Source organism: Henckelia pumila, chromosome 4 (assembly GCF_033568475.1).
Source record: "Henckelia pumila isolate YLH828 chromosome 4, ASM3356847v2, whole genome shotgun sequence".
Lineage (NCBI taxonomy): Eukaryota > Viridiplantae > Streptophyta > Magnoliopsida > Lamiales > Gesneriaceae > Henckelia > Henckelia pumila.
In genome coordinates, this window is record NC_133123.1 from 145,058,053 (window position 1) to 145,202,231 (window position 144,179).

General features: G+C 37.4%; 1 protein-coding gene across 4 annotated transcripts; it reads right to left on the reverse strand.

The window, feature by feature from the left end:
- Positions 1-16,368: 16,368 nt before the first annotated feature.
- Positions 16,369-90,384, reverse strand: LOC140860323 (uncharacterized aarF domain-containing protein kinase At1g71810, chloroplastic). Of its 4 annotated transcripts, XM_073263282.1 has the most exons (22): positions 90,018-90,384; positions 84,474-84,518; positions 80,132-80,170; positions 74,758-74,928; positions 74,467-74,619; positions 74,156-74,191; positions 73,638-73,681; positions 48,261-48,351; positions 48,115-48,156; positions 47,923-48,031; positions 46,685-46,799; positions 46,554-46,603; positions 46,133-46,211; positions 44,654-44,704; positions 44,377-44,518; positions 44,245-44,289; positions 43,846-43,950; positions 43,713-43,754; positions 42,130-42,288; positions 39,108-39,227; positions 38,575-38,679; positions 16,369-16,609 (listed from the first exon to the last, which is right to left on the reverse strand). In XM_073263282.1, exons 1-21 carry the CDS (start codon positions 90,357-90,359, stop codon positions 38,575-38,577), a joined length of 2,085 nt encoding a protein of 694 aa, XP_073119383.1. In that variant the 5' UTR covers positions 90,360-90,384; the 3' UTR covers positions 16,369-16,609. The 4 variants fall into 4 exon arrangements, with proteins under 4 accessions (XP_073119383.1, XP_073119382.1, XP_073119385.1 ...); XM_073263281.1 differs by lacking the exon at positions 16,369-16,609 and having other exon boundaries at positions 38,337-38,679; XM_073263284.1 differs by lacking the exons at positions 16,369-16,609; positions 84,474-84,518 and having other exon boundaries at positions 38,337-38,679.
- Positions 90,385-144,179: the final 53,795 nt, after the last annotated feature.

Here is a 144,179-nt window from a genome sequence, read left to right on the forward strand (position 1 = left end):
GGTTATCTATAAAAGGATATTTCTACGCACAAGAAAAAGTGAGGCTTCAGACGATAATACACTGCGCATACTCTGAAAAATTCTGTTGAAGAATTTGAAGAACTCTGAAGCAAGGTTTGCAACCATCGTTGTTGCATGTCCCCGTGTTGCCGTTCGTGTTGAAGACATCAGAGACAACACTGTGGGAATAGTGTTGTTCGAAGATCTTTACTGTCTTTTCAATTTAGGCCACGGGAGTTGCATCCAATAGTTTTTATACTTTGTCGTATTGTAGGATGCAAGTTTGATTTCTCAACGTGTTGAGAAATTTAGTGTTTAATGACTTTTCGTAAAATCACTAGGATTATTTTGTAAGACTGCTCTTACGTTTACTAGTGATATTTAGCCCTAAGGCACCCGCACGAGTTTTATACTCGTGCAAAAGTGTTATTATTTGAGTTTTATTTACGCTTTAAATTTCCGCTGCACTGTGTTGTCTTTGGTGTTACGACACGAAGTAAAACACTGCCTTATTTTACATAACAACCACGTACACCGTTTCTTTCACGTGGCATCAGAGCCACCACTTGACTTTACTAAGTGTGTTCCTGGTTTGTGTTACAGGTTAGTTATGGACACTCCGTACACAAGTGCAATTCGTCCACCTATTTTGGATGGAACAAATTACGACCCTTGGAAATTGAAGATGAGCATGTATATTCAATCCATTGAGTCCAGGGCTTGGAAACGTGTTCTTGATGGCTGGACACCACCGATGAGAGATGATGATGTACCAGGACCAAAGCCAAGATCACAATGGACAGCCGAAGAGAATACTGCGGCTATTTATAATGCTAAAGCTCTTAATGCTATGTTCACTTCAGTTGATATGAACATGTTTAATCTAATTGGTACTTTTACTTGTGCTAGGGATGCTTGGGAGAAACTACAAACCCACTGTGAAGGCTCAGCTAGTGTCAAGAAGACAAGGATGTGTCTCATAACTTCAAAATTTGAGAAAATGAGAATGGAGGAATCAGAGACCATCATGGAATACAATGGAAGGTTGAAGAGCCTTGCTAATGAAGCATCTATTCTTGGTGATCCTATTTCGAACGAGAGACTTGTATCGAAAGTGCTTCGTTCTGTTCCCAAAAGATTTCACACCAAGGTTTGTGCTATAGATGAATCAAAAGATACATCTATAATGGGTTTGGATGAGTTAATTAGTTCTCTTCGCACCTATGAGATGGAGTTGGAAGCCAAAGATGACTCGAAAGGTAAGTCTATTGCTTTTCAAGCATCTAATAATGTTTACAATGATTTTGCTGAAGTTCAACAGGAAGTAAAAGATTCTGATCTTGAGGAAAATTCTATTGCCTTGATCTCGAAGAAATTTACTGATTATCTCAAGGTAATGAAAGAAAAGAAGGATGTGAAAAGTGCACAATCCTCAAATTTTCCTAGAATGCCTACTTCAGAGAAGCCTCAAAAACCTGCTGCTACTCGAGGACCTCGTCAAAGGTATGATAGTAAGGTTCAGTCCTCAAGCAAAAATTTTGATAACATTCAATGCAGGGAATGTAAGGGATATGGCCACTATTGTAGTACCCCGTACCCTAATTGAGTAATTAAAGGATTAATGCTAATTAATTAAATTGGGTATCGGACGGATCGAAAGCTCCGAAGGCACGATCGGAAGCTTCGAATAGGATCGGAAGCTCCGATGAACGATCGGAAGCACCGATGATATTACGTCATCCATGACGTGTGGTTAGATCGGAAGCTCCGATCAGGATCGGAAGCTCCGATCACCCCTATCCGAAGTCAACAAGTGATATTTTGACACGTGGCAGATCAGGATCTTCGGAAGCTCCGATGGCAGGATCGGACGTTCCGATCGAGGTTCGGACGTTCCGATCAAGGATCGGAAGTTCCGATCGTTGTCTATAAATAGAAGGCCGAGGATTCACTTTCATTTGCCAATTCCGAGTTTTCATTTCCATTCTAGTCCTTTTGGAGCTGTTCTAGTCTTCTTAGGCTTGGTCCGGAGGTCGGCGAGACATTCGGGAGTCGTAGCGGAGTTGTGTCCCAGTTCTGGAGGCATCGACATCAAAGGGCTAACGACGGACGAAGGTATAGCTTTTGCTTCCTATAAATATTTAGGAGTATTCAATAGCTTAGTTAAGGCTTTTAGAGCACTTTAATGATAGTAGTATCATTTGGCAGTGTAGAGCAGACTATAGGCGTGGACCTAGAGTTGGTAGAGCTTGCACTGTTTTGAGGTACGAAAGTACTGTTCGAGATATCCTGACTGAGTATGCATGTATTATGTGACTGCATGATTTATATGCCATGATATTATGCTGCATTCATTTGCATCTTGCTGTATCTCTTTCGAGATGTCTGTTAGTAAAGTTGTACCCTATCCTGTTAGTGGATGGACTTTCATCAATTTGGGTCTGGCGTATCCACGGTTATCTTGGTATGGGAGCCACCTCCTGAAGCGACGGCACAGCGTGCTACATACCAGGGCTCGGTCTGTCTCTGTTATCTGATCCTTGACCTCGAGTCTATAGGGAGTTCACTTTGCATGCATGTATACTCATACTCTCGCACTGAGCGTTTTATGCTCACGTCTCATACTCTGTGTTTCTGGACACCCTATTCCATGGGGCAGGTTTGCGATTGGACGAGGAGGGTGGATCCAGGAGGGGCTAGTCAGTGGTTGGCCAGCTGGAGCTTCGCTTAGGTTTTATTACTGATGTTTGGGTTGATACAGCTATTCGATTTGGTTGTATATTATTGGATAAATTACAGATTCCTTTACTTGGGATTGTATATTGTTTATGGTTTCCGCAGTTTTATTTTGATATCTGTTTAATTAAGTTAATTGCATGCCTAAGTTCTGTTTAGTAGGTGATCCGGGTAAGGGTCACTACAACTATGCTTATTAATGCGCAAATCGCCTTCGGAAAGGTATGAATGTTTCTCTGAGTGATGATGATTCTGAAGAAGAACAAGAAAAGGTTGAACAGGATGATCTCATATCTTTTACTGCTTTACTGGAGAGTAAGAAAAATTTTCAGATTAATCCTCTTGGTGTTGGATCCGGTGTTGCAACACCTGGACGCAACACTATTCAAAAATCTGTTTGTTTTGTTGCTTCTAACCTTGTCAATTCCAGCAATCATGAAGAACAGGTAGCTGATCCTTATACTCTGGAAGGTATTCAAAAACTCTATGAAGAGTTATACAGTGATTGGAACAAGAGGAATCAGTTGAACACAACTCTTACAAAAGAGAATACTGAATTGAAAGCTGCTGTGGCTAGACTGGAAATTCTCATGAGTAAGAAAGATATGGAATTAGGGTTGCTGAATTCTGAACTTGAAAGAGCAAAAACTACACTTGATAAATTTAATTCCAGTTCAAGCAAACTTGATTCCATTTTGACTATAGGTAAGAATGATAAGTTTGGACTTGGTTTTAAAAAAAGTGTTTTTGAAACTGGTGAATGCTCCAAAACACCAGTGTTTGTGAAGGAAGGTAATGATTCCTTGAACCATCCTTCAACTGCTTCGAAAGGTAAGAAACTCATTGTTGAAAAAGATGTTTCTGTTCCTAAACCAAAACAATGGAAGCGTCCTTTTGTATGTCACTATTGCCTCAAATCTGATCATATCAGGCCTTTTTGTCGTAAGCTTAAAAATGACTATGTTTTGTGGGAATCTAAGCAAGTGTTACCCTCCGTGTTGTCCCACACCAAGAGCAACACTGGCAGAAAGAGGCCCACTATGAAGAAAGTCTGGATACAAAAGCCTGATGTTAGATGTTTTGTTATTTATACTTCCTTGAAAGCTAACACTGCAGGTAATTGGTATTTTGATAGTGGAAGCTCTCGGCACATGACAGGTTTGAAAGATCACCTCACGGACTACCTTGAACAGAATGGTGGTAGAGTGACCTATGGAGGAGGTGCAAAAGGAAGGATTGTTGGCAAAGGAACACTCAATGTGGAAGGGTTTCCAAAGCTTCACAACGTCTTACATGTTGAAGGACTTAATGCAAATTTAATTTCAATTAGTCAACTGTGTGATGATGATTTGCATGTGAAGTTTGATAAAAATACGTGTGAAGTTTTTGATAATGCTAATCGTTATGTTATCACAGGTACACGATCAGTGGATAACTGCTACCAACTATGTGAAGAATTGACATGTAGACACTCAAAGATTGATGAGTTTAGTCTATGGCACCAAAAACTTGGACATGTGAATTTCAAGACCTTAAAGAATCTGAGTAAGTATGAAGCTGTCAGAGCTCTTCCAAATCTAAAGACTGGTGCTCCATATGTTTGTGGTGCATGCCAAAAAGGTAAGCAAACCCGTGTTGCGCATCCCGTGTTACAACACTGTGGGACAACACGGTGTCTTGAACTTTTGCACATGGATTTGATGGGTCCCATGGAAGTCGAAAGTTCTGGAGGTAAAAAGTATTCTTTGGTATGTGTTGATGATTTTTCTCGTTTTACATGGATAAGGTTTCTTAGAGAAAAATCAGATACTTTTGGTGTTTTTAAGAAGTTGTTTACCAAGATTACTAACCTACATACTTTGACTGTAGCAAGGATCAAAACTGATCATGGAAAGAAATTTGAGAACTCATTGTTTTCTTCTTTGTGTGATAAGAAGGGCATCTCACAAGAGTTCTCTGCCCCAAAAACTCCTCAACAGAATGGAATTGCCGAAAGGAAGAATAGAACATTGCAGGAGATGGCTAGGGTGATGATGAGCTCAAAAAATATCTCCAAAAATTTTTGGGCAGAAGCATTGAACACAGCGTGCCATATTTCCAATCGGGTTTATTTGAGAAGTGGTTCTTCAATGACTTCCTATGAGATACTCATGGGAAAGAGGCCAAATCTTAACTATTTTCATATATTTGGCTGTGTGTGTTATATTTTGAATGATAGAAATCACCTAGCAAAATTTGATTCCAAGAGTGATAAGTGTTTTTTCCTTGGTTATTTTACTAATAGTCGTGCATATAGGATGTATAACCTTAGGACCAGAACAATGATGGAATCCATTAATGTCGTTTTTTATGATGGTGCAGATCTCAAAGGAAAAACTGCTAAAGATGATGTTGAAGGCTTGCTAAAAATTCCTCCCGAAGAACACAGTGTTGCCTCAGATGTTACAACACCAAACACAACACTGGTTCCTTCAGAAATTCATGAGGAAAATTCCCAAAATAATGAGGAAGCTGAAATGATTAATGAAAAGAACCTTCCAAGCAAGATACAGAAGAATCATCCTTCATCACAGATTATTGGAGATGTGCATGGAACAAGGCAAACTCGAGGTAAGGACAAGGTTGACTACCGCAAGATGGTTGGTTTAGTATGCATGAGTTCTGTGTACTCTCAGGTAATGCATTACTGTTTTGTCTCCAATATTGAACCCAAGAATGTCTATGATGCTTTGAATGATGAATTTTGGGTAAATGCCATGAACGAAGAACTTGAGCAATTTGTCCGAAATGATGTTTGGTTTTTGGTTCCACCACCTGATCATGGTAATGTTATTGGTACAAAATAGTTTTTCAAAAATAAAACCGATGAATCAGGAAGCATCATTAGGAACAAAGCAAGGTTGGTTGCTCAAGGGTATACGCAGGTTGAGGAGGTTGATTTTGATGAGACCTTCGCTCCTGTTGCCCGCATTGAGTCAGTCCGACTATTGTTAGTTATTGCATGTCATATGGGTATAAAACTTTATCAAATGGATGTGAAGAGTGCGTTTTTTAATGGTATTTTGAATGAGGAGGTGTATGTGAAGCAACCCAAAGGCTTTGAGGATCCACATCACCTGGATCATGTTTACAAGTTGAAGAAAGCACTCTATGGTTTGAAGCAAGCTCCACGAGCATGGTATGGTAGGTTGACCGAGTATTTACTCGAAATTGGCTTCAAACGAGGTGAAGTTGACAAAACCCTTTTTATTCAAAAGGCCAAAGGTGAAATTCTTATTTGTCAAGTATATGTGGATGACATTATCTTTGGTGCATCTTCTCAAAAACATGTTGATAATTTTGTTGAATGCATGTCTTCTACTTTCGAGATGAGCATGGTAGGAGAGTTAACTTTTTTCCTTGGATTGCAAGTTAAGCAAACAAATGAAGGAATTTTTCTTTGTCAAAGTAAGTATGCAAAGAACTTGGTGAAAAAGTTTTGCAAAGAGAATGTTAAGAACATGAAAACTCCTATGAGCTCGAGTGAAAAATTAGGAAAAGACAGTGTTGCGGCTGGTGTTGACAACACCATGTATCGCAGCATGATAGGGAGTCTTTTGTATTTGACTGCTAGTCGTCCTGATATCCTGTTCAGTGTGTGTTTATGTGCTAGATACCAATCTGATCCAAAGATAACCCATTTAAAAGTTGTCATGAGAATTTTGAAATATGTTTCGGGTACATTGGACTTGGGATTGTGGTATACAAGGGAAACCAACACTAACCTTGTAGGTTTTAGTGATGCCGATTGGGCTGGTGATGTGAATGATAGAAAAAGCACTACGGGTGGGTGTTTTTACCTTGGCAATAATTTGGTCTCATGGTATAGTCGTAAGCAAAATTGTGTATCACTTTCGACTGCTGAATCTGAATATGTGGCAGCCGAAAGTTGTTTCTCACAACTTCTTTGGATGAACTAAATGATTGAAGATTATGATTTTAAGAGTGAACCCCCCATTATTTATTGTGATAATTCGAGTGCTATTGATATATCAAAAAATCCAGTTCAACACTCACGCACAAAACACATTGACATTCGTCATCACTTTATTCGAGATTTGGTAGAAAAAGGTATGATTCAAATGGAGTTTGTTGGAACCAATAACCAATTGGCAGACATCTGTACTAAAGCATTAGATCATGAGAGATTTTCAACTCTTCGAAGGTCTCTCAGCATGTGTGCATTATAATCTCTTGCATGTGTTGTCTTCGGTGTTACAACACTACCGACAACACTGTTGTTTTTCTTGTCATGCATTATTTTTTTTTAGACATTCTGCACTCATTCTGTTTTGTGTGGTGTTTAATTCTCTAGTTCGTTGATTCACTCAATGCCAAGTTTTTCTGCAAACTGTTCTTGAAACATACTGGCCCTTGCAAAATAGACTCTGACTAAACCACTAAGTAGTTGAGGGATGTACGTGTATTCCATGTTCTTGTTCCATGTGAAAGGTGGTTTCGCAAATTCAGTGTCATAATCTTTTATAAAGTTTGTTGACCAATGTCATAAATACGAACTTTATCCAAATTGGAAGAAAATGGAAAAAGCTACCTAATTGAGTCCAATGAAGACTGTTCGATTAGTGTGAAAGCTACCACTTCTGAAATTTTCTTTATCAAGGGTAATCAAGTGTGTATGTCTCAAATGCTTTTTGAAAAACTATGGTGTTGGAGTTGATGTTGGCAACACGAGAGGCAACACTACACTCGTCAACATATTGTTTTGCTTGTGATTGCATTTTTATTTTATGTTACACTCTGTTTAGGCATAAAATAGGTCATGCATATGCATTTTTGCTAATAGAGTTCTGGTTTTTGGGTAAGGTTCTAAATAGACGAATTTTGATGATTTACCCTATTTATTAAAAAAATTGAATTTTCGTGATTGATTTTTGGTTCAGTGGAGTTAGGCTGATGTGGAGGTAATTCTGGAATATTTGGATTGAAATATTTATCTCGGATTATTGCCTTAATTATGGGAATTTATCTCTTTAATCTCTGTTTTAAATTTTCGTCCGTTAGGAAAGTTACCGTTGTAACTGAAGAGAGATCAGGGATCAGGGTAATTATGGGTTTGTTAGGATTTTGTTACCGTTTGAGATAAGGATTCTATAAATATTTTTTTATCTTCGGGCATTATCATCTTCTCTCAATTCTTCTGTTCCTCCCTCTGCTCATATCTCCGATGATGAGCCTGATGCAGAGATGATGGAGGAGTTTGCACAAGGCAAAGCACATCATGGTTCCTCCTCTTCCTCCTCTTCCTCCTATACCGATTCTGTTGCTGACTCTTCTGATAAGAGTGCGGATATTGGAGAAGAAGAAGACTCTGAGGATGTTTCCAGCATGGACGCTGATGAAGACCCTCTGAATCAAGAGGATGTTTTTGCTACTGCTACCAGTGTTGCTGTTGGTGTCGTCAACACCACGAACAACACTGTTGATGAGGACTATGACATAGATGCTGCTCATTTCCTCATGTTTTACTCTGGTGATGCTGCTGCAACTTGGCCTCTCCTTGCTCACAGAGGTCTACTGGATGAGAGAAACATTGATGTTCGCTCCTATGATAGGTACAATCTCATTGACTTTTTGAAGCTTCGACAGCTTTATTCTACTGTGGTTGTTGTGATACCCTACTGTAAGAGGGTGATTCTGGAGTTTTACGCCAACTTAACATCAAGCATTGAAGATTCAGAATCTGCAAAGTATGACTTGGTGTATCTACGGGGTCGGCTGTTCGAGTTCACTCCAGCCGTGATCAACTCTCACTACTCAACCCCCGATGTTGATGAAGGAAATCCTCCAGAGATCAACGAAGTAATTACTGTTCTCACTGGAGGTATGGTCAAACAGTTCTCTGACCATTTTTCTGCAGCCAAGCTCACTTCATTTTATTCTGTGCCACACAAGATAGCTGTGAGGAATTGGACGCCCTTCTCCAACTCCACCGTTATCACAAGACCTCAGGCGGTCATTCTATATGCCATTGGGACTGGGAGTCCTTTTAATTTTGGGAAGATGGTATTCAAGACGGTACTCCAGTTTGCTGATGGAGGTCTCAAGTCTACCAAGCTGCCATTCCCATCTCTGATTTATGGCATTTTGGAATCTCAGGCGTTCATTCGCAATATTACAGAAGATCTCACTGATCTGCCTGAGACTTTGAAGTTAGCAGCTGGGCTCCTAAAGGGGAATCACGTAATGGATTTACCCTGGACTGCCTCTCCTACTCCTGCTGCTGACATGGCTGGTGTTGCCCCCGATGTTGTCAACACGGGAGACAACACTGAAGAAACAGTGCCTACTCCTACCTCTCTGGAATTCACCACTGCCACCATTCAGCTGCTGATGACTCGTGCCGAGGAAAAGATTGCTCAAGCTCAGGAAGACATTGCCTTCTATAGCACGGTCTTGGCTGATTGTCGGCGACAACTTGGCATTTTTGGCCAAACAGGGGGAGATAGTGCACAAGATGAAGATGAAGCTGGTCCATCTGGAACTAAGGATGATGCGAATGAAGCTTCTGATCAAGATAGCTCTGATAGTGATCAAATTTAGATTTTGTTTCTTCTCTCATCCTTTCTTTCTTTATTGCTTCATTCTGATTTTAATATAACTGTGTTTATTCGTTCTAGTTACGTGCCTTAATTGCTCATATATGTGTTAACTAGACTAACATCTTCTACCCCAATTATGCTTTGATATTCGAATTAAAGAATCTCATGGGTATTTGCTCATGTTATCCATCGTGTTACGACATGAGGGACAACACTTCAGGGGGAGACTTTAAAATTCAGGGGGAGAAGAGTTTTTAACTCAGGGGGAGTTTATAAGTATCTCATACTTGTGCATTGTGTTGTCCAGAAAGCAAAAAGGGTGAGATTGAAAGGAATTTTATTCCTTGTATATTTCGGCCCCAATTAATTCGAAATTAGAAGATTTTGCTTTCTAGACAAGATAGATTATTTGGTAAATATTCCATGTATATCTCGTATATGTTAAAGATATATTTGCCAAAGTTTAAATCATATCGTGATAATGTGATTATTTGATAAAATATAATTTGATATTATCATGATTTGATTTCCATGTATTGATAGAGTTTATTTCCTACTAAAAGGTTGTTACATATTCTTGTAGGACTCTATCTAAGGAAATCTTCAAAGCTTGGATGGTTATCTATAAAAGGAGATTTCTACGCACAAGAAAAAGTGAGGCTTCAGACGATAATACACTGCGCATACTCTGAAAAATTCTGTTGAAGAATTTGAAGAACTCTGAAGCAAGGTTTGCAACCATCGTTGTTGCATGTCCCCGTGTTGCCGTTCGTGTTGAAGACATCAGAGACAACACTGTGGGAATAGTGTTGTTCGAAGATCTTTACTGTCTCTTCAATTTAGGCCACGGGAGTTGCATCCAATAGTTTTTATACTTTGTCGTATTGTAGGATGCAAGTTTGATTTTTCAACATGTTGAGAAATTTAGTATTTAATGACTTTTCGTAAAATCACTAGGATTGTTTTGTAAGACTGCTCTTACGTTTACTAGTGATATTTAGCCCTAAGGCACCCGCACGAGTTTTATACTCGTGCAAAAGTTATTATTTGAGTTTTATTTACGCTTTAAATTTCCGCTGCACTGTGTTGTCTTTAGTGTTACGACACGAAGTACAACACTGCCTTATTTTACATAACAACCACGTACACCGTTTCTTTCACAAATCACACCCATCTCCCAACTATATTCCTTAGGACTCTAGCCACTCTCCGAAACGAGAGAACACCCAACTCGAACCAGAAGCCAAGCCCCATAAAAAAAATAAACGAACCATTCATTGAATAAACATGAAACTTGCAGAAATCTTAAATTTATGCTCGATACCACACACACAAATGCAACCACAGTTCTTTATCGGCCAAGATAAGCATAATAGCGATCCAAATGGTGAGGGGAAGAAATTTGAACATGCCTTAAACGCAAAAATAATAGTATGAAAACGAAGCTCGTGACGTGACGATCGTTGTACCGTAAAAATCTTGAAAAAATGAAGAAGATTTTCGTGTAGTGTGTGCGAGTGAGAAGGCACGGCTCCCTGGAGTTTCTCAGAATGAATGATGTCGTGAGAAAAGGGGGAAGAAGATGGAGTGAATTAGGGCTCCTTGTTTGGGTTAAAAAAAATCAAACGGGCCTTGGACTATTAAATTAGTGGGATGGGCAATGGAAGACCAAGTATGCTAGCCCATCATAGGATTTGGATATTTAAATTCCTAATTTTCGAAATTACAAAGGCCCAAAAATTTAAGGTGCCTTAAAAGCCCTAAAAATGACTCAGTTAGGTGAAAAATAAACTTTCAAAATATTTATATATATAAAACTGAAATTTTTCAATAAAATAAATCTTAAAATAATTATATTAGGCTCTTTAAAATCTTAATTAAATTTAACACGTAATCATTATAAATAAAAGTCATTTAAACCTTTAACTTAATTTATTATATTATTCTATTTAAAATATTAATTATCCAAAACGCATCACGCCTTTCATGGGCGCGACTCTAACAAATACATGGTCTCCTACGGCAAACTCAAGGTCGCGACGTCGTCGATCAGCATAACTCTTCTGAAGACTCTGTGCGGTCCTCATCCTGTCTCGAATCCGCAACAACATATCTGCAGTCTGTTGCACCAACTCATGCCCTAAGAGAATCCTCTTGCCAATCTCATCCCAATGTACGGGAGCCTTCTCCCATAAAGAGCTTCATAAGGAGCCATACCTATAGACGCTTGATAACTGTTGTTATAGGTAAACTCTACTAGAGGTAGCCTCGACTCCCATGAGCCCTGAAAGTCGATCACACAGGCTCTCAACAAATCCTCAAGGACCTGAATAACCCGCTCCGACTGTCCATCAGTCTGGGGGTGAAAAGCAGTACTAAACTGTAGCTTCGTCCCTAAGGCTGCATGAAGAATCTTCCAGAAAGAAGAAGTAAACTTCGGATCTTTGTCTGACACAATCGAGACTGGAATCCCATGAAGTCTGACAATCTCTTGGATATACAGCTCTGCATACTGAATCATGGTGAAATTAGTCCTCACCGGCAAGAAATGCGCCGACTTGGTGAGTCTATCGACAATCACCCAGATCGCGGTGCATCCTCTGGCGCTCCTCGGCAATCTCACCACAAAATCCATAGTAATGTTCTCCCATTTCCACTCAGGGATAGGGAGTGGTCGAAGCAACCCTGCTGGTCGCTGATGCTCTGCTTTGACCTGTTGACAGGTCAAACACTCGGATACGAAGCGACTAATGTCTTGCTTCATCCCTGGCCACCAATACAATGACAGCAAGTCTCGGTACATCTTCATACTCCTAGGATGGATAGAGTACGGAGACGCGTGCGCCTCAGTCATAATCTCAGTCCTCAACTGTCCCGAACTCGGCACCCACATCCGACCTCTGTACCGTACAATGCAATCATCGACTGTATAAAGTAGGCCTCCCTTGGCCTCATCCCTCTGCCTCATAAGAACCAACTGCTCATCAGAAAACTGTCCATCTCTAATCCGATCTCGTAAGGTAGGCTGTACTGTCAAAGCGGACAAACTCGGCGTGAGACCACACGAGTATACCTCCAAATCAAACCTCTCTATCTCCGCCTGGAGAGGCCGCTGCACAGACAAACAAGGCACTACTGAAGTTTTTCGACTCAATGCGTCAGCCACCACATTAGCCTTATCCGGGTGGTAGCTAATGTCACAGTCGTAGTCCTTCACTAACTCCAACCATCTGCGTTGCCTCATATTCAACTCCTTCTGCGTGAAGAAGTACTTGAGGCTCTTGTGATCAGTGAAAATCTTACACTTCTCACCATACAAGTAGTGCCTCCATATCTTGAGTGCAAACACTACTGCAGCAAGCTCTAAATCATGCGTCGGATAATTCTTCTCATGAATCTTCAGCTGTCTCGACGCATAGGCAATCACCTTGTCGCACTGCATCAAAACATCGCCTAAACCCAATTTAGACGCATCGGTGTAAACCACGAACTCCTCATGATCCACCGGCATTGCCAAAACTGGCGCAGAAGTAAGAGCTTCCTTCAACCGATCAAAGCTCCGTTGACACTCCGAGCTCCAAACATACTTCGCATTCTTCCTGGTCAAAGAAGTCAAGGGCCCTGAAATAGAAGAAAAGCCCTTGATGAATTTCCGTTAATAACCCGCTAGACCCAAGAAACTGCGAATCTCCGAGGCATTATTTGGAATCCTCCAATTCTGCACGGCTTCTACCTTCGACGGGTCAACAGCTATCCCATCTCTAGAAACAATGTGGCCTAGAAACGCCACACTATCAAGCCAAAACTGACACTTACTGAACTTGGCATACAACTGCCGCTCCCTCAAAATCTGCAAGGCTGTCTGCAAATGCTGCCTATGATCTTCCACGCTCCTCGAGTAGATCAAAATATCGTCGATGAAGACAATAACAAACTGATCAAGATACGGCTGAAACATTCGGTTCATGAGATCCATGAAAACCGTTGGAGCGTTCGTCAAACCGAAAGGCATCACCATAAACTCATAATGGCCGTATCGTGTCCTAAATGCAGTCTTGGACACGTCCTCCTCCCTGACCCTCAACTGATGGTATCCAGACCGCAGATCGATCTTAGAGAATACTGAATCTCCCTGTAACTGATCAAACAGATCATCAATCCTCGGCAACGGATACTTGTTCTTCACCGTCACCCGATTAAGCTCCCGATAGTCAATGCAAAGTCTCATACTTCCATCCTTCTTCTTGACGAAGAGCACAGGCGCACCCCAAGGTGAGAAACTAGGGCGAATGAAGCCCTTCTCAAGCAATTCCTGAATCTGTTCCTTCAATTCTTTCATCTCGGTAGGAGCAAGACGATACGGTGCCTTAGAGATAGGCACGGTACCTGGCAGTAACTCAATGCCGAATTCAACCTCTCGGACTAGCGGAATCCCGGCAACATCCTTCGGAAAAACATCCGAAAAGTCACGGACCACATCTACATCCTCCACTGATCCCAAAGATGGCTCTGCCACTGCAACCACACTAGCAAGAAATCCATGGCAACCCCTACGTAATAACTTCCTCGCACGTACACAAGAGATAACGTGCGGGACTCCACTACAATGGGCTGCATAAAAGAAAACCGGATTCCCACTCAATGGCTTCAATGCTACTGTCCTCTCCCGGAAATCGATCGAAGCTCCATTGACCGTCAACCAATCCATACCCAAAATAAGATCAAACCCCATCATCGGCAAAACCACTAGATCAGCTCTAACCACATACCCCTCAAACTTCAACTCCAAACCACTGATAACACTGGTGGTAGAGAGAACCTCACCAGAAGTCACGGTAATACCGTACCCTGAACTAGACACCTCGGGTACAATACCCACCCGCTCAATGAAAGACTGAGAGATAAAAGAGTGTGTTGCTCCAGAATCTAACAACGCAAATGTCGCAACACCTCTAATACTAATTTTTCCTGCACGCAGAAAAGTTCCCAAACAGATATAGACTATGCCAACTAGCATAATAATTCATCCCAGTTGCCAACAAAAATCCATCATAAATACGCAAATCCATAAATTCAACAATTTCAATAAATCTTAAGCATGCAGTTCTAAATCACAAGTACAAACGATAGCATAATCGCCCAAGCAAATCAATAACTAAACAACCCAAGAGTGGCGGCTAATCATAAATGAGAATTACCTCTGATAAGAGAAGTATCGGGATCAGCCTCCACAGCCTGCATCACAAACAGGCGCCCCGTCATCTGCTTCCTCCTCGGGCAGTTCTTCGAAACGTGACCCGGCTCCCCGCAGTGATAGCACCTGCCTGAACCTGCCATACACTGACCGGAGTGGGGCCTCTGACACGACCTACAGACGGGTACTCCTCCAGGGGTAGGGGCAACGCCCCCTGCTGCTGCTGCTGCCTGGGCTGGCCCTGTGGCCTCCGCTGCTGTCTAGGGGGATTTGGGCCCTTAGACGACCTAGGGTAAGATCTCTTCGCAGGCTGCTGCGAAGACTGTCCCCGAGATGGCTGCTGGAACTAGAGGTGTCAAAATGGGTTAGGCTCGTCGGATTGGCCCGCCCCGCCATACAAAATAGGTGGGTTGGGTTGACAATTTCCCAACCCGCCTTAAAAGTGGGCCGGCCCGCACCGCCCCGCCTAATGGTGGGTTAGGGTGGGTTGCGGGTTGGCCCGCCAAAATTCACCAAATAACACGTAAACCTGCCGGGTTGGCCCGCCCCGCCACTTAAAATAGGTGGGTTGGGTTGGGGTTTTCCCTACCCGCCTTAAAGGTGGGCCGCCCCGCCACGCCCCGCCCCGCCTAATGGTGGGTTGCGACGGGTTGTGGGTCGGCCGGCCCCGCCAACTCGTTTTGACACCTATAGCTGGAACTGCCTCTTCCTCTGATACTCGGCCTGCATCTCTCTCCTCCCTGTCTCCGACCGATACGCCCTGTTCACCGCTGCCTTATACGTCGCCACATCGGCCATAAAAACATCATGCTTGATGTCGGGCCTCAAGCCGTCGGTGAAGTGTCGAAGCCTCTCTCTCATCCTCGGCTATCATGGGTACAAAGTGGCACCCACGCTCGAACTGCTTCACATACTCGGCCACAGAGCAGTCTCCCTGTCGGAGAGTCAGAAAATCGCGGACCAGTCGACCGCGAACATCCTCCGTGAAGTACTTCTCAAAGGACACGGTCCTGAAGTCCCTCCAAGTCATCCCCACCACATCCAATCCAACCACGGCGCCCTCCCACCAAAGGGCTGCGTGATCTTTCAGCATGTAGATGGCGCAACGAACTCGGTCAGCATCCTGAATCCCCATATAAGCAAAAATCGTCTCTAACGATCGGATCCACTCCTCAGCAACTAACAGATCAGTGGTCCCTGCAAACTCCTTGGGATCCTGCCTGCGAAACCTCTCAGCGATATCCTCCTCACGAGTCTTCCTAGGCCGATCAGCCTGATGCTCCAGTAGCCTAGTGATGCCTGCTAGCATGTCCATGCTAGCTCTCTCAATTGCTGTAAGTGGCGGTGGTGGAGGTGGCTCCCGCTGATCACCATCCTGGCCCGCACCCTCGGGGTCCTCCTGTCTCAAAACGCCCCTCGGAGCTATGCTGCAATTCCCAAAAATCCTCATGTAACCGTATTGCATAACTAAGTTTTTAATTTAAGGAAACGCTTATAAAATAACTTTCAATGAAATTTAACTAATGGGTCTCGCTCAAAAGCATATGCTTAAAACATTTAAACTCATGACTGGCGATGCGACTTCTGAGCTCCACGTAGCATGCTACCTTACCCTCCAAGGACCATGCTTTGATATCAAGTTGAAACGACCGAAAACTCGAGGGAAATTTTTTTTTTAAAAAAAAAAAACATATAAATTTATATACCACATATATGCCCATACATATACGCGTCATTACTAAAAATAATTTTATTCCATGTGATATAATATATAATAAATTGGTTGATCTCTAGCAAATTTTAAGATGCCTAATTAAATTAAAGGATATGCAAGCGTGCGAAATACGATAACGCAAAATGCGGAAATACATAGTTTAAAAATACTCAAACATGGTCAAATCATAACGTGAGTGGTAAAATAAAAAACATGCACTATAAATAGTTCAATACAATCCTCAGAATATTCTCATAAAAGTGCGGAAATAAATACTGCAATGGTCACGGGCAAGCCAACTAGCAGCGGATGCTCAGAGGTCCTCGCCGCCAGTCGGGACCACATCAGCTACGGAATCAAACTCACCTGCACCATTAAGATCTAGTGAGCCTAGAGGCCCAGCATGCTCTATAATATACATAACAAGTACTACTAAATAAAATCACATGCAAGCACGTGACACATATAAAAATAACCTGAGGATTTTAATGCATGCATGAACGTAAAATCATATGCGTAATAATAAATCGTAACATAATCATATCATAATTACGTAACATAAATATGACATGTCATAATCATAAAATCTTTGTTGTGGGGATCCATAGGCTCATAATCGTAAGTGAAAAGGTCATCGGGTCCGGTATCCCGACCTCTAGTCCCATGTTTGTCACAAATCACATCAATTATCCCAAAATTATTTTTCTTCACATGCCATCAATTTAACGTGAAACATATGCATGAATCGTGAATTAAAAATATTATTTTTCCTAAAAAAACATTGTCCGTAAATATATATTTAATTTTTTTTTATAAAGATAATATTTATATCAAAATATTACATATACATCTATTAAATATATATTTACAGACTGTGATTATGTCTTGGCTGGTTCGAGTTGCTGTCCCTTAACTTAAACCCTTAAACTAAGTCTGACCCAATTATTTAAAAAAACTTAAGCCCAATGAAATATAATTCACGATTCTAAATATCCATTTTTAAGCCTATTATACAATCGGGCTTTTAAACTAATTACCTGGCCCGATTTAGAAACACTTAAACCCATACTCCATATCGTGAGACCTAAATAAATTTGACCCAGCCCGAACACCAACCAGCCCAGACCTGGCCCGGACTCTAACCCAACTTGCCCAAGCCCATCTTCACTCACCTGACGCCATTTCCTCCCCCGAGAATCTCACCTTCTAAGCTAACCAGCTCCTCCATCTCGGCTAACCAGCTCCGGCCACCCATGACCGGAGACGCGCCGGCAGGACCATCCCAAAGTCCTGCCGGATCTCCTAAGCCCAGACCCCTGTCTTGAGCCGCACAGACCTAGGCTCGGCCAAGAGCCGCTTCCATCCCCTGTCCAACAACCAACACAGCCACGAAGCATCGGCCAGACATTCTTCCAGCCCGTTTCTCCACCTACCTAGACTCTTGGGGACCTTATCGAGCCACCAAACCAGGGCCAGCACTCACCGAACCACTTGGCCAGAAACAGGATCCGAAAGCCCCTCCTAAGGAAACCATTTCTGCGCACGCTTCGGAGCCCCTGCTCACGGCCTCACCCAAGGTCCGATCGGCCCTCAACCAAAGACCACAACCAAATCACACCCATCTCCCAACTATATTCCTTAGGACTCTAGCCACTCTCCGAAATGCTGTAAATGGGAATGGATATGGATTACTTGGAGAACACCCAACTCGAACCAGAAGCCAAGCCCCATAAAAAAAATAAACGAACCATTCATTGAATAAACATGAAACTTGCAGAAATCTTAAATTTATGCTCGATACCACACACACAAATGCAACCACAGTTCTTTATCGGCCAAGATAAGCATAATAGCGATCCAAATGGTGAGGGGAAGAAATTTGAACATGTCTTAAACGCGAAAATAATAGTATGAAAATGAAGCTCGCGACGTGACGATCGTTGAACCGTAAAAATCTTGAAAAAATGAAGAAGATTTGCGTGTAGTGTGTGCGAGTGAGAAGGCACGGCTCCCTGGAGTTTCTCAGAATGAATGATGTCGTGAGAAAAGGGGGAAGAAGATGGAGTGAATTAGGGCTCCTTGTTTGGGTTAAAAAAAGGGAAATTTAGATAAAAGGGAGTGCATTCTATCGTATTTAAAAAGAAGGATTCATTGTTTAAATTACTAATATATCCTTCTATTTAACTTTTTTAAAAAACTTAAATCTATTTGTTTCTCCCAAATATTTCATTATCCAACGTTCCCAGTTTCCACGGGGTGGTTAAAAAAGTATGATTACTTTGTGAAGTATTTAAAATAAAGGGATGTTGACTATTTATTTTAAAAAACAGGGAGTTGACTCATTTGAATTAAAATTAAACCTAATAAATAAATAAATTAAAAGAATTAACAATGTCAGGAGGTTTATTATTTGTTTCTTCTCCCCCAACCAAATTCTCCCGCAAAAGAAACGGGAAACCTATAAAAACCTGCAATCTTCTTCATTTTTCTCTTCATCTGGATGCTAGTCCTTGAGCTGTGAAAAAAACCTAATCTATTTCAAACATCTTCTATTGCTCATTCATCTGTATTTGAAACAAAATTTTATCAAAGTACAAGCGCAAGTAAGTTTTCTCCATTCTTGTTTTTTAAGAGAGTTTTGTCCATTATTGTTGAATGTAAGCATTTATCTGATTTAAGTCGTTATTCTTTTCATTTAGCAAGTGCAAATAAAAAAAATGATGTGTTGGAATCTGGGTCGATTCAAGGAACCCAAGGTTTGGGTAGCTTGGGTGGACCCAAGCCCTGGGTTTACCCAAAGCTTGGGTCGACCCAAGCTTGGGTAAACCCATAGCTTGGGTCAACCCAAGCTACCCAAACCTTGGGGTTCCTTGGGTCGACCCAGGGTGATCCAAGCCTTGGGTCAACCCAATGAGTTTTGGGTCGACCATGGTTGACCCAGAATTCATGGCCAAAACTTTTTTGGTTAACCATAGGTAGTTCTTGTTATTTTGTACCCAGAACTCTTTTGGTTGACCATGGGTAGATCATAGACAGAGCATGTAGTGTTCTTGTTATTTTTTGTGATTAAAATAGTTTTATTCTTATAATTTATGTGAATTTTGTAGGTTATGCCTACAGTAATAGTTGTTCATTTCGATGGTAGATGGGAAGCGAGTGAAGAAAACGTATATAAATGGAATCCCGGATCGAATTCAAAGTTTGCAGCTATTCCAGTATATGATGATTTTTTTCTTCTTGAAAATTTAAATCGTGAACTATATAGAGCTGGGAAAATAGAAGAGTCTGCCAACCTGAGGTTGAGTTACCTTCTAGAGTTGTCGTGCAACATTCAACCGATTTATATAGAGAATGATCAAGATTTGAAAGCATATCTGTATTTTGGTTGTCCGAAAACGAGGCCAGTGCTTAAAGTTGAAATTGAACATGTTGTTGGTTTTTTGGATGTTTCTGATAATGTGCATGAAGTTGGTATTGATGAAGGCAATACTAATTATAACGATCAAAACTCTTATGATGATTATTTTGATTTGAATATTGTTTCTTTGGATCGTAATAATATTAGTGAGGCTTTTGATGAGACAAATGTGGTTGCAAATAATGAGGCCGTTGTGGTTGCAACTGTGGATATTGATAGCGAGCCAATTGTGGTTGCAAGTAATGAGACAGTTGTGATTGCAAGAAATGAGTCAGATATGGTTGCAAATGTGGATATTGTTAATGACACATTTTCATTCACAGATGGTTCAAACTTGTTTGTTGGTCAAGAATTTCCAAACAGAGATGCGGTGAAAAATTTGTTAAGAAGAATCAGTTTGGAAGCATGTTTTGAATTTGAGACAGTAAAAAGTAGTCAGGTGGTGTATGCTGTGAAATGTACCGTGGCTAATTGTAAGTGGAGAATCTGGACCTCAAAGATGAAAGATTCACATGTATTCTCCATTCGAAAATATTGCAATACACATACTTGTGATTTGACGGGGAGGCGTAAGAGAATCCGTGGAGCTAGTTCGATTGTTTTTCGTGATATGTTGGTGAATAATTTTCAAGGTAATCAAGTACAAATAACACCGAAAGCGGTCATGGCGATGATGCGCAATAATATGAATGCTGATATATCATATTACAAGGCTTGGAGAGGAAAAGAACTAGCAGACAATATTTTGAAAGGTGATCCTACCAAGAGTTTTACTCTACTGCCTTGTTATTTGCACATGGTTGAGAAGATGAACCGAGGAAGCATAACAGACATATGTGTTGACGAGAAAAATCGATTCAAGTATATGTTTCTTGCTTTTGGTGCGTGTGTCAGGGGATATCGAAGCATGCGAAAATGTGTGTCAATTGATGGTACATGGTTGAAAGGCAAGTACAATGGTGTTTTACTTGTGGCATCCGCACAGGATGGAAATTATCATCAATATCCTTTGGCGTGGGGAATTGTCGATGGTGAGTCTACTTCTTCGTGGAGTTGGTTTTTGACGAAGTTGTTAGAAGTAGTACCAGACTCGACTGATCTGGTGATAATTTCAGACAGACATCAGGGAATAATTAATGCTGTTTCTAGTGTTTATAAAAATGCACATCATGGTCATTGTGTGTGGCATTTATCCCAGAATTTGAAAACCAGGTGCAAAAAAAAGGGCGCAACGGAAATGTTTTTGCAGATTGCAAAAATTTATAAGCAAAACGAGTTTGATGTTGCATACAGTGATTTTAGGAAGAGATATCCTGAGGCTGCGCAGTTTTTGGACGAAAGAGATACACTTGATCGATGGACTCGAGCATATTGCCCAAATACTCGTTACAATATTTTGACGACAAACGGGGTTGAATCAATCAATGCTAGACTACTTGAAGAGAGAAAGCTTCCTATAATATCACTTTTAGATTCTTTACAGAGACTGACATCATCTTGGTTTGTCCGATATCGTAACGCATCAGTTGCAGCTAACAATAATCTGACCCCTACCATCGAGGGAATTCTTCGCAGCCGGTTCACTGATGCCCAAGGAATGCAAGTTTTTGAATTGGGCCGTCTTGAGTTTGATGTTCGGAGTGGTCGACACTCGGCCATTGTGGACCTGGAATCTAAAAGATGCACTTGCCGAGTTTTTGATATTGATAGATTCCCATGTGCTCATGCCATTGCAGCCAGTTGGTTAGCGAATATTGACTTGTATCAATTGTGTTCAGAGTATTATTCTACGATGACATGGTGTATGGCTTACTCAGAGACTGTCTATCCAGTTCCGGAAGAAAGTGAATGGCCACCTAACATTAATTTTCCAGTTGTATTACCTCCTTGTCTACAAAAAAAAGTGGGTAGAAAAAAACAAAATAGAATTCCTTCGATTGGAGAATTTAGTAAAAGATAGAAGTAGCTTTTGTGTTTTGTAATAATGAGTTAAAAAAACATAGAAGCAACCTTTGTGTTTTGTAATAATAAGTCAAAAAAATATCTTGTCCAAAAAAAATTGGGTCGATCCAAGAAGTTTCTTGGTCAACCCAAGAGTTTCAGGGTCAACCCAAGAGTTTTTGGGTCGACCCAAGAAGTTTCTTGGTCAACCCAAGAGTTTTTGGGTCGACCCAAGGCTTGGGTCAACCCAAGCTACCCAAACTTGAAAGATTATATATTAAAATCGTTAAACCAAGATTATATATTAAAATCGTTAAACCAGTGGATTCAACTATTAAAACATGTATCATTATATAACATACTCGTAAAAATAACGGATACATATGTTATAACTTGAAAGATTATATATTAAAATCGTTAAACCAGTGGATTCAACTATTAAAACATGTATCATTATATAAAATACTCGTGATACATATGTTATAACTTGAAAGATTATATATTAAAATCGTTAAACCAGTGAATTCAACTATTAAAACATGTATCATTATATAAAATACTCGTGATACATATGTTATAACTTGAAAGATTATATATTAAAATCGTTAAACCAGTTAATTCAACTATTAAAACATGTATCGTTATATAAAATACTCGTGAAAATAGGATATACATATGTTATAACTTGAAAGATTATATATTAAAATCGTTAAACCAGTGGATTCAACTATTAAAACATGTATCATTATATAAAATACTCGTGAAAATAGGATATACATATGTTATAACTTGAAAGATTATATATTAAAATCGTTAAACCAGTGAATTCAACTATTAAAACATGTATCATTATATAAAATACTCGTGATACATATGTTATAACTTGAAAGATTATATATTAAAATCGTTAAACCAGTTAATTCAACTATTAAAACATGTATCATTATATAAAATACTCGTGATACATATGTTATAACTTGAAAGATTATATATTAAAATCGTTAAACCAATGGATTCAACTATTAAAACATGTATCATTATATAAAATACTCGTGAAAATAGGATATACATATGTTATAACTTGAAAGATTATATATTAAAATCGTTAAACCAGTGAATTCAACTATTAAAACATGTATCATTATATAAAATACTCGTGATACATATGTTATAACTTGAAAGATTATATATTAAAATCGTTAAACCAATGGATTCAACTATTAAAACATGTATCATTATATAAAATACTCGTGAAAATAGGATATACATATGTTATAACTTGAAAGATTATATATTAAAATCGTTAAACCAGTTAATTCAACTATTAAAACATGTATCGTTATATAAAATACTCGTGAAAATAGGATATACATATGTTATAACTTGAAAGATTATATATTAAAATCGTTAAACCAGTGGATTCAACTATTAAAACATGTATCATTATATAAAATACTCGTGAAAATAGGATATACATATGTTATAACTTGAAAGATTATATATTAAAATCGTTAAACCAGTGGATTCAACTATTAAAACATGTATCATTATATAAAATACTCGTGATACATATGTTATAACTTGAAAGATTATATATTAAAATCGTTAAACCAGTGGATTCAACTATTAAAACATGTATCATTATATAAAATACTCGTGATACATATGTTATAACTTGAAAGATTATATATTAAAATCGTTAAACCAATGGATTCAACTATTAAAACATGTATCATTATATAAAATACTCGTGAAAAGTTTTTTGGTCAACCCAAGAGTTTCTGGGTCAACCCAAGAGTTTTTGGGTCGACCCAAGAAGTTTCTTGGTCAACCCAAGAAGTTTTTGGGTCAACCCAAGGCTTGGGTTGACCCAAGCCTTGGGTCGACCCAAGCTTTGGGTAAACCCATAGCTTGGGTCAACCCAAGCTACCCAAACCTTGGGGGTTCCTTGGGTCGACCCAGGGTGATCCAAGCCTTGGGTCAACCCAATGAGTTTTGGGTCGACCATGATTGTAAATCGTTAAACTAGTGGATTCAACATAATTGTGAAAATAAAACCTTAAATTCATCAATTCAAAAGAAATAAAGATCAATGAATAGTCCATTGATTATCAAACATATTACAGAGTAAAAAAAATCTAAACTCAGTTACAAGTTTGTCATCTAACTTTAATACTAGGTAATCACTTTTCTTGGATAAAGCATATCCAGCAACGGCGAGGACAAATGCTCCTGAATCCTCACTGTAAAATAAAAACAATATGAAACTATTAGTCATCTGTCAATGATAAACATATTACACATTAGAGATATGATAACGTACTGTTTAATCTGGGCTTTGAACTCATCAAACATTTTTATAGACCATGACCTCTCAGGATGTGGGTTGTTCCCAACAAAAGATAGCAGACGAGCAACGTTGATAAGTATAGGCCCTATGTCCTCATCCAGATCTTTGCACTTAGGATCGTGCTTTCGCTGCAAATCATATATAGTGCACTTATTGACCCCTGCAACGAGTTTTAGTAAAAACCATCGTCCATCTCTGTGGACTGGGATGAGGATTATTCGCGCCTTTGCCCAGGAGACACAAGGCCATTTTGGATCCATCCCTTTAACCACCCCTACCACATTTGTTTTGAGAATTCGGTTTTCAACTTCATCCACCACGGACATCGACACATAGAAATGCCTATCCATCAGGGACACGTTTGTTGACATCACTTCAGGATGTTTTAGCTGAATCTCGAGTAATCCACGGAGAGCTTCACCCATGAGCTAAATTCGACAGAAGAATATTTTTCAAAGATAAAAAATAATTGATCTACAAATGTTCACGAATTTTAAATGCTTACACAAATCGTGACGAGCGAATTTGCGATTGTCATGGGCTTGTAGAACGACTTGTCATAATTGTCATAAAATCCTTTTATTCTGCTAGGCGAACTTACAAGCATCGATGCTCTAACTCGAGCCAACGAGTTGTTTACCTTGAAAGTCAAGTACTCCACAAATGGCCTCACACCGTCACAACCTCTCGACGTGGTTGCCTCAGAACCTGACATAACCGCATTAGGAGTCACCTGAATATCTAAAAACATAAAGTTGATCATTTATTATGTTATGCTATACATAAATATATACGTAAAAAAATGCATTAACTCACCTTCAAAGGATTCCTCTGGTATAGTTGGCAGCTCAACTCGGCTATTTTTGGGAAACAATTCCCTGATCATATTATCATCAACACCTAACAGTATACATCAAACAACTTAAAATTAAAATGACAATTTTAATACATAATTCTCTTATGTGCACTTAATTAAAAATTACTCACCAACGTCTGCCTCAAGTACAGATGATTTTCTCTTTTGCCTTCTGCTATAGACCATGCTATAATCTCTCTGAACATGTACCGCCGTCTGAGACCTGATCTCAGCCAAACCTGCTCTAATCTGTTCAGTCAAACTCGATCTCAACTCATCAAAACCAGCTTTCATTTGCCTTATACACGCTCTGGTGTCGATAAATTGTGCTCTCATCTCAAGACGCAATGAGTTAACGGTATCATCCAATTCACTCAAACGCCGCCCAAAACGATGCTCAAGGGATGATGTGCGGCGAGTAGGATTGGCTCCAACGTAGACTCTAGGCCCCGTACGAATGGGACGAAGAGTGCTAGAGCTGGATCTAATGGCATCAGCAGAAGGGGTGCTGGAGCTGGATCTAGTGGCTTCAATAGAAGGGTTGCTAGAGCTGGATCTAGTGACATCATGCTCGAGAGGGTGCTGGCTGCATATAACAGCCTTACCCTGACTCCACAACTCTAGTACCCGAGTGGTGACGACATCTGGTGCAGAATCAACAAAAACACCGGTGGTATAATACGATGACATGAGCTCCTCATAAGTAGGAGTCAAATATCCAACACAATCCTATATTTATTTAAAATCGTATCAGATAAATTAAAAAAATTATGTCCACAGCTACGATATCAAATTAATTAATATTACTTACGTTTATATCACAGGCACCAAATGCTGCACTAACATCAACATCAGACGGGGCACGATTTGCAGGCCACATGTTCGTCACCCACTGAAACATCCTGGGCAAAATCAAACCGTCTACCATATCTTTTCTCTTGGCAAACTTTTGTGCCACACTAGGATAATATTCATAAGCCAAGATCTGCGAAAATTATTTCAAACAATATTATTATTATAAATAAAAATAACAAAGTCACTTTTAACATTCAAAAAATGATATACCTGCAGAGGCAGCACAAAACCACATAGAAGAAAATTGCCATGAACTTCTTTACAACCATGTCCCTGGGAAGTATATTTCTTTAAAAGGTCCTTCTTCAAAGATTTGACGGCATCATGATAGGCTATTCTACCCCAGGGATACTTATTAAACCTATCCAAATCATCTATAAGCCTTAGACATGTACGGTCGACCTTCATGTTTTTTTTCCTACTCCCCCCACAGAATACAGCAGAATAAAAGTAAAGATTAGCCATCTTCAACTTCTCCACATCTATCCCCACAGTCTCATTTTGTCCTACGGCAGTAATCTTTGTCTCCAAATCACTAAGAAAAATTTGAGACTTACCAACAAAGTGTCTCGAGACAAAGATACTTTCTACATCTGGTAGATCTGTCGGCTCTATACTGCAGCTGAGACCTGTTATTAAACAATATTCTAACATAGAAAATCTAACTGGCCTTTTACGCACGACCATCCAAAAATCATCACTACCGTTATCAACTATCTGGCTACTCATTAGATACCACATAATTTGACTTGAAACATTAAAATCTCGGTGATACCTAACGAGGTTACCAAATGGTGACTGATCAAAAAACGTTGCTATTTCCTCGTTGTTCAGATAGTTATGAATCTTCTGGGCAGTCTCTTTATATCTCGACTCAATTGTCAATTTCACACGAAAAATTGCATTTCTGCCCAGTTTTGTTGGCAAATATACCTATGAAAAAATAAAAATAAAACAAATACATTAGAACAATAAAAAACAAATATTGAATCATGGATCAAACAAATCTATGTATCTAGCCAAGCTCAAGTGAAACCCAAGCGTGGGTCAACCCAAGGCTTGGGTTTACCCAAGGAAGGCTTGGGTTGACCCAAGCTTTGGGTCGACCCAAGCCCTGGGCAGAGCTTGGGTCAACCCAGGGCTTGGGTCGACCCAAGCTTTGGGTTGACCCAAGCCCTGGGTTTACCCAAAGCTTGGGTCGACCCAAGCCCTGGGCAAAGCTTGGGTCAACCCAGGGCTTGGGTCGACCCAAGCTTTGGGTCAACCCAAAGCTTGGGTCGACCCAAGCCCTGGGTTGACCCAAGCTTTGCCCAGGGCTTGGGTCGACCCAAGCTACCCAAACCTTGGGTTCCTTGGGTCGACCCAAGCCCTTGGATAAACCCAGAGTTTGGGTTGACCCAGGGCTTGGGTCAACCCAAGCTACCCAAACCTTGGGTTCCTTGGGTCGACCAGGGTGACTCAAGCCTTGGGTTAACCCAAGACACCTAAGACCCAGTAAATATAAATTTTTTAAATATTACCAGATCCTTGTTAGCCATTTGATTCATGAAATTTGATATGTGTTGGATGAGAATGGATTTAGAGAGAAAAAAAGTGACCTGCGAGAAGGGGGAGGGAGAATGGAGATGAGAGAAGGAAGATGGGTGGAAACTGGGGAAATTTAGATAAAAGGGAGTGCATTCTATCGTATTTAAAAAGAAGGATTCATTGTTTAAATTACTAATATATCCTTCTATTTAACTTTTTTAAAAAACTTAAATCTATTTGTTTCTCCCAAATATTTCATTATCCAACGTTCCCAGTTTCCACCCATCTTCCTTCTCTCATCTCCATTCTCCCTCCCCCTTCTCGCAGGTCACTTTTTTTCTCTCTAAATCCATTCTCATCCAACACATATCAAATTTCATGAATCAAATGGCTAACAAGGATCTGGTAATATTTAAAAAATTTATATTTACTGGGTCTTAGGTGTCTTGGGTTAACCCAAGGCTTGAGTCACCCTGGTCGACCCAAGGAACCCAAGGTTTGGGTAGCTTGGGTTGACCCAAGCCCTGGGTCAACCCAAACTCTGGGTTTATCCAAGGGCTTGGGTCGACCCAAGGAACCCAAGGTTTGGGTAGCTTGGGTCGACCCAAGCCCTGGGCAAAGCTTGGGTCAACCCAGGGCTTGGGTCGACCCAAGCTTTGGGTAAACCCAGGGCTTGGGTCAACCCAAAGCTTGGGTCGACCCAAGCCCTGGGTTGACCCAAGCTCTGCCCAGGGCTTGGGTCGACCCAAAGCTTGGGTCAACCCAAGCCTTCCTTGGGTAAACCCAAGCCTTGGGTTGACCCACGCTTGGGTTTCACTTGAGCTTGGCTAGATACATAGATTTGTTTGATCCATGATTCAATATTTGTTTTTTATTGTTCTAATGTATTTGTTTTATTTTTATTTTTTCATAGGTATATTTGCCAACAAAACTGGGCAGAAATGCAATTTTTCGTGTGAAATTGACAATTGAGTCGAGATATAAAGAGACTGCCCAGAAGATTCATAACTATCTGAACAACGAGGAAATAGCAACGTTTTTTGATCAGTCACCATTTGGTAACCTCGTTAGGTATCACCGAGATTTTAATGTTTCAAGTCAAATTATGTGGTATCTAATGAGTAGCCAGATAGTTGATAACGGTAGTGATGATTTTTGGATGGTCGTGCGTAAAAGGCCAGTTAGATTTTCTATGTTAGAATATTGTTTAATAACAGGTCTCAGCTGCAGTATAGAGCCGACAGATCTACCAGATGTAGAAAGTATCTTTGTCTCGAGACACTTTGTTGGTAAGTCTCAAATTTTTCTTAGTGATTTGGAGACAAAGATTACTGCCGTAGGACAAAATGAGACTGTAGGGATAGATGTGGAGAAGTTGAAGATGGCTAATCTTTACTTTTATTCTGCTGTATTCTGTGGGGGGAGTAGGAAAAAAAACATGAAGGTCGACCGTACATGTCTAAGGCTTATAGATGATTTGGATAGGTTTAATAAGTATCCCTGGGGTAGAATAGCCTATCATGATGCCGTCAAATCTTTGAAGAAGGACCTTTTAAAGAAATATACTTCCCAGGGACATGGTTGTAAAGAAGTTCATGGCAATTTTCTTCTATGTGGTTTTGTGCTGCCTCTGCAGGTATATCATTTTTTGAATGTTAAAAGTGACTTTGTTATTTTTATTTATAATAATAATATTGTTTGAAATAATTTTCGCAGATCTTGGCTTATGAATATTATCCTAGTGTGGCACAAAAGTTTGCCAAGAGAAAAGATATGGTAGACGGTTTGATTTTGCCCAGGATGTTTCAGTGGGTGACGAACATGTGGCCTGCAAATCGTGCCCCGTCTGATGTTGATGTTAGTGCAGCATTTGGTGCCTGTGATATAAACGTAAGTAATATTAATTAATTTGATATCGTAGCTGTGGACATAATTTTTTTAATTTATCTGATACGATTTTAAATAAATATAGGATTGTGTTGGATATTTGACTCCTACTTATGAGGAGCTCATGTCATCGTATTATACCACCGGTGTTTTTGTTGATTCTGCACCAGATGTCGTCACCACTCGGGTACTAGAGTTGTGGAGTCAGGGTAAGGCTGTTATATGCAGCCAGCACCCTCTCGAGCATGATGTCACTAGATCCAGCTCTAGCAACCCTTCTATTGAAGCCACTAGATCCAGCTCCAGCACCCCTTCTGCTGATGCCATTAGATCCAGCTCTAGCACTCTTCGTCCCATTCGTACGGGGCCTAGAGTCTACGTTGGAGCCAATCCTACTCGCCGCACATCATCCCTTGAGCATCGTTTTGGGCGGCGTTTGAGTGAATTGGATGATACCGTTAACTCATTGCGTCTTGAGATGAGAGCACAATTTATCGACACCAGAGCGTGTATAAGGCAAATGAAAGCTGGTTTTGATGAGTTGAGATCGAGTTTGACTGAACAGATTAGAGCAGGTTTGGCTGAGATCAGGTCTCAGACGGCGGTACATGTTCAGAGAGATTATAGCATGGTCTATAGCAGAAGGCAAAAGAGAAAATCATCTGTACTTGAGGCAGACGTTGGTGAGTAATTTTTAATTAAGTGCACATAAGAGAATTATGTATTAAAATTGTCATTTTAATTTTAAGTTGTTTGATGTATACTGTTAGGTGTTGATGATAATATGATCAGGGAATTGTTTCCCAAAAATAGCCGAGTTGAGCTGCCAACTATACCAGAGGAATCCTTTGAAGGTGAGTTAATGCATTTTTTTACGTATATATTTATGTATAGCATAACATAATAAATGATCAACTTTATGTTTTTAGATATTCAGGTGACTCCTAATGCGGTTATGTCAGGTTCTGAGGCAACCACGTCGAGAGGTTGTGACGGTGTGAGGCCATTTGTGGAGTACTTGACTTTCAAGGTAAACAACTCGTTGGCTCGAGTTAGAGCATCGATGCTTGTAAGTTCGCCTAGCAGAATAAAAGGATTTTATGACAATTATGACAAGTCGTTCTACAAGCCCATGACAATCGCAAATTCGCTCGTCACGATTTGTGTAAGCATTTAAAATTCGTGAACATTTGTAGATCAATTATTTTTTATCTTTGAAAAATATTCTTCTGTCGAATTTAGCTCATGGGTGAAGCTCTCCGTGGATTACTCGAGATTCAGCTAAAACATCCTGAAGTGATGTCAACAAACGTGTCCCTGATGGATAGGCATTTCTATGTGTCGATGTCCGTGGTGGATGAAGTTGAAAACCGAATTCTCAAAACAAATGTGGTAGGGGTGGTTAAAGGGATGGATCCAAAATGGCCTTGTGTCTCCTGGGCAAAGGCGCGAATAATCCTCATCCCAGTCCACAGAGATGGACGATGGTTTTTACTAAAACTCGTTGCAGGGGTCAATAAGTGCACTATATATGATTTGCAGCGAAAGCACGATCCTAAGTGCAAAGATCTGGATGAGGACATAGGGCCTATACTTATCAACGTTGCTCGTCTGCTATCTTTTGTTGGGAACAACCCACATCCTGAGAGGTCATGGTCTATAAAAATGTTTGATGAGTTCAAAGCCCAGATTAAACAGTACGTTATCATATCTCTAATGTGTAATATGTTTATCATTGACAGATGACTAATAGTTTCATATTGTTTTTATTTTACAGTGAGGATTCAGGAGCATTTGTCCTCGCCGTTGCTGGATATGCTTTATCCAAGAAAAGTGATTACCTAGTATTAAAGTTAGATGACAAACTTGTAACTGAGTTTAGATTTTTTTTACTCTGTAATATGTTTGATAATCAATGGACTATTCATTGATCTTTATTTCTTTTGAATTGATGAATTTAAGGTTTTATTTTCACAATTATGTTGAATCCACTAGTTTAACGATTTACAATCATGGTCGACCCAAAACTCATTGGGTTGACCCAAGGCTTGGATCACCCTGGGTCGACCCAAGGAACCCCCAAGGTTTGGGTAGCTTGGGTTGACCCAAGCTATGGGTTTACCCAAAGCTTGGGTCGACCCAAGCCTTGGGTCGACCCAAGCCCTGGGTCGACCCAAGGCTTGGGTCAACCCAAGCCTTGGGTTGACCCAAAAACTTCTTGGGTTGACCAAGAAACTTCTTGGGTCGACCCAAAAACTCTTGGGTTGACCCAGAAACTCTTGGGTTGACCAAAAAACTTTTCACGAGTATTTTATATAATGATACATGTTTTAATAGTTGAATCCATTGGTTTAACGATTTTAATATATAATCTTTCAAGTTATAACATATGTATCACGAGTATTTTATATAATGATACATGTTTTAATAGTTGAATCCACTGGTTTAACGATTTTAATATATAATCTTTCAAGTTATAACATATGTATCACGAGTATTTTATATAATGATACATGTTTTAATAGTTGAATCCACTGGTTTAACGATTTTAATATATAATCTTTCAAGTTATAACATATGTATATCCTATTTTCACGAGTATTTTATATAATGATACATGTTTTAATAGTTGAATCCACTGGTTTAACGATTTTAATATATAATCTTTCAAGTTATAACATATGTATATCCTATTTTCACGAGTATTTTATATAACGATACATGTTTTAATAGTTGAATTAACTGGTTTAACGATTTTAATATATAATCTTTCAAGTTATAACATATGTATCACGAGTATTTTATATAATGATACATGTTTTAATAGTTGAATCCATTGGTTTAACGATTTTAATATATAATCTTTCAAGTTATAACATATGTATCACGAGTATTTTATATAATGATACATGTTTTAATAGTTGAATTCACTGGTTTAACGATTTTAATATATAATCTTTCAAGTTATAACATATGTATATCCTATTTTCACGAGTATTTTATATAATGATACATGTTTTAATAGTTGAATCCACTGGTTTAACGATTTTAATATATAATCTTTCAAGTTATAACATATGTATATCCTATTTTCACGAGTATTTTATATAACGATACATGTTTTAATAGTTGAATTAACTGGTTTAACGATTTTAATATATAATCTTTCAAGTTATAACATATGTATCACGAGTATTTTATATAATGATACATGTTTTAATAGTTGAATTCACTGGTTTAACGATTTTAATATATAATCTTTCAAGTTATAACATATGTATCACGAGTATTTTATATAATGATACATGTTTTAATAGTTGAATCCACTGGTTTAACGATTTTAATATATAATCTTTCAAGTTATAACATATGTATCCGTTATTTTTACGAGTATGTTATATAATGATACATGTTTTAATAGTTGAATCCACTGGTTTAACGATTTTAATATATAATCTTGGTTTAACGATTTTAATATATAATCTTTCAAGTTTGGGTAGCTTGGGTTGACCCAAGCCTTGGGTCGACTCAAAAACTCTTGGGTTGACCAAGAAACTTCTTGGGTCGACCCAAAAACTCTTGGGTTGACCCAGAAACTCTTGGGTTGACCAAGAAACTTCTTGGATCGACCCAATTTTTTTTGGACAAGATATTTTTTTGACTTATTATTACAAAACACAAAGGTTGCTTCTATGTTTTTTTAACTCATTATTACAAAACACAAAAGCTACTTCTATCTTTTACTAAATTCTCCAATCGAAGGAATTCTATTTTGTTTTTTTCTACCCACTTTTTTTTGTAGACAAGGAGGTAATACAACTGGAAAATTAATGTTAGGTGGCCATTCACTTTCTTCCGGAACTGGATAGACAGTCTCTGAGTAAGCCATACACCATGTCATCGTAGAATAATACTCTGAACACAATTGATACAAGTCAATATTCGCTAACCAACTGGCTGCAATGGCATGAGCACATGGGAATCTATCAATATCAAAAACTCGGCAAGTGCATCTTTTAGATTCCAGGTCCACAATGGCCGAGTGTCGACCACTCCGAACATCAAACTCAAGACGGCCCAATTCAAAAACTTGCATTCCTTGGGCATCAGTGAACCGGCTGCGAAGAATTCCCTCGATGGTAGGGGTCAGATTATTGTTAGCTGCAACTGATGCGTTACGATATCGGACAAACCAAGATGATGTCTCTGTAAAGAATCTAAAAGTGATATTATAGGAAGCTTTCTCTCTTCAAGTAGTCTAGCATTGATTGATTCAACCCCGTTTGTCGTCAAAATATTGTAACGAGTATTTGGGCAATATGCTCGAGTCCATCGATCAAGTGTATCTCTTTCGTCCAAAAACTGCGCAGCCTCAGGATATCTCTTCCTAAAATCACTGTATGCAACATCAAACTCGTTTTGCTTATAAATTTTTGCAATCTGCAAAAACATTTCCGTTGCGCCCTTTTTTTTGCACCTGGTTTTCAAATTCTGGGATAAATGCCACACACAATGACCATGATGTGCATTTTTATAAACACTAGAAACAGCATTAATTATTCCCTGATGTCTGTCTGAAATTATCACCAGATCAGTCGAGTCTGGTACTACTTCTAACAACTTCGTCAAAAACCAACTCCACGAAGAAGTAGACTCACCATCGACAATTCCCCACGCCAAAGGATATTGATGATAATTTCCATCCTGTGCGGATGCCACAAGTAAAACACCATTGTACTTGCCTTTCAACCATGTACCATCAATTGACACACATTTTCGCATGCTTCGATATCCCCTGACACACGCACCAAAAGCAAGAAACATATACTTGAATCGATTTTTCTCGTCAACACATATGTCTGTTATGCTTCCTCGGTTCATCTTCTCAACCATGTGCAAATAACAAGGCAGTAGAGTAAAACTCTTGGTAGGATCACCTTTCAAAATATTGTCTGCTAGTTCTTTTCCTCTCCAAGCCTTGTAATATGATATATCAGCATTCATATTATTGCGCATCATCGCCATGACCGCTTTCGGTGTTATTTGTACTTGATTACCTTGAAAATTATTCACCAACATATCACGAACAACAATCGAACTAGCTCCACGGATTCTCTTACGCCTCCCCGTCAAATCACAAGTATGTGTATTGCAATATTTTCGAATGGAGAATACATGTGAATCTTTCATCTTTGAGGTCCAGATTCTCCACTTACAATTAGCCACGGTACATTTCACAGCATACACCACCTGACTACTTTTTACTGTCTCAAATTCAAAACATGCTTCCAAACTGATTCTTCTTAACAAATTTTTCACCGCATCTCTGTTTGGAAATTCTTGACCAACAAACAAGTTTGAACCATCTGTGAATGAAAATGTGTCATTAACAATATCCACATTTGCAACTATATCTGACTCATTTCTTGCAATCACAACTGTCTCATTACTTGCAACCACAATTGGCTCGCTATCAATATCCACAGTTGCAACCACAACGGCCTCATTATTTGCAACCACATTTGTCTCATCAAAAGCCTCACTAATATTATTACGATCCAAAGAAACAATATTCAAATCAAAATAATCATCATAAGAGTTTTGATCGTTATAATTAGTATTGCCTTCATCAATACCAACTTCATGCACATTATCAGAAACATCCAAAAAACCAACAACATGTTCAATTTCAACTTTAAGCACTGGCCTCGTTTTCGGACAACCAAAATACAGATATGCTTTCAAATCTTGATCATTCTCTATATAAATCGGTTGAATGTTGCACGACAACTCTAGAAGGTAACTCAACCTCAGGTTGGCAGACTCTTCTATTTTCCCAGCTCTATATAGTTCACGATTTAAATTTTCAAGAAGAAAAAAATCATCATATACTGGAATAGCTGCAAACTTTGAATTCGATCCGGGATTCCATTTATATACGTTTTCTTCACTCGCTTCCCATCTACCATCGAAATGAACAACTATTACTGTAGGCATAACCTACAAAATTCACATAAATTATAAGAATAAAACTATTTTAATCACAAAAAATAACAAGAACACTACATGCTCTGTCTATGATCTACCCATGGTCAACCAAAAGAGTTCTGGGTACAAAATAACAAGAACTACCTATGGTTAACCAAAAAAGTTTTGGCCATGAATTCTGGGTCAACCATGGTCGACCCAAAACTCATTGGGTTGACCCAAGGCTTGGATCACCCTGGGTCGACCCAAGGAACCCCAAGGTTTGGGTAGCTTGGGTTGACCCAAGCTATGGGTTTACCCAAGCTTGGGTCGACCCAAGCCTTGGGTTGACCCAAGCTTGGGTCGACCCAAGCCTTGGGTTGACCCAAGATCTGGGTTTACCCAGGGCTTGGGTCGACCCAGAGCTTGGGTCAACCCAAGCCCTGGGTAAACCCAGAGCTTGGGTCAACCCAAGGCTTGGGTCGACCCAAGCTTTGGGTAAACCCAGGGCTTGGGTCAACCCAAGCTACCCAAACCTTGGGTTCCTTGAATCGACCCAGATTCCAACACATCATTTTTTTTATTTGCACTTGCTAAATGAAAAGAATAACGACTTAAATCAGATAAATGCTTACATTCAACAATAATGGACAAAACTCTCTTAAAAAACAAGAATGGAGAAAACTTACTTGCGCTTGTACTTTGATAAAATTTTGTTTCAAATACAGATGAATGAGCAATAGAAGATGTTTGAAATAGATTAGGTTTTTTTCACAGCTCAAGGACTAGCATCCAGATGAAGAGAAAAATGAAGAAGATTGCAGGTTTTTATAGGTTTCCCGTTTCTTTTGCGGGAGAATTTGGTTGGGGGAGAAGAAACAAATAATAAACCTCCTGACATTGTTAATTCTTTTAATTTATTTATTTATTAGGTTTAATTTTAATTCAAATGAGTCAACTCCCTGTTTTTTAAAATAAATAGTCAACATCCCTTTATTTTAAATACTTCACAAAGTAATCATACTTTTTTAACCAACCCGTTAAAAAAAATCAAACGGGCCTTGAACTATTAAATTAGTGGGATGGGCAATGGAAGACCAAGTATGCTAGCCCATCATAGGATTTGGATATTTAAATTCCTAATTTTCGAAATTACAAAGGCCCAAAAATTTAAGGTGCCTTAAAAGCCCTAAAAATGACTCCGTTAGGTGAAAAATAAACTTTCAAAATATTTACATATATAAAAATGAAATTTTTCAATAAAATAAATCTTAAAATAATTATATTAGGCTCTTTAAAATCCTAATTAAATTTAACACATAATCATTATAAATAAAAGTTATTTAAACCTTTAACTTAATTTATTATATTATTCTATTTAAAATATTAATTATCCTAATTATGCATACGATTTATGTAAGAGGAAATTCTAGGCATTACAGATATAGTTCTTCTTCAACCCGAAGAGATTGGAATGTTGTAAAACATATATTTCGTTACCTTCGTGGTACAACTGACATGAGATTATTTTATTCGAAAAAAATCAAATTTCTCTTTAATAGGATATGCAGATGCAGGCTATCTTTCAGATCCGCATAAAGCCAAATCCCAAACGGGTTATGTGTTTACACGAGGGGACACCGCTATTTCATGGAAGTCAACAAAGCAAACTTTGACAGCGACATCATCAAATCACTCTGAGATAATTGCAATGCATGAAGCAAGTCGAGAATGTATATGGTTGAGATCTATAACTCAACATATTCAAGAATCATGCGGACTACCAACAACGAAAGATAACCCGACGACTATTTTTGAAGATAATGTTGCTTGCATTACACAACTAAAAGGAGGGTATATCAAAGGCGATCGAACGAAACACATTTCACCAAAGTTTTTCTACACGCACGAACTTCAACAGAAAGGTGATATTGATGTCCAACAAATCCGTTCAAGTGACAATGTAGCTGATTTATTCACAAAGGCATTACCGACATCAACATTAAAAAAATTGGTGCAAAAAATAGGGATGCATCAATTAAAAGATATTCGATGATTGAAATCACATGAAGTATCAATTGTTGTACTCTTTTTCCTTCGTTCAGGTTTTTCCCACTGGGTTTTACTGACAAGGTTTTAACGAGGCAACATTGAACTCTCCATCAATCATCTAAGGGGGAGTGTTATATATAGATGTAATATAATTGATTGATTTGATTGTAATTTTTCTTTTATACACTAATCCCTCTACCCTATAAATAGAGGTGTTTAGTCCATATATTATACACTCATCTTTTTCTATTATATTCTCTCTTGTATTTTATTCTCTCATCTTTCTCTACTAAATTTATAACAAAAATAAAATTGTTATAATATTTTATTTTAGAAAAATTTATGTGATTTGGAATTTATTTAAAAAATAATATTTAATATTTAATGAGTAAAGGATATGATGGAGATTTATTAAAATATTTTAGTATATTTTAGAAAGATATAATGTTAAAATAAGATCTATTTGAAAAAAGTATCTCCCCTTTACTTTTTTAAAAACAGCTTATTTTGACAGCTTATAAGCTGTTTTTAAAAAAATTTACCAAACAAAAATTTAGCGCTTAAAAGCTCTAAGACAGCTTATAAGCTGTTTGAAAGAGCTTTTAAGCTCTCCCAAACACCCTCTTAATCAAATTTTAAGACATGAAACATAATTTGGCTGAGTGTCAGTGTGCTTTAATCATTTTTATCAATTGAATTTCTTCCTCTAAGCTACCAATCGCCTTCATTTGTTAATTTGCAAGAAACTATCAAGGACCTTCAAACCAAACATCAGCTCGCATTAAGCCGCGTTCCAACATCTCCTAAGTGGTCAGCTACTTTTTCTCTTGGGATAATTGCACATATTACCTATGTGAAATCATGAGATTGCTTAAAACCCATATTACTATTAACCCCTTGTGTTTTGAAATTTTGAGCACAAATATCCCTGAAAACACGTACATACAAGAGATCGTGTGCTCAAAATTTGAAAACATGAGGAGGTATATGCCCAAGATTAAAAAACACAGAGAGCTAATAAATTATTCTTTTTTCATAGGGGTTTTTTAGCAATCTCGATATTTCATAGGGTTATATGCAATTACCCCTTTACTCTTTGAGGTTCCTCACAGTTCAGGTAATAATAATGTACATGTATGAGCTTTTGAAGCCATTTTTATATGTTTATAATTGAAAAGTGCGATTCAAATAAGTTAAAAACTAAATGCTTCAAATAGTTACTTTTACTGAAACCTCTATGTAAAATGTCTATGCGTTTCCTGGTTTGATGGTTAAGTCAACTAAAATAAATGATGGCAACATCATATGTCAAGATATAACATAAACGGAAAGCTATTGCATGCAAAACTATCTATAGAAAAAAGACAAGTACAAAAAATATTTTTGAAATGTTTGTGATGCATGCCAATTTATTAATGGCACGTGGAGGTAAATCATGGCAATCAGCTGATTATGGTGGAAGAATCACAAGGACGTACTCATGAAAAAGCTTGTCTTATTGTCCTCGCAGCGGCCCGAGAAACTAACTTTCCTGCAAGATCTGCCGGCAATTGTAGTAACTGCTGTTGTGATTCTTGTGGGAGCTGAAATTTTCGCATATGGAACAGCTTTATCAGTGAGGGAAAGTAATCAAAGAAACAGTTTTCAGGTATGCTTGAAGCTATTAAATTCTCCGTTCCTTTAGAGAACAAAAGCAAGGTCTGAAGAGTGACTGATGGAGAATAGTCCTATTCATAACACCGACAATTAATTTTTAATATGCAAAGACTTTACTCTCAGATATGATTGATTACCTTTAAATAGATTAGGTCTGATAGCGATATCCCATCAACAACTCATAATTTAATCAAAGTTAAGGCTTAAATTCTTTTTTGCTCTAAAGTTTTGCATTTTTTAAATCTTACTAATCAGATTCCGTATAGGATGGTTCAAATATATGGCACTATCATTCCTCTGTCGATATTTAAGTTCACTTCTCCATGAATTCAAATGCTCAACGTTCGGCCCTTACCTCTAGTATTACCGATAGAAGGGGTAACATTTCTCGACCAGATTCCAAAAGGTAAGGGAGCAATGAATCTTCATTTGAAGATCTTTTCTGGACCTCATATGAAGTGGCTTTATTGATATCCTGCAAGAAAGGATTGACACTTTGTTAAATCATTGTTACAGATCACTAACTATTTCCTGTAGCTTGAGCGCTGTTATCTGTAAACTAGCATGGAATAGTATGTCAATGCCATGTATAATGTTTTCCTTTCAAATGATGTGCGAGCACATGTTGTTTACGAAAAGCATTAATATAACATGAAGAAGTATCCAACTTCAACTTTGCAATAAAATACCCGTACCAACAAAATCACAACACGGAAACCAAAAAAGATGGCACATACAACCAAGTACGATTATGAATTAATCAGTGCAACACCAACTATATTGACTATGAAAATCAAAATTGAAAATCTAATTGTGGACCGGTAGTAAATAACATGCCAATTTCCATAATGTGTAATGGGTTTCAAATTTAATTCATACTGAACGACGATACTGAACATACAAGATAACTGAAGATTAGGCTCAGTACAATCTGCTCAATTAAGAGAATGGATAGTGATTACTTGTTACTTTAGTTCAAATTTGATTTCTTTCTGTGTCACACAAGTATTAGTTTGCTAGTACATGTTGTCGCAGCATGGTTCACCACTCATCGAGTTCTATTGATGTTGATTTGGATGACTCAAGAAGCTGATTTAATTTTATCTATTATTATTTTATAATTATGATAATATCTATGTTATATCTTTTAGGATTCTAGTTGTTATCTCCAACTAATAGAATATTTTTCTTAAAATTCCAGTTTGATTATAACTCTATATTCATTATGTTATATAAATGGACAATTGGTTGCATAATAAAATAATATTCTTGACTTTCTCAAGTGATTCTTTACGTTACTTTTCTTTTTTTCTTCTCAAATATCCAACAAATTGGTATCAAGAGTCACGTTCTTGAGAGATCTGTGAGATATAAAAATTTCATAATGATTCAGAATATTCTTTCATCACAATTGCACCTCAAGTGTTTGATGGAGCAATTTATCAAGTATGGGCTGTTAGAATGGAAGCATATCTAGATGCCAACGATTTATGGGAAGCCGTCAAACAAGATATGAAGTTCCAAATCTCGTTAAGCAAGTCTTATCATTTGTTTATACCAGAATCATGGCACTGAAAATAACCAAAGAAATTTGGTTTTTTTGAAGAAAGAATATGAAGGAAGTGAAAAGGATCAAAGGGATGTAGGTGCTGAATTTTAAATCAAGAATTTGATACGCAGAAGATGAAGGAATCAGAAAAGATCAAGGAATATTCTGACAAACTTTTCAATATTGTCAACAAAATCAGACTTCTCGGTACAAATTTTTCTGATTCTAGACTTATTCAAAAGATTCAAGTTACAATTCCGTAAAAGTTTGAAACCAAGATTTCATCATTGGAAAATTCGAAAGATATGTCAAGTATTACTTTGACAGAATTGTTGAATGTGCCGCAGGCAAAAGAACAAATTAGTGTTAATGAGGCAAGAATCACATACAGAGGGTGCGTTCCGAGCTAAATCACATAACAATTTTGATGGCAAGAACAAGAAAAAATATGGCAACACACAAGTTTTTCCACCTTGTCCCAACTGCAAAAAAACCAATCATCCACAAAATAAGTGTTGGTGAAGTCCAGAAGCAAGATGTCACAAGTGTGGTCAGGGCATGTGGAGAGAATATGCAAGACTCAACAACAAGGTAAGACAAAAGTTATAGAACATCGACCTCATGAGGAAGAGTTGTTTGTAGCATCATGTTTTGCCATTAATAACTCCAAAAAAAGTTTTCTAGTCGACAGTTGTTGTACAAACCATATGACTTATAATCGAGATCTTTTCAAAGAACGTATTCTAAAGTTAAGATTAGAAACGGACAATATATTGAATTAAAAGGCAAAGAAACTATAGCAATTGAAGGACACTCGGGTTTGAAATTAATCTATGACGTTTTATATGTTCCTGAACTTGATCAAAATCTTTTAAGTGTTAGTCAGTTGTTGGAAAAAGGCTATAAAGTGTTGTTTGAAGACAAAAAATATGTGATAAAAGATGCAAAAGACATTGAGTTATTTAAAGTCAAAATGCAAGGCAAGAGTTTGTCTTAGATTTAATTGAGGAATATGTTGATGCACCCTCCATGAATAAAAACAATTTGGTGAAAAGTTCAGTTCAACTGAAGGAGGAGCTCTCTGAATATGTTGTCTATCAATATGTGAAACAAACGAGACATATTTTTCAACAAAACAAGGTTTGGAGGCCTACACAGAATCATCAATTGATCCACACAAATGTAGGAGAACGAAATAAAACACCATACACTCATCGACAAAATGGAGTTATGGAGAGGACAAAGTATATGCATCGCGCTGGTGAAATTCATCTTAAATGAGAAAAAAAGAATTTTTAGATATGTTAAGGGCACAAGTTTACTTGTGGCCAACCAGAATAAACCGCCTGACATCATCAATATTCGGTGCACAAGGATGAAGTATGCAGTTTTCGAGCCAAGGAGGAGTGTGATTTGGATGACTCAAGAAGCTGATTTAAATTTATCTATTATTATTCTATAATTATGATAATATTTTTATTATATCTTTTAGGATTCTAGTTATCTCCAACTAGCAGAATATTTTTTTATAACTCTAGTTTGATTAGAACTCTATATTTATTGTATTATATAAATAGACAATTGATTGCATAATAAAATAATAATATTATCGGCTTTCTCAACGGATTCTTCATGTTACTTTTCTTTTTTTCTTCTCAAATATCCAACAAGTTCATTTATCAAAACAGAAGTTTCACTGTACATAGACACCGGTATATTGATGCCCATTATTTTCAAATAGACTGACAAATCAAAACATCTAGAAAAAATATGGCGCTTGACTTTTGCTCAAGGACAGGGACATTCATCCTTAAAAAATATCTCTCACCTTTACAGAGGTTTCAGCTCGCTGAATCCCTGAGAATAGAGCAATGAGGTGTTGCAATGTTCTCAAATTCCTGATATCTTCATCAGTCAACAAGGAAACAGCATCAGGTCTGAAGGATGTTATTGAGTTGAATGTCGCTATCCCAAGTGCATCCAAGCCCTATGTCCAGTTGCAAACACAAACAATAATTAACAGTAACAATCATCAAATATAAGGACTCAAATGTTATTTCAGAAATATGACACTCGTCAACCCAAAAGTCATCACTAAGGTATCGTTTATGGACCATAAATTCAGAAATTCTTTTATCCAAAAAAAAACACAGGTACTTTTCAATAATATATTTCAGGTATAGTTGTTTCAACAAATTTCCATGTCTTAATCATTTCTAAGGCCGAAACTCGGAAGTAACCAACAAGATGCTCAGTTAAAGAGAAATTGTAGGATCGAGCGCTTGTCGCTTTACCAAAAGTTATAGCTAGTGGTGACGGTGCAACTTAAATATTTTAAACCGTATAACAGTCAAGCGTCACGTTTTGATTGCTCTACCCAGCTGGGGCAATTATTTCACCCCAACAATACTCCTCTCAATAATGGTTTAATTGCATACACTACCCTTGTGAAATCGCGAGATTGCTAAATACCCCCAATGAAAAAAAACGATCTATTAACTCCCTGCATTTTCATATCTTAAGCATATACATCGTCACGTTTTCAAATTTTGAGCATTCACCTCTTGTCAGTATATGCTTTCAGGGGTGTTTGTGCTCAAAATTTGAAAACACGGGGAACTAACAGCTATAGGGGATTTTTAGCAATCTTTTGATTTCACAGGGGTAATGTATGCAATTAACCCCTCAATAATTGCACTCCTTGCAATCAATAGGAATTGAACCCGTGACCTTGACTCTGATACAAATTGTAGGATCGAGTACTTGCCGCTTTACCAAAAAAAATAGCTGGTGGTCACAGTGCAACTCTATTCAGCAGTGACCATTATTGCACCCCAACAAAACTTATTAAAAACTCATTTGATAAAGAGAACTCATCTAAAACTTTCAAAATAACATATTGTAAAAAGCAATGAGAAAAGTTATTTTATTTCTTTGTCATTCAATACAAACAAAGGTGTTCAATATATAGACAACTAACCCGTATATCTCCACTAACCTAGGGATATGATATTTATTTTCCAAAATAAAAATAAAAAGATACAAAAAGATATAAATAACTAAATCTCTCTCTTTCTAAACACATAAAGAAAGCTGATCGATTCATAGCAAAAAATTAAACAAAACAGGACACAACTCTCCTTAGTCGGATAGCAGTTGAACTGATTAGAACTGGTTGATGATTATGAGCCCTTACTCGGATAGCAGTTAAATTGATTAAAACTGACTGACGGTTATGTGCATTGATGAACATTGAGACAAGATTTAAGACCAGTAACCATCAATCATGATACATGTTTGCCAAACTCGTTCACTTGTTTCTTATTTTGTACTACGAAGAGAATAAGATGAAATAGAGCAAAGATACTAAATTCAAAACATGAAAAGTGGAAAGATGTCCTAAAATTTTACCTTCGCAAATTCCTCGAGAAGTATTTCTCTCATGAATGCACTCTGCAGAAATTAGAATATATTTGAAAAATCTGTATACGGTCTGAATTCTTGATTTTGTCCAGTAGTTAATGATGAGTTACAAGAGAGAAACCTTCTCATTTAAAGCGAATGACACAATTTGTCTGATAAACATCTTAGTGCCATTATCTGCTTCCAGCTTTCTAGCCAATGTTCTTTGTGTTCGGGCACGCATTGACTGTAACGGGGGAAAGTTAAAGAAGTATGCCGAGTGAGCTTAATAAGTCATATTTGAATAGTTTGTGAGTGCTTTCAAGTCACCAACCATCACACGCACATTGGACTTTTTGCAATTTAGGACAGAGCAATAGTAGAAAGAAAATAGCTACTTGACTAAAACCAATGCAACTGAGAAGGGTCAACAAATGAACCAGATATATAAATCTGATTAAACATAAAGCTGATGGATGCAAGTGATATTGAGATACTAATTGACATGCTGATGCACGAGAGATTTTTTAGTATCTCTCACCTCTGTTAAGAGAGACTCTAATCGGTCAACCCTGAACACTCCATCCTGTTTAAGAACATGGAATCAGTACAGCTGTCTTTATTAAACATTACTTCCAGACAAAAGATATTATCCTTCATGGAGATGATGTACCTTATAAAGAAGAGCTTGCAAAGAAGATTTCAATTTTGGCGAGCTGTCAGTAAGCACCTTCTGGGCAATCCAAGGATATGTACTGCCCAGAACTTTGTATTCTGGGTTGAAGCTGATAGCTATTCCCTCCAAAACAGCTAAGCTGGATGTTACAGATGATTTATCTCAAGTAAAGACATTGACAGTAACTAGAAAGAACAGAAGGCATGCCATACTCTAATGTATGAAAGCATTATATTTAAATAACAAATGATGGAAAATGAGAAATTACGATCACCTTCTAATGACAAGAGAAAAATAAGAAGGAATTCTGAATTTGAATTTGTACCTGCAGATAAGATTCCCCACAATAAATAATAAATATGGATAAACAAGTAAATGCATAAATAAATATGGGGGTGGGTCACTCTCATTACAGATTTAAAAACCTACACAATATTTAACAACAAATCGACCTGAGTGTAAAAAAAAAAGTGCAAGTGTTGCTCTGCTTTAGTATGATTTTAGCACAAGTGGTGAGGCAACCGATTTATGACCTTCCCTCCGCATCTATTCTAAAAAATGACCTTCTTTGACTAAAAACACAAGATACAGCCTATTGCATAATGCTATTTTAACAAATGAAGGTTATTTTTTATATTCAAATTTGTGTAGGGTCATCGACCCAATTCCCCGAAGTAGTTTGGTATCTTGTATCTTCAAACTAAAGGACAATTGTACAACAGATAACCCAAATTTAACAAGTAATATCAAAACTTTTAACTGTTATAAATGAAGAAATCAACAAGAACCCAATGAGGGGCTGAGAAAGAGGATATATAGAGTAGCCAAAAAAGAAAGGAGAATTAGTATTTCAGAAATAAATAAAATACGATTGCACGAGGTTTTACACATAACATCTATACAAATTCAATGATATTAATATTTGGTTCAAATATGATTTCTTCTGTAAGAACAATGCAGGCTTATTTTCCAATTCACATAATGCTCCATAGCTATTTTCATGTTCCTGTCAACGGTAACAATCGATACTCTTATTCCTGCTCAAGCTATTTAATCGAATTTAGTTTAATTTCTTCATGTGGCGTACTAAATAATCTCCTTTTGACATTGTTACTCAATAGATTTGTGATTTCTAACGGTGTAAATAACGCGTTTTAATTTGTCCATAAAATTATAAAATTCTATTTCTTTACACCCAAGGTGTCACGACTCTCGCTAATAGATTAGTATTGTTGGATTCATCAGAAACTTATAGAATAGCTAAAGGAGACTCATTAGTAGTGTCCAATTGAGTATATTTTAGAGCACAGATTGCCTATCACGAATTTATAACTTAACTTAAAGGATCATAAATAGCCCATATATCAGCATCTTATCCCGTCTTGTTCATCTTCACTAATCAAAAGAACTAATGTTCCAAAATAAATCAATGAACCAAGTTTTATTCAATAGTTTTAAATTCAAAATCATTTTTGAACTAGCGGATACAAGGTCAGCTGTACCAGTGTTGTTATCCAGATGAATAGTATTGAACATACCTAAAAATAAGGCCCGATTCTAACCAACTTTTCAAGCAAGCTGCATTTTAACATGAGCTTGAGTACATGTTTGAACCCTACATGGGCACAATCTATATCTACAGAAAGTTGATGAAAGCTAAGATGGCTTGAGCTCATTAGAATTACACAAGTGAATCCATCAGAAATTATCCCCACATAAATCCAATAAAGGGAAAAGATACAAGGATTTTTACATAGTGGCTCCCAAATTTCCAAGAAGATTCTCAAAGTTTAGATTGCTAACTCCTTTGGAAACAGCATTCCGAAAGACACCTGCATATTCTTTCATTTTAGGCAATTGAAAGCAAATATGGAAATTCCGAATCTACAAACCAAGGTTCAAAGACCAATGGGCAAGCAGAGAGTCGCAGGGTTGGACTATGTAAGTAATAAAGGAGAGAAAATACTGAATGATTCTATTATATTTCTCATTATGCTCCATACAATACACGATACTTTAAAGAGAAGAAAGAAACCAAAAAAAAAAAGAAAGTGAATTCAATCCCCCATACAAAGGAATTTAAATCAATTACTCCGTCAATCCCTTATATCAAGGGATTTTACACAATAATGTCCTAAATTTCCAACAGATGAAGTATCTATATCAGACAAAACCTGTTAATGCTTGTGCCACAGCATCCTCATCAGCAGTTGGTGGAAGAAGCCTGTGGAGAATATTTTAGAATTTGTCAGCAACATCACCATAAGTTCAACATTAGCTGAATAAAGATAGATAATCAAGGTACCCAAGTGTTACAAAGTCTTTTGCAAGTGAATCATAATCACGGTTTACAAGGTGGAGACAAGCTTCAATGAAGCCATCACGAAGTTCTTGTTTGAACTCACCCATCATGCCAAAGTCTGAGAGTTAAAGTAGATCTTTCAGAACTAGGTGAGATATAACTGAATAATTGAATTTAAAGGTTACGATCACAATGTAATAATAAAATATGTTCATAAACTAAACAGAACACGCCATGTTGTTACTTTTCCATGAACAGTTTATCTTTGTGGTGAACATCTCAAAATTCACATGCTATTTTTAGTATTTGCTACGGAGCTAGCTACAGAATCAGACTGCTACGTTGCTTTGCAGTCGTTGATGCAAGTAATCTGGCAAATAGTCAGTCTCAAACTTAAGTGACGAAACAAGATAGTTTCTGGTCAAACTTGATTAAAAATACAACAAGGACTAATATCTTAAACTCAACTCTCACCCTTCCCAAATTCCCCCAACACCCCATCCACAATCTCAAAACACTAAAATACCCTTTTCACTTTACAAAAATTTGAGATGGAAAATCAAATTCTCAGTCACTCATGGATAACCACAGACAGTCATCGGTGACTAGCATAAAAATTATAGCATAAGCAGTCTGGGTGTGGAAGACAGCAATCATGTTTCTGTTTCCACAACCAAGAAAAAAAAAGATGATTTAAAGACTAAGTTTTTTAAATGCTACCAAAATCAGTACCAATTTAGTCATCATCATAGATAAATGATTAGGAAGTTTCCACAATTACCTCTTAGCAGTCATTCAAGTGTAAACCTTTTGCTAGTGAAAGAAAATACCGGAAGGGATTTACCGAAAACAATGGATAAATATTCACATGAAGTCATGAAGACATGAATACGTAAATCCTGGTTTTGTAGAAATGACACTAGGTCAAAAAAGCAAGAGCTGAACTGGAATTTGGCAAAATATTTAATCAGCTTGTAATGTCTCAACCATAAATCTTATCAGAAGATTGACAGTTCGTAATTACTTTCGATTAATTATTAATCCGATAAAGGAAAATATCTATAATGTTTATAATTACTTCATATATAGAGCACTGGTTTGAAAAAAAATGACGAACAAAAGATAATTCTGATTTTTCTAAGAATCCATGTGAGTTCTGATTTGAAGGTTATTTCTGCAATATTCAGTTACAAGTTGTATTCTTCATATGTGCAATAATGAATACAATTTTGGAAAAGTACCCAAGTAGGCCAGTTTTCCATCATATGTACGAAGTAGGTTTCCTGGATGTGGATCAGCGTGATAGAATCCAAACTCCAAAAGTTGATTGAATGAACAATAAACTCCTACCTGCAGAGAACTTAACAAAGCAACTTACCAAATAGACATTTGTCAGGTAAAATTGCATTTTGCTAGTATATTCAAGAACAGACCTCGATCATGTATAAATCCCTAACCTCCATCAACTTTTGACCCTGCATTCATTCAAAATGAGCCACAAATTGTTTCATCAGAAACAAAATCATTAGTGCTGAAAGTTATAATTAACTTATATTTAGAACAAAACAAAAAAAATCACCTCCACCCATTGCATGATGAGAACTTTGCTAGTTGTTTGATCTATGTACATCTCTGGAACCACAATATCTTGTATACTGCCGTATAACTGTCTGATTAAGCAAAAAGCACACAAAAACTAGATATCATCAGTTGGAGGCGCGTTTTCTTGATTAAAATGCAGTCAAAGCACAGAAAATGATTCTGTCAACCAAGAAAAGGATTCAAAAACACAAGTTAAAAGAAGATAACTTGACACAAAATTCATAGTGATGTTTGGAGATCTTTCAAAACATCAACAATCACAAGGAAGCCATGAACTTGAATTGTAAGTCACCCTTTGTTATGAATCCAGACCCATCTTCTGTTAAGGGCCTTGATCCATTGGGTCCAGGTACTTCAGAATCAGAAGACCCATCTTCTGTTAATTTCTTTCAATTATATTTCTCGTGGAGTGAGTTACTAGCATTTAGATAGGGAGAGAATTGTACAGAGGCAATATTCTCTGGGATTTCAATTTCATTTGAATACAAATTACCATTTCTTCTTAATTGTTTTTGTTTGTTGAATTCATTATTGCAAATCACAACATTGGTCCAAGCTATCGGATCCGAAGGACGTCTGAATTCGATTGCAAGCGCACGAGTAGATACAAAGATTGAGTTGCTTGCGTTCGAAGGTGAAGATCCAATGGGATGGGTGGGAAAATAAAACAGTATTTTGAAGTTCACGATACCGCTATTGAATGTAGGCTTAAATTGGCTTACATCTGTATGCATGGGTCAACCGTGCATTAGTGCTGCTGGATGAAGGGACAGATTCCCAACATGTATTGGGACAGATTTGTTGAGGAGCTAATCAAACAATTCGAAGGATATAATCTCAATCCTTTTTGAATTGATGGCTTCGTTGAACCGGGTCAACACTTGATTGATACTTACATAGAACAATTCGAGATGTTGATTGTGCGAATTGGGGACATGTAGGAGAATCAATGTTTGGGTTATTTTATGAGTGGATTGCGGGAAGAAATATGGCGGAGGATGATCGTTCATAATCCTCGGACGGTGGATCGTGCGATGATGTTAGAAAGATGATTGGAAATGAAATTATATGGTAAGGTATTGGATCAAGGGAGAAGCAGATCTGGTATAGGTTTGGGTTGTGGCCTTGAGCAGAAAAGAGGCATAAATAATGGTAGGGCCTAACAAACCCACTTCAGTGATAATGGCCGCACCAACGCTAAACATTCACATGTCACCGGGAAGACAGTAAGTCCAGAGAAGGTAGCCATGCGTAAGCCTTATACACCCATGACTTACGGTGGAGGGTCACGAGCCAATTCTGGCGGTAGCAATGGGATGGAGATCGGAGTGGTTAGGGTTCGACGCAAAAGAATCAGGATGGCAGAATACAGTACTTGCACAAGCGAGAAACGGGATTGTGTTTTAAATGCGGGGTACGCGTTTATTGTCAAATCATTCAGGAGTTTATTTGATGCCCTTATGCACCTCATTTAGACATTTTTCAGGAGAGAGCAATATTCTTGCATAGAACATATATTATGCTATGAACTGATAAGGCCAATTTTCGTACTTATATCTTATATGATATATGATTTAACTTGACTTTTATCATTTATCAGCGATATGCGTCTTATGTGTTGTTCGTATCGTATGCGGGAATTTAGGTAACAATCATTTTTAGATTGGTTAAAAGATGTGAAATAAGATTAAAAGAGGAAAAAAAAAATTTGACCGAAGCAAAATGAAGTGCGAGAATTGAAGTCCAAGCAAGAAATCAAAGAGTAAGGACCGTTGCACCTGTGCTAGGCGAGAAATCATGAAGAGATTTTGACGCCGAGAAGCGGCCTCTTTACAGCGTACCAGCGCCCGATCATCAAGCACGTAGCGCACCCGCGCCCTCCAACCGGTCACCCGTGCCGCGTAGTCTTTCAAATTTTGGAAACTTTTCGTGACAGCTTAAAAATGAATTTTTGGGCCTTTTTGTAGAGACTTTTGAGGGTTGCTGATAGGGGACAACGGCTGAAGACTTCTAGAGCGCACAAGAGCCAGAGAACTTGGTATGAAGGTCGGAAGACGGCGGAATCCGGAGACGAAGACGGCTGAAGACTTCTAGAGCGCACAAGAGCCAGAGAACTTGGTATGAAGGACGGAAGACGGTGGAATCCGGAGACAAAGAACCTTATACTAACTTCGTTCTTGTTCTTCTTTTGTTTTTATTTTTTTACTTTGATGGGTTGTTGGATGAACATGCTTACTTTTATTTTAAAATTCATCATAAACTAATTTTTTAGTCTAGAGGGTAGACGTAACTTGAGTTGAACCCATGATTTTGATGTCTTGATTTATATATTCGAATTCTTCGCACGGTTTATTGTGTTTTTCTGTTTTTAATGCTCTCAATTTACTGGTCGTAGAGTGAATGATTGTTTATAATCTATCACTTGGGATATGTGATTTTGAATAAGACGTACGAAAATACATCGTTGATGTTATATTGTTCGGAACGCGTATAACTCCATTGAAGCCATTAAAAGAATTGTTGTGATATCTACCGGATTTTATATTCAAAACTCGATAGGAATATTGAGTCTAATATTAGACACGGACTTCTACTGATCACTTGGGAAAGAGAGTAGAAAATGATACAGATTCTTGGTTAATAAACTAGAAGAATTTACAATGAAGAAATCAATATGGATTAATCTTGGTGGATAGTCAAGTGAATTTGAACATCTAGAATTTATCTCTCATTGATTAAGCGTCTTGCAAATTCATCGTTGGTTAATTTTATATATTGCAATTTTTAGTTTTAGTTAATTAAATAAATTCATATCATCATCGTAGCTCTGAATAGGATTGAGATGTTATTAATTCCAAATATTTAATATAATATCATCTGACTCATTTTCTGTGGGATCGACTTGGAGTTAATTCCCTATATTAAAACTTGATATCGTACGCTTGCGAGCGAAAATACTGCAACATGATCTTATCCAGGCTGGTTGTGAGGATTAAGGAGCAAAAACGTGATTGTCCATTTTGTGTCGCGACAACTGCTATGACAATGTTTTGTCAGTACCATTTATTCATTTTGTTTTTTCGAGGTTAAAATTGTTGGTGGTGCACACACATTAAAGGCTACATGATTCATTCCTAGGGAGAGAAAGGGTCCTAAAGGCTAATAACCATGAAAGAATCGATAAACAAGGCATAATAATTTTATTCAACGCTTCAGAGATAATGATAATACAACATGATGTTTCAAAATATATAAAAAAAAACTTTCTACAACTAAAAGATAAGATACCAATCTTGTCAATAATAAGATATTTCTTAAATTAGTTTAGATTAGATTTGTTAGAATAAAATCTGACAAATTAGGAAAGAGATTATTATGTTCCCGATCTGTGGGGATTTGATTTTATTATCTTTGGCTCTTTAATTGTACGCTTTGTATAACTTTATTTGTATAAGATTGATTATTTTTCTCTTCTCTGCCATACCCTACGTATTCTACATGGTATCAGAGACCGAGGATTGGTCATAAACTTTAAAGCAGCCATGGTCGGCGCTGGGTCTATCTCTTCCGAATCTGACGGCAGCTATGGCACTGTCCCTCCGACCGGCGGTCCTCAAGTCCCATCAAACATTGCACTTTCTGAAAACTCCCTTCAAATAGCCATCCATAAATTAAATGGAAAAACTATCTTGAATGGGCTCAATACGTACGACTGGTGATCGATGGCAAGGGCAAATTGGGGCACTTGAACGGCGAGGTGAAGCCACTGGCATCTACAGATCCGAAATATAAACAATGGCGATCGGAAACACCATGGTCACTGCTTGGTTAATTAATTCACTGGCAAGGGAAAATTGGGGCACTTGAACGGCGAGGTGAAGCCACTGGCATCTACAGATCCGAAATATAAACAATGGCGATCGGAAACACCATGGTCACTGCTTGGTTAATTAATTCCATAGAACCCGCAATAGGTAAACCCTTTATGTTTTCACCTATTGCCCGTGATATTTGGGAGGCGGCTCAAGAAACATACTCTGATTTGGAAAACTACTCTCAGTTATATGATCTGAATACTCGAATGTAGCGACATCAACAAGGAATTCGAGACGTGACGTCTTATTACAATGAATTGTTGACGATTTGTCAAGAATTGGATTTGTTTGAAACTGATGAAAGGGAAAGCAAGAATGACTGTTCTTGCTACAGGAAAAATATTGAGCGTGGTTGTGTGTTTGTTTTCTTGGCTGGATTAAACACAGAATTAGATGTCGTTCGGGGCAGACTCCATGGCCGCAAGCCTCTTCCAAGTCTTCGTGAGATTTTTTCTGAAGACGGCGTGAGGAAGCTTGACGCCATGTTATGTTACAGCGAGTCGATGAACATAGAGTGGAAACTGAGGGATCAGCACTGGTTAGTCAAGGAAAAAAAGCTGCTGGTGATTATCGTGATGGAGGAAAGCAGAAACCTTGGTGTGAGAAATGTAATAAGCCATGACATACTGTGGAAACATGTTGGGAGATTCATGGAAGACCAACACATTTAAAAAAAAAAGGCCAGTCAACAACAATAGAAACGGTAATGGATACCACAGCAACAGTAGAAGTGGTAATGGCAGTCATGCCTTTCAAACAGGTAGTTCTGAATCCTCAGATTCGTCTCCTTTCACGAAGGATCAACTAGAGCACTTGTCCAAATTACTTCAATCTCATTTAAGAAAATCGAGTCCTTCTTGCTTTATGGCCCAAACAAGTAGTCATTCTATGACAACTGTTGCATATGTCAAGTCTAACAATTTTTGGATTTTAGATCCAGGTGCAACGGATCATATGACAGGAACATCGCAATTTTTTTCTTCATATATCCAGTGTGCTGGTAATAAGAAGGTTAAAATTGCTGATGGGTCCTTCGCATATGTCGCTGGGAAGGGCACCATTATTATTTCCCCCTTCCTAACCCTTGTTAATGTCTTGCATGTTCTTCTATTGTCATATAATCTGCTCTCTATCAGTCAGATAACTTGTGATCTTAACTGTCGTGCCATTTTTCTGTCCTCTCATTGTGAGTTTCAGAATTTAGCATCGAGGAAGATGATTGGCAATGTATGGCAAGACAGTGGACTTTATCTTCTCGATGCTACATCCATCTTTGCAAAACAAGATCAGAAGACTTGTTTCAACTCTATTTCTAATTCTAGTGACAGTGAGATTATGTTATGGCATTTTCGTTTAGGGCATCCAAATTTTCATTATCTAAAACAGTTTTTTCCTACATTATTTATGAATAAAAGTTCTACGTTTTTTCAGTGATTCATGTGCATTGGCTAAACATCATCGCTCATTGTTTCCTTTGCACCTTTTACACTAATTCATAGTGGGTCCATCTAGAGTAGCAACCTTGTCTGGTAAACGCCGGTTCCTAACATTAATTGATGATCACAGTAGAATGACTTGGACGTTTCTTTTGAAAGACAAATCTGAAGCTGGATGTGTGTTCACAAATTTTTATATCATGATCCACACTCAGTTTCAGACCAAAATTAAAATATTTCGGAGTGATAATGGGAGGGAATATTTTAATAATTTATTGGAGACTTTTTTTTGAAGAAAAATGGATCGTACATCAACACTCTTGCCCTCACACTCAACAAAATGGGGTGGCTGAAAGAAAAAATAGACACCTCCTTGAAGTTGCTAGGGCTATAAGCTTTCATACTAAAGTTCCAAAACATCTTGGGGAGAGGCTATTTTGACAGCAACTTATTTGATTACCAGATTATCTACGAAAATTTTGAATTTGCAGCCTCCGATCAAAATCTTTAAAATTTTTTTTGCTACAACTAGATTGATCTCCGATATTCCCCTGAAGGTTTTTGGTAGTATAGCTTTTGTTCATAATCATGATCCAGGACGCTCCAAACTCGATCCCAAAGCACATAGGTGCATCTTCATTGGCTACACTGCAAATCGGCGAGGCTACAAGTGTTTTGATCCTATCTCAAAATTTTTTTTTGTATCTATGGACGTTACTTTTTTTGAAAGTCAATCCTACTATGACTCCCCTTCAGGGAAGTATAATAGTAGCGAAGATGAATATTTAACCAATTTAGACCTAAAAATTGATTTCATAGATAATGATGTTTCTGTCCAAACTGTGCCATCTCATAATGCTGACACAGGAGATGAAGGAAAGAAAGGGTTCAAAGGTTTTGTTTATCAAAGGAAGGGTCAAGCACGGAGAGGTAGGAAAACTGTCCCACCACGAGGCCATGATTCAAATCTGGGGCTAAATCATGAAACTCGCAAGGTAACCCCTTCTGACGATATTGAACTTCCTATTGCTCACAGAAAAGGTACTCGGTCATGCGCTAAGCACCTATTGTCAAACTTTGTATCGTACAAACATCTATCTCCCTTCTTTCATGCTCTTATTTCTCGACTAAACTCTGTTAGTATACCTAACATTGTACAGGAAGCTCTAAGGATCCCTGAGTGGAAGGAAGCGATATTTGAAGAGATGAGAGCATTAGAGAAGAACTCTGGAGAAAATGGATCTTCCCAAAGAAAATTCCACAATAGGATGCAAGTGGGTATTTACTACAAAATACAACTCTGATGGCTCATTGGAGAGATATAAAGCTCGTCTGGTTGCCAAAGGCTTTACTCAGACCTATGGGGTTTACTACTCGAAAACATTTTCTCCGGTGACAAAACTTAACACGATTCGAGTGATACGGTCTGTTGCTGCGAATCTTGATTGGCCACTTAACCAACTAGACGTGAAGAACGCCTTTCTAAATGGAAACTTGGAACAAGAAGTGTACATGGAACCTCCTCCCGGATTTAATGATCAATTTTGATCGAAGGTTTGCAGATTAAAAAAATCCCTCTATGGATTGAAGCAGTCTCCAAGAGCATGGTTCGAGAGATTCACAAAATTAGTTAAGGCCTAGGGTTACAACCAGAGACAATCAGATGACACACTCTTCACAAAAGGGTCCACAACTAACAAAATCTTTGTCTTGATTGTTTATGTTGATGACATGATATTAACAGGAGATGATATAGAAGAAATGAACAAATTAAGGATGAACTTGGCAAAGGAGTTCGAGATTAAAGATCTAGGACAGGTGAAGTACTTTATTGGAATGGAAGTAGCAAGGTCTAAGAAAGGAATCGTGGTGTCTCAACGAAAGTATGTTGTGGACCTATTGAAGGAAACTGGGATGAGCAGATGCATACCCTCAGACACTCCATTGGAAGTCAACACAAAACTAGGAGAAATTAAAGACGGTATTCCCGTTGATAAAGGAAGATATCAAAGATTGGTTAGGAGACTGATTTATTTGTCACACACACGACCAGATATCACCTTCGCAGTGAGCTTATGAAGAACATCTCGAAGCTGTATATCGAATTCTCAGATACCTGACTGGGCAGGCTCGATTGCTGATCAAAGATCAACTTCTGGTTATGTACATTTGTATGGGGTAACCTAGTGACATGGAAGAGCAAAAACAAAGTGTTGTGGCAAGAAGCAGCGCAGAAGCTGAGTTTAGATCGATGGCTAAAGGTGTATGTGAAGTTCTTTGGCTTAAGAGAGTTATGGATGAATTGAAGAGAGCGCAGAAGCTGAGTTTAGATCGATGGCTAAAGGTGTATGTGAAGTTCTTTGGCTTAAGAGAGTTATGGATGAACTGAAGAGAACAATAAGTGTTTGTATTGTGATAATAAGGCAGCCATAAGTATAGCTCATAACCCAGTTTTGCATGAGCGAACGAAACCCATTGAAATTGACAAACACTTTATAAAGAAGAAGCTTGAGGAAGGAACAATCTGCATCTGTTCTGTTCCAACCACCTTGCAAATTGCAGATGTCTTAACTAAGGGCTTGTCTAGACAACCTTTTGAAGACCAAGTTAACAAGTTGGGCATGACTGATATCTTTGCACCAACTTGAAGGGAGTGTCAATAATAAGATATTTCTTAAATTAGTTTAGATTAGATTTGTTAGATTAAAATCCGACAGATTAGGAAAGAGATTATTTTGTTCCCGATCTGTGGGGATTTGATTTTATTATCTTTGGCCCTTTCAATGTATGCATTGTATAACTTTATTTGAATAAAAATGATTATTTTTCTCTTCTCTGCCATACCCTACGTATTCTACAAATCTAATAAATTAAAATAAATAGATAAACCAAGCTGCTCATCCGAACAACCTTATCAACACTCCCCCTCAAGCTAGAATGTACAGGTTATAAATTCCCAGCTTGTCAACTATTTTTCGAACATGGGCCTAAATAGGCCTTCTGTTAGGACATCAGCTGTTTGTTCCAATGCTGGGACATATGTTATGCTAATTGTTCCTTCATCAATCTTCTCTTTAATAAAATGCCGATTAACCTCAATGTGTTTAGTACGATCATGATATACCAGATTGTGACAAATATTTAAAGTTAATTGCATACAACAGCATTGTGAAATCCCGAGGTTGCTAAAACCCCCTATGAAAAAAGAATGATCTATTAACTCCCTGTGTTTTGAAATCTTGAGCATATACATCCTCATGTTTTCAAATTTTGAGCATTCATCCCCTTGTCTGTACGTGTTTTCAGGAGTGTTTGTGCACAAAATTTTAAAACATAGGGAGTTCACAGTTATAGGGGGTTTTCAGCAATCTCATTATTTCACGGGGTAATGTATGCAATTATCCCAAAATATTTATGGCCGCCTTGTTATCACATAATAGTTTCAATGGCATTTTTTTTTCATTTTCAGCTCTTCAAGCAACATTTTTAGCCATTAGACTTCACATACACCATGGGCTACTGATCTTAGATCAGCTTCGGCATTGCTTCTTCCTACTACCTGTTGTTTCTTACTCTTCCAAGTTACCAAATAGCCTGATCGGAAAGAAAAATAGCCTGATGTTGATCTTCTATCACTTACTGATCTGGCCCAATCTGCATCAGTAAACATCTCAATGTTTCTTGCTTCTGTTTTCTTGAAGAAAAGTCCCTTTCCTGGAGTCCCCTTTAGATACCTTCAAATTCGATAATCGGTTGTCACGTGCTCTTCCAACGGGGCATGCATAAACTGGCTTACAACACTTAGAAAAGGCTATGTCGGGTCTAGAATGAGCAAGGTAAATCAGTTTCCCTACTTTTCGTTGATTCGTTTCTCCACAGGAGTACCACTCACTGTTTCTTCCAATTTTTTATTTGGTTCCATGGGTGTATCAATCGGTTTGCATCTTAGCATTCTCGCCTCATTCAAAAGATCCAACACATACTTCCGCTGCAAAACTGAGATTCCAGATTTGTTTCATGGCAAGAAAGTACCTCAATTTCCCAAGTCCTTCATTTCAAACTCAGCTGTTATGACCCTGGGTAAAGGATCTAGTTACAGAGGGCGATTGAGTGTTTGATCCTTCAACACTTTGAAGTGTTTGTGGCTTTTTCTGCCTTTTCCACCTATTTTGGATGGAGTAAGTTTAGAGGCTCGTTTTCTCAAGAGAACCTCACGATCTTATTACTCACGAATTTGGAATACTAATTTCATATCTTATTCCACTTAATCTCTCACTTAAATACAAAAATAATATTATTTGAACAAGGAAATAACGAGTAATCATGCAATAGAATAATAAAGCACCATAAATTAGGAAACTAGAATCTTATAGTTTTAAAGCAGATTGAGATCTTTGTTCCTTGACTAAAGCTGGCTGACATCCTTAATTATTCTCATCGTTATCCCTTGACTGAAGCTAATTGATATCTCCTTGTTGGGCTGCTGGTTTGGATTGTTACCCATTACATCAGCCCTTGTACGATTTCAATGTTTGAAGTTTAGTGATTTACTAGATATTGGGGTGTGGTCCCGTGGAGTAAGTTGGTTGGACTGAACCACGTAAAAATTGTTTGTGTTCTTATTTTTGCTTCAGTTTTTACTTTTCCTAATTGGGCTAATTATGAAACTGAGCAAAATAAAAGAAACCGGATCAACAAGTGGTATTAGAGAAGGTTCATTATTATGATTTGATTTTATTTGATAGGAATAAAATATCTTACAGATTTGGTGGGATATTATTCTGAATTGTTTTTTTGTCTATTTAAAGTGTATCTATTGTTAAGTTAAGATGTACTGAAAATACGGGGATAATTAAAGAATACGTCCCTAAAGTTTCCTAACTTTCCCAAAAATGTACTAACACTTTATTTGTTCTCAATTACGTCCCTCTTTTAACAAAAAGTTTTCCTGATATGTCTACCAAACTAAAAATTTCCTATACTACCCTTATATTAATATTTTGTATTAATATTTTCCTTTGGCTCACAAAATGGTATCAGAGCCTAGGTAATTTTATTCAGACTTTATATTATTCATTAAATCATACTTTTCTTTGCTGAGGAAGAGATTTACAACATAACTTAAAAAGACTTGGGTCTTTTATACGCTCTGAAGAGAATAAGAAATATGATTTTTAATTCTCAATTTCTAGAAATTACACCAGATTCTTCTAAACTCTCCGGAGATCTTAGAGAAATTCAAAAGACGGTACAATATTTTACAACAATCAGCTGTATGAAATATCTCGGCAGATTGAAAAAATTCTTAAGAAACAAGAAAAAAATCTTGGAACTCTAAAGGATCTTCAAACAAAAATCATAAATCTAGAACACACCTCTGGTTCTAGAAAAGGTAATACAAGAGGAAGGTTACCACTCTCATTTGGTACATAACATTTGTTATGTCAGAAAGGTAAAACCAAAATGGTACAAAAACCTTTAACAGATGATGAAATGATGATTAATCTTATAAAAGCAATATCAGAAAAAAAAAACACTATCTGATGACTACTTTAGAAAGATTAAATCTCGAGGATCTACAAGATCTTGCAGATTCATTTGCGAATCTTAAAATAGTTGATCTGAAAATGAATTCCTCTGAGGGTGAACAACCCATAGGGAATCCTCCAAGATATGTGGTTAAAACAGAAGATCACAAGTGAGTTCCATGTTGGAGAAAATTCGCATCCAGCAGGAACAGGTCGAGAAGGAGTAAGATACCACTACATCAAACTCCTTATGAAAAAACTGTTCTAGATCCGATAAATCCTTATGGGGTAATGTTAAACCTTGAAGAAATAAGACAGGAATTGCAAAAGCTGAAAAATGAGGTAGCAAAGACGATGTTTGGGATTCATATTGGAGCAATCCAAATAATGATCAAGTCAACTTTTAAAGAAGGAATAGATTCACCCATAGATATCGTAGTATGCGATAAAAGAATGGGGAATATTCAACATGCTGTTCTGGGTACTATCTCAGGAAATCTATGTGCAGGAAAAATTGTAGGAGTTATTTATCCGAGAATAGCCTACAATTTAGCTGACAGAGACTTTAGTCGAGCCTTGACGTTGCATCAAAACTTCTAGGAAAAAAAATTAATGAAGGTAATAGGTGATATTCTATTACATATCAAATTTCATATGCTCTTTCTAATACTCATCATTCTGAATTATTTATTAGAAATGAGTTTATTGAAATCCCAGAGAATTTTGGAAAGGTTGCTCAAGCAATATACCCGGAAAGAATCGAGTTTCCTTTAATTCAGGAAACAGACATTCAAATTCAAGATAAGCCGGTTCTATACAGAGATCTTAAAATAGAACCCCGAAGGTTATCTTTTCAAGGTGACCGAATGACAAGTCGAAGGTGGAAAAAATCTCCTATTTAGGAAATTCCACCAGAAGAAAAAGATTTTTCTATAATAGTAAAACTTAGATATCCAGAAGGATGGAAAGAAGTCAAAATAGTATTCGAAATTACAAGTCACAGGAACCACTTTCCTTGTAACTCAATTTACTATTTAGAACAGCAGGTAAAAGGAACTTACCAAGGATTCATAAAGGTTGGTGAATTGGAAGTTCAAATTTCGGGAATCCCGGGAAAAGAAACAGATCAACTAATTCTTGGCTTAGAATTCTTGGAAGATCATTAACCATGGAAACGTCTTGAAAAAAGAATAGAGCTTATGGCAAAAGAAAAAACTTGGAGAATTCAATAAGAATCCTACGAGATGGAAAACCAAGATAATTGGATAAGGGACAACCCCTTAATTAGATTCGAAAACTCTGTTTACAAACAGAGAAAGAAGCAACTTTTGAAATTAGTAAGTCATAATCATGATTTACTAAGACGCATTGACGAAGTAGAAACGAGTAACAATACTCTACCTATTGAGGCCTTAGAAACATTAAGGCTAAAAAGTCTTAATCGGATTACAGAATTACAAAGCAGTTTACTAAAAATGGCAGGACCATTAGTAATCCCTTCAAGTAAAATGACAACAAGGCCTTTCTCCATATACATTCTATTAGGAACTCAAATACAGCAATGGGCTTTGGCCTTTTATATTTTGAGCCCAAACCTAAAGAGGGCCCAAGAGTCACAAAGCCTAGGAAGAATCTAGAGAGTTAGAAAGAAATAAATACTTGAAGAAAAGAATGGATACTCATTCGTGATTTTGTATTCTCAGTATCAAGACTAGCTTAGGCTAGGGAAACTAGCATTTAGCTAGGGTTGCAGCTTGTTACAGAGTTTATCTCTGGGAAAGAATTTCTTGTTCAATTTTGTTCATCCAATATTAATTCTATAGGTGTTTTTGATCTAATTCTTGTGGCCAAGTAACCAGTAGCCTAACAATTGGTCCGACCTGCCATGGCCACCACTCGTTCGGACGACAGGATTGAGATTCTCGAAAACTCAATCTCGGTGCTTCAGGAGGAAATGGATTTCGTCCACAAAAAGCTAGACTACATAACTTCTCTTGTGGATAAGTTACTGCCTGATAGATTCAAGGATTCCGGCCACCAACCTGGCTCTCATGCGTCCCTTTACCCAACCTCTGGCCAACATGAATCATCGAAGGAGCTGTATCTGAAGGAAGAGAGCCAACAAGTCACACACGAGGAGGTGGAGTACACGAAGCTCATCAAGGATGAGTTTGGATCTAGGAGTAGACGCCCAGAATTCTCCTACAGCAACGTCACTGATGTACTCCGCATTTGGGCTTCAGGGAACGTGGTAGAACTCACCTCAGAGACCGATCCAAGAGTTGTAATCAGACCGATGATCCAAAGATTCCCATGGCTTAAAAAGAAAGATCCAAAAAAGGAAAAACCGCCATGGAAAATTTAACGTAGTGTTGAAGAAAGGGGAGCCGATAGTGGGCTTGCAGATTGTGCTACCTAGGGTTTGGACTACCCAGAAGTGGGCTCTTATTGAAGAAACAAACATGGGCTGCCTTTCTATTAGGCCCAAACCTAATAATTGGAGACACGCAGAAGCCCCTGGACCAGCTATAAAGATTAGGGCATTGACGCCTGAGATGGAGGATATCAGTAGACCGCTGCGCAATCATCAGAGAGAAGTCGCTAACTCACAAACCCTTATCTTCAAGAGAAGACGCTCGTGTGACAGTGGGTCAATCTCTGTTGGAACTGACAGAAGTTTAAGAACAGAGAATTGGGAAAATAGGGAAAGCCAAACAATACAGTACAAAGAAATTGACAAAGGAAAAATAAGGCGTACAGGTTTTAAAGAAGTTGAGAAGAAGCTGCCCAAACAAGGGTGGACAAAGGCTGTGGTTGAAGAATTAAGTACTAAAAAACCAGTAGAATGCAACTTCAAGTTGCTAGATCAACAGCTGACAATAGTGGGAGGTGCATATCTACTTATTGTTGGGATATTAAGTATGCTTTTTATAATTTCTGTTTTTGCAAGAGAGGATACGGGAACAAGACACGCCTTTAATTCTTTGTACGTAATTAAGAGATTGGGATTGACCACTGAAAGAAACTTTATAAAGGTAGAGGATGATGATGGGCATGAGAATGGGGTAAACAACGGATTGGAAAGTGGAACAGAGGCTTGCAGAGGTGGACTGCCCCTAATGAAAATAGATGGGGTGAGTAAGAGATGTCATGGATTGAAAATACGAGTAGCAACTACGGTGATCGGGGTGTACAGCCTCATGTTCGGGACAAACGGGAAGAATTTTAGGCTGGAAGATGCCACTGCGATGACAAAGAATGAGAAGGGCAGAGGGGATTGGACACGATTGGGGTTGGGACCGGTTGACAAAGGGGGGGAGGGCATCAATACGGTTCAGTTACCAACGGGCTCTCGATTCACTCTGGTGTTAACTCAACAGACCAAGCAACTAAGGCATGAGCAAAAGCTGCAAGTTTTGGGACGTTGGGAAGATTCCTCAACTAGGAGGCCACCAGGACAGACAGATTTATGTTATCCAAGCTCATTCAAAATTTCAGTCTTGAGGACAAGACTGTTTTTGGGGAGGGTGGTATTGTTAGGGACTCAAATACAGCAATGGGCTTTGGCCTTTTATATTTTGAGCCCAAACCTAAAGAGGGCCCAAGAGTCACAAAGCCTAGGAAGAATCTAGAGAGTTAGAAAGAAATAAATACTTGAAAAAAAGAATGGATACTCATTCGTGATTTTGAATTCTCAGTATCAAGACTAGCTTAGGCTAGGGAAACTAGCATTTAGCTAAGGTTGCAGCTTGTTACAGAGTTTATCTCTGGGAAAGAATTTCTTGTTCGATTTTGTTCATCCAATATTAATTCTATAGGTGTTTTTGATCTAATTCTTGTGGCCAAGTAACCAGTAGCCTAACACATTCCAATTGGGATGTTGTACGAACAATATAAGGCTTGAATACTTTGCAGCTTATATTGATTCAGGAGCAGGAATTTGTACAGCAAAGATGGGAGTCTTCCCTGAAGGATGTGAAGAAGACTTGCCGAAAATTGTTGGATGAGATTTCTCTCGAAGAATTTTAATTCTTTGCAAATGAATAAAACAAGCAGAGATCTTTATAGAAAGAGCTGGTCAGACATCATGGTATAAGGTAAAAACACCGCCAATATATTTTCATGATACAGGAGCCGATATCCTGTTGTGAAACAACTTTTTACAAATGTTTAAGAAATACACAAGATAATGAGTTAAGACGACTTATGTTCACTACGATTTGTGATCATAAAATTATCGTCCCAAAACTCAAGATTGCTATAAAGGACAACTTTTTCACCCAAAGATGAAAGATTCAAGAAGGTTTGGAGAAACCATAACAACAGAACAAGAACTCCAAACAGAGAATATGGAGCTTCTCAAGGTAACTCTAACCCACAGAGATATAGAGTTATAGGAGGGAACAAAGTGAGGTTCTGGGAAGATAAATGGTGGGGGGGAGTCCTCGTTTCCGGATCTATTTCCAGCCTTGTTCCAGATTTCTTATGCACACAATATGCATATTTCTCATTTTGTGTCAACGAAAAATTCGTTGAATATCGGTCACCTTTCATGGGACTTCATTTTCGGAGGGACTTGAGGGATCAGGAAATCATTGAGGTAGGTGTATCGTTAGAGTAGATGAGAGTTAGATTGATTGATGGGGCTGAGGATGTGAGAGTGTGGGTTGGGGATCCTTCTGGTATTTTGTCGGTCAAATCCTTTTTTGAGTCCTTTTTTCCTATTATTGATTATCCTTTGTTTTCTTTCTTCAATGTTATCTGGAAACTACCAATCCCCTCGAAGATTCAATTTTTTTCCTGGAGAGCAGTGTTGGGTAAAATGCCGACTACGGAGGTGATGCAAAGAAGATGGCCTTCTTGTGCTCTGAATCCGAATTGGTGTGTGTTATGTCGGAAAGAGGGGGAAACTCAGGATCACATGCCTATACATTGTTCTTTCACGTATGGCTTGTGGTCGAGGGCTTTGACGGAAATGAGGATAATGTGGGTAACACCTCGATCTCTACATGAGCTATTCGCTACTGATCTTGCTTTTCTTTTGGGCAAGAGGGGGAGAATATTTTGGCCCTTGGTGGTTCATGATATTTGTTGGTTGGTATGGTTTGAAAGAAATGGAAGAATCTTTGAGAATGTGGAAGAAACGGCGGAAGAGTGTTGGAAAAAGATTAAGATACGGATTGCTTTGTGGAGTAGAGCGTTTAAAGAATATCATAATTTTGCAATATCGGATTTACTAAGGGATTGGTCTTTTGTTTTTTGTTGATATGATTAGGGAGTGGTTAATTTTTTTTGTAATTAGCGGATATCTTGTCCGGCTCCTGTAAGATCTTATTCTCGTATATAATATACAAAGTTTCTTATCAAAAAAAAAAGGAAAGGTGTTCGGTCTTGCACAAAACATCTCATCTCAAATTTTGTATCGTATAACCATTTGTCATCTTCATATCATGCATTTATCTCTCAGATAAATGTCATTCGTGTTCCTAACAATGTACATGAGGCTTTAAAGATACCCGAGTGGAAAGAAGCAATTTAGAAGGAGATGAAAGCTTTGGAGAAAACGCTACTTGGGAGAAGGCTGATCTACCCAGTGGTAAGTCTGTTATAGGTTCTCACTACCAAATACAACTCCGATGGGTCCCTAGAACGATACAAAGCTCGCCTTGTTGCCAAAGGATTCACCCAAACTTATGGAGTGGACTACACTGAAACTTTTTCTCCTGTGGCTAAACTTAACACAATTCGTGTCATTTTATCTGTTGCATGATGTTAAGAATGCTTTCCTAAATGGAGATTTAGAGGAGGGAGTATATATGGAGCCTCCACCTGAGTTCACTGATATGTTTGGATCAAAAGTATGCAGGTTAAAAAAATCATTGTATGTGCTGAAACAGTCTCCCAGGGCATGGTTTGAGAGATTCACAAAATTTGTCAAAGGCCAAGAATATTGTCAAGGACAATCTGATCATACACTTTTTACCAGAAACTCCAAAACAGACAAGATATCTAGGGGTGAGCATTCGGTCGGTTCGGTCGGTAATTTCAAATAACCAAACCGAACCGAACTTTTTTTGCATAACCGAACCAACCGAATTAGTTCCCATAACCGATCAAAACCGAATCGAATAAAAATCGGTTAATTCGGTCACCGATTTTTATTGAAAAAATTAAAAAGAGAGAAAACCAGAAACTCAACGGATCATCAACAAAATCGTGAAATTGTTATTACAGATTAATTTTTAGCCTGAAAATCAGATATTGTTTACAAGCAAAAAAAAAACAAGAGTTTAGTAATTTCACATTAACAGCATCGCAAAATTCTTACAAACAAGCGAAAATTTATGGAAGGGGTACAGGACTACTAAAGGAATGTTAATCGAACCTCGCGATAGAGAAATCGACTTTTTTTTAGAGAAGAACGATAAAGCAACGAACGAAGCGCGATGAAAGACTGTGAGCACAGAGAGATGAATGAAAGAAGAGATGAGAACGATGAACTGTGCAATTTAGGGCTGGATCATGGATGGTTGTGGGCTGAAGGGCCGTAGGCTTTTTAGGTTTGAATTTTGTAAGCCCACAAGCCCACGAGTCAATCTTACTAAATCTATATATATTTTTTTAATTTTATTGTAAATCGGTTAACCGAAATTTTAAAATAAAAAAACCGAAACCGAACCGATTTGACCGAACTTTCGAATAAACCTAACCGAATTACCGAAATAGATCGGTTCGGTCGGTTAATTCGGTTTAACCGAATTAATGATCACCCCTAAAGATATCTATACTGATTGTTTATGTTGATCATATAATATTAACAAGAGATGACATAAAAGAGATGAGAAGACTGAAGAAGAGCTTAGCAAATGAGTTTGAAATGAAAGATTTGGGACAGCTGAAATATTTTCTTGGAATGGAGGTAGCAAGGTCAAAGAAAGGAATTATGATCTCGCAGAGGAAATATGTGTTGGATCTTCTGAAGGAAACTGGGATGAGTGGTTGCAAACCATCAGATACTCCTTTGGAAGCAAATGCTAAGCTAGGAGACATCAAAGATGGCATTCCAGTTGATACTGGCCGATATCAAAGATTAGTTGGAAATCTGATTTATCTAGCTCACACACGGCCTGACATTGCCTTCGCGATTAGTTTGGTAAGCCAATTTATGCACTCACCTCATGCTGAACATCTTGAAGCCGTGTACCGAATTCTAAGATATCTAAAAGAAACCCCTGGGAAGGGTATATTCTAGGGGTGTCAATCGGGTGGGTTCGGGTCGGGTTGAAGAAAAAAAATTTAAAAAATTCCTCAACCCGAACCCGACCCAACCCGAAAATGTTCAACCCGAACACGAACCTGTATAACCCGAACAACCCGATATTTTTTTTTTTTTTTAGCAAAATAATTAAATAAAAATTCAAAACTCAAAATAATAATAATAATATTATATTTAATCACATGATAACAAAATCTAAGCTTATATATAATTTAAATTTAAAAGTTCAGTTGTAGAAAATTTAAAGTTTATTTACTACAAAAAATAAAAAAATTATTTTAAAAAATCAAAATTGTACAAAATAAGCATTAAATCAAGAAAATATATTATAGCAATATAAAATAAATGTTTTTCAAATAAAAAACATATGAAATTGTAACAAATCTTTCTTAATTATATATATATATAAAATAATAAAAATATTCGGGTCAACTCGGGTTGACCCGAACCCAACCCGACCCAACCCGAACCCGAATAATTTTTTCGGGTTGGCTTTCGGGTCAACCCGATTCAACCCGAACCCAAAAACCCCCAACCCGAACCTGATATTTTTCGGGTTGAATCGTGTCGGGTTGGCGGGTTGGGTTGGTTTTTGACACCCCTAGTATATTCTTCAAAAAAAATGAGAGAGAGATGGAAGTACATACTGACGCAGATTGGGCAGGATCGATTACTGATCGAAGATCGACCACAGGGTACTGCACATTTGTATGGGGTAATTTGGTAACTTGGAGAAGTAAAAAACAGAATGTAGTTGCTAGAAGCAGTGCAGAGGCCGAGTTTCGGTCCATAGCTCAAGGAGTATATGAGGTGTTATGGTTAAAAAGGGTCATGGAGGAACTAAACATGACTATAAACTTTCCCATAAAGTTATATTGTGATAACAAAGCAGCTATTAGTATTGTCCATAATCCTGTGTTACATGAAAGCACCAAACATGTTGAGGTTGACAAGCACTTCATAAAGGAGAAGATTGAAGAAGGCATAATTTGTACTCCTTTTGTTCCCAGTATCTTGCAGTTAGCTGATGTCCTAACCAAGGGGCTGTCAAGACAAGTCTTTGAAGAACAAGTCAGCAAGTTGGGTATGATAGATATCTTCGCATCAACTTGAGGGGGAGTGTTGAGAAGTTTATTTAAGAAATATATGATTTGATTTTATTTGATAGGAATAAAATATCTTACAGATTTGGTGGTATATTATTCTGAATTGTTTTCTTGTCTATTTAAAGTGTATCTATATCTATTGTTAAGTTAGGATGTACTGAAAATAAGAAATAATATATTTTTTCCTCTCCAATCTATCATGTTCTATCGTGTTCTGTAAATTCAACACATTGGATTATAGTCAAATTTCTTTATGAACAATTTATGTCTTTTCCGTTTGTTGCATCAGAATCAGCGACAAAATTTTTTGATGTCATGCAGTTAAGAGGGTGTTTGACTAAACTTATTAAAAAAAGCTCCTAGAGCTTAAAAGTTGTTTTATGAGCTTATAAGTTAGAACTTATTTTAAAATTAAGTTGTTAAAGTGTTTGGGTAAACTTATTTTAAACAATTTAAAGATGTTCATATGTTTGGTATTATAAGATCTTTTTATTGTCAAAATTACCAAAAAGGATATAATGCTATGAAGATATGTAACGAGTTATACATATACAAAAATAATTTTAGAATAAATCTATATTAAAATATATCACAATTTTAATGTTTTAATTTAATTAATTTAGAAAAATTTAATTTATTTGGAAATTTTTAAAAAATAATATTTAATATTTAATGGGTGGAGGATTTTTGAAAATTTTCAACGATAATTTGGAGAGAATGTTAAAATAAGATATTTTTTAAAAAAGTAAGGTCACCCTTAGTTTTTAAAAACAGCTTAAAAGGCTTATTTGACACCTTATAAGTTGTTTGGAAAATTTTTTACCAAACAAATTTTAAGAACATATAAGCTCCAAAATAGCTTATATAAGAGCTTATAAGTTCAGCCAAAAACCCTCTAAATTTTATTGAAGATGTTATGTGAGTTAGAACATCATGATATCAGTGGAAGAACATTGATTGAAAACTCTCTGTTTGTTTTCTGAATTTTGGTTGATTTTTGTCAAAAAAGGATTGATATTATTAATTTTCTTCACTATTTTATGACTTTGCCAAAAATAAGCCAAATGAGGAGATTGTTAGATGATATTTTGGTTGACATAATTTTTGTGGTTATTTTGTCAAGGAAAAAAATATTAATTTGTGATTTTGAAGATATGGAGATAATTGAAAAAGATATTTGTTTGAATATTTGTGGTGATTTATTGAAGATAGAGAAACATATGAACAAGATTTTGGAAAGTTTGATAGACAATATCTTTTGAGACAACTTCCGGATTTGTTCGGATTCTGATTAAGATAGAATCCATATTCATACAACGCCATATATTGGTGTTCAAATTCATTTTGAAGATAACCGAGAGCGACCACGGGTGTCAAGGGAGGCCAATGAGCATTTATTGTTGAAGAAATTTTGAAGATGAAATTTTATTTCTTATGTGAAAAGAAAATTGTACAATATTATACAGGTAGAATACCAACAACTATAAAAGGAAAAGATAGCTTCAAATCAAAGATAATATTCAGCAAGTTTAATTTGGTAAGTAGATCAAATCAATCCCTAAATATCAGGGTGTAAATATCGTAGATCTGCAAGGATTTCAACACTCTCCCAATCCCTAAATATCAGGGTGTAAATATCGTAGATCTGCAAGGATTTCAACACTCTCCCTCAAGCTAGGTTGTAAATGTTGAGTAATCCTAGCTTGGATTTTAGCTCCTCGAGTTGTTTTTTAGATAATGCTTTTGTCAAGATATCTGCAGTTTGATGACTTGTTGGGATGTAACGAAGAGAGATGATTCATGCTTCAAATTTTCTTTTACGAAGTGTCTATCAATCTCCACATGTTTAGTTCAATCACGACACACTGGATTTTTTGCTATGGTGATGGTAGACTGGTTATCGCAGAATCAGACCCTGACATGTGTATGTTCAACTCATTCAGCAATCGTTTTAACCAATACTTCCTCCTCAAGATCACCGTATAAAAAAAGCATTCTTTATATCTAGTAGGTGCAATGGCCAGTTAAGATTCGAGGCAAGAGATAACAACACTCTGACACTGTTAAGTTTTGCAACTAGAGCGAATGTTTCCTGGTAGTCAATGCCATATGATTGAGTGAACCCTTTTGCCATATGATTGAGTGAATCCTTTTGCAACAAGTCGTTCTTTGAACCTGTTAATGTTGCCATCAAAATTCTGCTTAACTGTAAAAATCCACTTGCAACCCACTGGTTGTTTTCCAGCTGGTAATTTTGATATTTCCTAAAAGAAGAATAATTATTCTGTAAAATCTTGCTTACATTTCTACTGATAATGTACATCCTTTATACAAGTTACATACCTAGAATAAAAGATAACTACTAGATAACACAAAAGGGAAAGAATATACAATTTAATATCTCCTAAATAATTTCGGAAATCTTTAACATTCCCCCTCAAGCTTAGGAATAGATATCTTTCATTCCAAGCTTGCTCAGAAGATTTTCATGACTTGGCCTTGTGAGATTCTTGGTAAGGATATCAGCTTCTTGATCATGGGAGGAGATATAATAGCGTGATGCCTCCCTCTTCCATTTCATTCTTGATAAAGTTTTGTTGGACTGGATTGTTCACAGTGCTAATGGTGTTGAAATATTGTCCAACATCGGTAGTATAGAGTTCCTGGGAGCCCTTAATATAGACAAAGGCAACCCTCACCTCTTGAGCTAGCTTTTGAGGTGAGTTAGGTCCTAGTCTCATTTCTAACATGGTATCAAAGCCCAGACCCTCCGTGTGTGTTGGACCGCCCATAATTGGGCTGCCTATAGTTAGGCCACCCGTTAATATCTCCACGCTTCCCTCACCTCTTAAGCTAGCTTTTGAGGTGAGTTAGGTCCTAGTCTCATTTCTAACATGGTATCAGAGCCCGGGTTCCACCGTTATGTGTTGGACGGCGCATAGTTGGCCTCGCCCGTCCCATAGTTGGTCACCCGTTAATATCTCCACGCTCCAGTCGTTTCATTCATGTGCGTGAGAGGGGTATGTTGGTATCTTATTTGTGTCCCACATCAGTTGACTAAATAACCTGGGAGCCCTTTATATAGACAAGGGCAACCCTCACCTCTTGAGCTAGCTTTTGAGGTGAGTTAGGTCCAAGTCAATTTCAAACATGGTATCAGAGCCCAGGCCCTCCGTGTGTGTTGGACCGCCCATAATTGGGCTGCCTATAGTTAGGCCACCCGTTAATATCTCCACGCTCCAAATGTTCATTCCTGGGCGTGTGAGGTGTGTGTTGAAATTAGGGATGGCAATGGGGCGGGGCGGGGACGGGTTTGCCATCTCCATCCCCGTCCCCGAATTAAAAACCCATCCCCGTCCCCGTCCCCGTCCCCGTCCCCGTCCCCATCCCCGGTTCTACATATTCGGGGAATCCCCGTCCCCGAACCCGTGGGGACTAAACCACCATCCCCGAACCCGAACTCGAACCCATTGTAGATATGAAAATGAGATTGTGATGGGGTGGATCCCCGAACCCGTGGGGAAATCCCCAAACCCGTCCCCATAGACATCAAACTTAAAATATTCAATTTTTCAACAATTATCTTTTACATTCCAAAAATCATTAATATTACATTTTTGTGTACTGCCTTAGAAAATGCTCAAACTCTAACTCTAAAATTTTGACAAATATTCATAAATTCTAGATTTATATAAAAAATTTGAGACATTCCAAGTCTCAAATATCAAATAATTCAACTTAGTGATTCAAATATCTTTAACATATATACGCTGAAAATTCTAAATAAATTCAAGAAAAATTTATTATATGATGATGAGTGTGTGTCTTTTATTATTATTATTATTATTATTATTATTATTATTATTATTATTATTATTTATTTATTTATTTTCGGGGATATCGGGGCGGGTTCGGGGGTGGGGATAGCATCCCCATACCCGCCCCACTCCACTTCGGGGATTTTAAAAAAATCCCCGAACCCGAACCCGAACCCGTCCCCGTTTCGGGTTTTCCCCGCGAAGAAAATTGTCATCCCTAGTTGAAATATTGTCCCACATCGGTAGGATAGAGTTACTGGGAGTCTTAATATAGACAAGGGCAACCCTTATCTCTTGAGCTAGCTTTTGAGGTGAGTTAGGTCCTAGTCTCATTTCTAACATAATGGCAGATTTATTGTCACTATACACCTTGATCGGTGTGCTGATGGTAATTCTCAGGTCTTACATTAATCTTTTTAGCCAAATAACTTCACATATCCCTTGTGAAATATCTCGAAATTCAGCCTTAGCACTATTTCTTGCTACCACAATTTGTTTCTTGCTTCTCCATGTAACCAAATTTCCCCATAGCTTCGAGCAAAATCCAGAATTTGATTTACAATAATCACTTCCAGCATAGTCTGCATCAACAAATCCTTCAATGCTCCGATTCTCACTTTTCAAGAGCATGAGTCCTCTGCCAGGAATTCCTTTGAGATATCTCAAAATATGATTCATTGCTTCTAGATGACTCTGAGTTGGAGAATGCATGTACTTACTCACGACACTAACATCGTATGCAATATTAGGTCGTATGAAAGATAAGCATATTAATCTACCTATGAGAGATAAGTATATTAATCAACCAACCAGACGTTGGTATCTTCCGATGTTTGTACAAGGTTCATTCTCCTTAATCCTGCTCTTCTAAATTTTTACTAACGGGGTTCCAACCGGTTTGCAGCCCAATTTTCCGGTTTCTTGTAGCAAATCGAGAATATATTTCCTTTGAGAAATGAAGATGCCCCCTTTACTTCTAGCAATCTCTATAACGAGAAAATACTTCAAGGATCCCAAATCTTTGACCTCAAATTCCTTCCTCATTTTTTCTTTCAACCCATATAATGATTTCCACAGTTTGCAAACTTTATCTTGCCCATGTTCAGACTGGAAACCAAGTGGAATCTTCATGTACACCTCTCATCAAGGTTACCATTCAAGAATGCATTCTTAATATCAAGCTGATTCGATTCCCAATCCAAATTTGCAGCAACAGATAACAACACACGGATTGAATTGAATTTTGCCACTGGAGCAAATGTTTCATCATAATCTATTCTATACGTCTGAGTAAAGCATTGTGCCACCAACCGAGCCTTGTATCTTTCGACTTCTCCATCAGCCCTATATTTCACTGAAAAAACCCATTTACTTCCAACCACTTTAGATCTGCAAGGATTTCAACCATTGTAAAATTATTCAGGAGTTTATTTGATGCTCTAATGCACCAAACTCATTTAGACATTTTTTTGGGAGAAGGTCAATTCTCGGGAGAGAACAATATTTCTCGCATAGATCATATATTATGTTGGGAACTTGTCCAGACTGGTTGTGTGCGAAATTAAAGTGTGACTGCCCATTATGTGTCGCGACAACTACTACGACAAGGTTCTGTCACACCCACTTATTTATATATATATATATATAATATGATCTCGTTTCTTATAAAAAAAACGTTCTCAAGAGATAACGGATCCACATCGAAAGGAGTACAAGAAGGCGGCTCGGCGAGCGAGATCTACTGTACGTATTCATCATAAAGACTTCATGAGAAAAGAGAGTATTACATATTGTTTAAGTCCTTATATGATTCCAACGTTTGAAGAAGTTTAGTGAATTTACTTGATATCTGGTCGTCCCGCGGAGTAGGTTGGTTGGACGAAACCACGTAAAAATTGTCTCTGTTCTTATTTTTACTTTCAGTTTTTAGTTTTCTTAATTGGACTAATTATGAAACTGGGCAAGATCAACAATAAGAAAATAAGAATATCTATTATACATAGAAATATAGATCTTGTGTTGGTACTTTTTACTTTTCTAGGAACTTTCAATTTCCTTAGTTGAGGAAAGTTAGTCCATATAGTTAGATGTTTTATGCCCTAATCATTGTAAGACTAAAAATGATAATAAGCAATACTCTTTCTTATTCTTTGCTCTGCATGTTCTCTTTTCGATGTTTATTGTTCAGTAATCAACATGACCGTAAGGGTAAAAGTTTATGGATCCAGACTACATGAAGAACCAATAGTTGCAGTAAAGAATAACTTCTTGTTATCTTAGATTAGGATCAAGGAAACGGCAAAATGATTGCTTACCTAAATTTAATTCCATTGTTTGCTTCAATCTTGTAATCCATCTCCTGCATTCAATTGGATTACCTGTATTCAATATGAAGCACTAAGAATATTCCTCATGCAACACCTACAAAGAAAAATTACAAACCTACAAAGAAAAGTTACAAGGGCGGTTCAAATATCCTCAACTGGAATGCGAAATATATCTTTTGAACAACATTACATGTTCCACCAAGGTCTCCCGTTATTTATAGAAAAACAATCCCAAACAATAAATCAAGCCAATTTACCAAAACGTCATTTATGTCAAAATTCCATGTTTGTGTCCAGTCGAAACTTTTATTTACCTGGTTCGTTTAATGTGAACGAAAAATTTAACTCATATTTACCTAAATGGAAGGAATTCTATCAAGCATATGTAGTTGTGAAAATAAAATAAATAGTGTTTTAATCCTGCACACACCCCTAGAAAGCAAATACCAGTTTCCTCTTTAAAATTGTGTGATATAATATAATGAGATTGTGAAGGAGTTAAATACCCGGAAAAGACTTGATGCCCACTCGTCAATGATAGCCTGAAATTGACACTCAGGATTTTATTCATTATATTTATTTATTTAGGAAATTGTAAAAAATGGGAAAAAAAATATGAGAACTAGAAATATGGCGTATTGTCGGAAGCACAAGATATGAGATAGCCGTGCATTGCTGATGTGCTTTAATAAGTAATAATAAAGGACAAATTATATATACTACTTCTGTGAAAAAAAAATGATCTATTATATTTCCGTGTTTTCAACTCTTGTGATTGACAACTTAGCAATGTTGATCAATACCATTTAGATATTACCTGAAGGTCAGTGTTAAATTTTCCAGCTATCCTTATCAACCCTGTGAGATAACGCAAGATCAGTATGTCCAAGGATATTGCAGCTTTAACTCCTGGCCTCTGCACTTTTATGGCAACAACATCCCCGCCGGAACGCAGCCTAGCTTGGTATACCTTTCCAATAGATGAAGAAAAACAAATTGAAATAATAGTCCACAAAAACTAAGTTGATCTTTGCAATTGTGACATGTATCAAGATAATGTCACGTAAAACCTACTCCCAATTAAATGACGTAGAAATGAACAACTAACCTGTCCAAGTGATGCCGCTGCCACAGGCTCGGGAGAGATTTCCGAGAAAAGCATATCTATTGGCAGCCCTAATTCTTGCTCTATGGTATCAAATGCAATTTTTGTAGAAAATGGAGCAATTTGATCTTGCAAGAGTGAAAGCTCATTCAAATACGAGGGTGCTATCAAATCCTACAATAATTCAAGAAGCATATATTTAACAAATAACTTCGAGTCATGACGCGAGAAAATTCCCAATTCAGTTCTTCAATTCAATCTTTTTTTTTTATATAAGAAACACATTATATTAATTACTATAAAATGAAGATGCACAATATGCGGACAAGTGATTCGCCATTGCCGAGGAGGCTATCATGATCCTATCTCTATCAACAAAGTGCAAACGCCCAATCTCGTAATAAATCCGAGATCAAAACATTCTCAAAAATGTACATGAGATCCTATCCACGTAGAAACTTTGATTTTGATCCTTTCCCAGCATTCGTCGATCGACTTTTCAAGATCATAAAAAATTCTTCTATTTCTCTCCAACGACACGGACCAACAGACGCTGTGAACGACCACCCTCCAAAAGATTATCCCTTTCTCACCCAAAAGATGTCCAAGATCTATAGCAAATAAGTCTTGCATTGATCTTGGAGCCGCCCAAACCAGCCTCATATCTGTCAAGGCCCTAGCCCAAAGCCCACTCGTGAAAGTACAATGAATGAACATATGATCTTGCGTTTCCTTCTCTTTCCGACACAGCAAACACCAATTGAGGCAAAGAGCACAAGTAGGCCATCTTTTTTGCATCATATCCGAGGTCGGCACCTTGCCCAACACTGCGGTCCACGAGAAAACTTGAACCTTTGTTGGAACCGGAGCCTTCCAAATGGCGTTGAATAATGGAAAAACTGGGAAGACACTACTCGGAAAAAATGACTCGAAGAAAGACTTGACTGCTAAGACACCTGAAGAATCCCCATCCCACACTTTTATGTCGTCCACCCCTTCAACCAATCTCACCCTATCTAAAACACATATCAAAGCATTTAACTCACCTAATTCATCATCCCTCAGAACCCTTCTAAGATGCAAATCCCATGAAAGTGAAGATGAATGACTTCCAAACGAAGCAAAAAAAAAGATAGGTAAATTATGAACCGACGAAATCTAATTCAATTCAATCTAAAGAACTCTTAATCACTCAAGCAAGTCCAGCATTCCAGAGAGTTCCATTTAACAATTAAAAAACTTACAGTAGCAAATTTCTAGAATTTTCTTTTTGCAATGCTAAAAAATAAGATGGGTAGTAGAGGTTTGGCAAATACCCATGGTTAAGTATATATGTTAAGTATTTGGAATTATTATCAATTTGTAAATACAAATAGGATTATGCTACGTGCTTTAGAATAAGATCGTGTAATGGGTCTATTGAACACAATCCAGTGTTTGCTTCTTCTTATTCGACTTTCTGCCGCTTCAGCCTGTAGTGATTGTTTGTAGGTGAGGCTCATTAGAGAGAACCTCGTGACCTCGTAACTTTGTTTTTGGAAAAATATTAAGATGTTCTTTATTCATAAAAACTCAAATAAATATACAAGGAGTCCTTGCATCCTAAACTTCTCAAAAATAAAGAATTCAAAACAAAACCACCAATCTTATCAAAACAAAATCAGCCATCCTATCATGCGTAAATCCATGCTTTATTTTTAAACAAAATACTGAAAGAAGATAAGGCGAAAAAAAGTGCCAAGTCTGATGCTAATCCTTCTGCTTGAATCGCCCATGTGTGTAACGTTGGTAAACTCGATCTTCTGGGCCTTGCGTATGGGCTTTACCACCACCCCTTGGGAATCATGTTTGTCCTCAAACACAAAATAAAGATGGTGGCCTGCAAAAGAAAAGGCATCCTCCCACGAAGCTTTTGTTGGAGATAACCCATGCCAATGCACTAACAGTTCTCGTTGCAACCCTTGGAGGTTCTAGTGTTAAGAATGGCCAGAGGAAACAGAAGCAAATCACCTGACTACAAGGGAGGAAGAGTCGCGCTCCCGCTTGGAGTATCATGGAATGGTTCAAGATTATAAACATGGGAAACATGATGCATTTTGGCCGAGTCCGGCAATGACAGCTTTTACGCCACCTTGCCCACACTCAGATATGAAATGGACCAAAGAAACGAGCAACAGGTTTCTTATTAGCACGAGTGGCCAAACTGACATGGGGATAGGGCTGGAGCTTCAACAACACCAAACTACCAACATCAAACTCCAAGGCCATATGTCGCGAATCATATCACCGCTTCATCAGATTCTGCGCATGAAGAAGTCTGTGCATAACATCCTTGAGCATGGTATCGCGGCATTGCAGGGCATGATCGACAGCCTTTGCGGATGATAAGAATAACTAACGCAGAGTTTGGTACCTTGTACATGGAATAGTTCCTACCAAAGGAAATAGATAAAAGTGACATCACGGTCGCTGACAATTGACTCCGGAAGCCCGAGCAGCTTGAAAATATTATCAAAAAAGAGCTTTGCGACCGAGACCGAGGTATATAGGTGAGCTGATGCGAGGAAACGAGCATACTTAGAAAAAGGGTCAATCACAAAAATCAAATTCTTTCCATGGGAGGAAGGGAGGCCTCCACAAAATCCATCAAGATATTTGTACAAATGTGTCGTTGAATGGGTACGGTTGTAACAAACCGGTGGGTTGAAGTTGCTCAATCTTATGTTGCTGGCATACAAGGCAATAAGAGACAAAATCCAAATCATTCCAAGGAATACCTACCCAATAGAAGTCTTTCTCAACTCGATGTAGTGTTTTCTGATACCCTTTGTGACAAAAAGTATAAATGGTTGCAATGATTCTGTAGATGAGCGAAGACAACATGGGAAGAAAGAGCCGACACTTGTACAAGAGAATCCCATCCTCCAAGGACCAATGAATTGAAGCGACCTCAGACTGAATTTTCTGAATAACCTGCTGCACTTCCTCCGAATGCATCTACTTAGCTTTAATAGCAAATCACAATGAGGCATCGACAAGGCCTGGCAGCTACCCTTGGTCGCTTTCTGGCTCGAGAAAGCATCAGCCACAAGGTTAGTTTGCCCAAGTTTATATTCAATATGAAAATTAAAACCCAAAAGCTTGCAAATTCAACGTTGTTCTGAAAATGATGCGATCCGCTGCTCCAGTAAGTACTTAAGGCTCTAACGATCAGTGCAGACAACAAACAAACGGATCTAGAAGTAAGGGTGCCAGTAACACTGATACGGGGATAGATAAATTGGGCCAGAATAAATCTGAAAAGCCCAAAATACATGTTATCGAGCCGAGCCGACTCCACACTACTCGAGCTCATATTTTACTACTCGAGCTCGAGCTTTTATATTATATATATATATATATATATTTATAAATTAAAAATATATTAATAAATAAATAAATATAATATTATATATATTATAAAATAAATAAATATATAAATATTATAAATAAATATATAAACCACTATGTAATTGTGCCTTCGTTAAATCAGGTATGCATTTTTCTATAAATGCTATCAACGCATTAGAGATAGGAAAACCTACCCCTTGGATCATATATTTAGGGGCTATCAATCATATGCTCACTCATCACACCATTTTTGTACATAAAAACTAGTCCAAGCTCTAAAAAGATCATATATTTAGCGAATTGAAGATAAAGCGGAATCCGGAGATGTGTTGGAAAAAGATTAAGTTGCGGGCTTCTCTGTGGATTAGGAATCATAAAGACTTTGCTATGTTCTCGACTCTAGACTTAATCAGAGATTGGAGAATTATATATTGTTAATACATAGTGGGTTCTAAAGACTCCGTCTGCGGATAACTTGTCTGTTTTATGTAATTATTACATGATCTTTTATATATATATATTATATAATATAATATGATCTCTTTTCTTATTTAAAACGAAAACGAAAACAAAAAAACTACTGAAATTCCAAATAATCTAGTACAACACAATGGAACAAATCATGTTTGAGTTTGAAAAGAACTAATCAATGACAAGCTAGATTTTGGCAAGATAAAGGTTCCCGGTATTGAAAGTGCTGATCATGTGGCTTATATGATGACTCAAGTTGTTTATACTTTATAGTGGGCCATTTATATAATATCGAAGTGGGTATGTGTTATACCTATACGCCAACTTGAGCAAGATAGTTAGCATGTACAACTTGCATAATATTCTATGTTACTATATATTTGTTAGATCTGATTGTATTAGAATAAGGATATATATTGTCTAATTTCTTATAGTTGACTTTCTAGAGTTAATTGTACATACGCACATATATAAAAATCCTCTCTATAAAGTGCAAATAATTTGTTAGTTGCAGATAATTTTATTATATTCTTTTCATCTCGATAATACGTGAGGATATAAATAACTTGCTGGTAAAAATCACATCAAGTTGTTAGTTCCTTTATCTTTTATACTGAAACCAACAAAAATGAAATATCATATAACGAAATATAAAAAATAAATAAATAAATAACCTTCAAGTTTGGAATCAATTTTGAAAATTATATTCAACTCGAGCAGATTAAATGACCCAAACTGTTACTGTTTTTTGGGTACAGTTTCAAAAAAATTACAATGACCCAAACAGTTGGTTTCATTTTGTACAAGCCAAAACTCCAAGTCAAACCGAAGTACAACCTAGTCATGTACCATTCCAACTTCAAAGCTAGACAGATTCTATCATGCATACATGCCAAAAGATCTTTGATTCATCATGTCATCACACAGTTACAATTTTCAGAACAGTGCCTTTTCACGAAGCGCAAGCAAGGAAAAGTTAGCATGTTATCATATTAAAATATAAGCATCGACAGAAATAATTAGCAAAATGTTAGGTGAGCATCTGCAAAGCGAATCACTCCAAAAAGTAGGAATACAATGCAAAACAGAATAATGTTTAATAATTGTAATGGATTAATTACATATACCCTTGAATAAAGGGACAGTTGTAATAGTTAAAACATCGGGGGATATGCACATAATTTTATAACTTAGCCGGAATAAATGTAAGATCGATACAATCTCGGGGGAGGTATATGTATTTTGATATGGTGAATCTCGGGGGAGGTATATGTATTTTGATATGGTGAATCTCAGTGGAGGTATATGTAATTAACCCATCATAAAGCCTTTTTAAAAGTTAACACACAGAATTCATTTTCATTACGAGTCATTTTAGTTTGTTCTTTAAAAAAAACAAAGAATTCCCCTTCAATAAATTAAAGAAAACAGGTCAACATTTGAATATCACAATAATAATAATATTTAAATTGGATAAAATAACCAGTGACAATAAATCAAGATATGCTTCACTTACTGGCCGAGATGAAACAGCCTGAGCAATTTTTACGTATGCCTGCACACACGGAAAAAATAGCATGTTTCTTGAATTAGATAATAGCTTTCAGATGTAACATCTTGCTATGAATGGGAAAAGTATGCACTGATAAAGTCACAAAATGACAACTGGCTGTCCAATTATGATCCAACCATAAGCGTAATGAGGTAATAGTTGGGGAAGCGAACCATTAGCGAAAATTGAAAATAAACAAGGGCCGCCATCATTTCATAGTTTCCGACACTAAGAAACCCAATGATACTGGTCGAATTTAAATAAGACGGAAGATCGGGAAAAGAAACACATATATAATATTAAGTTTATGTGATTTACCATAAATCAAATGCCACAAGCAAATGGCCAAAGTGCCAAAACTCTTAATTTAAATTCATTTACCACACATTCATACAGGTGAAAAATATCTAACAGATAATGAATGTTTTCCAATTAAATTATAATAAAATCAGACATGTATCATAGAATTAGTGATATTGAATATAATTCCAATGTGAGCCTCCGTTTTATCAAACACTGATCAACATCAAATTTCAAACAAAAAAGTAACCACATGTCTTATCTTATCTTATATATAAGTGAGTAGGTTTATGAGTTTGCCTACTATCACTCATTTGAACATCAATTTTTTTGTCTTTTTAACATCGTCATAGCTCCAATTCTGAATGTTAGATTCTGGCGCTACTACCATTTTATTGGTTCCTCGCATTTTTATCATCCTATACTCATTTTGCTGGCAGTAGGCATATATATATTTCTCGCATTTATGAGGTGTGCAAAGCTTTTTATCGTGCAGAAAAACAAGATAGGTCTCTTACAACCTATTTCATGGATTTTAAAAGGACTTATGAAGAACTCAACATGTTATTACCATTCAGCGCTGATGTGAAAGAACAGCAAACTCAACGAGAGAAGATGGCTGGCTGTAATAAGTTTTTTAGCTGGGCTTCCACATGAGTTCAAGACAACTAAATCTCAGAGTCTCTCCAGTTCTGAGATTTTATTTATGCAAGATACTTTTAGTAGGGTACTGCGCCCAGAGAATTCTCCACCTGTTGGACTTAATATTGCTCTTGTCAGTCGAAATAACATATCTGAATCTCGGTCAAGCAACTATGACAAACATCTTGAAACTCGAGGACGGGAATTCGGAGGTATTGTTTGTCATTATTGTCATAAGCCGGGGCATATGAAACGTGATTGCAGGAAATTGCAGAATAAGAAAACACAGTCAACCTACATCGCATCTACAAATGACACTTCTGATCAATTTGTCATGATTTCTGTTGATGAATATGTCAAATTCTCTCAGTACCAAGAGTCATTAAAGTCTTCATCCACACCAATTACTGCCATTGCTGAGTCAGGTAAACCAAATGCATGTCTTTTTTCGTCATCCAACAAGTGGGTCATTGATTCTTGTGCCACAGATCATATGATAGGGAATTCTAAACTATTCTCTGCATTACAGTCACATGGCTCCACTACTACTGTTACTTTAGCATATGGATCAACCTCTGATGTTCTAAAGGTCTGGCACAATCACTCCCACTCCTTCGATTTCCTAGCATTTTGTCTTATGCTTACCCTAGTTGACTTTTAATCTAATCTAATTTCTATAAGCAAACTCACTCGTACCCTTAAATATTGTTTATTTCACGATCTTACGAAGAAGAAGATTATTGGTAAAGGACATAGGTTAGGAGGCCTCTACATTCTTGATCCAGAAGTACCAAAGTCCATTGTATGCTATAGAATAACAGCCCCATTCAAAGCTCATTGTCAGTTGGGTCATCCTTCTCTACCAACGTTGAAGCAACTTTTTCCACAATTTCATAGCATATCCTCATTAGATTGTGAGTCTTGTCAGTTCGCTAAAAACCATCGTCTTAGCTCAAGTCCAAGAGTCAATAAACGAGCCAGTGCTCCCTTTGAATTAGTTCACTCAGATGTTTGGGGACCTTGTCCTGCTATGTAAACTGGATTCAAATATTTTGTTACTTTTGTTGATAATTATTCTCGTGTGACATGGTTATATTTGATGAAAATTCGTTCTGAATTATTCTCTCATTTCTCTGCCTTTTTGCTGAGATTAAAACTCAATTTAATGATCCTACACAAACATTGCGAAGTGATAATGCTAAGGAATATTTATCAGAATCTTTTCGAACTTACATGACTCAACATCTTCATCAAACCTCTTGTGTAGAAACACCATCTCAAAATAGGGTTGCGGAGATAAAAAAAAAATAGAAATCTTCTTGAAACTACAAGAGCTTTGTTATTTCAAATGCATGTTGCTAAACGATTTTGGACTGATGCAGTTGCCACATCTTGGGAAAGAATAGCATATATATGTTGATTGTCAATGTGGATGACATCGTTCTGGCTGGAGATAACATAGAAGAAATGAACATATTAAAACAAGAAATGGCAACAAAATTTGAAATCCTTGATTTGGGGTAAGTAAGATACTTCTTGGGAATGGATGCAGCTAGATCAAAGACATGGATTGTTGTCTCACAATGCAAGTAAATCCTACATCTCTTAAAGCAATCGCAATTAGCGGATGTAGATCTTCTAACAACCCAATTGATACGAATGTCAAGCTTAAGGAAGTAAAAGAAGACACTCCAGTTGACAATAGAAGATATCAAAGATTAGTTGGAAAACCAATTTATTTAGAACCAATAAAGCTATATCGTGGTAACAAATCATCCATCTGGAGTGTTCATAATCTAGTCTTATAAGACAGAACAAAACACACAAATAGACAAGCATTTTACAAAAGAAAAACGTAAGGAACCATTTGTATTTCTTTTGGCGAGTATGCAACAGGTTAAGGCAATGTTTTGAGGTTCAAGTGAGCATGTCAGTCATGACATATATTTTTGCACCTACTTAAGTGGGACTATTTATAAGTTAAGGAAATTTCATTTCCATAATAACTCAGTTAATTTGGGGATTGATTGAGCTAAACCCAAATATATGTGGGACTGTAATACTTTTCATTTTAGTTTCATTTTTTGTCTTTTAAAGACTTGACATTATTATGAACAAGAAAGTGAGACAAATACAATAAAGAGTTCTCTTCCTCACTTACAAAAACATCAATTTGTAGTAGTTTCCTATTAATAGCCTACATCTATCTTTCTAAGATAGTGCTTGAAATTTTAAACATCACCATTTGCTTGGAAGGATTCTAGGTCCTTACGCATGAACATAATGTGCTTGCAGAAAGGTGACCACCATGTGCCAACATTTCCTCAACCGGTGCTCAGCAAGAACATTGTCTAATTTTGCACAAAATATGTGTTTGGAATAATCGTGATCCTCACCATAAATTGGTTTCATACACGTTAAAAGAACTCTACAATTAAGATTGCACACAATTTTTCTCTATGTCCGCAGTAGAAATAAATACAATTTTTTGACAAGTTTACTTTCTACAAAATGGAGACCATACTTAAAATATTTCTTTTCTCCATCTTCATCAAGAGAAATACACCTTTCTAGAGCACAATATGAGAAACTCGCTTTCCATAAGTATACAAAATTGTAGTAAATAAACATCTCAATGGCATTTAACATTGGCTAATACGAGATGTTTACCATAGACCGACTCATTAAAGAGAATCCATTGATTTTTCTATGCACATCTACCTTCTTTATAAGATAAACACTTGCACAAACATCACAAGTCTCATTAAACATTACCCAAGATATTCTATATGCAGACAAGAAGCGAAAACATTTAGCATATATATATTTTAATAGATCAACGCCTAAACATCTATTTGCATATTTTACAAGATAAGTTCATACGCTTACTAAAATTTTTTATAAACTTTTATTCACCTATGTACTCAATATGACTCAAATCCAGGACCGATGTCCAAGAAAATCAAATGCCTTCCTTGGCCAAATTTGTCCACGTGTGAAAATTCAATCATCCTAAATAAGGATCGCAAGTAATGAGAGAAAAAGTTAAAGAAAGAAGTCAACAAACCCCCTAAATAACCTTTAGAATGTTCTTTTGTGCGTAGATGCACACTAAATGCCTGTTTATCCATTGCGAACGAAATGTATCCCAGAATCTTACTTTTTGTTGCCTAAATGAAGTTAAGAAGATTTAAAACGTGCAAATTAAAAGTAATATTTGAAACTAATTCATGAGAATGAATGTAACTCGAGCTGTTTCATAACTAACACACACAATAAAAATGATGCTGATGGCAAGAGTGGAAATAAAAGGAAAGAGATTTCAAATTAACTATAATTCTGATAGATATGGAACAAGATTTACCGGGCCAAGTTGTACCAGTATCTTCCTCAATTCCGCTGCCCTGACCTACAAAGATATAACTCAGAACTGTACTCAGTGAATTCCTAACAGTAAAGTGTGATTTTGCGGTATGAAAATTTTAAAAATAAGAGATTAAATATCAAATAAGTTGTTAGTATGTTATCTTTACTGATAAGACTCCTAGGTTGCTCTATTTAAATCTGTATCTAGCACCTGTTTATTATTGAATGTATAAGAAACTTTCAGCACCACATAGAATTTACATTTCCTTCTTATTCTTCATGGTATCAGAGCCGTTCAAAGTCCATAACAAAGTACGACCGAATGGCATCCACATCCGACGATTCCTCCTCCCATCCAAAACACACACAGAGATCTCCGATAATACTGCCATTCCAATTACCAATCATAAATTGAATGGGAAGAATTATCTCCAATGGTCACAATCTATGATGATGTTTATATGCGGTAAGGGCAAGGACGATATATTATCTGGTGCAAGTCACTGCCCATCAAAGGATGCAAAGGAAGATGCCGGATTCAAAACTTGGAAGGCCGAAAACAGCATGTTGATGTCCTGGCTTATAACTCCATGACACCCAACATTGGAGAAAATTTTCTCCTTTATCCCACGGCAAAGGATATCTGCGAGGTGGCCACACCTACTCCTACAAGGAAAACACTGCTGAGTTATTTGAGATAGAAAGCACCCTTCATGACTTAAAACAAGGGGATGCACCGCTCACACAGCACTTCTCTACACTCACCCAATCCTGGCAACAATTGGATCTGCCCGAAGTGCTCGAGTGGAAATGTCCAGATGTTGAAAAAATGTACAGGGCCATTGTGGAAAAGAAGCGAGTGTTGTAAATTCTTATTGGCCTCAAGCCACAACCGGACGATGTTCGTGGTAGAATTCTCGCAACAAAGCCCATGCCCAGTTTGCGGGCAACGTTTGTGGAAGTACGCCATGAAGAGAGCAGAAGAAAACTGATGCTTGGCTCGCCATCTAATGCTTCAGTGGTAGAAGGATCGGCTCTGGCTTCTCATCGGGTACTTCCTCATGCACCCTTGGCTACCGACTCTTCGTCCCAATCTCCTGGACCCAATTCCCAACCCATTGTCTCCGGCAACAATATGAGGGATGGTTAACCTTGGTGTGTCAAATGCAAGAAACCAAACTCTAGATACTTGTTGGAGGATTCATGGCAAGCCCACCAACTGAAACCAGCCCGGGAAAGGCGTGCAAATTCAGCCACTGTGGAGGGTACCTCGAACTCGAATGACTAGCAACCATTCTCCAAAGAGCACCTTGAGATGCTGCACAAACTTTTCAATCAGTCAATTCCAAATCCCTCGATTATTGGTGCTGGAAGTATGGCACACAAAGGTATCATTACTACTAGGCATGTGCTTGGGTCTTTTAATGAAGGAAAAATCTGACACATCTGATCTCTTCAAACAATTCAATGCCATGTTTCATAGGAACCTTGTTTCATAAACTCTTCAAACAATTCAATGCCATGTTTCATAAGGAAGGGCAGCAAACTCTTCAAACAATTCAATGCCATGTTTCATAAACAATCTCCTCGTCCATTCACGAGTTCCTTATGGTGGTTAGCGCTAAAGGATCTGGGATTGTTTTGGGTGACACCAAAGACCACGAAGGATTTGTACGCAGCAGATTTGGGGTGTTCATTGGGCAAAAGAGGGAAAACTCTATGGGAAATTACAATACATTGCGTTTGTTGGAACGAATGGTTGGAAAGAAATCGAAGGATTTTTGAAGACGTAGAAGACTCGATTGAAGAGATTTGGGATAAGATCAAATTGAGAGTAGCAGTGTGGTTATATAGTTTAAATGAATTCCAAACTTTTGCGATTTCAGATTTGTATAGGGGCTGGAATCTGGATTTGAATTAGCATAATCTTCAAACTATACTCCTAGAGGAACCTGTGGACCTCTAGTCCACATATGTATTTAACTCTTTTAACTTATTAATAACAATATTTATGTTTCTGATCAAAAAAAAATATTGTATTGACAAGGAATTATGACGAGGAGATGATACTGGTAAAATCCTTGATTTCGATGGAATTTGAAGTGATGGATCTTGGACATCTCAAATATTTTATGGGAATGAAAGTGGCTAGATGATCCGATGGGATTTCAATTTCTCAAAGAAAATACATGATTGATCTCTTAAAAGAAATTGGAATGTTGGGAAGCAAACAAGTTGACACTCCTATGGATGTTAATGTTAAACTCATAGCTAAGAATGACTGCCCACCAGTTGACAAAGGTAGATACCAAAGATGAGTTGGCAAATTAATCCATCTGTCAAGCACACGCCTAGATATTGGGTTTGTTGTGATGTTGTTAGCCAATTCGCTTGAAATAGGACCACATGAATGCAGTATATCGACTATTGAGGTATCTCCAAAAAAACCTGTGCTTCAGAAGCCCCTTGTCAGAAACATCTAAGCATGCAGTGATGTTGATTGGGCTGGATCCCGTACTGGTAGGCGATCAACGAGGTGTTGTACATTTATGTGGGGGAACTTGGTAACTTGGAGGAGTAAGAAGCAGTCTGTAGTGGCACACATCAATGCAGAAGCAGAATACAGAGCCTTGAATGTGGCTAAAAAGATTACTCATAGAATTGAAGCTTGAAGATGGTCGTCCCTTTAAATTGATGTGTGACAACCAGGAAGCTATGAGTATTGCCAAGAATCCAGTTCACCATGATCAAACAAAACACATTGAGGTAGACCGACACTTTATGAGTGAGAAGATTGAGAAGAAAGTCATTGATCTCAACTACATCCCCTCTCATTTGCAAATCCGCTGGCATCCTCGGCAAAGCTCTTCACTGGCCAATCTTTGAAGACATGATTTCCAAGTTGGGCATGAGGGGGAGTGTTGAAGATTAAATATCAAATATTATGTAGATAATTAGTAAATTAGGAAAACTTATTTTGTATTTAAAATAGTTATTTGATAAGAGTTAGTAACTTAGTATGTTATCTTTACTGATAAGACTCCTAGGAGCTGCTCTATTTAAATTTGTATCTAGCATCTGTTTATTATCGAATGAATAAAAAAAATTTCTGCACCTCATAGCATATATGTTTCCATCTTATTCTTCAATGTTTTCAAAAATAAAAATGTAATGAGACAGCTCATTAACTCATATATAAATTCCATCAACAAGACATAAGCTTATAACAACTTATATCCAGCAGAATCATGCTTCACTAATGTTTGAACCAGAGCTTAAAAGGGATATTTGTGCTACAAGATGAATGTTTGAGCAATGTTGATAGCCAAATAACAGTAGTTAGCGGTTATCATACAAGCAGTTAAGTACGTGAAAGTTGATCCAATTGCAGCTGAATCGCTAAGCGGGTGATTAAGCCAGCAAGAAAACTGATCCTCGTATGGCACTAGTATGCAATCCTAAATAAATAACGCAGCTCTCATCATAAAAATCCATCTGGAAATTTAAGGTAAACTCCCGTCATCTATGCGAGTCTCGGGTTGTAAATTTTGAAGTTCTGTGTGCTGCAATGTTTCTTCTGACCAGGTTTGCTTTTGCTATCACTGATATAAATACTTGTACAAATATACACATTCTTTAGTTTTGATAATATACACAGAAAGATTTTCATCCTTCAAGTTGTTCGTAGATTTTAGCCATTAATGGCTGCTTTGTGTTTAGTCTGTATGCATTCTTAACATGGTATCTGAAGAATTTTTCCGCACTTGATTGCATACGGTATTCTTCAAGGGTTGGAAGGAAGAAAACGGAACGGAACCAGTAGAAGTAATGCGAGTGGAATTACCATTAGGTAGGCTTACTGATCCAGTGGGAGAATTGCATGGTTTTGCATCTTGCAAACAAGTAGAAACACCTGTAATGTGGGCATTGGCACCACTGTCCAAGATACATTCATCATGCTCAAATACAGAAAAAAAGAACTTTGAAAGGTACCTGCAAGATGGGCTGCTGGAGAACTCTGTGAAGGGAATGTGGTTTCGAGCATCTTGAGAATTTGGGCATGTTGTGTGGGTGTGAAAGTTGTCGCAGATGAGGATGATGTTGTTTACAAGTAATGATCATGCTTCTATCGAGCACTTAAAGACTCAACTTCATGTTCACCTGAACATCAAAGATCTTGGCCCACTGAAATATTTTCCGGGCATTGAACTGGCCTGATCAAAGCATAGCATCTGCTTAGACCAACGTAAGTATGTTCTCGAATTATTATCTGATGCAAGCAAGCCTGGTTGTAAACCATTTCATACTCCAAAGTCCAATGGAACAACATCTATGCTTAACTGATACTGAGTTTGACAAACCTATAGCTCCATCGGAGTTGCAATCACATTCTGGTCAGCCTCTCTGTGATCCATCGAGCTAACGACGACTTATGGGTTGTCTTATTTACCTCATCACTACATGCCCGGACATCTGTTTTGTTGTCCAAAATGTCAGCCGGTTTATGCATTCACCCAAATCTTCTCATATGTTAGCTGTCTTGAGGATTCTTGAGTATCTTAAGACTTCTCTAGGCTTGGGTATCTTTCTTTCAGCTCAAAATGGTCTTCAACTTACGACATACTGTGATTCGGATTGGGCTTCTTGTCCAATGAGCCGTAAATCAGTAACAGGATATTTACTACTAGTTGACACCTCTTCTATTTCTTGGGAAACCAAGAAACAGAACACGGTATCTCATTCTTTGGCTGAGGCCGAATATCTATGGCATCAGCTACTTCTAAAGTGATTTGTTTCGTGGTTTACTCTTTGACATGGGCTTGTGTTTTGACAAACCCACAATGCTGTGTTGCAACAACCAGACGGCTATTCATATTGCTGCAAATCCTATGTTCAACGAACGGACTAAACATATCAAAATCGATAGTCAATTTGTACAAGAAAATATTCAACACAAGATCATTGCTCCTGCTCACATCTCGACACATTCAACCTGCTGACTTATTCACCGAAGGACTTGGTTCAAACTGACACAACATTCTTCTTCCCAAGCTTAGCATGCTTCATATACTGCAAGCTTGAGGGGGATGTTAGATGTTGGAGATTGTTAGACCTAGAAGCTCGAGAAGTTGAAAGACGTTCTAGAAGGAGGTCACTTAGTTTGTAGCAGTTAGAAGTGATTCTTAGTTTGTTTCTGATCAGTTGTACTTGTAACTATCAAGTTTTGAAATTTGAACAATATGCACCGAAAGATTTTCCTCCTCCTTCAAGTTGTTGGTTGATTTTAGCCATTAATGCCTGCTTTGTGTTTAGTCTGTATGTATTTTAACACTTGTAAACCTTGGAGGATTTAGCTGTAACCTCACCAATGAACCTTTCATTGGACAGTCTTTCATTGGTCATGAACACCATATTTGGGTCAATCCCAATTCCTTGAGGCTACATTCGTTTGACCAATTCAATCAGATTGAAAACCTTGTAACTCGGGAGCACACGTAAAAAACGTTCAAATTCTAAAACTATTTGTGCTTAAGATTCTTACCTCAAACGTCAAATCCGCACGCTCTGTAAGGGTGTCGTAGTACCGTAGAGCGAACCACTTGCCCAGGGTGGTGGTTATTTGGAAGAGTCGTCTCAAAAGAATAAAAGGCTTCTTCAGATATATACCTCTGATTTTGGAAATGTTGTATTCAGTCAATGATTCGGCTTCGGATGCGGTCATCTTAAAGAGATAGCCAGAGTACTGAGTGAAAGCGTCCAGTTTACTAGAAGCCGCCGTCTCCATAGTGGAAAGGCGTTGAGGAGTGAGTGCCGAGGGAACCCACCGGGGAGTGAAGGTAATTGTAGGTAACAGAGGTTGACACGGTGAGAAGAAAAGTAGCATTGTTCGTTTGGGGATGAGACGAATGTTTGTGGCAACGGTTGGCCTTCTTTTAATTGTTTTAATTTAATTGTTTATATTATTTAATCCAAATCCGAAATAGGATATAATAACTGATTTTGGGGCGGCCCTTGCATGACCAACAGGTTGTGCATTTTTTTCCGGGGATAATTAGGGGTGAGCGTTTCTTTTTCTTTTCTTTTCATTTTTTTTTTCTAGGTATTGGATATCGGATATCGGATACGACCTGAGTTTTTAAAAGATGTCGGGTTAAATTGTTAATTTTTTGTTGGTGTAGTTTGATTGGGGATAATAAGATGACGAGGCGTTTGATACAATAAAACGGTGATATCACGAGGTTGGTGGCTATAAAGTAACTCAATATGCTTTTATATTGAAAATTTAAAGAGATTCATGAATCTGAAAACATTCATGATTGAGATCTGATATGATATCTAAAATTTATAAATATTCTCGAAAATATAGATCTAATATCAAAGTGTATCAATATTTAAAAAGAAATATCGATCAAAATATCAAAAATTTGTTGATATTCATGAAAAATATTAATCTAATATCCAAGGTTTAGTAATATTCTTGAAGAATATTTATTTAATTTTTTTTTGGTTGAATGAATTTTGGAGAAATTTGTACAATTTCTTGAAGAATATTGAGGTATCTTGTATCATCTAAAATTCAATATCCTTAAAAAATCGATTAAAGATCAAAGATCTATCAAAGTATATTGACTCAACCTAAACCCTAAAGTCATCAATTCAAAAAAAATAAATGTTAAACCCAATGAATTGAAATGGTAGTCTATACAATATGAGTCAATGGTTTGTTTTATGACTAATTAACTTCAAGTCATTTTATTTATTTATTGAACTAATTTATTTTGGTTAATTGAGTTTCTTTTTAAAAAAAAAACTAAATCTGAAAAGTTCTAGCATATGTTATGTTTTTATCCACATTAATTATTTTCATGAAAAAAAATAATTTTCAAAATTTGTGAATCTATTCTAATGTCAATATATTGCATGAGATATTATATTAATTGATTTTGCAATTTGGTGATATTTCTGGTTTGGGGCTTTTCTAATTTAAGGAGGTTGTTATATATGTATTTCCAACATTTTTATTATGGATTGTATATTTCCAAATTTTTATTGTGGATATAAAATTTGACTTGTTTCAAAATTATTTTATTAAAACTATATTTTTTAAAAGTGATAATGAATGATAATTTTTTTAGGAGAGTGTTATTTACACTTCAAATTTTGTTAATCACACTCCAACCCAATTTTTAAATTCATAATATGACCATAATATCCTTTAGCATTCTAATCAATTCTTTTCCATAAATACACCCAATAAAAAAATCTTGTAAATATTCGTGTACTTTATTCATAAAATTTCATAACATGATTTTTTATTTATTTCATTAAATATTTTTTACAACATGCCAATATTTATGTCCATATAATACGTATACTTATTAAATGATAATATTAATATCTTCGATATTATTTAATATTATAAATTTTATTTAAATCTATTTTAATATTTAAATTATTAGCTCTTGTGCCATAATTTTTCTAATTTTCAATAAAAATAGAATAATAATTTTAGAATTATAAAAATTAAATTAAATGAATAATAAAAATGTCAAAGAAATTCTAAAATTTATTAAATTGAAACTATTTCAGAAGAACTATTAAATGTATGGACTTTCGATTCAATGTTTTTTTTCTTTTAAACGAAAGAAACTTTGGACTCAATAAAAATTATGATTTAATTTGATCGGAAATAATTTCAAAAATATTTTTTAATCAAAAAGTTGAGAAGTTATGACACATTAGCTAATAAAAAAATGAAGTAAGAGTTAAATAAGATCTGGAACACAAATGACGTGATTTTATATTAAAATATAAAACAAATACTGAATATGATATCATGTAATATAATAATTAGACATATTACATACACATCAAATTAGGAAAAATTGGTATTGATATTAAATTGAAAAAAAAGTAATTGGAAGAAAAACGAAATTTCATATTATGGAATTATATTGGTTAAAATGGAAAGTATTTACTGGAGTTTTTTTTATAATTCTATTTACGTCAAAAATTATTTAGAGTGATAAAGGATATTATGGTCACCTTATGAATTAAAAAAGGTAGGTAGAGTATGATTAACAAAATTTGGAGTGTAAATAGCACTTCATTTTTTTTATTAAATTATTGTCTTATATGTTTTATGAAGGTAAAAATGAAAAATCGATATATGACATTATATAAGCATTAATATGGGTAAAATAAGGACCAAATACGTTGGTCTACCGTTTGGCGCTACCACCAGGTCTTGCGGCAGTGCACAACGTATTTCATGTGTCCATGCTTCGGAGATACATCTAAAATTCGTCGCATGTTCTGAATTATGAGCTCTACAGTTGACACCAGAGCTAGCTTTCGAGGAGAAGCCAGTTCGGATTTTGGCTAGGGAGGAGCGTAGGCTTAGGACGCGGGTCATACCGATGGTCAAGGTCCAGTGGCTAAATCACTCTGAGGAGGAAGCTACTTGGGAGACCGAGGCCAACATGAGGACTCGCTATCCGGAGTTGTTTGGGTAAGTACTTTAATTTCGAGGACGAAATTCAATTTAAGGGGGGGGAGAGAGAATTGTAGCACCCAGTATTTTTCCTACGTAGATTCGCATGCATAATAGGAAAATAATTATTTAAAAATTTAAAATTTGGTTTAAATGACCTTTATGTGATGTTATGTGAATTATGTGCATGGTTTAAAATTTATTTTAGCATTTAACCCGCAGTTATGAAAATTTTAGATTTTTGAGAAAATATTTATGTTATCGCGTAAACGGGACCGTGAACGGACGAGATGTTAGATTTCCATCCAAAATATTTTATGAGATTTTTATAGACCTTAAAATTATTTTAAGGTCTTATTGCATGAAAATTTTATTATTTATAAGTATATATTTATAGTATTCCCTTTTTATCTAAATTAAGCATTTTTAACAACTTTTAAGACTTTTAAAAATCCCCTATTTTGTAATTTTGGGATTTTCATTATGTTATCAGATTTATATTTTTTTAATTATGATTTTTAAATGTATTTTATGGTATAATTATCTAATTAGCTTAATTAATGTAATTTAATTTAATTATATCCTAAATTATTCCCTAAATCCTACCCTATCTCACGCCTAATCCCCTTAGCCGCCATCTCCAACCTCTCTCAGCCGTGTCCTCCATTTTCTTCAGCCACCATAGACGTTCTTTTGGAGATTTTCAAGCTTGGTTGAAGATCCATTCGTCCCGGAGCCCGTACACGTGATATAGGCTTTGTTTTTCGTATATCTTCAACAAAGGCATGCTGAATTCTTTTCTTTTACACCATATAAGCTATATACAAATTGTTTGGTCAGATTCATCATGATTTACACTGATATTTACGAGTTCATGCAAGATCTTGAATTTTATTCCCAAATAACACATGTTATTGACTTGTTTTGGTTGCATCTCACGTTTTCATGGCTAGGAAGGGGGCGGGTTGTTGGTCCTTGGCTGGAGACGTGTATGGGTGTCCCTAGGAGTCTAGAGTCCATGTTGGTTCGGTCGTTTGGGGCTGAGAAGATGAAGGCCGAAGCCATTTTCTTCTTCAAGTTGCTCTAAAAGCGACAGTTTCGGGTTTGCAAGAAACATATATGGTTTGACAGGGCTGTGTGGGGATCGGTTGGGACCATGGTTGGTCTCGTTGGAACCGCCCAGACGTGGGCTACGTCTAGGCGGTAGAGCTCCGGCCGGGGGGTGGCCGGAGCTGGCCGGCAGCAGGCCATAAAGCATGCTGCTCACGGCCGAGAAAAATGAGTGAACAAGAGGGGGCTGTCGGGTTGAGGGAAACGGGCTGGGCTTGGTCATCACGGGTCCGGGTCGGGTCTATCATGTCATGTGTCAAGTTATTTGGTTTCGGGTTCGGGTTGTATTAGTCGGGCTCGGGTATTTATATCTTAAGATTAAGATATTTATTAGTTTAAGTATTTTAATGGGCTAAATAGATTAATTAAGTTATTGGGCTCTTAATTAATTTATTTTGGGGCTTAAATATTTATTTAAGTGAGTCCAAAAATTTTCATGAGCTTAGGAGCCCATGAGAATTGTTGGGTCAGTGTGTGAATACTTGGGCCAGTCAGTGATTATATTGGGTTTGGGCTAGTTATTGGGCCAAGAGTTAAGATTTGGACTTAAATGTGTTATTGGGCTTAAATTATGATATTTGGGCTTAAATTAAGCTATTGGGTCAGTCCTAGAGTTTATGAGCTTAAGTCTAGGGGATGAGCAGTCTGGACAATCCCATGAAAAAAAATAATGAGTCCAAAATATATATTTAATTTATTTTATGCATGGACAGTTATTTTACGTAATAGTATAAATATTATGAAAAACTAATTAAATATATATTACGGACAAATTTTAAGTACATGCATACATGAAATAATTTTATGATGAATGATATGTTTAATGTTGAGCATGAAAAATATTTTATGGAAATTGAAGTGATATGGCATCATAGGGGTGGTTTACCACCGAGCACAGAGGTAGTTTACTACCGTCATAGAGGTGGATTACCACCGAGCACAGGGTAGTGCTACTACCAGCATAGAAGTGGATTTATCCACCGCCACGTACAATGGTTCTCAGACTGATCAGTCGCTCATGATTACAAGCCACACTCATGGATATAACCTACACTGTTCTTTATGATTATGACATGATCAAATTATGTTATGTATTAGATGATATAGCACATGGATATTATTTTATGATGAAAGTTATGACATGGGAAACTTTATTACGATGAATTATTTTACAATCATGCATACATGTTCATGACGAATATATGTATTAGTATGACATGGGAAGTAATAACATATATATGTAATGGATAGCTAAACTGATCCACGTGAGTCGTTACTTCCGTTCTTGATGTCAAAATTGAAAATATTTTCATAAAATATTTTAAAAATATCAAAAATACCTTAAAAGATCATAAAAATACTCTTCGAACGTAAAAAAATGATTTTTAAAAAGGAAAAAAAAAAGTTTAGGCGCCAAAGGCCAATATATGAAAAGCTTGAGATAAATTTATGAAATCGGTTTTTGATTTACTATTATAGAAACTGAATATAGAATGCAGCCTAATAAATATTATGCGATTAATGATTGATTATGTTGAAAGGTGGATAAATTTTTTTACCTCACCACTAAATTGATATTTTAATTTTATAATTAATATTTAATTATTGGGCATTATCTTGCGTTTTAAGATTTCATGTAGTGTTCAGTACCGTTTTGAGATTTTCAATTAGTGATAGAATTTTGATTTCCTTCTAGAAAATTATACTATGAGGAAACAATGATATCTTAGCATAAGAGTAAACTCTACAATTTTCAATTGAATGAACAAATCTGAATAAATTAGCTTTCAATCCCTAAGTACCGTCATTTTGAGATTTTGGATTTCCAACTACGATAGAAGATAATTATATGCGCCGCACCTCACTAGCGCCTAGGCGCCAAGCTTGTTTAGCGCCTAGGCGCCAAATCTGTAGCCTAGGCGCCTGGACTCACTAGCGCTTAGGCGCCATTACTTTTTTTTTTTCCTTTTTAAAAATTATTTTTGACGTTCGAAGGGTATTTTTATGATATTTTAAGGTATTTTTGATATTTTTAAAATATTTTCAATTTCGACATCAAGAACGGAAATAACGACTCACGTGGATCGGTTTAGCTATCTATTACATATATATGTTATTATTTCTTCACAAAAGCTATTTTTTATGAAAGTCAAGAAATTTTATGAAATGATAAGGGCGTTGTTGATTTTATTTCATTTCATTTTCTGTTTTTGCGTTCTTATTTTTAACGCTTCTTTTTTTTACGCTAAGTTATCTATTTCTTTTTTTTAGTCTTACAAGCCCGATCCAACAATATTTTAAAATATTCTATATTCCAATAACCCAATGGGTCCTAGTCCACCTCCTAAAATATGACATTCTTAATACGTTCTATTATAATTATCTTCTATCGTAGTTGGAAATCCAAAATCTCAAAATGACGGTACTTAGGCATCGAAAGCTAATTTATTCAGACTTGCTCATTCAATTGAAAATGGTAGATTTTATTCTTATGCTAAAATATCATTATGTCCTCATAGTATATTTTGCTAGAAGGAAATCAAAATTCTATCACTAATTGAAAATCTCAAAGTGGAACTGAACACTACATGAAATCTTAAAACACAAGATAATGCCCAATAATAAAATATTACTTATAAAATTAAATTATCAATTTAGTGGTGAGGGAAATTTTTTTATTCACCTTTCAACGTAATCAATCATTAATCGCATAATATTTGTTAGGTTACATTCTATATTCAGTTTCTAAAAAAGTAAATCAAAAACCGATTTCATAAATTTATCTCAAACTTTTCATATATTGGCCTTTGGCGCCTAGCACCTAGAAATTTTTTCCTTTTTAAAAATCATTTTTTGACGTTCGAAGGGTATTTTTATGATCTTTAAGGTATTTTTGATATTTTTAAAATATTTTATGAAAATATTTTCAATTTTGACATCAAGAACGGAAGTAACGACTCATGTGGATCGGTTTAGCTATCTATTACATATATATGTTATTATTTCTTCACAAAAGGTATTTTTTATGAAAGTCATTAAATTTTATAAAATGATAAGGGCGTTGTTGATTTTATTTCATTTCATTTTTTGTTTTTGCGTTCTTATTTTTAACGCATCTTTTTTTTTTTACGCTAAGTTTTCTATTGTTTTTTAGTCTTACAAGCCCGGTCCAACAATAATTTAAAATATTCTATATTTCAATAACCCAAAGGGTCCTAGTCCAACTCCTAAAATATGACATTCTTAATACGTTCTAATATAATTATCTTCTATCGTAGTTGAAAATCCAAAATCTCGAAATGACGGTACTTGGGCATCGAATGCTAATTTATTCAAACTTTCTCATTCAATTGAAAATGGTAGATTTTACTCTTATGCTAAGATATCATTGTTTCCTCATAATATAATTTTCTAGAAGAAAATCAAAATTATATCACTAATTGAAAATCTCAAAGTGGAACTGAATACTACATGAAATCTTAAAACACAAGATAATGCCCAATAATAAAATATTACTTATAAAATTAAATTATCAATTTAGTGGTGAGGGAAAATTTTTTATCCACCTTTCAACGTAATCAATCATTAATCGCATAATATTTGTTAGGTTACATTCTATATTCAGTTTCAATAATAGTAAATCAAAAACCTAATTTATCTCAAGCTTTTCATATATTGGTCTTATCCAAAACTATAAATAATTTGTCACTCATCAAACCTATTTTCATCTTAAGTCGAAATCTTAGGTTAATTCATAACTTACATGAACATTTTCATATATAAAATATTTTCAAGACTTAGTTCTATAAAGATACCAATCCTGAAAATTCAAGAAGCAAATCTTAGATAAATATGACATTTCTCTAATACCAAGTACCTATGAAAACCTTGTTTCCTAACTGATATATTTTTACATTGTTTTTTTTTACACACACATACATATAAACCTGATAGAAAAAAAATATATATATACCCAATGCATAAGCCTCAACCCATCACCTTTTCGCCTCTCATTGTACAGCTGTCGATTTCAGCAGCCACCTGACATGTATTCAATTTGAAAATGGTGATTAAAATAGTAGATACAGCTTGGTTACCGTAAAATACTTACATAAAATTTTTTGCATCCACCTAACCATTGCACGAAACCAGCCAATGAACCTCTTATTGTGGGCATCTTGTATCCATATTTCATCTTTCTTTTTGTTTGAATTCAGAATGGTTTTATGTTCACTATAAAAATATTTTTGTATAATATTTTTTAGACAGCAGATATTGACAATTACATATGTGCATAATTATACATTAATGTAGTAAACTTACATTATGTAGGGAGATACGTCTTCCATATTTTCTAGCACAGTCAAAAGTGCTTGTATCAATTTTGGCACTGTAATTGGTGGTTTGAATGCTAAGAAGCCTGGAACATTTGATTTGGGGTGATTGAGGGACCCCAACAAGATCAAGTCCGTCAAAGCTAAAATAGCTAGCTGGACTGCAGTAGCAGTTGAACTCGCCGGAAAACTTGTCGAAAAGGGACTAGAATGAGTAGAAAACAGGGACTGGCTTCGCTTGATTTAAAACCTCGAATACAACTCACTCACCCTCAAAAACTCCAAGATCAAAGTAGGGCTTCTCGAAGAAGTGCAACAAAAATAGTTTGCAGAAATATGTCAATAACAGGGCTTGCTCTTGGTAGAAAAAATCATCAAAAATAGCGATTTATGGCTCAAATCGAAGCTACGGGCGTAAGGAAGAAAACAACTCAAACCGTTCGAGATTTTGACGCTGGATGAAGGAGATACGAGTCAAATACAACAGTTGTATAGTGGATAGGCGAGAAGGTGACAGGTTGAGTCTTAGGCATTGAGTATATTTTTTGTTTCTATCAAGTGTATTTATTTGTGGGGAAAAAAATAAGGTGAAAAGATATCAGTTAGAAAAAAAACGTTGTCGTAGAATTAAAATTGTAACGCCTAGAATTTCAAATTTGAGTTTCATTCCTAAACCCATTTTCTTTTAATATTTATAATTTTAACTATTTTAATTTTCTGGAATTAATTGGCTAAATGTTATATTTCTTCCGTGCAATTTGAACTTACTATTTTTAAACTTTTGCGAAAATTAGTACTTTCATTTCCGGACTAGAAAAAATCAAATTTAATATTTTAAATTAGGATTCTAAGCTCACACTTTCTTTTTATTATTTATTTAGTGCAATTTCAATTATAGTCCTAATTTTCTTTATTTGTTTAGCATTTTATTTTCCCCTAAATTTCATAATGCTCTAATTTTCTAGGGTTACCTACTTTAACACTTGGGCATAAATTAATACACACACACAAACACCTAGAACACACACACATCGCACGACTCTCTCACACTCCCCTGTTCTTGAGAAATCGCCCAGGCTCACAAATCTTCACGGAGACCTTCGATTCCACCATCTTTTCTCTCAACAAAATCTTTCCTGAGCAAGCTAGATTGATGGTTTGAGCTCGGAACCGGTGATTTGCTCCTGTTTTTCCCCTCTCGCCTTTCTCACGCTCGGCTCCATCTTCTCTGCTCGGAATCTTAGATTTTTGTTCTTGATTTTTCTAGGCAAGATTATGGCTTATTCTTTGCATTTTATATATGATTATGGTGTGTGCATTTCGTTGATAGCTATAGCAATCCCCCACTGTCGATTTTTTTTAAAATGTATGCGTGCCCTGCTCCCATTCTATTCTCACGGCTGGAGGATTTCTTGAGGATTTTGAGTTGTTAGTTGATTCAAAAATGTTCACATGTGAAGGTTGATCGATTTAAAAGCTTTGGAACGTCACTATAATCATGCTAGCTCATTATCAAAATTTATGAGGTTGTTGAGTTGTTGTTCTTTGAATCTGATGTGTATAATTTGTTTGTGGTGGACTGGTTTGGTGATGTAGGAACTACCACGGTTGATATGTAGTTCACGTGGTAGAAATAGATTGAGTCGGATGCGTTTTGAGCGGTGTTAGGGGCTGTTCGATCCAGGGCAACAACTTAGGGACTGTTTTGGGCCGTCCGGGTTTTTGAGCATTAGCAAGGGATAGGGCGATTATTTCAGGGTTTTGGTTGAGTTTAGGGGTTGGCTTTGACGCTAGGATAGGGGCTTGAGGATCGGGGGTCAGCTTGGTAGGTTTTTGGTTGGTTTGAGGAGGGGTGTTGAGCAGGATTATGGAGGCCACGCTGCTGTCCAGCTTCTTGCGAGTTCAGCAGGGTAAGGGATTGTATTCAGAAAAGGGCACGGGGCTGGTGGATACCTTTTAGAGTTAGGAAATTTATGTTTCGGGCGGAATTTGAATTGGTTGAGTTTTCCCTAAGCATTTGACCTTGAGTCTTAAGGAGGATAAGATTTTTAAGGCAAAAGCTTGCTACTTGGGGTTTGAACATTTTAACTAGTGTTGGGTTAAGTCAAGGGGATAGGGAAAGTATTGTCTCAAACAGATTCCTCTCTTGGTCAAGCCTTTAGCGTGTCATAAGGGGTAGAGTGTGCAGCTCTGTTCACCTAAGTTCTTTATCCATGGATTAGTTCCCACCGTTGGTACTTCCCAATCACCATTCCAGTAAATCACCATCGAGTCTCTTGCATGTAAATTGAGTAAACATATTTTCTTTGAGTTCATTTCTTTCACTTGTGCATGCTAAGTCCTATATCCAATAAAGATAGAAAATTTCTTTTCGAACGAGGTGAACTGATTGTGACTATAGAAATGACGTGTATGTGTGGGGTTGAGAGGCATCTTGACCTACCTTACCAAATATAGAAATGACGTGTATGTGTGGGGTTGAGAGGCATCTTGACCTACCTTACCAAATATAGAAATGACGTGTATGTGTGGGGTTGAGAGGCATCTTGACCTACCTTACCAAATATAGGGCAAGATCGAGTTGGGTGTTATCCTGACTTCCTTGCGGCATAGTGCACTGCAGCCATGATCATGATCGAAACCACAGGGTCACAACTCAAGGATCTAAGTTCACTATTTATATGATTATTTTCAGAACCATGTTATGTAATTTATTGAGTTATTTGACTTAGCCTTGCACTTGTCATATTCATGTACTCGCATCTTTTACATGTTCATTACTTTTAAGTTCACGGGTACTAACTGTCATTTTATTACGCACTATTTTAACTGTTGTGTGTGCTTGTACCTATATAGTACTAGTTATTACCCCCCCCCCCCCATAGTCTTGCTGGGTCTTTTAGACTCACTCCGCTTCTTTCTTCCTTTCAGGTGAGGATGAGTTTCAGTGGACTGAGGGGCAGGATCCCATGGGCGAGGTTCCCGGAGGCGCAGGCCTGTGACCGTGGCTCCTTTATTTTTTTTCCGCTGTGTCCTTTTAGTCCTAGAGTCTGTAATAAATATACATATATAGTTCCTCAAATCGTCTAATCGAACGTTTCCGTTCATTTCAAAATCAAAGAATAAGTATCACAAGATGAATGCAACATATATCATCATAATAGCATTCATTAACATCATAGACTCATTCAACAATTCATAGAAAAGCACATAAAAGCAAACAAGCAAATAATTATGTGATTTAGGGAACTCGATACAAACCATCTCGAGTTATAATCCCATTCAAATAATATTCCACTTTTACCTTTCAAATGTGATGTTTAAGGTGTCTTCTAGCTGTCCAATCTGTACAAGTAACAACCATGAGCCTTGTCTCAAAAGCTGCATTCAAAACCAATCAAACTCCATAGTAGAATAACTTCAAACCTTGCTTCAAATCTCAATCGGTTCAAAGTTGACGTTCTCAAGTTCGAGTGCATTCAAACATAATCTGAAATGAATTGTAGAACATGCACAAACATCAGCTACAACTCATACATATCTCAGTCCCATGTACAATAGCAAAACAGCTTCAAGTCATTAGTTCGGCGGCGTAACGGCTAAACTCGGCAATCCAAAACTCAATTATAACAATTCTAACAAGTATAAGCATCATCTAGCAGCTATATACCAATCTAAACCAACATAACATAAGGTAGATATTTCGAACCAATTGCTGGAAATTCATAAAACAACTGATACGACATCCGTTCCTCAACCCAACTTCAATATAACAAAACATAGAAGTTCAACAACATCAATTCATAATCAAATCTGATCTCTGCCATTTTCGAATTCTCAAACCATGATGAATCAACATAAAACTTACATCAAATCGAATTCCTTGTCACGAGGATTCCAAAACACCTTTCGGAATCGAATTCGGGTAACCGGAACAAAAGATATGGCACTTGAAAGAAGAAGAAGAAGCTTGGGATTCTTGATTCTCTATCTCTCGGTTATTCCTCCTAATTTTCTGATGAAAATTGATGTTATACACGTGAATACATGCCAGAATAACAAGTGTCCAACAACTTTTCCAAAATTTGCACTTTGGCCCCTCAAGTCTTCACTAAATGCAATTTGGTCCTCAATTTTTCATTCCATTCAATTTCAATCCTAAATAATTTAAGAATATTAGAATTTAAATCAAAACTCTAAATATTCTCAAATTAAATATTCTCGGATTAAAATTAAATAATTCCGGGCGTTACAAGGTTCGTCTAGAGTTATTTATATATGTAGCTATATATTTTTCTTTGCAGGTACAGCTCTCCGGCCGCTTTTCCAGAGTTTTTTGGTGCTAGTTGTTTCCCTGTCGTTTGCTTTGCTTCTTCAGGGAGATGGATTTGCGAGACGCTCACTGTGGTTTTCCCTTGCCTGGTTCTTGTTGTTGGATGGTAGATTTGTGGGCGACCTCTCGTGCCCCTTGCTTTTTGGATTTTCCAGTCTACTTGGGTTTTTGGGTATGGCTTGAGTTCCCTTCGCCATATTCCTGATACTTCTGCTCCGGGTCTGCTGGTTTGCGGTCGTTCCTCCTTTTTCCAGGCGGCCTCTGATGTATAGTGACTCTCCAGTTGTTCATGACATCTGGACATATATCTAGCGTAGCTCTGATCTTTTGTCTAGCTCAGGATGGTGCCAGCCACTTTTCGCGCCTCAGTGTCGGATTTTGATTTTGCTGAGCTCGAGTTGTGGATCTATACTGGCTTTTTTGCTGCACAGGACGACTGCTGACGATGACTTAGTTAGTTGTATATGTTTTTTGTCTGTATTTACTTATTTCCTAGGGTTGTTTTGGTTGTATTTTTTCTGATACTCTAGCTGTTCTGATGTTACTATTACCTTTGTATAGCCTTTTGGGGAGGTCTTGGCCTAGTCCCTCCTCCTCCGTTAGGATTTATTCTTTTCATTTTTTTATGTTTATATACAGGTAGAGGCTTAACCCTCGCGCTTTCGGCGGTGTTTCTGTGACGACCCGAGTTCTAATCTCTCATTTCAATACAATTCACTAAATGATCATAATTAATAGCCAAGCATCAAAGACTAAATAAAATAAATTTTTTTTTTTTTAAAATAAAGCATCTCGCTCGATCGGTTAAGATCACCCGATCGAGCGAGCCATGAAGCTCACTTCTCGGGTTGGAGAAATTTTGGCCTTGCTCGATCGGTTAATCTCTACCGATCGAGCGATCCCAAAATGCTCAACTCTCTGTTTCCAATTTAAGGGCCTCGCTCGATCGGTGATATTCACCCGATCGAGCGGGCTCATTTTTCCAGAAATTTCAACAGATGCTCTTTTGCTGTCAAAACGAGTCCTTTCATCCATTTCTCATCTAACATCACCTCATACATGGTCTATACATAATCATATGCTAACATTAATCAACATGCTACCTTGGAGATAATTGCTAGCATAAATCTTAACATAATATACGTTAAGTAGCACCAAATCAAGACAAAGCTACTAAGATAAGCTCAAGCTAATCTCTTATATTATGCAGGAACAACTATGTTACAAAATCAACATATTACATCTAAGGAACTTCCATACATTCATGTACAACAGGTCTTGACAAAGGTAGCTACAACATGATCATTTTATTGAAGCTGACATGACTTGACAACTAAACTTGGATCACCACTCTATTCTCTCATTCCTTGTTCTTTAAGCTCGCTTGTGCCCTGTTCCACTCCCTCCTATTGCCATGACACATACAACACAACAATAGCCGAATAACTCCGGTGAGAAACATGTTTCCCAGTAAAATCAACTAATAGGCAAAGCAATTCACATATATCAATCTCATGATATAAAATAAGAGACAATGCATGCTTTAAAAATAGGTTGCTCTAAAAAATTCTCTCGTTTCTTCGGTTAGGATCCCAAGAAGAAGATATCATAACTAACCACCGACTCTCCCGATCGAGGTGGGGCTACTTATCTTGCTTCTCTAGACTTTGAAGCCATTATATATGTAGATCAGACGCTAGGCTAACTCAACCACCCAGACCATACATATATAATCCCTCAAATCGTCTCATCGAACGTTTTCGTTTATTTCAAAATCAAAGAATAAGTCTTGCAAGATGAATGCAACATATATCATCATAATAGCATTCATTAACATCAAAGACTCATTCCATAATTCATAGAAAAGCATATACAAGCAATTAAGTAAATAAGTATGTGATTTAGGGAACTCGATACAAACCATTTCGAGTAATAATCTTATTCAAGTAGTAGTCCACTTTTACCTTTCGATTGTGGGGTTTATGGTGTCTTCTAGCTGTCCAAATCTGTACAATAACCACACCATCTTGTATTAACATTTTGCTCAAGTTACAGCCCAACTTCAAGGGAAAAATACTACAAACCTTCTTATTTCTTCTACCGGTTTCGAAATTGACGATATCGAGTTCAATGGAAACCAAACAAATCTGAAATGAAGTGTTTAAAGCCCACAAATATCAGCTAGGACTCATGTCAATGGCAGCTTAAATATAAGCAAGCAAAACAACTTCAAATCAAAAGTTCGGCGGCATATCGGCATAATTCGGCAATCCGAACTCAACTATGTCAAGTCTATCACCATATACATCATATATCAGCTGTATATTACTCAAAACCAGCATAACATAAGGTAGAGATTTCGAAATAAATGCTGGAAATTCATAACAAACTGATACAACGTCCGTTCTCCGAACCGTCTTCGATATAACAAAACATAGAAGTTCAACAACATCAATTCATAATTAAATCTGATCTCTGCCATTTTCGACTTCTCAAACCATTATGAAACAAAAGAAAACTTACATCAATTCGAAGGCCTCGTCGCAAGGATTCCAAAACACTTTTTGGAGTCGAATTCGGATAACCGAAACAAAAGATATGGCAATTTGAAGATGAAGATAGACTTGAGATTTCTTTTGTTCTTGCTCTCGGTTCCTTCCTCTGAAATTCTGATGAAATTGATGATATTACACGTGAATATGCATAAATCCAACAAGTGTCCCACTCAAAATAAGGATTTTGCAATTTGGCCCCTCAAGTCTTCAAAATTTGCAATTCAATCCTCAGTCTTTCATTTTATTCAATTTCAATCCTAAATAATTTAAGAATATTAGAATTTAAATCAAAACTCTAAATATTCTCAAATTAAATATTCTCGAATTAAAATTAAATAATTCCGGGCGTTACAGTTTCTTTTTTTAAAAAAACCCTAAACCTTAAACCCTGAACCCCGAACCCCGAACCCTGAACCCTGAACCCTAAACCCTGAACCCTGAACCCTAAACCCTAAACCCTAAAACCTAATACAATAATCTAACAGATTCTATTGGGAGCGATCATACCAGCACTAATGCACCTTGAGGTGCTTCAGCAGCGGGGTTTCTCCCTTGTGTCCAAGTGTCAGTGCTGTGAGATGTCGGAGACATTCACGCACATTTTCATCCACAGTCCCATTGCCCGCTCTGTGTGGCATTTCTTTGGGGCTATCTTTAGAGTTCGCATCCCTTTCACTGAGAACTTTAGTCTGTTTTTCAGTGCTTGGAAAAGGGGTCGCGAGTGGTCTCCTGGGGGCTGTTGGAAAACGGTGTTCAGATCAATTAGAATTGATACCCGGTGCAGCGGAAGTTTAAAAATTTATTTTATTAATATGGAACGATTCCATATCTGGGTATCAAAACTTTTACGATTAAATTTATGTAAGTAAAATAAATAATCACAATTAAATATTTTACCTTAAAATCTCGAATCAAGATTATGGACACCAACAGAATTTAATCTGCTCTTGTTGTATATCCCCGGAACTGATGAACGAACGTTTCTTCAATCAGGTCCACGAATAGAAAACAAAACCCTCTGATTGACTACACTAGAAATCAATCAGAAGTTTGCGTAGAGAATAAATAGATATGATCTGTTAATTCAGAATTGTAATTTTTCACAAAAATTACAAGACTGAATTTTCTCCGAAAAGGGACAAGGATTTTCGAAAAACCCTTAGAAAATAATATGTGTGTTTTCGAAAATTTGATGAATGAATTGCATGTAATTTTCGAACACTGCACATATATTTATAGATAATTTCTAGACTAGATTAAGTTATAATTGTATCAGGACTCCAACTCCTTAAAGCCCACAATCCATAACTTAAGCCCAACAAGCCAAGCCTGTTGTTATAGAAATTAATATAAAATTCATCGTGACTCCGATTTATAAACTGATTTCACCAAAGTGCACAGAAACCATTTCTGCATCTTTTAGAGTCAAGATAATTTTTCTGAATCCGAATTCAGTGATTTCCAAAAATGCCCATCCCTATGTCATTTTAGGAAATCCCACTCTCTTTAGTTAAGAAGTCCAACTTCTCTTTAATTAAATTTAACTCTTTAAATTTAACTATCTCTACGGGGTTTTAGTAATCCATTACTTGTGTAATCCTCAATGGTTCAGGAATACAGCTAGCCGTGGGCTCACAACTCCTTGTGACTCGGAACAACAATTTCCGACTTACCCATCGAATCATGGTAAGAGCGTCTAGCAACATCGCCCCATGATTCCCTAGGTATTACTGATAGTTCCTGCAAGAACAAGTAGATTTTGGTTAGCGTACAGTACGGTCCCTTCAACCATATATCCCAATCGAATCAACAACCATTGGTGCATCGAGAGTCGTTCGAGATTCGATAACTATGCATAACATCTTGGAGATCAAATAGTGACATCGCATGTGTTACTAGGATAACCCATTAACCTAAAACACATCATGTACTCTGGCCAGAGATTCGTCACACTAATATCTCCTCAGATCGCATAGGATATCGACACTCGCAAGTATGTGGTGAATCCTTGACAACAAAGCATCGACTCCTATATGTGTCGTAACTGTACCCAATCCCGACACCTGATGACCCCAATAGAGTCGGTAAACGAGTCAAAGTACAGTACTAGCATATAGAGTCTCAATGATGTTTCAAGTAATAAGGACTAATGGTGTACAACCAAAATCGCGGACTTTATCCACTCGATAAGTGATAACCACTTGGAAAGTCCGAATAGGGTAGTTCGATCATTCATCATATGAATATCCATTTGCATGCTTTGAACATCTCTATGTTCCATACCAATGAAATGTGGTACTCGACATCGCAAATGCTAGTCTCAATCTCGAGCGATCCTTATCCTTATTTGCGGACGGCTCAATTGACTAGGAACAGTTTAGAATATACAGTGACTATAAGATGTGTTTCATGATAGCCATCCCCATGTGCTACCACATCTTACATACACTATAGTATATTCAAGGTCTTCATCTAAACAACAATAGTATATCACAATATAACAATATGAAGGAAGATAAAGTCAATTCCATGATAAAAGTGTAAATTATATTTAAACAAAAGATTGTTTACATAAAGAGTCATCAAAACCCTTAGCCACAAGTTGGCTATCCGGGCACCCACTCTTTCAATCTCCCACTTGCCCTAAAGCCAACTAGTCATACTATGTAATCCCATTGCTTCGCGATGTTTGTCAAACAATGGTCGTGTCAAGGGCTTAGTAAGCGGATCAGCGATATTGTATGTAGAGGCCACTCTCTCGACACTGATGTCTCCTCTTTCCACGATCTCCCAGATGATGTGGTATTTCCTCAGTACGTGTTTGGACTTCTGATGAGACCTTGGCTCCTTTGCCTGAGCAACGGCACCCGTGTTGTCACAGTACACCGGGACTGGACCAACAGCTTCAGGAATTACACCCAACTCTTGGATGAATTTCCTTATCCAAACCGCCTCTTTAGCAGCAGCTGATGCTGCAATGTATTCTGCCTCAGTGGTGGAATCCACTGTGGTGTCCTGCTTGGAACTCTTCCAAGAGACAGCACCGCCATTGAGCACAAATACAAATCCAGAGGTTGATTTCGAGTCATCCACGTCACATTGGAAGCTAGAGTCAGTGTAGCCTTCCAACTTCAATTCTCTCCCTCCATAAACCATGAACAAATTCTTAGTCATTCGCAAGTACTTAAGAATATCCTTCACGGCTTTCCAATGCATTTGACCGGGATTGGCTTGGTATCTACTCGTGACGCTAAGAGCATAGGCCACATCCGGTCTGGTAGATATCATCCTATACATGATACTACCTATGGCTGACGCATATGGCACGCGTGTCATCTTCTCTATCTCTTTGTCAGTCTTGGGACACATAGACTTGGATAGAGAAACTTCATGACACATAGGTAGATGTCCTCTCTTGGACTCATCCATAGAAAACCTTTTCAATATGGTGTCGATGTAGGTTGATTGAGTGAGTCCTATCATTCTTTTAGATCTATCTCTATAGATCTGAATTCCTAGAATATAGGATGCCTCACCTAAATCCTTCATCGAGAATCTACTTGATAACCATATCTTTGTTGACTGCAACATCCCTACATCATTCCCCATGAGTAGGATGCCATCAACATAAAGTACTAAGAATGTTACCGCATTCTTAACTACTTTCTTGTACACGCATGGTTCCTCCGGGTTCTTGATAAAATCAAAATCCTTTATCGTTTCATCAAATTTCTGGTTCCAACTTCTTGATGCTTGTTTGAGACCATAGATTGATCTCTGAAGCTTGCATACCTTATGCTCGCTTCCCATGGATGTGTATCCCTCAGGCTGCGTCATATAGATCTCTTCCTTAATGTTTCTATTAAGAAATGCAGTCTTTACATCCATTTGCCATATCTCATAGTCATACCATGCTGCTATGGCAATAAGGATTCTTATGGACTTGAACATTGCGACTGGTGAAAAGGTTTCATCATAGTCAACTCCTTGTCTATGAGTATAACCTTTTGCCACCAATCGTGCCTTGTAGGTCAATACCTTTCCATCAGGCCCAAGCTTTCTCTTGTAGATCCATTTGCACCCAATTGGAACAATTCCATCGGGAGGATCTACTAAAGACCAAACTTGGTTAGAATGCATCGAGTCTATTTCCGATTGCATAGCTTCAAGCCATAAATTCGAATCCGCATCAGAACTTGGTTCCATCATCTTGCCTTTCTTATCCAATAAGAACTCCTTCTCCAAGAAGGTGGCATTCCTTGAAACAAACACTTTTGTTTCAGCAGGATGATAGAAATAATATCCGATTGAATTCTTCGGATACCCTACAAAATAACATAAAGTGGATCGACTATCCAATTTATCTCCCACTGTCTGCTTCACGTAAGCAGGACATCCCCAAATCCTCAAGTACGAATACTTAGGAGCTTTGCCATTCCATAACTCGTATGGTGTTTTATTTGCTGCTTTAGTGTGGACGTTGTTTAACAACAATACCGCCGTTTCAAGCGCGTAGCCCCAAAACGAAGGTGGTAGCTCAGTGAAGCTCATCATGGATCGAACCATGTCCAACAAAGTTCGATTGCGACGCTCCGAAACACCATTAAGCTGAGGTGTCATAGGAGGAGTCCACTGAGAGAGAATCACATTCTCTTTTAGATAGTCCAAAAACTCGATACTTAAGTATTCTCCACCTCGATCCGATCGAAGTGCCTTAATACTTTTACCTAGTTTGTTTTCTACTTCAGCCTTGAATTCTTTGAACTTTTCAAATGCTTCAGACTTATATTTCATTAAATATAAATACCCATACCTAGAATGATCATCAGTAAAGGTAATGAAGTAGGTGTTGCCACATTTAGTACCAATCCTAAATGGACCGCAAACATCTGTATGGATCAAATCCAACAGATTTTGACTACGCTCAGGTTTCCCTTTGAAAGGAGATTTAGTCATTTTTCCCTTTAGGCAGGACTCACAAGTAGGTAGAGAGTTAATATCAGACATATCAAACATGCCCTTCTCCCACTAGCTTGTTCATCCTCCTTGAGGAAATATGACCTAGCCTAGCATGCCAAAGGTGCCGGGTTTTGACTATCGTTCTTTCTTTTAATTGTTGTTACCGGTTTATCAACATAATTAATTGGAATGTCTTTTAATTTTAAGCTATATAGATCGTTTTCAAGTTGTCCATTTCCAATCAAACATTCATTCTTGTAAATATTGCAAATCTCATTCACAAAATTGCAAGAAAAACCATCTCTATCAAGCATAGAAATAGATATAATGTTTTTGACCAAATCCGGAACATATAAAACATCTCTCAAAAATAACTTAAAATTGTTCTGCAAAACTAAATAAATGTCTCCTATAGCTTTGGCTTCGACTCTAGAACCATTCCCGAGCCTTAGCTGGGTCTCACGCATCCTTAGCTTACGACTTCTTGTCATCACCTGCAAATCATTGCAAATGTGAGATCCACATACGGTATCCAATACCCAAGAAGAAGTATTAAGCAAAACATTTATTTCAATGTAAAACATACCCTTTGCAGTTCGCAACTGTTCGAGGTATTCCTTGCAGTTACGTTTCTAATGACCGGGTTTCTTGCAGTAATGGCAAACGTTTTCATCTTTTATCTCAATTGAAGCCTTGGCCTTTCCCTTCTTATTTGGTACAATCTTCTTGGGCGGGGCAGAACGTTTCTTATCCTTTCCACTTGGTCCTTTCTTAGAGTTAGAAGAGGAGCCAACCAAGAGTACCGGTTTATCCTTCTTTAGTGTGGCTTCATATGTGATAAGCATATTGATCATCTCTTCAAGGGTGGCCTCTATCTTGTTCATATTGAAGTTCATCACAAAACCGTCAAACGATGAAGGAAGTGATAGAAGCAACAAGTCCGCGCTAAGTTCATGCTCCAAAGTCAAGTCGAGTGTTACCAACTTTTCAATGAGCCCAATCATGCGCACCCATGCTCACGGACCGAAGTCCGATCTCGCATGCGGCTCGTCATGAGCTCTCTGACGGTGGCATACCTCTCCGATCTTGACTGAGCTCCAAAGAGTTCCTTGAGGTTCTTGTAAATGTCAGCAGCATTCACGGTATCCTCGAATCTCCTTTGATGCTCATCAGACATCGAAGCCTGCATGTAGCATTTGGCCTTGATATCATGGTCCCACCATAAATCAAGTTTGGCCAACTCTTCCGGACTTTTATTAGCCGGGGCTTCCTTCGGAGGCGGCTTCTCTAACACGTAGAAAGCTTTTTCCGAAGTAAGAATAATTTTCAACTTACGGAACCATTCCGTATAGTTTGCGCCAGTCAATTTGTTTTGTTCGAGAATTGAAAACAGTGAATTGCGAGAAGTCATTGTAATAGTATACTGAAAAGGAAACAGACAATAATCAATGATTTGTTTAATTAATTTACTAAGACATAAAATATGGCGAATTTTATTTTATGAATTACACTCCCACTATTTTGACGATTTCACTACCCTCTAGTGAAAACGAGAAACATTTTCTTTAGTGGGAACATGGAGTCCAATTGACAAACTATGGTCCCGAATAATATCAGTCAACCATAATTTTCAAAAGGTAGAGCCCAATTGCTTCCAAAGCAACCTCCATGTTTTTACCTCATGTCCAATAAGGGCCCAATAATATGACGCCGTTTATTGTGACATGTCAAGATGACCCATCAATATTAAGTTGTGATGGACGGTCGCCATGTGGATCCCCAATAATATGAGTCAATCCCATGGGAGTTCCACCCAACTTACAACATGTGTCGATCCGATGTACAGCTTTCCGACGAACGGGCCCCCCCAATAATATGAGCCGGACCGTATCCGCGGGTAGCATCACATACATCGATCGTTGATGGAAGGTAGGAATATTTAAACAATATTTAAAATTCCTTTTGTTTATCTTGATATCAATTTTAAATCATATTTAAAATGAGGGATTTTATTTTGAAAATTTGTCTCATCATGCAATTTATGTATGCTTGCGGGATTCATACAATTTTGTCTAAACATGCATACATCAATAATATCATATATTATTTAAGTATGATCGATCCCATTAACTAATCGACCCGTGGTTGCCAATCACGAGTCTAAGTCCAATCCTAGGTGATATGTAAGTATGCAATGCAATCCTATTACATTGTGCTTCCAATTTACATTTCTTCGGTCTTCATTGTCTGCTGGGCCCACCATTTCTTCAAATCTTTGTCTCCCACTAAGTCTAATAAATTTACAATAAATTTCGATGACAAATATGGGATACATTTTAGGGGTGGGAACGGGCCATAAACCAGGCCCACTTTTATTACATATGACAATCATATTGGGCTATAAACCAAGCCCATTAATAAACACCAACAACAATAAGACAAATGTAAATCACCTAACATACACCTAAAACATTGGTCATGGCAATCGATCATCCTTTATCCATTAATTAATTCAATAATTAAATAATTGGATAAACATGCAAAGGCATCATAATTTAAAAGATAAAATCATATTTTTTCTTATCCATCCATAAGATCATATCTTATCATCAATTGTACCAAAATAATTAATTTTATAAAATTTAATTTAACGGATAAAATTTATAAATTTTCCAAAAATTTAAATTTATCCAAAAATCAATTTTAAAATTTTCGGACTCGAACAATTCGATCCGATGCCTCGTGATCTAATCAAAAACAATTTTCGATCGGATTAAACACTAGAATTTCAAAAATTCAAAATTTTTTAAAAATAAAATTTTAATTTTCCGGGCTGCCCGGGACAATCCCGGGCAGCCCGTCGCTGCCCTGGGTAGCGACAATCGCTGCCCGTGTTTTGCCCGTCAAAATTTTGATTTTTAAAATTTTGTTTTGTTTCAAAAACCGAGGCTTAAAAATTTTGTACAATCGATTAATTTAATCGTTTGATCTGAGCAACCTGGCTCTGATACCACTGTTGAAAAACGGTGTTCAGATCAATTAGAATTGATACCTGGTGCAGCGGAAGTTTAAAAATTTATTTTATTAATATAGAACGATTCCATATCTGGGTATCAAAACTTTTATGATTAAATTTATGTAAGTAAAATAAATAATCACAATTAAATATTTTACCTTAAAATCTCGAATCGAGATTATGGACACCAACAGAATTTAATCTGCTCTTGTTGTATATCCCCGGAACTGATGAACGAACGTTTCTTCAATCAGGTCCACGAATAGAAAACAAAACCCTCTGATTGACTGCACTAGATATCAATCAGAAGTTTGCGTAGAGAATAAAAAGATATGATCTGTTAATTCAGAATTGTAATTTTTCACAAAAATCACAAGACTGAATTTTCTCCGAAAAGGGACAAGGATTTTCGAAAAACCCTTAGAAAATAATATGTGTGTTTTCAAAAATTTGATGAATGAATTGCATGTAATTTTCGAACACTGCACATATATTTATAGATAATTTCTAGAATAGATTAAGTTATAATTGTATCAGGACTCCAACTTCTTAAAGCCCACAATCCATAACTTAAGCCCAACAAAGCCAAGCCTGTTGTTATAGAAATTAATATAAAATTCATCGTGACTCCGATTGATAAACTGATTTCACCAAAGTGCACAGAAACCATTTCTGCATCTTTTAGAGTCAAGATAATTTTTCTGAATCCGAATTCAGTGATTTCCAAAAATGCCCATCCCTATGTCATTTTAGGAAATCCTACTCCCTTTAGTTAAGAAGTCCAACTTCTTTTTTATTAAATTTAACTCTTTAAATTTAACTATCTCTACGGGGTTTTAGTAATCCATTACTTGTGTAACCCTCAATGGTTCAGGAATACAGCTAGCCGTGGGCTCACAACTCCTTGTGACTCGGAACAACAATTTCTGACTTACCCATCGAATCATGGTAAGAGCGTCTAGCAACATCGCCCCATGATTCCCTAGGTATTACTGATAGTGCCTGCAAGAACCAGTAGATTTTGGTTAGCATACAGTACGGTCCCTTCAACCATATATCCCAATCGAATCAACAACCATTGGTGCATCGAGAGTCGTTCGAGATTCGATAACTATGCATAACATCTTGGAGATCAAATAGTGACATCGCATGTGTTACTAGGATAACCCATTAACCTAAAACACATCATGTACTCTGGCCAGAGATTCGTCATACTAATATCTCCTCAGATCGCATAGGATATCCACACTCGCAAGTATGTGGTGAATCCTTGACAACAAAGCATCGACTCCTATATGTGTCGTAACTGTACCCAATCCCGATACCTGATGACCCCAATAGAGTCGGTAAACGAGTCAAATTACAGTACTAACATATAGAGTCTCAATGATGTTTCAAGTAATAAGGACTAATGGTGTACAACCAAAACTGCGGACTTTATCGACTCGATAAGTGATAACCACTTGGAAAGTCCGAATAGGGTAGTTCGATCATTCATCATATGAATATCCATTTGCATGCTTTGAACATCTCTATGTTCCATACCAATGAAACATGGTACTCGGCATCGCAAATTCTAGTCTCAATCTCGAGCGATCCTTATCCTTATTTGCGGACGGCTCAATTGACTAGGAACAGTTTAGAATATACAGTGACTATAAGATGTGTTTCATGAAAGCCATCCCCATGTGCTACCACATCTTACATACACTATAGTATATTCAAGGTCTTCATCTAAACAATAATAGTATATCACAATATAACAATATGAAGGAAGATAAAGTCAATGCCATGATAAAAGTGTAAATTATATTTAAACAAAAGATTGTTTACATAAAGAGTCATCAAAACCCTTAGCCACAAGTTGGCTATCCGGGCACCCACTCTTTCAGTAATGTGAGGGAATTCCTTCCTTTCTTCGTGCTTTGGTTCCTTTGGACTGTACGCAATGACGCTAAGCACCGTCACTTACCCTCCTCTGCGGAGACGGTTAAGTTCCAAATTTTGTATTATTTGAGACTTGCTCATTCCGCAACTGTTATCAAGCCCCGTCTTTGTCTGGGGGCTTTGCAGGTTGCTAGGAAGATGGGCATTTCGGTCGGCCTCCAATGGATTCACAAGACTGCCTTCGTCTGTTGGTTGAGGCCTCCACCTGGGTCCTTCAAGCTCAATGGGTATGGGAGCTCGAGAGGTAACCCGGGTGAGTCGTCTGTGGGTGGGGTTGTCCGGGATTCTTTTGGTAGGGTCTTGGCATTTTTAGTGAGTTCATTGGTTTGGGGTCCAATGTTCGTGCAGAACTTTGGGCGGTTTAGAGGGGTATTCTTCTATGTTCTGACCTTAGCCTTTTTCCCCTTTGGATTGAGACCGATTCCCAGATTGCCATTCATATTCTTAGATCTCAGAGGTGTCGTTGGGATTTGAATCATATTGTTTCGAGGACGCGTGTTTTGGTGCGAAATAGGCCGGTTCATTTCTCGCATATCTATCGGGAAGGGAATTCGGTGGCGGATGCGTTGGCGCGGCAGGCTCATGATCATAGGCAGTGTTTGTTGGAGATTGGTGTCCCTTTAACTACTCCCATCGCTTCTTTGGCCCATTCTGATTTATCCGGGCTCCCCTATCTTAGATCTAGTTTGACCTAGAGCTTTTTGCTCTGTGGGGACCTCGGGTTGCTAATCTTATCTTAGGGAAATTAATGAACAATTAAACATTCATTAATCATCAATTAAATAAACCAAAAGCAAAGGAATTTTTTTTTTTAAATAAACAGTGCCTCGCTCGATCGGTGAAATCTTACCGATCGAGCGGCTAAGAAATCACAATTCTCGGGTCTGATTATAATTTGGCCTCGCTCGATCGGTCAACTTCTGCCGATCGAGCGGCCAAGAAAATCCAAATACTCTGTTTTCAAAATACAGGCCTCGCTCGATCGGTGAAATCTTGCCGATCGAGCGGCCTCCAACTCCAGAAAACTCTGCATAAATATTTTTGCTGTCAAAACCATACGCTATCAATTCTTGTCACCAAAATCAATACAAGGCATGGTTTAAAAGATCTGGAACTTGCATCTACATATAAACAAGGTCTCAAGCATTTATACATGCATTTATTACATCGAACAAGTCGCTCAAAGGTTAATAGAAAGCATAACTATCTCAAGTTCCATACAATACTTCAAACCAACAAGTTCTAAAGTTTAATGCTTCTAGAGTTCAAGACCTCATCTACAACCCGAGTCCTCATGTGCTAGACTCTCTCCCAGCTGTCAATGACGTCGATGATCAGCTCCTGCCCTCTCTGTTGTCATGCACACATACAAAACAAGACAACAGCCGGATAAACTTCGGTGAAAAACAATTCTCAGTATAACCAACATATATATATAAAGCGTTAAATAAATCATATCGACTCTATTTAAAACTCGACTCAACAAATAGAGTAATTAACGCTTAAAATACGAATTGATTCACATAACTTCGAGGCCATCAAGATTCATAACTGATCTTGACATGGATATCCATCTATCGTAGCCATTCTGGGCTAGAAAATAAGGTTAACCGCAACCTTGGCATATAATCAATTCAATTAACATCGTATCGACTCAAATTCAAAGATCCACTACCTGAGAGGGATCAACAACATCAATTCAAATCAAAAACATAACAAGTATGTGATTTTTACTGGCCAACTCAAGAATAGTCGTTCTTGAGTTTCAAAGTCCTTAACTCGCGATGTCGTCATTATACCTTCGTTTGTCTCGATTCTGAACTCTTCAAATCTGAAAGATACAACCAAAATACATATATCAAACTTCATTCCAATCTATCGTATCAAAATCGAGTTGAAAACATCATAAGATCATCGATCAAACTCATTTCAAACCTCAATCAAACTTCTTCGGTACAAAGTTGACGTCTTGATTTGTTGGCCTTCCAAACTCGACTGAAACTGAAGAATAAAAATGCTATAATATTCATAACATCTAAATAACATCTAGATAAAATCGGTAACCGACGTAATCCCAAAACCATTTCTAACTTCATTTCAATCATTCATACAACATATATCAGATAATATCTCATCAAACTCTTCATAATATCAGCTATAAACAACAATCATAAGCTGGAAATCATGCTTGGACACATTCCATATAAACTCCTCAATCCGGTTTCGAGATAGAATCGCATAAAAGTCAATAAACGTAATCAAAAGCTTACAATCTGATCTCTGCCACAAACTGATTTTGAAATCCATATAACACAACATAAAACTTACACGAGATCTAAGCCCTCGTCGTAAGGATTCCAGAACAATTTACGGAATTGAAATCGGATAACCGGTTCAAAAGTTACGGCAAATCGAAAATCGAAGATTCAAAGAAACAAGAAGGAACTCGGCTCTCTGTTCTTGAATTCTGAATTTGTTAAGGCATGTACACGTATCATGCTGATAATAGAATTAAAATCAGATGACTTCAATATAAATTGCAATTTAGTCCCTTAATTCTTCAATAATTGCAATTTGGTCCTCGGCCCTTATTTTAATTCAATTTCAATCCTAAATAATTTAATAATATTAGAATTTAAATCAAAACTCTAAATATTCCCAAATTAAATATACTCGGATTAAAATCAAATTTAGTTCGGATTAATTTAATTAATCCCGGGCCTTACATGCTCCCTTTTCGCCGCTTCTCTTGAGCTTCTTTTTATTCCACCTTATTTTCCTCTAGGTTCGCCTAGAGTTATTTATATGTAGCTATATATTTTTCTTTGCAGGTACATCTCTTCGGCCTCTTTTCCGGAGTTTTTTGGAGTTATTTGCTTCCTTGTCGTTCGCTTTGCTTCTTCAAGGAGATGGATTTACCAGGCGTTCACTGTGGTTCCCCCTTGCCTGGTTCTTGCTGTTGGATGGTAGATTTGTGGGCGGCCTCTCGCGCCCCTTTCTTTTGGGATTTTCCAGTCTACTTGGGTTTTTGGATATGGCTTGAGTTTCCTTCGCCATATTCCTGATAGTTTTGCTCTGGGTCTGCTGGTTTGCGGTCGCTCCTCCTTTTTCCAGGCGGCCTCTACTGTATAGTGACTCTCTAGCTGATCGTGACTTCTGGATATATTTCTAGCATAGCTCTGATCTTTAGTTCAGCTCAGGATGGTGACAGCCACTTTTTCGCGCCTCAGTGTCGGTTTTTTATTTTGCTGAGCTCGAGTTGTGGATATCTGATGGCTTTTTGCTGCTCTGGATGACTGTTGTAGGTGACTTATTTAGTTGTCTATGTTTTTTGTCTGTATTTACTTATTTCCTAGGGTTGTTTTGGTTGTATTTTTTCCGATACCCTAGTTGTTCTGATGTAACTATTACCTTTGTATATCCTTTTGGGAAGGTCTTGGCCTAGTCCCCCTCCTCCGTTAGGTTTTATTTGTATCGTTTTTTTATGTTTAAAAAAAAAACTCTAAACCCAAAACCCTAAACCCTGAACCCTAAAACCCTTAACCCTAGCATTACTAGCGCCTAGGCGCAACATATAGGGCCTAGGCGCCAGACCCGTTTAGCGCCTAGGCGTCTCTGGTGGAGCCTAGGCGCCAAGCCCCTCTAGCGCCTAGGCGCCAGAACTCATTAGCGACTAGGCGCTAGATCAGTCTAGCACCTAGCCTGCCCCATTTTTTTTAAAAAAATTATTTTTTGACGTTCAAATGGTATTTTTATGATCTTTTAAGGTGTTTTTGATATTTTTAGAATATTTTATGAAAATATTTTAAATTTTGACATCAAGAACGGAAGTGACGACTACCGTGGATCGTTTTAGCTATCTATTAAATATATAGGTTATTATTTCTTCACGAAAACTATGTTTTTATGAAATTCATGAAATTTTATGAAATGATAAGGGCGTGGTTGATTTTAATTTATTTTATTTTCTGTTTCTGCGTTCTTTTTTTAACGCTTCTTCTCTCTTTTTTTGCACTAAGTTTTCTATTTCTTTTTTCGGTCTTACAAGCACAGTCCATTGATATTTTAAAACATTCTATATTCCAATAACTTAAAGGCTCCTAGTCCACTTCCTAAAATATGACATTCTTAATATGTTCTATTATAATTACCTTCTATCGTAGTAGAAAACCCTAAATCTCACAATGACGATACTTATACATCGAAAGCTAATTTACCCAAACTTTCTTATTTAATTGAAAATGGTAGATTTTACTCTTATTCAAGATATCATTATTTCCTCGTAATGTAATTTGCTAGAAAGAAATCATAATTTTATCACTACTTGAAAATCTCAAAGTGAAACTGAACACTACATGAAGCCTTAAAACTCAAGATAATACCCAATAATAAAACATTACTAATAAAAATAAAATCTCAATTCAATGTGAGGTAAAAATCTTGTATCCGCCTTTCAACATAATCAATCATTAATCGCATAATATTTATTAGGCTACATTCTAATTTTCATTTTAGAAAAATTAAAAATTTCTTGATTTAAACGTGAATTGTAAAGTAAAAACGGAATCATTCGAAACTAAAGTATCTAGTTGGACTGCAGTAGGAATCAAACTCCTCGGAAAGCTCATCGAAAAGAGACTAGAATGAGCTAAAGAACAGGACTGGCTTTCGCTTGATTTATAACCTCGAATAAAACTCACTCACGGTTGGAAACTCGAATATCAAAGTTGGGCTTCTTGAAGAAGCACAACAAAAATAGTGTTCTGAAATAGGTCAAGAACATGGCTTGCTCTGGGAAGAAAAAATCATCAAAAATAGCGATTCATGGCTCAAATCGAAGCAACAAACATAAGAAAGAAAAGAACTCAAACCGTTTGATGTTTTGACGCCGGATGAAGGATATACGAGTCAAATACAACATTTGTATAGTGGGAGGCGAGAAAGTGACGGGTTGAGGCTTAGGCATTGGGTATATTTTTTTGTTTTCTATCAAAATTATTTATGTGTGGGGAAAAAAGAAGGTAAAAAGACATCAGTTTGAAAAAAACGTTGTCGTACAGCTAAAATACACGCTCATAGGAAAAATGGTTTTAAACGCCCCAAAAACATGTACATAGCCAACGGTTAATTAAAACTGTTGTCTTAGATCATAAAAACCAGCTCATAAACAACAATTTAAAAACCATTGTATTTGACACATATGAAGACAACGTTTTTTAATAACTGTTGTCTTTTTTCATTGAAATATGGCAAACAACAACGGTTTTAGTAAAAATTATTGTCAAAAAAGTAAAAAACAATGGTTTTTGACAAAAAAAAACATGAAAAGAAATTCAAAAAATATCTTTAAAATATTTAAAACACCATAATATATCATAAAAGTACATTCCGGACGTCAAAAAAGTGCTTTTTTATAATAATAAAAAAAAAGCACAAGCGCCTAGGCATTAGCATTACAAGCGCCTAGGCGCAACATATGGGGCATAGGCGCTAGACCTGTTAAGCGCCTAGGCGCCTCTGGTCCCCTCTAGCGCCTAGGCGCCAGAAATCATTAGCGCCTAGGCGCCAATCGGTCTATAGCCTAGGCGCCTGGTCTGCCCCATTTATTTAAAAACAATTATTTTTTGACGTTTGAATGGTATTTTTATGATCTTTTAAGGTATTTTTGATATTTTTAGAATATTTTATGAAAATATTTTAAATTTTGACATCAAGAACGGAAGTAACGACTACCGTGAATCGTTTTAGCTATCTATTACATATATAGTTTATTATTTCTTCACGAAAACTATGTTTTTATGAAATTCATGAAATTTTATGAAATGATAAGGGCGTGGTTGATTTTATTTTATTTTATTTTATATTTTTGCGTTCTTTTTTTTTAACGCTTCTTCTCTTTTTTGCGCTAAGTTTTATATTTATTTTTTCGGTCTTACAAGCCCGGTCCTGGATATTTTAAAACATTCTATATTCCAATAACTTAAAGGTTCCTAGTCCACTTCCTAAAATATGACATTCTTAATATGTTCTATTATAATTACCTTCTATCGTAGTAGAAAACCCTAAATCTCACAATGACGGTACTTATGCATCGAAAGCTAATTTACCCAAACTTGCTTATTTAATTGAAAATGGTAGATTTTACTCTTATGCTAAGATATCACTACAAGAAAATTGCAAAACGACAACGGATATTATCCGTTGTCGTAGGGGGGATTAAAACCGTTGTAACTGGGGGCGTTGTAAAAAGCGTGCCCTATAACAACGGTTTATATTCGTTGTCGTAGCCATCCTACCACAACGGTTTTACAACAGTTTGTAACCGTTGTCGTAAGTCTCCAAAGACAACGGTTCTGCAACAGTGTTAATCCGTTGTCATTGACTATTTAAGACAACGGTTTTGTACAGTTTATATCCGTTGTTGTTTATGGCTTAGGACAACATATTTGCAACAGTTTATATCTGTTGTCGTTTGTGGATTACAAGAACGGTTTTGCAACGGTGTATATCTGTTGTCGTTTTTGAATGACGACAACGGTTTTTGCAACAGTGTATATCCGTTCTCGTTTGTGATATACGACAACAGTTTTGGCAATAACATAAATCAGTTGTATTTGGATTCATTAAAACCGTTGCCTAATTAATCTTCATACGAACTATAAATATTAATAAAGAAATCAATATAAAATAAAATATTTACTACATTGAATCCATGAAAATATTCAAGTTCCAAAATAGTTACACACATCTAATTTGGAAGATAATACTACGTAGTCGAAACTCAAAATATCCCATCTAATATAATATAAATGTAACAAAAGTAGTTCCAAAAGATGGTTGTATCAAAACATAAATCATCATGTGTTTGTTCTTGATAACGATGTTCACGAGATGACTTCTACGTATTACCAAGGCGATCTGAAACACAGCTCAATCCTTGCATCAAAACCCCTTATGCATTACTCCCGAGTTACCTACAAGAAAACACATTCTCAGTCCAAAATTATCAACAAAATCTTAGACCAATCTAAACATGGAATCCAATCTCAACTATCAAACTAATATCTCGCTTGTCATGAAAAAAAATAAAAGAAAAAAACCCAGCAACTCCAAAAGGGAAGGCAGTGCAGATTTTATTCAACTCATTTTTGCATTTGTATTGAATTCATAAAATATAGTAGGCACAGTTGACAAACCGTGGGATCCGACCAACCCACAGGCCACAAGCTAAACCATGGATTTGGCACTTTCAAGTTCCACTCCACAACATCCCAATAACTCAAACCACACACCATTTCAAGTTCCACTCCACATCCCAATAAGCTAGCCTCCCAACTTTAATTCATACTAGCATGGATCTGCCTTCTTGTTTGATATCATAAGCAAATTAACATTATTTTAGGTACATGTAAAATAAGCTATGCATATTTAATCTCTCCTATTCTACAGCATATTTCATTTTAACTAAAAGTTGACTAAAGATCATATGCAGCTAGTTAGGCCTTGTTCGTACCTTAGGGAATCCAAGCTCATAGAGCCCAAAAACGACAAGAGCCACCAAAGGAACAATAGAAATTGGAGTTAGAAACCTGTAGTTACACATGCATGAGTAATAGAATAATCACTATAAGAAGTGAACTTGTTCACACTAAAATCTTGTGTGTATGTGTGTGTCTCAATAATAAATTTGTCAATTGTCTCATTCAAGGTAGATGCTACAGCACAAAACAAAGTGTCTTACAGACCTAGACATTGACACTACCAAAAAGCATCCAAAATTCCAAATCATGATGCATTATCTAACGAAAGCACCTGGTCAAGAACATGTGAGATTTCTCCTCAAAAATAGTCTTTACTTAGGAGGGCTAAAACATTAATGAAGGATAGTTCCCATTAATTCCAGAGTCCAGACCTCTCCTAGCTAGTGTTTTATTTATGCACCTTCTAATTAATCTTTTACAAAAGAAAAGAAATTTCAATCTTAAGCTTTTTACAGAGTCCAGACCTCTCCCAAATTTATTTTACTCGAAGATTATAACGATGCACAATGATAATGTGATTTCCAGAAAGTCACGCATAAAAAGTACAACTCGTTAGAGAACCATCATTATGTGTAACGCCCGGAATTATTTAATTTTAATCCGAGAATATTTAATTTGGGAATATTTGGAGTTTTGATTTAAATTCTAATATTATTAAATTATTTAGGATTGAAATTGAATGAATTGAGAAATTGAGGACCAAATTGCAATTTTGAAGACTTGAGGGGCCTAAGTGCAATTATTGGAAAGTTGTTGGGACACTTGTTTGATTCATGCATGTTCACGTGTATAATATCAATTTCCATCAGATTGCTTCAGAAAAGGAACCGAGAGCAAGAACAAGGAATTTCAATAGTTTCTTCATCATCTTCCAATCACCGTATCTTTTGATCCGGTTATCCGATTTCGATTCCGAAAAAGGTTCTGGACTCCTTGCAAGAAGACCTTCGAATTGATGTAAGTTTTAATTTGATTCTTTATGGTTTAAGAGCTCGAAAATGATAGAGATCAGAATTGTGTTTGAATTGTTGTGTTGAGCTTGTATTCTTTGTTCTATCGAGTTCGGGTTGAAGGATGGCTATCGATTATGTTCTTATGATTTCTCAGCCACTATTCGACTTATATGCTTGCTGATATGATGAGTTTGAGTTGATATTCAGCTGATATATGATGTATTTGGTGATAGTATTGAAGTATTTGAGTTCGGGATTGCCGAATGATACCGATATGCCATCGAACTTTTGATTTGAAGTTGTTTTGCTATCTTTTGCTTGAGCTGCTATTGAGTTGAGTGTTAGCTGATATTTTCTTGGTTGTTATGCTATGATTTCAGTTCATAAACAGGGCACGTCAACTTGAAAATTCCAACTACGAAACCGATAGAAGAAAGAACAAAGTTGGTAGCATTTTGCCTTGAAGTTTAGTTGAAGTTTGAGCAGATTTTGAGAATAGGTTTATGGTTGATACTTGTACAGATTTTGACAAGCTAGAAGACATCTTAAACATCTCATTTGAAAGGTAAAAGTGAACTATTATTCGATTGGGATTACAACTCGAGATGGTTTGTATCGAGTTCCCTAAATCACATACTTATTTGCTTTTATATGCTCTTCTATGATTTGGTGAATGAGTCTTTGATGTTAATGAATGCTTTTATGATGATATATGTTGCATTCATCTTGCAGGACTTATTCCTTGATTTTGAAATGAACGAAAATGTTCGAATAGACGATTTGAGGGATTATATATGTATGGCCTGGGTGGTTGACGTAGCCTAGCATCTGAAGTGCATATATAGTGGCTTTAAAGTCTAAAGAAGTAGGATAAGTAGCCCCACCTCGATCGGGAGAGTCGGTGGTTAGCTATGATATTTTCTTCTTGGGATCCCAACCGACGAAATGAGAGAGTTCTTGAATAAACCTTGTTTTTAAAACATTCATTGTCTTTATTTATATCATGAGCTTGATATATGTTGTATATGCATGTTTAGTTGCTTTTACTGGGAAATGTATTTCTCACCGGAGTTATCCGGCTATTGTTGTGTTGTATGTGTCATGGCAATAGGCGGGAGTGGAACTGGACAAAAGCGAACCTGAAGAACAAGGGATGAGAGATTAGAGCGATGATCCGGATTAGAAGTCAAGATGTTGTTAACTTTATGTTAAGAACAAGAGTGGATGTATGAACTGTTGGAGTTGAGTTATTGTCTAGAGTTTCTACTCCTTGGCTATGTATTGCACTTGAACTTTGTTTAGAGTGTGGTTCTTTGCTTTTGTAATATAGTTTGAACTATTTGAGTAAACTCAAGTTTGAGAAATGTTTATGCTCTTGTTCGTGACTTCATTTACCTTGTCTAATACATTTTGGAATTTGTATGAGATTTCTTAGACTAGGTATAGATGATTGAGAATGTTTTCTAAGCTGAGAAAAGGTTGAGAATTTCTGAATATTTTTCTGCCCAGGACCGCGCCCGAGCTGTAGAAAAGAGCAGCTCGCGCGTAGCCCCAAGCTGCACCTCTGTTTTGAGTAAAACAGGGTGCGCTCGCGCGACACTTTTTAGCTGCGCGAGCGCAGCTCATTTTAAAAAAAAATTATATTTCTTTTCCTTTTCTTTATAGCTTAAAGTTAGATTTAATTCATGATTTTGGATTAATTTTGTGATTTGAGAGATTAAGAATCGGGTCGTCACAACAGGTGGTATCAGAGCGAGAGAAAATTCTGGACTGAGTTAGATAGCGAGTGGGGTAGATCGAGTCATCTTCCTTGCTTCTTTATTTTTATTATGCTATGATTTAATTACATGATTGAATTACATGTGGTAAATGCTAGCATGATTTACTTTCAAGTATTTTATTACATGATGTTGTATTTATTTTATTTGAAAGTATGAAGACGCATGCTTACTGGAATATCTGAAATGATTAGAGGCATGTGTTTTGATGAATTATGATATGCTACCTGATTATCTGAATGGATTGGAAGCATGTCTTGTTGAGTACCTCGATTATTTATTTAAGATTAAATCAGAACCGAGTCTTGATCAGAGGTAAGATGATCAGAGGAGGACTGAGATAGATTGATGATTGTGGTATCCTAACTCTTTTGATAATCAGATATGTCTCGAAGACCAGGACGACCTCCTTTGAGACCCCATGTTCCTACTCCTATGCCAGAGCAGACAGTTCATACTCCTCTGCCAGAACAGACAGTGGTAACACCGATAGTGCCTCAAGCTGCAGTCCCGAGTAATGAACAGGGAAGTACTTCAAGAGACATGACAAATATGACTGCTACTCCGATGGAAACATTATTGAAAAGATTTCAATCTTACCATCCGCCTACTCTGAACGGTACTGAAAATGCGGTTGTATGTGAAGGATGGCTTGATGACATGGAAATGTTATTTGATTCACTAGACTATGGTGATGAGCGGAGAGTCAGACTCATTGGACATCAGTTGCATGAGGTTGCGAAAAGCTGGTGGTTCACAACAAAGAAATCTCTGGAACGTAGAGGGACTGTAATTACCTGGAACGTCTTCAAAACAGAGTTTTACCAACGCTTCTTTCCGGTGTCTTACCGCAAAGATAAAGGTGCAGAATTTGCTAACCTGAAGCAGGGACACTTAAACATTGAAGAGTATGCAGCAAAGTTCTCTACCTTACTACGTTTTGCTCCGCATGTTGCTGATAGTGATGAGGCAATGGCTTATCAGTTTATTAATGGACTGACTCCGAAAGTATTTACTTTGGTGAACACGAAGCGACCAAATACTTTTGCGGAAGCATTGAACAATGCCAAGGGAGCGGAAGCTGGCTTGATACAGCAGCAAGGAGCTTCGTATACTGTTCAGCCTCCAAGACAGTCACAATCCTCAGCTCCAATCTCGCAACAACCTCCTCGATTTGAAAGTGGTGGTAGTAGCAGTGGCAAGAAAGGGTATTTGCAAGCTCGAGGAAAATAGTTTAAAAAGTCAGGGAGCAGTTCTTCGAGTTCCAGTGGCACAAAACCAAAGTCTGGAATGTTTTGTAACAGTTGTGGTGGAGGTCATCGAACCGATCAGTGCCGAGGTGTATCTGGGAGGTGCCATATATGCCATCAAACTGGCCATTTTGCGAGGGTGTGTCCTCAGAGAGGTTCTGGACAGTCATGAGGTGCAGAGTCATCATGATCAGTGGCTCAACCTGCGGCGAGGCAAGCCTCTTCTATTCATTCCTTTCAACCATCACATCCACAACAACAGTCAAGGCCAGGAGGAAGTCAGACAGGCAGTCTGTAGTAGCCCGTACCCTAATTGAGTAATTAAAGGATTAATGCTAATTAAATAAATTGGGTATCGGACGGATCGGAAGCTCCGAAGGCACGATCGGAAGCTCCGAACAAGATCGGAAGCTCCGATGAGCGATCGGAGGCACCGATGATATTACATCATCCATGACGTGTGGTTAGATCGGAAGCCCCGATCAGGACCGGAAGCTCCGATCACCCCTATCCGGAGTCAACAAGTGATATTTTGACATGTGGAAGATCAAGATCTTCGGAAGCTCCGATGGCAGGATCAAACGTTCCGATCGAGGTTCGGACGTTTCGATCGAGGATCGGAAGTTCCGATCGTTGTCTATAAATAGAGGGCCGAGGCTTCATTTCCAATTGCCAATTCCGAGTGTTTCCCTCTCCTTTCTAGTTCATTCGAGTTGTTCTAACCTTCCTAGGCTTGACCCGGCGGTCGGCGAGGCGTTCGGTAGTCGTAGCGGAGTTGTGCCCAAGTTCTGGAGGCATCGACATCAAAGGGCTAACGACGGACGAAGGTATAGCTTTTTCTTCCTATAAATATTTAGGAGTATGCAATAGCTTAGTTAAGGCTTTTAGAGCACTTTAATGATAGTAGTATCATTTGGCAGTGTAGAGCAGACTATAGGCGTGGACCTAGAGTTGGTAGAGCTTGCATTGTTTTGAGGTACGGAAGTACTGTTCGAGATATCCTGACTGAGTATGCATGTATTATGTGACTGCATGGTTTATATGTCATTGATTTATGCTGCATTCATTTGCATACTGAGCTATCTCCTTCGAGATGTCTGTTAGTAGGGTTTTTCCCTATCCTGTTAGTGGTTTGACTTCCATCGATTTGGGTCCGGCATATCCACTAGTATTATGGTATGGGAGCCAACTCCTGAAGTGACGGCACAACGTGCTACATACCAGGTCCCGGTCTGTCTCTGTTATCTGATCCTTGACCTCGAGTTTATAGGGAGTTCACTTTTCATGCATGTATACTCATACTATCGTACTGAGCGTTTTATGCTCACGTCTCGTACTCTGTGTTTCTGGACACCCTATTCCATGGGGCAGGTTTGCGATTGGACGAGGAGGGTGGATCCAAGAGGGGCTAGTCAGTGGTTGACCAGCTGGAGCTTCGTCTAGGTTTTATTTCTGTTGTTTTGAGGTTGATACAGCTATTCAATTTGGTTGTATATTATTTGGATAAATTACAGATTCCTTTACTTGGGATTGTATAATGTTTATGGTTTCCGCAGTTTTATTCTGATATCTGTTTAATTAAGTTAATTGCATGCCTAAGTTCTGTTTAGTAGGTGATCCGGGTAAGGGTCACTACATTTATGGTATCAGAGCATGCATAGTATTCTTGGGATTTAGACTCTGCATAAGGTAACCATGAGGTATTTTTGTAGATGGCAGATCGTGACGACCGGAGTTCTCATGGCATTATTGGTGGGTGTTGGGGTGATGCCGACCGGGAGCCTCATCGAGAACGGCGTCATCGTCATCATGACGACGAGCGTTTCACTGTGTGTCGATTATTAGCTATGGGTCCTAAGCCCTTAGTTGGAGGTGAGTCTTCGGAGGATGCGGAAAATTGGTTAGACCGCATGGAGACGACTTTTCAGACTTTTCACTGCATCGAGGAGCAGAAGATGGAGACCCTTGGCTATCTTCTGGATGGGCGAGCCCGTAGGTGGTGGAGGTTTACTTCTGCACCCTTTATTGCGGCGAGAGGAGTGGCTACCTGGGCCGAGTTCCGCACAGCTTTCCAAAAGCGGTATTTTCCTCCTGCACTCCGTCAGTCGAAGGCAGGCGAGCTACTGAGTCTGCGACAGGGAGCCATGTCTATTGATGAGTATCAGCAGAGATTCTTTGATCTGCTATCCTATTGCCCCGAGATTGCTGATAGCTCAGAGATGAAGTATAATCTGTTCCTTCAGGGCCTTAACTCTGAGATCCATGACCGTGTGGAGGTTGGCGAAGACATGTCCTACGAGGGTTTGGTGAGCCGTTGTCACCAGGCGGAGGACAGCATTCGGCAGAACAGGTCTTTCCCTCAGTCGAGGCCTGCTAGTTCTTTGGGTCCCCGTGCCCAAACTTTCAAGAAGTCTGGATCTACTTCTTCTTCCTCTGGCTCTGCTGGCGTTGTCCGTTACGGTAAGAAGGACAAGTGTGATCACTGTGGGAAGAACCATCCATCCGACAATTGTCGTAGAACTTCTGGAGCTTGTTTCTATTGTGGAGAGACTGGTCATATCCGGAGGGATTGTCCACTGTCTGGGAGAGACAGGCTGAGGGATCGGAGTTTATCCAGCAGGCAATAGACATTGTTGATCAAATCAAGAAACAGATTAAGACTGCACAGGATCGTCAGGCCAGCTATGCTAATATCAAGCGTAGGCCTTTGCAGTTCGATGTCGGGGAGAAAGTGTTTCTGAGAGTGTCACCTTTCCTCAAGATTCTCAGATTTGGCCTTAAGGGCAAGTTGTCTCCCAGTTTTATCGATCCGTTTGAGATCTTGGAGAGCATTGGCGATTTGGCTTATCGACTAGCTTTGCCACCGCATCTATCCAGTATTCACGACGTGTTCCACGTATCTCTGTTGAGACGGTATGTGGCGGATGAATCTCATATTCTGCAGCGGTCTGAGGTTCAGGTGAACAAGGATTTGATCTATGTTGAGAAACCTATTCGTATCCTGGATTATAAGGATAAGGTTTTACGGAACAAAGTCATTCCTTTGGTTTTAGTTCAGTGGCAGCGCCGAGGTACTGAGGAAGCTACTTGGGAGCTTGAGGACAAGATGCGTGAAGACCATCCTGAGTTGTTTTGATTTCATTCTTCAGTTGTATTCAGTTGCAAACTCTGTAAACGTTTGATTTGAATAAAGAATGTTTCTGATTTCTGTATTACATTCAGTACTTAAGATCTGATTTTGAGGACGAAATATCTTAAGTGGGGGAGAATGTAGTAGCCCGTACCCTAATTGAGTAATTAAAGGATTAATCCTAATTAAATAAATTGGGTATCGGACGGATCGAAAGCTCCGAAGGCACGATCGGAAGCTCCAAACAGGATCGGAAGCTCCGATGAGCGATCGGAGGCACCGATGATATTACGTCATCCATGACGTGTGGTTAGATCGGAAGCCCTGATCAGGACCAGAAGCTCCGATCACCCCTATCCGGAGTCAACAAGTGATATTTTGACATGTGGCAGATCAGGATCTTCGGAAGCTCCGATGGCAGGATCGGACGTTTCGATCGAGGTTCGGACATTCCGATCGAGGATCGGAAGTTCCGATCGTTGTCTATAAATAGAGGGCCGAGGCTTCATTTCCAATTGCCAATTCTGAGTGTTTCCCTCTCCTTTCTAGTCTATTCGAGTTGTTCTAGCCTTCCTAGGCTTGACCCGGCTGTCGGCGAGGCGTTCGGTAGTCGTAGCGGAGTTGTGCCCAAGTTCTGGAGGCATCGACATCAAAGGGCTAACGACGGACGAAGATATAGCTTTTGCTTGCTATAAATATTTAGGAGTATGCAATAGCTTAGTTAAGGCTTTTAGAGCACTTTAATGATAGTAGTATCATTTGGCAGTGTAGAGCAGACTATAGGCGTGGACCTAGAGTTGGTAGAGCTTGCACTGTTTTGAGGTACGGAAGTACTGTTCGAGATATCCTGACTGAGTATGCATGTATTATGTGACTGCATGGTTTATATGTCATTGATTTATGCTGCATTCATTTGCATACTGAGCTATCTCCTTCGAGATGTCTGTTTGTAGGGTTTTTCCCTATCCTGTTAGTGGTTGGACTTCCATCGATTTGGGTCCGGCATATCCACTGGTATTATGGTATGGGAGCCACCTCCTGAAGCGACAAAACAGCGTGCTACATACCAGGGCCCAGTCTGTCTCTGTTATCTGATCCTTGACCTCGAGTTTATAGGAAGTTCACTTTGCATGCATGTATACTCATACTATCGTACTGAGCATTTTATGCTCACGTCTTGTACTCTGTGTTTCTGGACACCCTATTCCATGGGGCAGGTTTGCGATTGGACGAGGAGGGTGGATCCAGGAGGGGCTAGTCAGTGGTTGACCAGCTGGAGCTTCGTCTAGGTTTTATTTCTGTTGTTTTGAGGTTGATACAACTATTCAATTTGGTTGTATATTATTTGGATAAATTACAGATTCCTTTACTTTGGATTGTATAATGTTAATGGTTTCCACAGTTTTATTCTGATATCTGTTTAATTAAGTTAATTGCATGCCTAAGTTCTGTTTAGTAGGTGATCCGGATAAGGGTCACTACACAGTCAGCCACAGAGACAACACGCTCATGTCTTTTCACTGACGGAGGAACAGGCACAGGGAGCACCAGATGATGTGATTGCAGGTAACTGTTCTCTTTATGGTTATCCCGCATATGTATTGATAGATACAGGTGCATCCCATACGTTTATCTCTACACGATTTGCATCCTTACATGCTTTTCCTGTTGAATCATTACCTGTTGTAGTATCTGTTTCTTCTCCTTTGGGAAAAGGTATTATATATGTTCAGACAGTTAAAAATTGTTTATTACAGTATGACGGTAATGAGATCGAGATAGATTTTTTTGTACTTGGTTTGTCTGATTTTGACTGCATTATTGGAATTGATATGCTAAACAAGTACAGAGCTACCGTAGATTGTTTTCAGAAGATAGTGAGATTCAGACCTGAGATGGCTGGAGAATGGAAATTCTATGGTAAGGGTTCTCATGCTAAGATTCCTCTGATTTCTGTATTATCAATGACCCGACTTTTGTAGAAAGGAGTGGAGGGATTTATTGTATATGCAGTTGATGTTTCGAAAACTAGCCCGAACCTGGCTGATTTGCCAGTGGTTAGTGAATTTGCGGATGTTTTCCCTGATGAGATTCCAGGACTACTTCCGTATCGTGAGATTGATTTCAACATAGAACTGATGCTAGGTGCTGCACCGATTTCTAAAGCACCTTATCGAATGGCACCAGTGGAATTAAAAGAGTTGAAAGATCAGTTGGAAGATTTACTGGCCAAGGGATACATTCGACCCAGTGTTTCTCCTTGGGGTGCTCCAGTATTGTTTGTCAGGAAGAAAGACGGTTCAATGAGATTGTGCATCGACTACCGGCAACTGAATAAGGCAACGGTAAAGAACAAATACCCTTTGCCTCGTATTGATGATTTATTTGACCAGTTTCAGGGTTCTTCTGTGTATTCCAAGATCTATCTGAGATCTGGATACCATCAGCTGAGAGTAAGGGATTCTGATATTCCGAAAACTGCGTTCAGAACCAGGTATGGCCACTATGAGTTTATAGTTATGCCGTTTGGTCTGACAAATGCTCCAGCTGTGTTTATGACTTTGATGAACCGTATTTTTCAGAAATATCTCGATGACTTCGTGATTATTTTTATTGATGATATTCTGATATATTCGAAGAATTTGATTGATCATTCTGAGCATTTGAGAAAAGTGTTGAAGACTTTAAGAGCTGAGAAACTGTATGCTAAACTGTCGAAATGTGAGTTTTGGCTGAAACAGGTTGTTTTTCTTGGACATATTATATCTGGAAATGTTATATCTGTTGATCCGAGTAAAGTCGAAGCAGTGATCAGTTGGTCGAGACCAACATCTGTTCCTGAGATACGTAGTTTTATGGGTTTGGCTGGGTATTATCGTCATTTTATTAAAGATTTTTCCAGTATTGCGAAGCCGATTACTTAGTTAACTCAGAAGAATGCTCCATTTATCTGGTCTGAAGCCTGTGAATCCAGTTTTATTGAGTTGAAGAAGCGACTGACCAGTGCACCAGTCTTGAATGTACTGGTGGTTTCACTGTTTATTGTGATGCATCTCATCGAGGCTTGGGTTGTGTTTTGATGCAACGAGGGCATGTGATTGCTTATGCCTCGAGACAGTTGAAGCCTCACGAGACTAGATATCCGATTCATGATCTTGAATTAGCCGCCATCGTATTTGCTTTGAAGATTTGGCAACATTATCTGTACGGGGAACAGTTTGAGATCTATTTTGATCACAAGAGTCTGAAATATTTGTTTTCACAGTCAGAATTGAATATGATACAGCGTAGATGGCTTGATTTGCTTAAAGATTTTGATTGTGAGATTAAGTACTATCCGGGAAAATCGAATGCAGCAGCTGATGCATTGAGTCAAAAGGTATGTTCTTTGTCCTTATCGACGATTGGTGTATCACATTTGATTGAAAACTGTTGTCTATCTGGATTAGTATTTGATACGAATTATCAGCCTCTTCGACTTTATCAAATCCAAGTTGAACAAAAGTTATTATTGCAAATCAGAGAAGCTCAGAAACTTGATCAGAATGTACAGAATTCAATTGAGAAAGTCCGATCAGGGCATGTGTCTGAATACCAGGTTTGAGATAATCTTTTATATGTTAACAATCGCCTTGTAGTGCCTGATATTTCTGATATGAGACAACAACTACTGAAAGAGGCGCATTGTAGTCGTTATAGTATTCATTCTGGAGGAAGAAAGATGTATAATGATTTGAAGACTCGATATTGGTGGAAACCAATGAAGTATGATATTATTGATTTTGTGTCTCGATGTCTTAATTGCCAACAGGTGAAGGCTAAAAGGAAGAAACCGCCTGGTTTTTTTACAGAGTTTATCAGTGCTGGAATGGAAATGGGATCATATTTCCATGGACTTCGTGACAAAGTTACCTCGATCTTCTAGAGGTTGCGATGCTATCTGGGTGATTATTGACAGATTGACGAAATCAGCGTGTTTTATTCCTTATCGCATGACATATAGACACGACCAGATGACAGAGATTTATGTTCGAGAAGTTGTCAGATTGCATGGAGTACCGAAGTCTATTGTATCAGATCGTGATCCTCGATTTATATCTCACTTCTGGTACAGTTTACAGAGTGCTTTGGGTACTCAGTTACACTTGAGCACAGCCTATCATCCACAGACAGACGGACAGTCTGAGCATACCATTCAGACTTTGGAGGATATGTTGAGAGCTGTAATGCTTGATTTTGGCACTAGTTGGCAAGATTCACTATCTCTTTGTGAATTCTCATACAACAACAGCTATCAATCGAGTATTGAAATGGCTCCATTTGAAGCTCTATATGGTAGAAGGTGTCGATCACCTCTTTTTTGGGATGATGTTTCTGAGGTACCTGACATTGGACCTGACATGATTCGAAATATGACTGAACATGTGAAGCTTATTCAGAAAAGAATGAAGACAACTCAGGACAGACAAGCGAAGTATGCCAATGTTCGACGTCGACCTTTGTCTTTTGAATATTTCTCCGTTCAGGGGCACCGTACGATTTGGCAAGCGAGGGAAGTTGTCTCCACGCTATATTGGTCCGTATGAAATTCTTGAGAAAATAGGCAATCTTGCCTATCGATTAGCTCTTCCACCGTCTTTATCTGGAATACATGATGTCTTTCATGTATCGATGCTTCGAAAATATCTTGCTGATGAATCTCATGTGCTTCAATCTGATGAAGCGGAACTCGACGAAACTTTGAGTTATTTTGAGAAGCCAATTCAGATTCTTGATCGTAAGGACAAGCAACTTCGAACGAAGACTATTCCGCTTGTGAAAGTCCAGTGGAGTCGTCATGGTATGGAAGAAGCTACTTGGGAGACAGAATCAGATATGCGACAATGATTTCCAGAAATGTTTCAATGATGTGAGTTCTCCTTTAATTTTCTGTTATCTGATATATCTTATGTGCTGATAGTACTTGAGATTTCGAGGACGAAATCGTGTCTTAGTGGGGGAGAATTGTAACGCCCAGAATTATTTAATTTTAATCCGAGAATATTTAATTTGGGAATATTTGGAGTTTTGATTTAAATTCTAATATTCTTAAATTATTTAGGATTGAAATTGAATGAATTGAGAAATTGAGGACCAAATTGTAATTTTGGAAGACTTGAGGGGCCTAAGTGCAATTATTGGAAAGTTGTTGGGACACTTGTTTGATTCATGCATGTTCACGTGTATAATATCAATTTCCATCAGATTGCTTCAGAAAAGGGACCGAGAGCAAGAACAAGGAATTTCAATAGTTTCTTCATCATCTTCCAATCACCGTATTTTTTGATCCAGTTATCCGATTTCGATTCCGAAAAAGGTTCTGGACTCCTTGCAAGAAGACCTTCGAATTGATGTAAGTTTTATTTTGATTCTTTATGGTTTAAGAGCTCGAAAATGACAGAGATCAGAATTGTGTTTGAATTGTTGTTGTTGAGCTTGTATTCTTTGTTCTATCGAGTTTGGGTTGAAGGATGACTATCGATTATGTTCTTATGATTTCTCAGCCACTATTCGACTTATATTCTTGCTGATATGATGGGTTTGAGTTGATATGCAGCTGATATATGATGTATTTGGTGATAGTATTGACGTAGTTGAGTTCGGGATTGCCGAATGATACCGATATGCCGTCGAACTTTTGATTTAAAGTTGTTTTGCTATCTTTTGCTTGAGCTACTATTGAGTTGAGTGTTAGCTGATATTTTCTTGGTTGTTATGCTATGATTTCAGTTCATAAACAGGGCACGTCAACTTGAGAATTCCAACTACGAAACCGATAGAAGAAAGAACAAGGTTGGTAGCATTTTGCCTTGAAGTTTAGTTGAAGTTTGAGAAGATTTTGAGAATAGGTTTATGGTTGATACTTGTACAGATTTTGACAAGCTAGAAGACATCTTAAACATCTCATTTGAAAGGTAAAAGTGAACTATTATTCGATTGGGATTACAACTCGAGATGGTTTGTATCGAGTTCCCTAAATCACATACTTATTTGCTTTTATATGCTCTTCTATGATTTGGTGAATGAGTCTTTGATGTTAATGAATGCTTTTATGATGATATATGTTGCATTCATCTTGCAAGACTTATTCCTTGATTTTGAAATGAACGAAAATGTTCGAATAGACGATTTGAGGGATTATATATGTATGGCCTGGGTGGTTGACGTAGCCTAGCGTCTGAAGTGCATATATAGTGGCTTTAAAGTCTAGAGAAGTAGGATAAGTAGCCCCACCTCGATCGGGAGAGTCGGTGGTTAGCTATGATATTTTCTTCTTGGGATCCCAACCGACGAAATGAGAGAGTTCTTGAATAAACCTTGTTTTTAAAACATTCATTGTCTTTATTTATATCATGAGCTTGATATATGTTGTATATGCATGTTTAGTTGCTTTTACTGGGAAATGTATTTCTCACCGGAGTTATCCGGCTATTGTTGTGTTGTATGTGTCATGGCAATAGGCGGGAGTGGAACTGGACAAAAGCGAACCTGAAGAACAAGGGATGAGAGATTAGAGTGATGATCCGTATTAGAAGTCAAGATGTTGTTAACTTTATGTTAAGAACAAGAGTGGATGTATGAACTGTTGGAGTTGAGTTATTGTCTAGAGTTTCTACTCCTTGGCTATGTATTGCACTTGAACTTTGTTTAGAGTGTGGTTCTTTGCTTTTGTAATATAGTTTGAACTATTTGAGTAAACTCAAGTTTGAGAAATGTTTATGCTCTTGTTCGTGACTTCATTTACCTTGTCTAATACATTTTGGAATTTGTATGAGATTTCTTAGACTAGGTATAGATGATTGAGAATGTTTTCTAAGCTGAGAAAAGGTTGAGAATTTCTGAATATTTTTCTGCCCAGGACCGCGCCCGAGCTGTAGAAAAGAGCAGCTCGCGCGCAGCCCCGAGCTGCACCTCTGTTTTGAGTAAAACAGGGTGCGCTCGCGCGGCACTTTTTAGCTGCGCGAGCGCAGCTTATTTTTTTTAAAAAAAAATTTATTTTCTTTTCCTTTTCTTTATAGCTTAAAGTTAGATTTAATTCATGATTTTGGATTAATTTTGTGATTTGAGAGATTAAGAACCGGGTCGTCACATTATGTGCAGGGAACTTAATAAAAAAACAAGAGTTGATTATCACAGCAGAAAATAAAAACTCATTAACCAAAAGTAAACAATAAGAAAATAAAACAATATTAATTAAACATACCTAGTCATAATTAATATAGTCTAGTACGCGTTCCGCCCATTCGGATTGCACTTCATCAATTTCTCCATTAGAGTAAACTGTTTTCATGAACTGTGAACAAACTCAAATTATATTAGTAAAAAAAACAATAATGAAGAAGAAACATGATATAAACACACTTATTTGAGAAGATTGAGAATATGTCAAATATACTATTGAGGAAAGTGAATCCTTATCACTGGTAGCATTTTCTTCAACAATTTCTTTCATAAACCTCATCAAATAATACCCACACTGTTTTGCATCTGGTTGGCGAGGACCCTATATTATCAAAAAATTGTCAATGATTAATACATGTATAAATATTTGTCAATTTATCGCAGATAAACATATATAAAAAATACATTTATAACTTCCCATGTAGGCTTTTTTTTTCCTTTCCTCTCCTTGTTCGAATTAAACAATCTCAAGCTCCTTCATATAGCAACAAGATTCGACATGAGTGTTCCATTGGCTAAATTAAATGCTTAATTAAGAAAAGAATATATACTCACATATCCACTACATATTTCCAGTCCTCATAGCGATTGCGATGACTAAGTGAATCCAACAAATAAACCACCTCCACATAAGGATCGATGACAGTGAGAATCCAATGACAAATATAGGCACAAAACAGATAGTCAATTAACACGTTTCACAAAATTGTTGAAAAAAATCAATTATAAGTGATATTGTATTTCTGATTTACCCAACATTGTATGGCACCAAAACTAATTGATTTCTTGCTGCACCACTTAGCCTATCTGCCAAAACACTTGTTGCACCACTTAGCCTATCTAAAAAGAAATCATAATTATATCACTGCTTGAAAATCTCAAAGTGAAACTGAACACTACATGAAACCTTAAAACTCAAGATAATACCCAATAATAAAACATTACTAATAAAAATAAAATCTCAATTCAGTGTGAGGTAAAAATATTGTATCCGCCTTTCAACCTAATCAATCATTAATCGCATAATATTTATTAGGCTACATTCTAATTTTCATTTTAAAAAAATTAAAAATTTCTTGATTTAAACGTGAATTGTAAAATAAAAACGGAATCATTCGAAACAAAAGTATCTAGTTGGACTGCAGTAGGAATCAAACTCCCCGGAAAGCTCGTCAAAAAGAGACTAGAATGAGCTAAAGAACAGGACTAACTTTCGCTTGATTTATAACCTCGAATAAAACTCACTCACGGTCGGAAACTCGAATATCAAAGTTGGGCTTCTTGAAGAAGCGCAACAAAAATAGTGTGCTGAAATAGGTCAAGAACATGGCTTGCTCTGGGCAGAAAAAATCATCAAAAATAGCGATTCATGGCTCAAATCGAAGCAACAAACGTAAGGAAGAAAACAACTCAAACCGTTTGATGTTTTGACGTCGGATGAAGGAGATACGAGCCAAATACTACATTTTTATAGTGGGAGGCATGACGGGTTGAGGCTTAGTCATTGGGTATATTTTTTTGTTTTCTATCAAAATTATTTATGTGTGGGGAAAAAATAAGGTAAAAAGACATCAGTTAGAAAAAACGTTGTCGTACAGCTAAAATACACGCTCATAGGAAAAATGGTTTTAAACGCCCCAAAAACACGCATATAGCCAACGGTTAATTAAAACCGATGTCTTAGATCATAAAAACCAGCTCATAAACAACAATTTAAAAACCATTGTATTTGACACATATGAAGACAACGCTTTTTAAAAACTGTTGTCTTTTTTCATTGAAATATGGCAAATAACAACGGTTTTAATAAAAATTCTTGTCAAAAAAGTAAAAAAAAAACGATTTTTGACAAAAACAACATTAAAAAAAATTTAAAAAATATCTTTAAAATATTTAAAACACCTTAATATATCATAAAAGTACATTTCGAAAGTCAAAAAAGTGCTTTTTTAAAAGAAAAAAAAAGCACAAGTGCCTAGGCGCTAGCATTACTAGCGCCTAGGCGCCAGACCTGTTTAGCGCCTAGGCGCCTCAACTCATTTGCGCCTAGGCGCCATAATCGGTCTAGCGCCTAGGCGCTGTATTTGGCGCCTAGGCGCCTAGTCTGCCCCATTTTTTTAAAAAAAAATTATTTTTTGACATTCGAATGGTATTTTTATGATCTTTTAAGGTGCTTTTGATATTTTTAGAATATTTTATGAAAATATTTTAAATTTTGACATCAAGAACGGAAGTAACGACTACAGTGGATCGTTTTAGCTATCTATTACATATATAGGTTATTATTTCTTCACGAAAACTATGTTTTTATGAAATTCATGAAATTTTATGAAATGATAAGGGCGTGGTTGATTTTAATTTATTTTATTTTCTGTTTCTGCGTTTTTTTTAACGCTTCTTCTCTCTTTTTTTGCGCTAAGTTTTCTATTTCTTTTTTCGGACTTACAAGCCCGGTCCATGGATATTTTAAAACATTTTATATTCCAATAACTTAAAGGTTCCTAGTCCACTTCCTAAAATATGACATTCTTAATATGTTCTATTTGTTGGAAAACTGGCGTTCAGATCAATCACGATTGATACCCGGTGCAGCGGAAGTTTAAAATTTTTATTATGGAACAATTCCATAGTGTGGGTATCAACCGTTCAACGATTAAATTATAAGTGTGTGTAAAATTTAAATAACAATTATTAAATTTTACCTTCAATCTCGAAGCGAGATTATTGGACACCAACAGAATTAATCTGCTCTTGTTGTCTCTCCCTGGAACCGATGAACCAGGTCCACGAATGAGGTATAAATCCCTCTGACAGATTGCACTAGAAAATCTGTCAGAAGTTTTTCTGCGAAGAGATTAAACGAATCTGATTCGTTATTCCTGACTGCAATTCAAAATCACAGACCGGAATTTTCTCTGACAGAGTGAAGGGGGGCGGCCGAAATATGTTTGAGAGAGAGGGTAGGGTTTTCGAAAATTGCTCTCAAAGTTATGACCTGTTGTTTTTAATTTCTGTACTGCAATAACTTATTTATAATGCAGGCCACTAACAGCTTAGGGCCCATTAGTCATAAGTTGAGGCCCGACAAGCAAAGCCCACACGTTCAGAAATTAATATAAAGTTCATCGTGACTCCGATTGATGAACCGATTTCACCAATGTGCACAGAAACCATTTCTGCACATTTTAAAGTCAAGATAAATTTTCCTGAATCTGAATTCAGTGGTTTCCAAAAATGTCCATCCCTATGTCATTTTAGGAAATCCTACTCCCTTACTCTTATTTAAGAAGTCCAACTTCTTTATTCATTAAATTTAACTCTTTAAATTTAACTATCTCAACGGGGATTAAAACTCCATTACACTGTGTGACCCTCAATGGTTCAGGGATACAGCTAGCCGTGGGCTCACAACTCCTTGTGACTCGGAACAACAATTTCCGACTTGCCCAACGAATCATGGTAAAGCGCCTAGCAACATCGCCCCATGATTCCCTAGGTATCACTGATAGTGCCTACAAGAACCAGTAGATTTTGGTTAGCGTACAGTACGGTCCCTTCATCCAAATATCCCGATCGAATCAACAACCATTGGTATATCGAGAGTCGCTCAAGATTCGATAACTATGCAATACATCTTGAAGATCCAATTAGTGACATCGCATGTGCTACTAAGAAACCATTTCTTAAATCACATCAAGTACTCTGGCCAGAGATTCGTCACACTAATATCTTCTCAGATCGCATAGGATATCCACACTCGCAAGTATGTGGTGAATCCTTGACAACAATGCATCGACTCCTATATGTGTTGTAACTGTACCCAATCCCGACACCTGATGACCCCCATAGAGTCGGTAAACGAGTCAAAGCACAGTACTAGCATATAGAGTCTCCATGATGTTTCAAGTAGTAAGGACTAATGGTGTACAACCAAAACCGCGGACTTTATCCACTCGATAAGTGATAACCACTTGGAAAGTCCGGATAGGGTAGTTCGATTATTCATCCTATGAATCTCCATTCATCCTATGAATATCCATTTGCATGCTTCGAACATCTCCATGTTCCCTACCAATGAAACGTGGTACTCCGCATCGCAAATGCTAGTCTCAAACTCGAGCGATCCTTATCCTTATTATCGGACGGCTCAATCGACTAGGAACAGTTTAGAATATACAGTGACTATAAGATGTATTTCATGATAGACATCCCCATGTTCTACCACATCTTACATACACTATAGTATATTCAAGGTCTTTATCAAAACAACAATAGTATATCATAATATTACAATATGAAGAAAGATAAAGTCATTGCCATTAATAAAAGTGTAAATTATATTAAACAAAAGATTGTTTGTACAAAGAGTCATCAAAGCCCATAGCCACAAGTTGGCTCACTGGGCACCCACTCTTTCAATCTCCCACTTGCCCTATAGCCAACTAGTCATACTACGTAGACCCATTGCTTCGCGATGTTTGTCAAACAATGGTCCTGGCAAGGGCTTAGTAAGCGGATCAGCGATATTGTCTGCAGAGGCCACTCGTTCGACAGTGATGTCTCCTCTTTCCACAATCTCCCGGATGATGTGGTATTTCCTCAGTACGTGTTTGGATCTTTGATGAGACCTTGGTTCCTTTGCTTGAGCAACGGCACCCGTGTTGTCACAGTACACCGGGACTGGACCAACAAATTCAGGAATGACGCCCAACTCTTGGACGAACTTCCTCATCCAAACGGCCTCTTTAGCAGCAGCTGATGCTGCAATGTATTCAGCCTCAGTGGTGGAATCCGCTGTGGTGTCCTGGTTGGAACTTTTCCAAGAGACAGCACCGCCATTGAGCATGAACACAAATCCAGAGGTTGACTTCGAGTCATCCAAGTCACTTTGGAAGCTAGAGTCGGTATAGCCTTCCAATTTCAGATCTCGTCCTCCATATACCATGAACATATTCTTAGTCCTTCGTAAGTACTTAAGAATGTCCTTCACGGCTTTCCAATGCATTTGACCAGGATTAGACTGATATCTGCTCGTGACACTCAGAGCAAATGCTACATCCGGTCTGGTAGATATCATCCCATACATGATACTACCTATAGCTGACGCATATGGTACATGTGTCATATTCTCTATCTCTGCATCAGTCTTGGGACACATAGACTTGGATAAAGAAACTCCATGACACATGGGTAGATGTCCTCTCTTGGACCCATCCATTGAAAACCGTTTCAATATGGTGTCGATGTAGGTTGATTGAGTGAGTCCTATCATTCTCTTAGATCTATCTCTATAGATCTGTATCCCAAGAATGTAGGATGCCTCACCCAAATCCTTCATCGAGAATCTACCTGATAACCATATCTTTGTTGACTGCAACATCCCTACATCATTCCCAATGAGTAGGATGTCATCAACATAAAGTACTAAGAATGTCACAGCATCCTTAACTACTTTCTTGTACACGCACGGTTCCTCCGGGTTCTTGATGAAACCAAAATCTTTTATTGTTTCATCAAATTTCTGGTTCCAACTTCTTGATGCTTGTTTTAGACCATAAATTGATCTCTGAAGCTTGCATACCTTATGCTCGCTTCCCATGGATGTGAACCCCTCAGGCTGCTTCATATAGATTTCTTCCTTAATGTCTCCATTAAGAAAGGCAGTCTTCACATCCATTTGCCATATCTCATAGTCATACCATGCAGCTATGGCAATAAGGATTCTTATGGACTTGAACATTGCAACTGGTGAAAAGGTTTCATCATAGTCAACTCCTTGTCTTTGAGTGTAACCTTTCGCCACCAATCGCGCCTTGTAGGTCAATACCTTACCATCAGGCCCAAGCTTTCTCTTGTAGATCCATTTACACCCTATTGGAACAATTCCATCAGGAGGATCTACTAAAGACCAAACTTGGTTTGTATGCATTGAATCCAATTCAGACTGCATAGCTTCAAGCCATAAATTTGAATCCGCATCAGAAATTGCTTCCTTGAAGTTTCTTGGATCACATCCAATGTCGGGTTCATCTTGATCCCCTTCAAGAAGAAGACCATATCGAACAGGAGGTCTAGAAGTCCTCTCGGATCTTCTAGGTTCAGGCGTGTCCAGTAATGGTTCCTGAGGCGTAGGATCGTTATTTTGTATTTCGGGTTCTTCTCGAACTTCTTCGAGTTCCATCATCTCGCCTTTCTTATCCAATAAGAACTCCTTCTCCAAGAAGGTGGCATTCCTAGAAACAAACACCTTTGTTTCAGCAGGATAATAGAAATAATATCCGATTGAATTCTTCGGATACCCTACAAAATAACATAAGCTGGATCGACTATCCAACTTATCTCCCACTGTCCGCTTCACGTAAGCAGGACATCCCCAAATCCTTAAGTACGAATACTTAGGAGCTTTGCCATTCCATAACTCGTATGGTGTTTTGTCCACTGCTTTAGTGTGGACGTTGTTCAACAACAATACCGCCGTTTCAAGCGCATAGCCCCAAAACGAAGGTGGAAGCTCAGTGAAGCTCATCATAGATCGAACCATGTCCAACAAAGTTCGATTACGACGCTCCGATACACCATTAAGCTGTGGTGTCATAGGAGGAGTCCACTGAGAGAGAATCCCATTCTCTTTTAGATAGTCCAAAAACTCGGTACTCAAGTATTCTCCACCTCGATCCGATCTAAGTGCTTTAATACTTTTACCTAGCTTGTTTTCTACTTCAGCCTTGAATTCTTTGAACTTTTCAAATGCTTCAGACTTATATTTCATTAAATATAAATACCCATACCTTGAATAATCATCAGTAAAGGTAATGAAGTAGGTGTGGCCATGTTGAGTCCCAACTCTAAATGGACCACAAACATCTGTATGGATCAAATCCAACAGATTTTGACTACGCTCAGGTTTTCCCTTAAAAGGAGATTTAGTCATTTTTCCTTTTAGGCAGGATTCATAAGTAGGTAGAGAGTTAATATCAGACATATCAAACATGCCCTCTCCCACTAGCTTGTTCATCCTCCTTGAGGAAATATGACCTAGTCTAGCGTGCCAAAGGTTTGCTGGGTTTTGACTATCGATTTTCC

Excerpts from the sequence above, each read along its gene's own strand:
- LOC140860323 (XM_073263282.1), bottom strand. The coding sequence starts at position 90,359 with ATGCTACTTTTCTTCTCACCGTGTCAACCTCTGTTACCTACAATTACC. Across the intron at positions 74,192-74,466 it reads AATTTAACACTGACCTTCAG|GCTATCATTGACGAGTGGGC; the intron begins GTAATATCTAAA and ends TGTCAATTTCAG. Across the intron at positions 73,682-74,155 it reads GGGCATCAAGTCTTTTCCGG|GAGATGGATTACAAGATTGA; the intron begins GTATTTAACTCC and ends AATTGAATGCAG.